At 46.3% G+C, this 123,132-nt stretch overlaps 30 protein-coding genes and 1 non-coding gene across 31 annotated transcripts, besides 85 other annotated features; 28 read left to right on the top strand and 3 right to left on the bottom strand.

The window, feature by feature from the left end:
• Positions 1-31,087: part of a sequence feature (sequence corresponds to BAC RPCI93-30F7) that runs on past the window's edge.
• Positions 1,170-1,197: a microsatellite.
• Positions 1,885-4,335, bottom strand: Tb927.5.640 (trans-sialidase, putative; the record flags this gene model as incomplete). The annotated part of the gene is made up of 1 exon (XM_839645.1): positions 1,885-4,335. One exon carries the CDS (start codon positions 4,333-4,335, stop codon positions 1,885-1,887), a length of 2,451 nt encoding a protein of 816 aa, XP_844738.1.
• Positions 9,229-9,252: a microsatellite.
• Positions 12,925-14,130, top strand: Tb927.5.630 (acidic phosphatase, putative; the record flags this gene model as incomplete). Its single annotated transcript, XM_839644.1, has 1 exon — positions 12,925-14,130. One exon carries the CDS (start codon positions 12,925-12,927, stop codon positions 14,128-14,130), a length of 1,206 nt encoding a protein of 401 aa, XP_844737.1.
• Positions 14,446-14,516: a sequence feature (A-rich).
• Tb927.5.620 (hypothetical protein) lies at positions 15,435-16,700 on the top strand (the record flags this gene model as incomplete). Its single annotated transcript, XM_839643.1, has 1 exon — positions 15,435-16,700. The coding sequence occupies one exon, from the start codon at positions 15,435-15,437 to the stop codon at positions 16,698-16,700; it is 1,266 nt and encodes a 421-aa protein (XP_844736.1).
• Positions 17,272-17,301: a sequence feature (AT_rich).
• On the top strand, positions 18,590-19,876 carry Tb927.5.610 (acidic phosphatase, putative; the record flags this gene model as incomplete). Its single annotated transcript, XM_839642.1, has 1 exon — positions 18,590-19,876. One exon carries the CDS (start codon positions 18,590-18,592, stop codon positions 19,874-19,876), a length of 1,287 nt encoding a protein of 428 aa, XP_844735.1.
• Positions 20,205-20,282: a sequence feature (AT_rich).
• Positions 20,754-20,802: a sequence feature (AT_rich).
• Positions 21,030-21,059: a microsatellite.
• Positions 21,106-21,133: a sequence feature (GC_rich).
• Positions 26,567-28,835: a mobile genetic element.
• Positions 31,088-123,132: part of a sequence feature (sequence corresponds to BAC RPCI93-29K2) that runs on past the window's edge.
• Positions 31,821-35,010: a mobile genetic element.
• Tb927.5.600 (hypothetical protein, conserved) lies at positions 38,414-38,797 on the top strand (the record flags this gene model as incomplete). Its single annotated transcript, XM_839641.1, has 1 exon — positions 38,414-38,797. The coding sequence occupies one exon, from the start codon at positions 38,414-38,416 to the stop codon at positions 38,795-38,797; it is 384 nt and encodes a 127-aa protein (XP_844734.1).
• Tb927.5.590 (protein phosphatase 1, regulatory subunit, putative) lies at positions 38,989-40,200 on the top strand (the record flags this gene model as incomplete). Its single annotated transcript, XM_839640.1, has 1 exon — positions 38,989-40,200. The coding sequence occupies one exon, from the start codon at positions 38,989-38,991 to the stop codon at positions 40,198-40,200; it is 1,212 nt and encodes a 403-aa protein (XP_844733.1).
• On the top strand, positions 40,607-41,014 carry Tb927.5.580 (prefoldin subunit, putative; the record flags this gene model as incomplete). Its single annotated transcript, XM_839639.1, has 1 exon — positions 40,607-41,014. One exon carries the CDS (start codon positions 40,607-40,609, stop codon positions 41,012-41,014), a length of 408 nt encoding a protein of 135 aa, XP_844732.1.
• Positions 41,267-47,650, top strand: Tb927.5.570 (hypothetical protein, conserved; the record flags this gene model as incomplete). Its single annotated transcript, XM_839638.1, has 1 exon — positions 41,267-47,650. One exon carries the CDS (start codon positions 41,267-41,269, stop codon positions 47,648-47,650), a length of 6,384 nt encoding a protein of 2,127 aa, XP_844731.1.
• On the top strand, positions 48,909-50,390 carry Tb927.5.560 (hypothetical protein, conserved; the record flags this gene model as incomplete). The annotated part of the gene is made up of 1 exon (XM_839637.1): positions 48,909-50,390. One exon carries the CDS (start codon positions 48,909-48,911, stop codon positions 50,388-50,390), a length of 1,482 nt encoding a protein of 493 aa, XP_844730.1.
• Tb927.5.550 (vacuolar ATP synthase, putative) lies at positions 50,933-52,084 on the top strand (the record flags this gene model as incomplete). Its single annotated transcript, XM_839636.1, has 1 exon — positions 50,933-52,084. The coding sequence occupies one exon, from the start codon at positions 50,933-50,935 to the stop codon at positions 52,082-52,084; it is 1,152 nt and encodes a 383-aa protein (XP_844729.1).
• Positions 52,385-52,408: a microsatellite.
• Positions 52,798-52,827: a microsatellite.
• Tb927.5.540 (hypothetical protein) lies at positions 53,262-53,876 on the top strand (the record flags this gene model as incomplete). The annotated part of the gene is made up of 1 exon (XM_839635.1): positions 53,262-53,876. One exon carries the CDS (start codon positions 53,262-53,264, stop codon positions 53,874-53,876), a length of 615 nt encoding a protein of 204 aa, XP_844728.1.
• Positions 54,067-56,052, top strand: Tb927.5.530 (hypothetical protein, conserved; the record flags this gene model as incomplete). The annotated part of the gene is made up of 1 exon (XM_839634.1): positions 54,067-56,052. One exon carries the CDS (start codon positions 54,067-54,069, stop codon positions 56,050-56,052), a length of 1,986 nt encoding a protein of 661 aa, XP_844727.1.
• On the top strand, positions 56,777-58,372 carry Tb927.5.520 (stomatin-like protein, putative; the record flags this gene model as incomplete). The annotated part of the gene is made up of 1 exon (XM_839633.1): positions 56,777-58,372. The coding sequence occupies one exon, from the start codon at positions 56,777-56,779 to the stop codon at positions 58,370-58,372; it is 1,596 nt and encodes a 531-aa protein (XP_844726.1).
• Positions 57,176-57,226: a microsatellite.
• Positions 58,291-58,358: a microsatellite.
• Positions 58,609-58,648: a microsatellite.
• Positions 58,906-58,936: a microsatellite.
• Positions 59,299-59,332: a sequence feature (AT_rich).
• Positions 60,079-60,149: a microsatellite.
• Positions 60,510-60,619: a sequence feature (A-rich).
• Positions 60,832-61,215, top strand: Tb927.5.510 (hypothetical protein, conserved; the record flags this gene model as incomplete). Its single annotated transcript, XM_839632.1, has 1 exon — positions 60,832-61,215. One exon carries the CDS (start codon positions 60,832-60,834, stop codon positions 61,213-61,215), a length of 384 nt encoding a protein of 127 aa, XP_844725.1.
• Positions 61,954-61,994: a sequence feature (T-rich).
• Positions 62,820-62,888: a sequence feature (A-rich).
• Positions 63,136-63,175: a microsatellite.
• Tb927.5.500 (hypothetical protein, conserved) lies at positions 63,270-67,481 on the top strand (the record flags this gene model as incomplete). Its single annotated transcript, XM_839631.1, has 1 exon — positions 63,270-67,481. One exon carries the CDS (start codon positions 63,270-63,272, stop codon positions 67,479-67,481), a length of 4,212 nt encoding a protein of 1,403 aa, XP_844724.1.
• On the top strand, positions 68,885-71,662 carry Tb927.5.490 (methyltransferase, putative; the record flags this gene model as incomplete). The annotated part of the gene is made up of 1 exon (XM_839630.1): positions 68,885-71,662. The coding sequence occupies one exon, from the start codon at positions 68,885-68,887 to the stop codon at positions 71,660-71,662; it is 2,778 nt and encodes a 925-aa protein (XP_844723.1).
• Tb927.5.480 (hypothetical protein, conserved) lies at positions 72,783-73,454 on the top strand (the record flags this gene model as incomplete). The annotated part of the gene is made up of 1 exon (XM_839629.1): positions 72,783-73,454. The coding sequence occupies one exon, from the start codon at positions 72,783-72,785 to the stop codon at positions 73,452-73,454; it is 672 nt and encodes a 223-aa protein (XP_844722.1).
• Positions 73,014-73,079: a microsatellite.
• Positions 73,124-73,147: a microsatellite.
• Positions 73,483-73,611: a microsatellite.
• Positions 73,671-73,708: a sequence feature (GA-rich).
• Positions 73,733-73,762: a microsatellite.
• Positions 73,960-73,996: a sequence feature (A-rich).
• Positions 74,031-74,092: a sequence feature (CT-rich).
• Positions 74,047-74,163: a sequence feature (T-rich).
• Positions 74,169-74,207: a microsatellite.
• Positions 74,250-74,274: a microsatellite.
• Positions 74,473-74,501: a sequence feature (AT_rich).
• Positions 74,846-74,883: a microsatellite.
• Positions 74,971-74,999: a sequence feature (AT_rich).
• Positions 75,042-75,098: a sequence feature (A-rich).
• Positions 75,099-75,124: a microsatellite.
• Positions 75,125-75,137: a sequence feature (A-rich).
• Positions 75,416-75,443: a microsatellite.
• Positions 75,497-75,523: a microsatellite.
• Positions 75,624-75,652: a microsatellite.
• Positions 76,058-76,135: a sequence feature (T-rich).
• Positions 76,109-76,138: a microsatellite.
• Positions 76,183-76,211: a microsatellite.
• Positions 76,240-77,883, top strand: Tb927.5.470 (transporter, putative; the record flags this gene model as incomplete). Its single annotated transcript, XM_839628.1, has 1 exon — positions 76,240-77,883. The coding sequence occupies one exon, from the start codon at positions 76,240-76,242 to the stop codon at positions 77,881-77,883; it is 1,644 nt and encodes a 547-aa protein (XP_844721.1).
• Positions 77,929-77,971: a sequence feature (T-rich).
• Positions 78,024-78,065: a sequence feature (AT_rich).
• Positions 78,156-78,187: a sequence feature (AT_rich).
• Positions 78,557-78,583: a sequence feature (AT_rich).
• Positions 78,584-78,610: a microsatellite.
• Positions 78,709-78,773: a sequence feature (AT_rich).
• Positions 79,035-79,067: a sequence feature (AT_rich).
• Positions 79,111-79,145: a microsatellite.
• Positions 79,223-79,257: a microsatellite.
• Positions 79,404-79,443: a microsatellite.
• Positions 79,530-79,673: a sequence feature (A-rich).
• Positions 79,705-79,740: a sequence feature (T-rich).
• Positions 79,786-79,806: a microsatellite.
• Positions 79,894-79,914: a sequence feature (AT_rich).
• Positions 79,999-80,045: a microsatellite.
• Positions 80,048-80,082: a sequence feature (AT_rich).
• Positions 80,172-80,216: a sequence feature (A-rich).
• Positions 80,401-80,462: a microsatellite.
• Positions 80,510-80,541: a microsatellite.
• On the top strand, positions 80,551-80,883 carry Tb927.5.460 (hypothetical protein, conserved; the record flags this gene model as incomplete). Its single annotated transcript, XM_839627.1, has 1 exon — positions 80,551-80,883. One exon carries the CDS (start codon positions 80,551-80,553, stop codon positions 80,881-80,883), a length of 333 nt encoding a protein of 110 aa, XP_844720.1.
• Positions 80,812-80,857: a microsatellite.
• Positions 80,936-80,959: a sequence feature (AT_rich).
• Positions 81,163-81,186: a microsatellite.
• Positions 81,505-81,623: a sequence feature (A-rich).
• Positions 81,800-81,887: a sequence feature (T-rich).
• Positions 82,005-82,027: a microsatellite.
• Positions 82,129-82,157: a microsatellite.
• Positions 82,364-83,854, top strand: Tb927.5.450 (NADH-ubiquinone oxidoreductase, mitochondrial, putative; the record flags this gene model as incomplete). Its single annotated transcript, XM_839626.1, has 1 exon — positions 82,364-83,854. The coding sequence occupies one exon, from the start codon at positions 82,364-82,366 to the stop codon at positions 83,852-83,854; it is 1,491 nt and encodes a 496-aa protein (XP_844719.1).
• Positions 84,063-84,108: a microsatellite.
• On the top strand, positions 84,861-84,932 carry Tb927.5.445. The gene has a single exon. It is a non-coding gene; the product is annotated as a tRNA-Arg (tRNA).
• Positions 85,076-85,112: a sequence feature (AT_rich).
• Positions 85,710-85,747: a sequence feature (AT_rich).
• Positions 86,015-88,342, top strand: Tb927.5.440 (hypothetical protein, conserved; the record flags this gene model as incomplete). Its single annotated transcript, XM_839625.1, has 1 exon — positions 86,015-88,342. One exon carries the CDS (start codon positions 86,015-86,017, stop codon positions 88,340-88,342), a length of 2,328 nt encoding a protein of 775 aa, XP_844718.1.
• Positions 88,768-88,805: a sequence feature (AT_rich).
• Positions 89,008-90,141, top strand: Tb927.5.430 (hypothetical protein; the record flags this gene model as incomplete). The annotated part of the gene is made up of 1 exon (XM_839624.1): positions 89,008-90,141. The coding sequence occupies one exon, from the start codon at positions 89,008-89,010 to the stop codon at positions 90,139-90,141; it is 1,134 nt and encodes a 377-aa protein (XP_844717.1).
• Positions 90,762-90,786: a microsatellite.
• Positions 91,158-92,279, top strand: Tb927.5.420 (hypothetical protein; the record flags this gene model as incomplete). The annotated part of the gene is made up of 1 exon (XM_839623.1): positions 91,158-92,279. The coding sequence occupies one exon, from the start codon at positions 91,158-91,160 to the stop codon at positions 92,277-92,279; it is 1,122 nt and encodes a 373-aa protein (XP_844716.1).
• Positions 92,737-92,767: a sequence feature (AT_rich).
• On the top strand, positions 92,845-94,026 carry Tb927.5.410 (hypothetical protein; the record flags this gene model as incomplete). The annotated part of the gene is made up of 1 exon (XM_839622.1): positions 92,845-94,026. One exon carries the CDS (start codon positions 92,845-92,847, stop codon positions 94,024-94,026), a length of 1,182 nt encoding a protein of 393 aa, XP_844715.1.
• Positions 94,030-94,056: a microsatellite.
• Positions 94,591-94,624: a microsatellite.
• Positions 98,154-99,722, bottom strand: Tb927.5.400 (75 kDa invariant surface glycoprotein, putative; the record flags this gene model as incomplete). Its single annotated transcript, XM_839621.1, has 1 exon — positions 98,154-99,722. One exon carries the CDS (start codon positions 99,720-99,722, stop codon positions 98,154-98,156), a length of 1,569 nt encoding a protein of 522 aa, XP_844714.1.
• Positions 100,313-101,881, bottom strand: Tb927.5.390 (75 kDa invariant surface glycoprotein, putative; the record flags this gene model as incomplete). The annotated part of the gene is made up of 1 exon (XM_839620.1): positions 100,313-101,881. The coding sequence occupies one exon, from the start codon at positions 101,879-101,881 to the stop codon at positions 100,313-100,315; it is 1,569 nt and encodes a 522-aa protein (XP_844713.1).
• Positions 103,971-103,996: a microsatellite.
• Positions 106,858-106,886: a microsatellite.
• Positions 106,886-106,913: a microsatellite.
• Positions 110,067-110,089: a microsatellite.
• Tb927.5.380 (75 kDa invariant surface glycoprotein, putative) lies at positions 110,744-112,402 on the top strand (the record flags this gene model as incomplete). The annotated part of the gene is made up of 1 exon (XM_839619.1): positions 110,744-112,402. One exon carries the CDS (start codon positions 110,744-110,746, stop codon positions 112,400-112,402), a length of 1,659 nt encoding a protein of 552 aa, XP_844712.1.
• Positions 112,932-114,503, top strand: Tb927.5.370 (75 kDa invariant surface glycoprotein, putative; the record flags this gene model as incomplete). Its single annotated transcript, XM_839618.1, has 1 exon — positions 112,932-114,503. The coding sequence occupies one exon, from the start codon at positions 112,932-112,934 to the stop codon at positions 114,501-114,503; it is 1,572 nt and encodes a 523-aa protein (XP_844711.1).
• Tb927.5.360 (75 kDa invariant surface glycoprotein) lies at positions 115,100-116,671 on the top strand (the record flags this gene model as incomplete). Its single annotated transcript, XM_839617.1, has 1 exon — positions 115,100-116,671. One exon carries the CDS (start codon positions 115,100-115,102, stop codon positions 116,669-116,671), a length of 1,572 nt encoding a protein of 523 aa, XP_844710.1.
• On the top strand, positions 117,262-118,830 carry Tb927.5.350 (75 kDa invariant surface glycoprotein, putative; the record flags this gene model as incomplete). Its single annotated transcript, XM_839616.1, has 1 exon — positions 117,262-118,830. The coding sequence occupies one exon, from the start codon at positions 117,262-117,264 to the stop codon at positions 118,828-118,830; it is 1,569 nt and encodes a 522-aa protein (XP_844709.1).
• Positions 119,764-121,363: a mobile genetic element.

Here is a 123,132-nt window from a genome sequence, read left to right as displayed (position 1 = left end):
ACAACGCATCGCCGAAGTCACACACACAAAGAGCCATAAAAGGCGTCTCACAAGATAGAACGCGCCTGTAGGGAACCCGGACGCAGAGGGGTTCCACGACTAACCCTAAAATGCCTACGTATTTAAACAAGGATTTGGCCCTTCCCCAATGCGGGACGTAACGACTCATCGCACACCTCTGAATAAAGCTTCTTACGGTCCAATTAGGTCCCACCACAATGGAAAAATAAAACGGCGCCCCTGTCAGCGAATTAATGCATATGCATATTCATATATGTGTGTGCATGTGCCTGCTGGGGTATGAGACCCACGACTGCGGGACCCTTGTACCAAAACTTTTAATGGCAAGAAAACATGTTTGAGGAGATGGCAGAAAGACGCTCATTCTTTTCGTAGTTAGACTTTTACGTCCTGTGGTCAACAGTGGCATGAAAAGTCACACAGAAATATCGTAAAGGCAATAATAACCGTGACAATAATAGTAATGCTGCAAACGGCCCGCTACATTTAGCAAGTGTAGACCACAAACTGCTTGGAGTGGCACAGCAACATCCAACCCCTTTAGAGATAGTGCAGCACCAAGGGAAATCTAATGCCCTAATCATCGATGCCATTGCGAAGTCAGTAAAAAAAGTTTCGTGGTTATCTGTTAATTAGGTATGGGCACAACTGCCAAACAACGTTGAGCATATGGAACGGTGTCACTTCCCATTGTGTCCCTGAGGGAACATCAAAAGCCGTACTTCCCATCGTTTCCGTGTGTGAAGGGATCCACAGCCTGTTCGTGAAGAAATGCAAAGCAAATAAAGGAGGAGCCTCCTCAAGGACAAAAACAGAGCGGGGCAGCGCAGCAGTTCACATCCAAGAGATACCACCGTGCGGTGAACAAAAAACGCCTTTCCAGCTCTTTTCCTTTTGCGAGCCCGGTCGCATTACGTCACTGTTCGGCATGAATCGGTAAATGAGATAGTGCTTATGCAGCACACCCAACGCGGTATATTTCCCAACACCGATAGAATAGGGCGAAGGGAAAAATAACGTGAGAAGTCGGGGCGGAACCAGCTGCTGAAGGTCGGCACAATTTGCGCGCATGACTGCAAGCCGCGTGCACACGTGACGGAGTAACAAATTAACCACAAGACTTCCTGTTTGGATAACAGTGCTGCTGAATGATATGATATGGTATGGTATGGTATGAACTGTTGGCGTAATGCAAACGGTGGCGTCCGCTGCCCACATTGACTCTCAGTGTTACGGGTCACGGAAGTCGCAACCGTCGGCCCGCCTAACGTTGCTTCAGTGACGGGAAATGTAAAAAAGTCAGCTGAAGGTTCGACACAACTGCCCGATGCGTCGAGTGGCCCTCACAACTAGAACAAAGAAAACGGTGCTTTTAGCTCCACATGGCACAGCAGCGGATACACCAACGGACGCACCGGCGGAACCACACAAGCGCACCTGCATCGACCGCGGCCAACCAACGAAAACTCTTACCCATCGACCAGCCACCAAGTGTATCACATTAATCATTACCGCAACCTGATCGCAGTGGCTACCGTGTTTCCACACCTTTTCACCCAGCCGCATGCCCATGGTGCAAATAACCGCCAGTGCACATTTTAGCATGTACTTACGGGTTGGCTTCACCGGCAGAGCGGACACGAAGAAAAACAAAGCCGGAATGAGTGGTAGAGCAGCGAATTCATTGCATGCGGCGTGGAGGAAAGGGCTTATTTGTTTGGACACTAACATCCGCTAGAATGTTGAAAAGAAACGTTTTCCAGTGTTCATTTGCCGCGAATGCACCGCCTATAGTCGCAGTACGATAGGGGTTTTGAAATTTTGTCCAATCGCGATGGCACGCATAACGAAGCGATAAGAAAATCAGATTATAGTAGAATCCCCGTCCCACTGCTTTTGAAAGACCAACACTAACATAAAAAGTGCCAGTGCACATAAAGTAATAATAAATAAAATGTAAACACGCTCCAACGCGTCCCCTTCACAATACATCGAACCTCCTGAAAGAAAAGGAACACCAAACGTGGAACCCGCCCTATCGTGTGACTGCTCATCGCCCCCAGCACTAGACTCAAAAGGCGTGGGAGGCGGCGTCGTCGGGTTGGCTGCACGAATCACCTCTCTGTTGGTGAACACCAACTGTAGTTCCCCTTCGCTCAACCTTCGGTTGTACAGGAGTGCATTGTGTACGGTTACGGTCGTGTGACTTGAAGTTCTAATAGACACTGGAGTTCCAACGAAAAAACGCCTAATGTTTAGAAAGCCGACACGACCGAATTTTCTCACATTAATCGCCGCAACCGCTAGTTTTCCATCAACATATGCAGTAACCAAGCCATCTTGCAATGTCAGTGCAATCTGGTGAGACCCTTCCAAATTTGACGGCACCGGAGAACCTTCGCTGCGTATCCTCCCGTACGTGAGAAACCATTTCTTATTCTTGATCGAAAGCATTAAGGTTTTATTAGCATTCTTTTCTCCATTCACAAACCCAATTAATGGAGTGTCCCTTTGAGGCACCACACCAAACTGCACCGTCGCCACAATTGTGAAATGGGTGTTGGCAAAGTAGTACCGTTGGTCTTGCCCTTGCTCACCAACCGGCCACACCACACGGTCCTTACCGGTTCCGCCCAATACCACGCCATCTTTGTTAGCCACGGCACCGCTGACACTAGCATACACGCACTTGTACACGTCAGGCCACACATGTCCAACTGCGGGTCCCGAAAGCAACCCGGCAAGGCCACCAACTGGTATCCCCCTACAAGGTCCTGTTCCTCCAGCCGATGAAAGGCAGTCACCCACCAACAGAGTATCCTGTGCCTTCCATAACAACACAACCCATTTAATCATCTTCATCTCATCCACAAGACGTGCAAGGTAAATAGTGAAAACCTCTTCAATGTTCTGTTCATATAAGCAGTAAAGTTTGCCATCGCTCGTGTACAGTAAGGAGCTGTATGGACTGTTGTCGTCACCTTGAGATATCTGTCCGATCATGAAAACACGAGTACCGTCCGTTAACCATAACTGGAGGCGGTCGCGTGAGAAACGTCCCTTCGTATTTTTTGGCTGAGAAATTAGCATGACATCCATGCCCTCCACAGTTATGGAAATAGCACTTCCTGAACTACCAGGCTGGTTACGAAGCGGCGAGTTGCCTATTACTCGGGAAAGAGTCCTGATGGATTCCTTTAATGTATTCCCTAAGTCACTCGTTTCAAATACCCTGCGGCAACCTATATGCTCATCTGTTCTGGCATTCACCAGCAGTTTATCTTTCCACCAAACGGCAGAAGATTCAGTTGAACCGACCGGTGTTTCCCCTGCAGAAAAGTGCCATGTTTTGCCATCATCCGTCGAATACAAAAGTTTTCCCACAACCTGATTCCAAGTATTCTTGACCTGGACAGAAAATACAATGGCACCGTCCGGCGTTACAGCAGTGTTCCCTACGCCACCGAGAAATTGGGATGGGGGGTGCCCACCTGGTGAGGGCACCGTTGCTAAGAGAAACTTCAGGTTCTGGGGAGCCTCAAATGTAATGCTCGCAGTTACATTACCGTCCTTTTCCTCTTTGATGACAGTACCCTTGTACATGAGTATATCCCAGTCTTCGCCGTAATGTTGCCACGTCCAATACTTACTGGAAGTGTTGTACCTTCCCACGAGAACGAATATATTGTTTCCCTTGACAGCGACTGTGGGATCTACAACTCGGGAAAAATTAGTGTTAACACGACTGTTCTCAATGATGACTTTAGTCTTCCAAGTATCCCCACCATCAGCACTGTACTTGGCAACTGTCTCAGTGAAGGTGAAGTCAGCAGATGAAATGTACCGTACGTCGGCAATGCCCACCAATACCCCACTAATTTCAACAAACGAAGGGACACGGAAAGAGTGAACGTTGCGCATCCACTGCGTTCCATTTTTCTCCCTAAATGGAACTTTCGTCCTCGGCACCAGCGTGTATCCTTTCTTCCTCTGAGAAAGCCACTCCTTGCGGCAAACTTCTCCCTTAGCTTCTTTAGCAACCGAGTCCATGCACCACGCCCACCATTCATAGCCGGCGTTCCACTCGGGGGAGGTTTTCCAACTGCCCTTTTCCCATTCACTCTTCCTCACCCACCGGCCACCTTCCAGAAACACCTCACGCGTCGTCCTCTCATAGATCTTGGAGGACACCAGGTCACAGCAGTACAACAAAGCAAAAAGCACAAGTAATGCATACAATGAAAACGAAAATGTTAGTGCAGAAAACGAACCCTCCCCGGTGACGCAACAGGGGCGTACAGGCAGGCGCTTCATATATTCTCCGCCACAGTCCTCACACTTAGCCTATACACTCCTCACAATGGTATAGGCCAGCAGCTGAGTTCCCAACACTTTCACATGTTGCGCCGTAAAACGAAAAGAATCGGAAGGTGAAGTAAAACATAGTCAGTAGCAGGAAGAAATATGTATACAACACAAAGACCGACGGCAGCTTCACGGTAGCCCTCCCAAGTTAGGACCATGTGGGCTGCGCCTTATGGTTACTGTGCATAGGAAAGGTAAGTGAATTTTGGTTATATTCAGAATCGCACATACTGTGAGGTCGGCCCCCAGGAGGAATGTCGACAGTATTCACGACTGTTGCAAACAGTGTGACAGCAAATACGATTGTTCCTGAAGCGCTTAGTAAGCTAAATATGCTCTGATAAAGTTCCACATCTGTTGCAGAGTGCCCAAGGCTCGACCAAAGGATGAGGTAGGTATTACATTAACTGCCTAATCAGGTGTGTTACGGGGGTGGGCAAACAGGTCACACGAATAAAGGAAAAAACTGAGGGGATTCAACGCACCCAGAAGCTTCGGAAGTAGACACAGCGAAAGTGAACTACTTTTGCCTATTCCTCACACCACCCTTACTTGGCTCTTGGTTCGTCGTACTATGCGTTTGCGAGTTTTAAATCACCGTGTCTGCCCTCGGGTACAACAAACCAGCGGGCAGCCTGGAGGAAGCCAACATATCGATACGGAAGAAGCGGTGTACGTTTGTCTGTTTTTTTTTTTTCCTTCCTCCCGACTTAAAACCCGACAATCCCTCTCTAACAGCTTTCGACATAAAATACCAGCTGACCGAGTTGAAATGGACAGAAAAAGTAGCCCATCGAGATGCCAAAACGTGACCCGACCGTGCAAAGGACACCTCGTTGAGGCGAACATGCATGCGGTGTTGAAGTGTTGTGTGTAAAGGAAAGTGCACAGCGACATGGACAAACCAACGCATACAGGCAACATCATTCACTGGTGCTCACACAACACTGTCACAAGTTCTGATGCGATTTCTATGGCGATGTATGTTGTTCGTGCATCGAAGGGTTATCACATCATGGTCAAAGATCCCAACGGAGTGGCAGTCAGGTAACCCGTGGGGAGAGCCGTGCATTCTTGATATGATACTTCACACGCAGTAGGCGGGGGCAGACTATCCACACACTGCCCTCCTCACATATGTCTGGTTGGAACTAAACACGCCTCTGTGCACTGTACAGTGTACAGGAGACTGTTCTAAACAGCAATTCCTTAGCATGAGCCCCTCCTGTTAAAGCTTTCGAAGCCTAGCAGCCGCTAGTGTATGTTCCAACTAGGAACGACACCCTCACAACAAAATTTAAGTAGGGGCAGTTTCAAAAACGATCACCCAAATACCGTAGCACTACGCAGTCGCTAAACATGGCATGCAGAATCCTAGTCTTGTTCCGAGAACGCGTCTGTCCCGGGGCGTCCCAATTCCGTGTTGTGAAGGAATCCCAACCATTTGACTACCAAGGATGACGGTATCGCTTATGACAAAAAGATCTCTCAATGTCGCAACTACATTGTCTTAACGAAAGGACAAACGCGCATGTAACCCCCAACTTCTCGTCACCTAGCCAACAGTAAAGGAGTGGAAAACGCTAACCTACATATTCACCACACTAGCTCCATCATTCGAAGTGCGTTAGATGGCGGAGGGGCCTCAGTGAAGGCAAACACGACTTTCGGAAGGTGGGAACCACCTCCATCAAAAAAAATACGAGCACATATATGAAAAGAACCTAAAAGCAAATGGCAGGCCTTTCAAGCAATTGCAAGCCATATCGGAAATGTGGAAGGAAGAAAAAAACAGAGCTGAGCGTAGCAACTTAGTGGGAAAAATAAACGGCTGAATTTTCGTGGCTCCAATTCCAAAAACGGTCCAGTGCTTGTGCGATTGCATAAATCGAACCTTTTCCCGTAACTTCTAACCAAGTGCCGGTTAAAAAGTAATCCATGTTCGCGATTGTAAAGGACTCTATTAATCTCATTGGCATTATTTTTATTATATACCTTTCCCACAAACGAAACAGAAGCCAAGGCAAACACTGCGTCGAATCTGCACATCTTCTTAAGCGAAACGGTCATCCTCCATCTGATGTTCCATTGTCCAACGCCATGAATGAAAAGAATATAACTGTACACACACACACACACTCTCTCTCTCTCTCTCTCGAGTCACGTATATTCAGGTTATTAGTATCTTTTCGGCTCCACGAAGTCAAGTGGGAAGAGTGGGTATTGCCTCTTCACACTTCATATCATGTATACATCACTGATGCTGCAACCTGACAAAACAAGTAGTGCAAAACTTCTTTCTTTACCCTGAATATATGTCTCGGCAGTTCTTTGCTATCTTTGATGACAAGGCGATGCAACGCAAAATGAATGTGTGGTAAAGCAATCAATGAGTAGGCAAAGAAAACAAATCTACCACCGTGCCCCATATCATAATAACTTTCTTTTGGCTGGGGGAACCCACATCTGGAAAGTAATCCCCTACCTAGTCTTAGCGCTCGTTCTAACTTCATGAAGCATCCGTTGAGTTACCTCGGTGGTGAAAGGGAAACGTGTGTGAAACAATCCAACGAACAGAAACAATTACGGACTCGTGGTTCAGTCTGCCAAAGCCGAATTGTCGCAGCTGCCTCCGATATTAAAAGTGGCTGGAGTGCCGTAAGTAGTAACATAACAACCAAAGGTGTTGCCACCAGTAACTGGACCCAACTCCAGTAACGGATACGTGTACTCTCCTACGTATCTGTACCCACGAATGTCTTTGTGTACGCCGGGGAAACGAATATCTTCGGGGGTCCGTCCCGCATGCGCCACTTTGGATAGCGAGATCCTTGTAATGAATTCTTTCAGCAAAATAATTGTGCCCCAGCATGTAGATATAAATGCTGCGTATCTTTCATATGCAGGCAGTGTCCCTGATTGTGGGGTGCGGCCTAACTTTTCGGTTTGGTCAAGAGGCTTTTAGTGCTTCTTACATTATCACTCTGCAGTTAAATCACCGCTACTCTCCAGCAGAAATCAACCCTGTGACCATTTGCAGGTTAAGCGAACCCTAGTTGTATTATTGATAGCGTAAAAAGAGGAAAACATCCTCCTAAAAATACACAACATAATGCAACTAACTCTCCGTGTCGCAAACCTGTCCTGTCGCGAGAACATTGGAGCATATATTCGGAAGACAAAGTGCTGTTCAGTTAACTGCTGGAAACCGGCGAAGCCACCGGGTTGAAACTGAAATCCCAGGTAGCAAATAAAATTTTATCAAAAGATCTTCATTTGTCAGTACAAACGCAGTGGCCTAATCCCCCTGAGGTCTTTAGTGTGGACCCTCCAAAAGGTAACACTGAAAGTTCATGAATAACCGCTTCATAATGGCCAGTAGCTGCACTCTTCCTTATGCACACACCGATTACGAAAATTGGTCCAAAAAATCAGCGGTAGAAAGGGCGACTTCTTACGTGCACTGGAACACCAACGTCCTAGTATCCCACGCAGCCGCGTTACAGAAAACAATGTAGTGTCAGTTCCACTCAGATTTGGATAACTTGCCTTCCATAACTGAGCTTATTCACTCCTAAGAATTGTAAGACAAGTCATTCAGGAGATACAGACGCAGGGAAAATATTGTGTCCAGTAGCCTTCGTGTTAGCAATCAGTCTCCTCAGAAAAGTAATTGGGTTTCCACTAAAGCTATCGATAATGCTTCCCTAGTCCATGGCACTGGTCAAAAAAAAAAAAACTTCACCCTTATGCGCCACGACAAGAAGAAATATTGAACTTCATCCGAAAGATTATGCCCCACATACTTGCCCTCATCAGAGATGGTGCCAACTAAACTAAAGAAAGAGCATGACTGTCATTTACGTCCCGATGGATAATAAAAACGTTCGTGCCGCCGACTGCCAAGTAAACTACTCAACAGCAATCCGGTTTTTCAGAACCTCCAGCCAGGAGATTGTCGTTCGTTCCGTTGTGCAGTACAACTAAACGCCTCGTGGGAGTACGAACGTACGTTGACTGCTCCATTTTACAGTCGCCGTTTCAGTCCTCTCTACAAACAAAGTTCCGCCGAGCTGACCAAAGGCAACTCCCGCAAAGCAAAACAAAAAGGTGTTGTTGTCCAACTGCGCCATCCACGCCAGTGACTTGTGATGCATCGGAGAAACCAGCACCCGCTGTTATTCTACTACCATGGTATCCCACATTTCGTTGGGTACTATGTCTCCATGCAACCCCGGCTGGAACCGAAATCGAAAATTCGGTTTCTCAGTGGGGCAAGGTACCGATGCTCCACTAACACTAAATCGAATCATACTTCAGGACACCCCCTAGTAGAAGGCGGGTCCGGTTCCTCACATTCTCCACTGTGCGGAAGACGCTGGCTGCCCGCACATCGCTGCGCCTGGAACTTACACCGGCCCTACTCGGACAGTTAGCACCAGGCTTTGTGGGGAATCCTTCCAGAAGATTTCACCGTCAGCCGATTTTCGGCGGTGCAGTAGAGAAGTGATTTTTCCTTTTTTTTTCCAGGGTTTTCAATATGTTTGCCCGGGGTTGGTGAGAACGGTGCCACCAGGAGCATTGATGAACTTGAGCGCGTAAGCCCCAAGTAATGATCCCGCCCCTTGGTGGCGTTAGCGCGCCACTGCTGCCAACGGGGACGTCTGCGCGGCATGCTGCGGGGCGCTATGACCTCCCAGTGAGTGTGCCCCAGCAGCCTGCGAGCGGCTGAAACGCCTCCAGAGGCTTGGAAAAGGCAGTAATCGGAGTCAAAGCGGGAGGCAGCAGCGGGTGGTTTGCCCGGCTCCGCCTTTGAGTCGCTGTTATAAAAACAGTGCGGCTACACACACACACACACACACACACGGGCAGCGGTGCGAGTTGCCTACAGCACAGAAGTGACTAGTAGCAGGCGTGGACCGCTGGTCGCCGTGCTTTCGTGTGCGTGTGACGGCTTTATGCTGCAGTGGAGGGGACCGGGTTGCTGGTTGTTACCACTCCCCGGTTGCGTGTCTCGACCCCACGCTTTTGTATGGGAACTTCGTTTCCGTGGATTCGGACCTTTACGTGTCCGCGTTGAGGGCCCGGAGGCGCGGCCCGCTTGGGTGCGTCGGCGTCCTCCATGTTCGTGGGATGCTTTTGCACCCTCCGTTCAGAATCCTGCATTCGTTTGGTGTGGCCCACTGTTTGTAAAGACTGCGCGTGGTTTTTCTTGACAGGAAGTGCCGTAACGTTGTTATTTGCTAGCGTGGGTGTTGTTGTTGTCTTTTTCTGTCTCGTCCTCTTTGGTGATTTGTTAAATGTCTGAATTGCACGTTTCCGGCATTTTATATTTGTTAAGTTTCTTGATTTTAAGGGAGAAGTTGCTGGTGCTTGGCAAATTTCACAGCGAAGTTACATCGTTTCATGTGTACTTTTTTCTCCTATTTTTTTGCATTTTCCCTTCAAAAATTTGTGCGAAAGTAGAAAATAATATTCGATAGATTCCGTAAACGAATATATATGCTGTTAAGTGATAGCGTATAATTCGCTTTAACATGTCCTTGCGGTGAAATAACTGTATAACTGGATTGGAACAATAAACAGTAGATACGTTATCTGCCTTGTTACCACCGCTATGAATATTATTATGTTCCTGCAATTAAATGTATTTTTATCCGGTATTTTGCTCCACGTTTTCCTTGGTTTACTCTGTTGTCGCTGTCTAGGCAACGCACAGAAGTCACTTGTAGCTGTCTATCGCTTTTACTATTCGTGGGTAGTATGTTTGCTTGGAAAATAATACCGAATAAAGTGTTGGGTATTCTCACCTTCCGTTGGAAATGAATGGTTATCATGTGGGATATTGCCGCTGATTTTTTTTTCCGAATCAAAGATTGGCGGAAAAAAAGTGCGGCAAGAGAACAGAGAAACTCGCTTGTGATCCTGTCACGTATTTTTTTTTGTGTGTGTGGCATTTGATTTTCTTTTTTTCGGTGTTAGCATCAGCTGTAGAATTGTTTTCCTGGAGAGGGGTGTTGCCCAGCTTTGTTGTTTTTTTTTTTGGATATTGTGATACTTTTACGCGCTAAAGTACTCTGTTTTTTGACGACAAAAATACGTGTTCTATGCTGTACTTAACTTTTCGTTTGTAACCCGACTTTTTGTATTTTTTTTTCTAATGTATTTTTCTTCCAAATTACTTTGGGATTTCAGTTGCTTTGCTATGCATTAACCACAGGAGCGGGGATAGTAATTATTTGTTCAAAGGTAAAGAAACTAAATTCATGTTATGCTTCAAATTCTTGCAAGTTTCTCTTGAATTTCTCTGGTGTTGTTTGTTTTATCTTTGGGCTTCGCACCTCCCTTCTTTTTTTGTCAGTGCACAGATATCCACTGTTTTAGTGTTTTGGTTGCTGTTGTATGATGGAGTTGTGTAAATGGGGGTGGTTTAGAGTCATGTAACTTGTTTTAATTTCATCTTCAAGGGGAAATTTTGTTCTTCTTGATCCCTTTTGAAGAATTCCGAGATGACGTCGATGACTGGCAAACCCTCTGTCTTGTCTTGGTCTTTCGAAACTTCTCAAAAAGGAAAGCAAAAAAAATAGTCGTCATACGCATTGGTAGTGATGTACACGGACTTACGCGCTACATGCATTTCAAAAATAAAATGTTTGTAAGTTGTGGTTGTATCTTTGAATGCGAATTTTTGCTTCTCGTCGCTTGTTTTGCCGTTAGTCTCCGTTCAATATTACATATAGGTGTATTGTATTTCATTGGCCTGGAGGCGCTTAGTTCCAATGTGCTTTGGTATGCCAACCCTGCTAAACGCGGATTGAAAATGCATCGCATGTCCGAGCAGCCCTGACCACTATAATGTTCAGACGTCAACAGAAACTGGAGTAATTATTAAGGAAGAATATTTGGCTTTTCGAAAAGAAACAAGATTGGTAAAGCTGTTGATATCAGACTGATGAAATAAGTGAACAAAAGAAAACAAAATTGAACATTTTGTTGTGGATAACCCACCTCAGTACCAGTGGTAAAATGCAGTGATATCTGGAAGGGAAATTCTTCTGGCATGTCTCTGCTGGATGAATTGCTGAAGCAAATGAAGTATTGTCCCGTTGCGTTGCTAATCACGTGGAGATAGGAGTGAGCGTTATTTATTACTATTAAGATAGTGAACAGATAATGTATATTGCTTTCATCTACTCGCCGATGGAAGCTTCAAAAGTGTCATTTCTTTCGCAAACGTTTTGTTGGTGACGTTTGTGTTTTTATGTTGGTATTCGGTAGCCAACTGCAGCATGAGTCGTTGCTAATGACTACATCATTAATTTTGCATTTTTTAAAAAAAAAAGAGATGGCAACCCAAAAAAAAAAAGGTAAGTCGACTCAAATAAGAGTGGGACGAACTAGTCATGTCGTCTGATTCGAGGGGGTTCACTTACATAGCTTATTACTACTGTTCCGAATGTGATGCAGTTAGTTGGAGGTATTTTAATATTTGTGGATACGACTATGCCTTTCGAAGTTATGCTTTTTATGGTCTAGTCAACATGCGAATGTATATCTTAAGTTGCTTCTTTTGATAGCTGAGAAGGAGGGGATGGTTAAATAAAGTTACAGCGTTTCTCCCGTAATCTGAAGCTTGTACGGGAGTACTCATTATTTGCACACACCTCCTTTGCACATGCGCTTGGGTATGTCTGCTACTTCGGAATCGATTACCGTGTTATCATTTCCCCGTCTGTAGCAAACACGATCGACCCACGGACTCCATTCGCAACGCGCTGTGTTGTGGAAAATTCAGCACTCCGCTTCACGCAAACGCTGCAACCATGTGTCTGGCACCAGTTGTTATGAGTCACCACTGGGGACATTGAAAATACGTTTGCATCACCTCTTTACCACATATTCAAAAATGTAGCGAAGAGCATGGAAAACATTTTACAGGCGTGTACAATCGTCCGAAGATCCCCAACTCAGTTATGGGTCGAGTGTTGCTACGGTATGAAATGCCGTGAAAGCTGCTTACCGTTAGCCGTCGCATGCACATAATTCATCCCGTGCGTTCGGCGGATTCATATTGTTGTTTACTAGGGCACGTTACTTTCTTCATCGTGATGACGCTTCAATATTTGCGCCATTTTTCGTCGACGGGAAATGTTCCTCTGCAAAACTGTGTGCTCTGAGCCGCGTCTCCTGTTAACAACAGATGATGATGTATGTGCAGTCGCTCCAGATAGGGCCATTCGGGGAATTATTTCTGTAGCTCTATGACTGGGTGCTCATAAACGAGAGTTTCGTTTACGCCTTGTTAAATTGCGTGTGTCTGTCACCGGTGACTGCAGCAAAGGTGGGTTTTGTGCCAAGCGTTAAGTCATTTCGTGAGGTGGTGTGTGGTGCCCCCCAACTTTAACCAAGTGATGTGTTGTATTTGTTCCCTTCGATTTCCTCCGTTTTACCCTTTTTTATCTTTTATTTTTTGCTTTTCGGCTGACCAGAGCTTTGGCACTAACTTTCTGGGTACCATCAACGTTACTATAAACGAAAATGTCGCGTACTATTGTGCTTGGGCTCGGCTTCGTGCTGCTTGTCTGTTACTCTGGCAAACTCGCGGAGTCGAGCAGCGATGCGCAACACGTAGCAGACGGAAAGCTTAGCCGAGACGGCGCCAATGCGTTGTGTGCACTGAAAGAAACCGTACAAAAGATTGGAACAGAAGGAGCAGACAACCTCGTCAAGAAGGCTGAAGACAATGTGACGCATCTCAAGGACTACCGGAAGCGGGTAGGATATTTTGGCAGTCAGGTGATCTCACTTTCTGGCCGTGGCGATCCAGATTCGGATGACGACGCTAAAAAAGAACTTAAGGAGTTTTGCGAAGAGGCGGAAAATGAAACGAGGGATGACTTACGGGATGCCAAAGAGCTATATACCGAAATTGAAAAGGACGCAAAAAAGAGTAAGGAAGCGGCAAAGGCCACATTGGGAGAAGAAGCGAAAGGTACCGACTCCAAGGGACTCTCCGGAGTTCTGCACCGGCACTGTGGAGAAAGTCAAGGTAAGAACAAAGCACCGAGTCAACACTGCGACACTGATGTATACAATAACGAATCTGACGGTGGAAAGTATACAATTTCCTGCGGCACAGACAATACCCATCACCGCGGATCGCCTTCAGCACGTCTACACAAAGCATTTGATGAGTGGGAGAGCAAGAAACCGAAGAAAGCGGGTGGTAATTTGAAGTGTGGAGCCGCCGCCGAAAACAGCTCGAGCCCCTGCACCGTGTCGGAAGGATGGAAAGAAAACTATGAAGAACTGAATGTAAGTTTAAGTACCCTCGAGGAGAACGGACATCACATAGAAAACGCGACCCGTGAAGGGGCAAAGAGGCTCACCTCAGTGTATTTGGCCTACAAAATGCTCAAGGACGGCAAAACAGCTGGTGAAGCTCTGCAGGAGGCCAAATCGAGGCTGGAAGGAAATGATACCGACTGTCCGGAAGAGGGCAAAAACAGCTCCAGGTGCCTTAGCAATGATGACTTGCTCAGCGGGGCACGAGATCATTTTATATTTCCGTTGACGATACCCGAGTTGCTGATGTACGTTGGTATCCCTCTTCTTGTTGTGTTGATCGGGGTGGTACTGTTCTGTATTTTCCGAGCCCGCAAAAAGGATAGGAAGGAAGATGTGGCCTCCGGTAGCGTTCACCAAGGCAAGGGAATGCCGTCGACAAACATCGACCCGTTTTAAACGGATGGTTGAGACAAAACATAGGTGGAAGTTGAATTAAAATTAATGTAGGGGACCTTCCGCCTCGTGCGAAGTACGTGAGTGAAGCCAAAAGAATCCAGAAAAACCAGAAAGAATGCGTGAAAGAATGAATAATCTATATAAGCGAGAGGAGGAGGGTTGTTTTTTGTGTGTATCGGACAATGTTACAATACTATTGCTTACTTATTGGCAACGACGGGCAAAAAGACTTTGGTGCAGCTGCCTCTCATTGAAGGAGGGCAGTCTGTATTCGGAAGGCACACTATTCACGCTTAAGTTCGCATTTCCGTCTCGTTTTCTGCTTTTTTTTTTTGCTTTTTCGTTACCTTTCTATGTGTTGTTTTTGTTTTGCTTTTTTTTTTTTTGAACAGCGCCTACCATCATTATACGTATACCTTTATTCAAGTGGCCAGTGGGAGGCCACATAAAGGTAATATTTTTGCTTGCTGATCTACAGAGAACGGGAGCTGCGCTTCCATCTAAAAGCGGAGGGGAGGAATATTTTTTATCCTTCGGTTTCTTCTGGAAATTCCTTTCAGAATTAAATCACGGTGCTCTGCGAAAGGAAGCTTCGTCTTTGTCTAGAAAAAAAATTGCTAGTGATCTGATTCATTCGACCGAGCTGCAACAAGCTCTGGATGTGGAAGCGCCTCGCCGCTACATCCCGCCTACTCTCGTCACCTCTTTCCTTATGACATGCTGTGGAGGCAATATTTCTTCGCAACACCCTTTTCTCCTCCATCTTTTTTATGCTTAGCCTCTAGCTTCTGGCATAAATGTCGTTATGTTACACCTTTTTTTCGGTACGGAAACTGACAACAGATTAGAGGCAGACGACTCAACACTCATCGGAAAATGAACACAAAAGTGGTCTGTTTCGCAGCTGGGGGCGCAGCACACATGTATGAATATTCACATCCTCCCATTGTTCAGCAAACGTCATTAGAGGTGATGTATATTCCGTTGCATGTTGATGCTTTTCATAATGTGTATGGGTATAACCTGAGAGGAAGACAGTGGTAAAAACGCTGAGTCGGCCCCTCACATTTTGTTAAAGTTACGGACAGAGCGGGGGAATATTCCCCCTCGGTGATGGTTGAAATTTGTGCGTCTCGTTGCATCTTCACCCCCCAACTATCATGTTGTTGGTTCCTGCTATAAAATCATCGTTCGTTCCGTCTCCCCAATCTCCGTTCCCCTTACTAGTCTGGTCGGTCAAAGCTCTAATAGTAAACGCCTCAACAAAAAAGGAAGTATCCCTTGGCGTTGATATATAAGCCACTATGTCATACAACGCCCTTTGCATTGGTCATATATTACTTGTTTTCTCAGCAGTGGCCTCCGCCTCCGAAGAGAGTTACAAAATTGACAGATACAAAGCGGACCGGAAACTTGACAAAGAAGGTGCCATAGCTTTGTGCAAGTTGCGGGATGTGCTCACCAACATTTCCGAGGAAACCACGGACTACCTCGTCGAAGAAGTCCAAAAGATGGGGGAAAGCCTCAAGACGGACATGGACGCCATCAATTACTATGTTAAGCGGGTGCGGAGCCTTAAGGAAAGCGGAAGGGAGGATGCAAAGATAAATGAGAGTGACAGTAACGAGATCGACAGTTTGTGTAAAGAGGCCAAAGCGCACGCAAATAAAAAGAGCAGAGACCAAGTAGATCAGACAGTGGCGAAGATCAGAAGGGTGTCTGGAATTGTGAAGGATGCAGCAACGAAGACACTCGGTGATGAGAACGAACTTGAGGACCACGACAACGCCGATGGTATCTTCAAAGTTTTTAACTGGCACTGCGGTGGTGACAGAATTGGGGAGGTTCACGCAGGAAGTCAGAGTTGTGATGTGATTGGATTCCGAAAGAATTTCTCAGCGGGTCAGAGGAATGTCATATCCTGCAAAAAGTGGAAAGATGAATATGGAGAGACTATACCTCACGAAAATGTCACTGTGACACAAATGGAGAGCTACCTGTCGAGGTGGTTTGAAGCAAGGCCAAAGAGGGTGGGCGAGGATATCTGCAAAGATGGTGAGTACCATTCTCCACACTCCTGCACCGTATGGGAAGGATGGGTGACCGGCTACGAAGAGACAATGGAAAAGATGGAAGAGCTTCGAAACAACATAAAGAAGCTCAACAGAATTCGTTACGACGGGGAGACACAACTATGGGTGCTGTACGAACTCTTCGAAGCACTTCGGAACCCCGAGACTGTGGGGCCCCTTCCGGAAGTATTAGAAAACATCAATAAGACGAAAAAATCGCGTCTAAAGAATAAGAGTGTGGGCAACAACCTCACACAATACACGCTTCTTGATGAAGACTTCCAGGTAAATGAGACGGAACGCGAACATGTGGACGAGGCGCGCGATTATTTTGCGGCCGCTAACTTCGCTAAGTTGATGATGTATATATTCATCCCTGTTGGAGCTGTGCTGATCCTTGTCGTGGCGGTAACGATAATAGTGATAAAGCGCAAATGTGCCGATGCCAGCAATGCAGAAAGCATGGCTGGAACGCTACCGGGAGACAAGGTAATCTGAAGGCCATGCTTTCAAGTGCGTACCAATCGTTTTCTCCCCTCCGTGACCGCGCTTTGCACTTTAAAACACACGGAAATTCGAGGAAAAAAACAGCATGGGGATGAGTCTATATACGCGTCTGCCGAAAAAATGCCACACATGATGAAACATATCGAGGAAAGGGTATAAACACATGTCTTATACATTTCGTGCAGCATACATGTGCGTGTACGTGTTGTTGTTTTCTAAAGGGATGAATGTAATGAAACCATAATTCGTTTGAGAAAAATTTTAAAGTAACATGCTTTTGGTATTTTAGAAGAGTAGTTCAATCGTATTTTTGAAAGAAAGAAAAGAGGTGACTTAAGCGGGAGAGGGAGTTCAAAATAGCTAGGAGAGCAAAAGGTGTAATGAAGGGTAAAGCTAAGTAATAAATAGGTGCGGGAAATTTTAGGGAAACCATTGAAATGACAAAAAAAATAAGACACAAGTTCGGAAATTTTCCGATCATTTCTATTTGCACATATACCGTTATGAGTGTAGACAGTAATGTCAACACCACAACTTCTTGTTTTTTTCCTTCTCTTTCCTCAAAAATTAAAAAATAATAATAATAAATTAACTAGTCTCATTTTTTCCTACCCATTATTTTCGGAGGGGTTGGAGAGTTGTTGTGATGTGTCTGGTTGATTATTTCGGTCCCATACGCTTCCGACTTCGCCCCTTTTTTTTTCTTTTTCGTTTTGGTTTGGCTCTGGTTTTGTCCGCTCATGCATTGCAGAGAGCGACTTCGGTTAATATTTTAACAACCTCATCCTGTGCTGCAACTGGCCATTCTCTAATCTCTTATGAAACTCAAAAGCGGATCGGCTACACCGAATGTAACCGTTCATTGGTTTGGTCACCAAATGCCTGGTGGCGGCAGAGGGTGGTAGAGTATAAGAAAGGTGAGTGCATTAAAGACAAGAAAGGAAGGGAAAAAAAATAAAACAAAAAATATAAAGAAGGGGGAAATCTTAATATTTGAGCACTTGAATCGTATGGTAAATTTTATGTACATGGCCGTGGCATTAAGTTTCCTTCCTCCCTCATTCGCTTCAGAGATTTTTGTGGTCGAGATTGTGGTAATAGGAAGTGGATTCCCCCTTCCCGTCACCTCTTTTGTGTGTTTGCCTGCCGTTCACACGTTACTTCATTTATATATTTAAAAGTTTCCCTGTCCTGAAGAAAAGAAATACATATATGATGCATATATTTTTTGTGGAAGAAAATAGCTTTAAGTGAGGACATGAAAATGTCTCGTACAAAAGCGAATTAAGGAAGGTTAAAACATACAAACATTTGTGCGCATGCTCTTGGTGTAGGTAGTTGTGGAAGTAACCCAGTGAAAAGGCGGTGTCATATCTTTAAACCAACGAAAGGTTCCCCGATGGTAATTCCGCTCACTGTATGGTTGATGAGGTGAATTGAAATGTTTGTGTGATTGCAGGCGCCTCTCTTCGCGATATCTTGCGTAAGTTTTCTGTATGTGTGTGTGTTGGGAAATGCGGCCAGTGGGAAGTCGTTGAAATGGGAAACTTGTCTCGCAACGTCTAAAAATGAATAAAGAGGATATGCAGTCGCGTCATCAGTGATGAAGCTTCCGTTTGTGGCATCATTCAACGGCGTTTACGGTAAGTTTTTTCAATCCCCCCCCCTTAAATGGAAGCAAAGGTGGGTTTTGTGCCAAGCGTTAAGTCATTTCGTGAGGTGGTGTGTGGTGCCCCCCAACTTTAACCAAGTGATGTGTTGTATTTGTTCCCTTCGATTTCCTCCGTTTTACCCTTTTTTATCTTTTATTTTTTGCTTTTCGGCTGACCAGAGCTTTGGCACTAACTTTCTGGGTACCATCAACGTTACTATAAACGAAAATGTCGCGTACTATTGTGCTTGGGCTCGGCTTCGTGCTGCTTGTCTGTTGCTCAGGTGGATTTGCTGATGAGGAATCCTATGGAAAATCGCATTACAAAGCAGAAAGGAAACTTGACGTGGCCGCCGGGAGAGCCCTATGCGCGATGACGGATTATTCCACCAAAGTTTCTGGAGAATCGGCTGATTATTTTGTAGAAGAGTCTGACCGGCTGGCCGCATTGTTGGCTGATGATAAAAAGAGGGTGAGTTATTATCTTGAATACATTGGACCCCGACTGGATGAAAAAAGCAACTCGTATGCCACAGTCGCGGCTAAGCTGCGCGAGCAGTGCGAGGCAGCTCAGAAAGACATTGACCAAGGAGAGGCGACAGCGCAAGAGGTCGCTGAAAAGATTAAAGGATCAATCGATGGAGCGAAGGGAGCGGCGGCACAGGCGTTGGGTGAAGACGAAATTGAGGACCATAATAAAGCCACAGGTCTCTTAAAGGTTCTGAACTGGCATTGCGGTGGAGATATTAAGCGAGGGCTGAAGTTATCACCTTATAGCCACAATTGTTATGTTATCGGGCGGCGCAGAGATTACTCCGATGGTGCGAGGAATGTCATTCACTGCGATGGTTTGAGAAAGAGTACGCCTTACCAAAACGTGACTGGGACGAAGATGAAGCTCGCGTTGGATAAATGGGATAAACATAAGCCAAAAGCAAAGAGTGGTAAGCCGCCATGTGAAGATAAGAGCAAGTACAGCGGCCCGGATATCTGTACCGCTTGGGAAGGATGGTTAGGCGATTACAAAAGGGCAATGACCAAAACTCATGCGATTGTGACGGAGTTGAGGAAGGCACAACGCGCCGTGTACGTCGCCGAGACAAAGTTGGTGGTGCTTTACAAAATCTACACCTTGCTTGAAACTGATGAGGAGACGCCAAAATCAATTCTTCGAAACGTAACCGAATTCGTTAAGCAACGGAAGGACAAATTGGAACGCACCACTGTCTTGGGGGAAAATGGAAAACATGATGTTGATATTTCCCGTGAAATTATACTTCCCAACAATACTGAGGAAGAGGAAGAACTTATCCAGAAGGCACGTGATACTGCGCCATTGGGAATTAGCGTAGCCGTTTTGGTCGTTGCGATTGTTGTCCCGCTCGTTTTGCTGATACTTTTGTTTCTCCTCCTCAGGTGGCACATGAAAAAAAGGGATGAGGTGGAAGGACAGGTGGAAAAGAAAGGGAAGGAGGAGGAGTTGGGATCTGACGTCTTAGAAGGTAATATTCTTTAGAATTTTGCACATATGCACATGCACCAAAATTTTTATGCCAATGCGTTATTTGTTTCCTCCCCCCTCCCCCTCCCTCTTCTTCTTCACCTCACGTCTGCGGTAATATTTTCATCGGAAGCTGCAGCAGTAAGAAGGAAACTGAAAGAATTTTTAGCTGGAAATTAATGGAGAAGACACAAAATTAAGGGAAAAAAAGAGAAAAGGGGGCGGGAGTTCGCCTCCCCCAACATATGACCGCTTCACTGGTGTAAATTGGTGAAATGGGTTTTTGTAAGATAAAAAGGAATGAGGGAGAAATAGCGAGAAGGGTCATATGTTGACTTTTTTCTTTTTTATATTTAATGGTATTTATATATATATATATATTCTTATGAGCTTATGCAGGTATAAATATTTTTATAATTTTGGCTCCGCCTTCTCATTTTTTGTCTGAAGTAAAAATAGAAATTACTTTTTTTTAAAAAAAATCATTGATATTAATTTGATTAGCATATTTGATTGCTTTGACTGATGACTAATGCGTGGGGAGGGTGACGGCATTTCATACAAACATTTTTCCTTGAAACATATTTTTGTTCATGGCGTTGCGTCATCCTCCTGCTTTTGTTTGTTGTTTTTTTGTTTCGTATCATCAGCACAAAACTCATATTCCAACGTATCTATACAAGTTTTTTCTTTTGCTTTTGGTATATCAGGGATGTTCCAGTGGTGCTGAGTTTGTCTGTTTGTGCTTCCCTTTATTTTAAAACCCATGACATGATGGAAAGGAAAGTTGAGGGAATAAGATGACATGTATTACGAAAAAAAGGAAAAAAGCGAGTTAATGGTGGTGAGGTGGGAAAGGGGGGAAACAGTCCTACACGTTCAGCGTTCTATCTATATATATATATTTATTTATTTTTAAATAAATAAATTTGAAAAAAAAACCGCCCTTATGGCCGCAAAAAAAAAACGAGCGAGAATTGCGGGTGTGCGTTTTGATTCCTCTTTCTTAATGAATTAAAAGGGGAAAAGAAGTTTAAGGGGAAAAAAAAAAGAAACGGCCATGAGGGAAATAACGGAAGTACCCCTCTCAACGCGCAAGGAGCAAGGGGGGAAATTCACGGGGTGTATTTAGTTTGCGAAATTAGTTCGTTGTGAGCTGCGGGTTTTAAAAAGGAATGAAAAGAAAAGAAAAGAAAAGCAGTATTTGAAGAAAAAAGACGACAACACACAGAGATGTATGTGGTGCCCGCCCGCGCCGCTCCCCCCCCCCCCTTTCCATCACGCGTCAAAGATAATCTTTCCCGCCAACCACACGGGTTTAAGGTTAATACAGTGCGTTCGCACGCGATCAGTGGGCAGAAATTGCTAAATTATAACTTTCCTTTTGTCTTTTGCTTCACACCTGCTCCAAACGCACCGCATGCGCGTGGCCGTGCGTTGGGGGTGGGAGGTAACAACTGATTGGCGTCATTGCACCTCATCTCACTCCCTTATCTCTTCCGTCAAGTTTTTTACTTATACACATTTAATTATTCAAAAGGAAATTCTTAAAAGATAATGAAAGTAAACGTTTGCCGAAGGAATGCGGAGACGACGACCAAATGGCGCATGGACAATACATATATGCGTGTGTGTCATGAAACGGATAAATAGTGATGGGTTTGGAAGAAGAAAAAAAAATGAGGGTGGAACATGCAGGAGTGCAGAGAATGCCAGTGACGAAGCTAAGTTGGATATGCATTAAGTCAGGAAGGAAACAAGACGAATGCCCTCACTAACAAAGGTTTGGCTGCGGAATGAAACATTTAAAGGGAGGAAAGTTTTTGAAGGTTGCTTCTTTTCGCTTCCGCGGTTAAGAACACATTCATATAACTGAGTTTCCAGCCACCATCGCTGGAAAGAAGGGGAATAGGGAAAATACTGACGGCTTGGCATTGGATGAAGCTAAAGCTACTGCAAAGCCTGTTCAAATATGCGTATCAGTTGATTGCGCGGTGCCACAGTCCTATACTGCGCGGAAAGTGAGATGGGTTGAGAACTAAGAGACCACCACGAAGCGTAAGAACGGAGAGCAGCAGTTAATCGGACGCGATGAAACTTTTAAAAAAAGAAAAGGGAGGTCGGGCAAGAGGAGCACACTGGCGGTTCAGGACGCGGGCGGTTGCGGAAAAGTGTTGAAGCCGTGGATACCGTTTCTGTTGCGGCGGACGACGCGTCGAGGCTTGGGAAGGATGCGTTTAGCACTCCAGCCTGTGTTCTGCAACCAAACAATAGGATGGTCATGCATTTCACATGCGAGTCACTGCATGGATGAAGCAACCGCAAAGATCCATCGGCATCTACGGGGAGCAATTTATGATGCAAATTATGGCAACCTCACGCACACTGGTAAGGACAGGTGGTTGCCTTGACGTGGTTTTGCGATTTGTTCACAATGGCCGAAGGCGTTCCCAACGTTCCGTCAGGTTGTACATGAGGTAAAACCGCATCATACGGCCTCTTTGGAACAGCTGCGTTTTGTTCGCGGGAGGCTTTCTTCATGCAGGATTGCGAAAGACAACGGCTCTGCAGTTATTCGTTGGCGCCTCAAACCACAATAACAACACTGTGCGAGGCCCGTTTCAGCGCTAACGCTTAATAAAAGAACAACGAGCTGCAAGCAGGTATGCAGCGTCACTCACAGGAACTTAATACCTAGAGCATGAGAAAATGTCGCCAACAGCTCGAAAGGACGCACAATATATTTATATATATATCCCAACAGGATCTCCATAAAGTGGCGGTGCCCGGTCATGTGATCGACGAAACGGCACATTAAAAACAAAAATTGGCATTGTCATTGGTGAGTGGCGCAGACTGGCTTTATCGAATATGTTTCACTTTTCGCTGCTTTGATGGAAATTGAGCAAATTATGCCTTTTCGAACCATTCATCTGCCGCTAAACGTCCCCTGCCCCCCCCGCTCTCACGGCGCCCAAGCCGGCAGTAAATGGCAACATAAAAAGACTGGCCTTTAAGTAGTGAAATTGTTGCGACAGGTCCCAATCGCCTTCCGTACGCAGCTCCTCGTATGACCCCCCTCTTCGCAGATTTTTCCTACCATCACGTTATTCCGTGCAACTACGTGGCACATTATTTCGCTTACAATCACGTCCCCCTTTCGTGGCACCAAGCAATTCCGGTACACTTTGTAAAGCAATATAAACCCTTGTGGGTCTCGAAAACACTTTCCATGAAAGACCCCTCGCCATTAACAGCAAAACAGAAAACAATACAACAAATTCGGTATTCCTAAACATTTGCTCTCGCGAAAACAGGACACACTAAAAAAAAAAAAGAATGTCACAAACTCAACATTTCCATCCGCTTCGCTAAAATCGCTACAAAAAAATAAAGACAGCATCAAAAAGAAACAACAACACACTGCTTTAGAACACGGCAAACAAAAAAACTAAAAAAATTAATTTTCACACTTACACGGCAGCACATCATGACACCTTTCCCATTTCATATCCATTAATACATCGATCAGGTGAAAACAAGTCTAATTACAACAACCCTTCTCACGCAAAATATGCAAATTGAAAAAAAGCATGAGCAACATAAACATTAAAGCATAAAATGCAAACTATTGCGTATTTTCACGTCAAATACGCATTCATGCGTATGATTGTGCAAAAACAGTGTTACAATGCAACATGTAAGGTGTTTTTGGTGTAAAACACGCATTCTTGCACAACCTGCACAATGTTGCATGTTTGTTCACAAATTGTGCATTATTGCGTATTTTCACGTCAAATACGCATTCATGCGTATGATTGTGCAAAAACAGTGTTACAATGCAACATGTAAGGTGTTTTTGGTGTAAAACACGCATTCTTGCACAACCTGCACAATGTTGCATGTTTGTTCACAAATTGTGCATTATTGCGTATTTTCACGTCAAATACGCATTCATGCGTATGATTGTGCAAAAACAGTGTTACAATGCAACATGTAAGGTGTTTTTGGTGTAAAACACGCATTCTTGCACAACCTGCACAATGTTGCATGTTTGTTCACAAATTGTGCATTATTGCGTATTTTCACGTCAAATACGCATTCATGCGTATGATTGTGCAAAAACAGTGTTGCAATGCAACATGTAAGGTGTTTTTGGTGTAAAACACGCATTCTTGCACAACCTGCACAATGTTGCATGTTTGTTCACAAATTGTGCATTATTGCGTATTTTCACGTCAAATACGCATTCATGCGTATGATTGTGCAAAAACAGTGTTGCAATGCAACATGTAAGGTGTTTTTGGTGTAAAACACGCATTCTTGCACAACCTGCACAATGTTGCATGTTTGTTCACAAATTGTGCATTATTGCGTATTTTCACGTCAAATACGCATTCATGCGTATGATTGTGCAAAAACAGTGTTGCAATGCAACATGTAAGGTGTTTTTGGTGTAAAACACGCATTCTTGCACAACCTGCACAATGTTGCATGTTTGTTCACAAATTGTGCATTATTGCGTATTTTCACGTCAAATACGCATTCATGCGTATGATTGTGCAAAAACAGTGTTACAATGCAACATGTAAGGTGTTTTTGGTGTAAAACACGCATTCTTGCACAACCTGCACAATGTTGCATGTTTGTTCACAAATTGTGCATTATTGCGTATTTTCACGTCAAATACGCATTCATGCGTATGATTGTGCAAAAACAGTGTTGCAATGCAACATGTAAGGTGTTTTTGGTGTAAAACACGCATTCTTGCACAACCTGCACAATGTTGCATGTTTGTTCACAAATTGTGCATTATTGCGTATTTTCACGTCAAATACGCATTCATGCGTATGATTGTGCAAAAACAGTGTTGCAATGCAACATGTAAGGTGTTTTTGGTGTAAAACACGCATTCTTGCACAACCTGCACAATGTTGCATGTTTGTTCACAAATTGTGCATTATTGCGTATTTTCACGTCAAATACGCATTCATGCGTATGATTGTGCAAAAACAGTGTTGCAATGCAACATGTAAGGTGTTTTTGGTGTAAAACACGCATTCTTGCACAACCTGCACAATGTTGCATGTTTGTTCACAAATTGTGCATTATTGCGTATTTTCACGTCAAATACGCATTCATGCGTATGATTGTGCAAAAACAGTGTTGCAATGCAACATGTAAGGTGTTTTTGGTGTAAAACACGCATTCTTGCACAACCTGCACAATGTTGCATGTTTGTTCACAAATTGTGCATTATTGCGTATTTTCACGTCAAATACGCATTCATGCGTATGATTGTGCAAAAACAGTGTTGCAATGCAACATGTAAGGTGTTTTTGGTGTAAAACACGCATTCTTGCACAACCTGCACAATGTTGCATGTTTGTTCACAAATTGTGCATTATTGCGTATTTTCACGTCAAATACGCATTCATGCGTATGATTATGCAAAAACAGTGTTGCACAATCATACCCATTTGTCGCTGGTTTCAGCATGTTTTGTGTTTGTTTATTGTGTTTTGTTCAATTCTTAATTTTTTCCCTAGTTGTACCGTTCTCTCCACCGCTGATAAATGTTGTTTTTTTCTTTATTTTGTATTTTTGGTTTTTTTTCTGCTGATGTGAAAAAAATTTTGTGCTAGTTTTGTTTTTTGGGTGTGTGTTTGTTGGAGGGTGAGGAGGCGATGCTAGATGTTAGACTTGCTGACATGCCGACTTTTCCACTTTTTTGTTTGTTGCTTAGTTTTTTCTGTCTATTCTCTTGTTAATGGGGGTGCTGTATGATTTTGGTTCCTGTTTACCCTGTTTTTCAATAGTCGTAGTTAAGAGTGGCGTCAAGCTCTGGAGTCGTTTTGTGGTGAGTTGAAGTTATTCAAGGCGACCCGAGAAGCAGAACTTCTGCAGGATGGCGGTGTCGTTTGGTGTTGGCTATGTTGCCTCCGGGGCATGGTAGCTTGTTGGGTAAAACAATGTTTTCTTGCGGTAGATGCGCTGTCTTGTAGTTATTGCTTTACATCTTGCATCCTGCTTTTCAATTCAAGACCTGTTTAGCTCGCGAACCGATTGCTTTGTATCACAAATGTGGCTGCGAAGGTGGTGCCGTCGTGACGCCTTTGAATGTTTAGTGTTGAGGCTTGCTGTTGTTGATACTCGCGAAGCCGCCAGTACGGGCCGCGGTTGCATGGGTTCTGATGGATCATACGCTGGACGCGACGCATCACCGCATTTAATTTTTCAAAAGAACGCGCCTACGCCAGAAGATCCGCCGCCATATTCGTCACTGCACTCGTTCGGTGTTTGCCATATCGCACCGCAATTAGTACACCTTTTTTGTCCCTCAGCGTGAAAGAAGGTTGTTAACACCGAGGTCGTGGTCGTTGGGATTGGTTGGGGTGCAAGCGTCGCCAGTGGAAATTACGGTTCCTGCCACCGGTGGAACGGGCCACCCATGAGTTGATTTTGTGCGGCGACCACCAGCAGTGCCAGCCAACGCTGTCGGCCCGCGCATCCATTCTTTGCATTTGGTCGTGAAATGTGTCCCGGTGGGCCCCCGAGTATATTTCCCCAGATCACAACAAACGCTTCGAATAGGCCGCGGTGTCTGCAAACCCCCGGTCGGGCAACTGTGACATGCCAGCGACATTCTTCGCAATTTCGCCGCGCGCCTTCGTTCAATGCCACGCCGCAGCAGGGGAGTACAAACTGTGGTCTAATGCAATTGTTCCTGCCCGGTATTGTCACAGCTGACCACCGCAATTTGTGCAGGGACGGGTCAGTAATGGTAACTGCGCTCGCCTCCGGCATGGTGGAGAACGAAAGCGGGTATATCGAGAGGCTGGGCAGCACCGCCTTGTGAATTAAGAAGGGATTCGGTGCCTTTCGCAGGCCCACCGCCAGTGCAAGTGCGCCGCCGCTTTTGTTGACCTGATGTATCGTTTTTTCGTCCTCACTTGGGCTGAGGGTCTGGCCGGACCTCTGGTTTAAGAATGTCCATTCGCCGATCTAAGCCTCTCCGGGACAGTTTGCGCACACGGGCCTTATCTTCCCGCGGAAGGCCCTGTTGCATTGAAAAGGAAGGCGTTGGAGAAGTTTGGATCAGCGGCTTCCGTCCCGGCACGAAGTTACGGGTGGGGTTGTATAGTGCGCGTGCGATACGTCCTCGATGGTTTGGCTGTCTTTGTGCCGCTCCGCTCCGGTCGCCTCTCGAATACCTTCTGAGACGCACTAATGCCACACATCAGCTCTGCACGTGTCACGTAATTGTAAAAACCGGAAGTGTAAAGCACGCAACGCCTCATCTGGGTGATACGCCGTCGCCCAAACGGTTTCTATTTTCAGCGCCCTGCGGCTTGCTATTCGCTGTGTTTGCGCAGCGCGCCGTCCCAAAACATCTTCGGTACTTTTCCAACCCCAGCCCGAGCCCCACCGTGATGTTACATTGACGATAAGTGTTCAATGTAACTGAGCAGTTTGCATTTCGTCACCGGCGTGCGGGCGTACATAAGTCACTTTTGCTGCCATTGTATCACAACGCCGGGGCTGCCCTGCGGTGTGCGGTCTTCGGGGTCCCTCTTCGTGTATCGCGCCGATAGCGCCAAATTATCCGCAAAAAAGCCGTCATGTGATAGCGGAAATGCTTCCAAGAGTTGGCTCTGCGAGTCCGAGGCTGAGGGGCACAGTGCGCTCTGATGCAGTTGCTTTATGCCTCTTGCAAGCGTCCGGCTGTTTAACAGTGTTTTGCCAACTTTTGTTCCTTTCATTCTGCTGTAAAATAAAACCATCAGCCGCTTTCCGTGTGACATCCAAGGCATTCGCGTAAACTATGAATGCCGCTCCCATGTGCGACGGCGACGGGTGACCAAGGGCCATCTGGAAGCGCTGAAGCAGCCTTAGCGTGGGGCGACCCGGCCGAAATCCCGGTTCTAGTGTGGGCCCCTCCCCCATAAAGTCCCCAATTCCATTACCAACGATGTTCTCGATGGCTTTGCGCGCGCAACTCATCGCTTTCACCGCCTCGTGGACATCCAAACGCTCCGCCTTCTTAGGGTGTTTCTGTATGGAAATTATTGATAACTCTCCCGTGCAGCAGGTACGATTCCATTCCATAAACTCACGTCGAATGCCTTAAGGGCGAGGATAAGTAATCTGTTGCCCGGGGCGCGTAGGGATCAACGAAATGTTTCTCCTGCCGGTAGTCGGTTTTGGAGCACCGTCTCATATAGCCGCCAGGAGGTTGAATGGCCCCGACGCGTACACTTTCTTGACGCACCAGTTGCAACGGACCGGAGCCTTGTGCTTTCAGAACGGCACGAAACACCCTTCATTTGTCATGCGGCCTGGAAGCTACCTCTGCATGTCGACCAGTTCCCCCATTCAATGAGCGATGACACCTCGCAATCCCCTTATCGAGTTTAGTAAGTTGAGGTGTTGAGTGTTGTGGTGTGGCTGTGATTCAAGGAACGACCCCTGCGGTTGCAACACGGATACCGCACCTCAGACATTTCTCCAATTCGTGCACGTTCCACCAGTTCCAATTCTTCCGTCAGAGTTCGTCGGCTGTCCTGAGAAAATTTCTCCGTGTGGATTTGGTCTATGAATGCAGAGAAGCTGTTGGCGAATGGGCTCACCCCGTACGTTCCACACACTCATATCGAGGAGATGTTGACCATCACTGCTCGGTGAAGTTCTATGACATCCACTGGTGCGCCCCGCACTTCCCTTGAGGGGTGACGCATCAGGTGTGAGCTCCCGATGTTGGCACGCACACTTGGTGCTATCGCCAGTTTTTTGTTGGCCCAAAGCTACTTACCGACATGGCGCCGCAGTAAAGTTATTCCCCTAGTATCTGATCGAGTCTTGCGGTTCCACACCGCCGCGTGACTGTCACCTTTTGCACCAATGAGTTGTGTGCCCTCGGCCGCAAGCAGCACTCACACGCCGGGTTCTTCAAAGTATGGCGTGGCGGAATGTAGGTAGGCTTGGCCGTCGGCGAAGTAGTCCCCCTTTTCCTTTTTCCCAACCCATGGTCGTTTCAGTGTGAATTCCTTTGACAGTTATCTTGAGTCTGTTGGCGCTCCTCTGTGTTTAGCTCAAACCCCTTTGGTTAAATAGCTTGCATAGAAAACGTGCCAGTTGCATGCGAAACGGCAACCATCTGTTTGCGGCATTTTCGACCGCTTTCTCTACGGAGCGCTTCCTGGGGAGGGGTGTTGTGACGGTTTTGGGGAAGGTGAGTAGTACCCACATTTTACAGTGTTGTGCTTTTTTTCCTATTTTGCATTCGCCCTTCCACTGCATGAGTTCAGTGATGTGACTTTGTTGCACGCATTTTGTCCTGCGAGCGTTGGATGGTCTTTGGAGCTGTCTTTGATTCCAGAGATGCTTCATCATTTGTATCTTTTTTCATTCCAACTTCCACCAAGTGTTTGTTCCCTGTGTAAAGAATGGGTTTCGACATATGAACACGCTAATAATCGCACCATCCTCTTTCGTATCGTGTTCTACTCTGCGTTTCAGTCAGTGACTTTTGCAATGCCTGCCCTGATCCCTCAGGAAGTTCAATGTTTTTGCTGTCTTCCTTTTTGCCATTCTCTTTTTCCTTTCGCTTCGTTTTCATAATCAGCCCTTTAATTGTTTATGCGCTTCTTTTTTTTTTTTACAATTTGGCGCTGGTACTCCTTCGGCCGTGTCTTGTTACACAGTGCGAACAGCATTTATTGCGGTGAATGGGGAACTTTGTTTTCAGCTTGTTCGCATGACCATGTCATCGGTTTTTGACACGGTGATTCGGTTTGTCGCACTTGTAGCCTGCCAATTCCCCCTTTCTCTGCAACTTCCTCGGGCACATTTGACATTCCACCTCCATGCCTTATTTTCCTGGTGATTTGTCCTGTGGGTTTTCGGAGAAATTTTCTTCCTGCCGCGCTTTGAGCGACCCGTGTCGTTGCGTTTCCTCAACCGCCCACCCAGTCGGTACGGTCGGTAGACGAAAGGGCCAATTTAATCTTTTTCCTTTCTTTGCTCTCCACCGCTTCCTCAGACAGGTCTCCTTTTCGCTTCTAAAGAACCGCCTTGGAGGTTACCCGAGACACGTCGCGGCATGCGTTCCCATAGTGATTGCCTTTGTTCAAACATTTTACCATAGATATATGGCGGCTGTAGTTCCCTCTGTACGTTGTCTGTGCTTTGCTCCCTGTTTGGGGTGCTTTCCATGCTCCTTTCCTTTCCCATTGATGCGCTTTTATCGTTAGGTTAGCCACTGAGCCGCGGCGCGATTGCATAACGTAGGCGAAATATGCAGGTAAAGCAGATCTTTGTCTCGTATTGCTCCCCGTGGCGGGGACGCTTTGGGACAAATGGATGAGATGACCTGCAACTTTGGTGGTCCCTTTTGTGAACCCCCCGTTGCCCTTTTTGTGCCTCTCTGCTTCCTCACATGACCGAAGTGTTAGATCTGGCGGCCCCACATCTTTTGTTTTCCTTTATCTTCTTGCTGTTTTCACGGAATTAAAAGGTACTAGCATGCATGATCCCGAGGCATGTGCACTTTCTTTCCAGCACACATTCACACACACGTCATCACATGGTTTTATGGGCCACCGCGCATTGCAGCCGATTCCTTGTTGTGACATTTTACAGATGCTTTTTAGACCCGTGTCTCCGCGTATGATGATTAGGTTGTTTGCAAGGAAGCTGTTTCTAATTCCTGATGCTTTACTTATCTTTAGGCTGAGGAGGTCCATTCTGAATATGAGCAGCATTGATCCAGGCAGCGGATCGTTGCGGCACCCCGCAGGTTGGGGAACTAGCGTTTGACAAGGTCTTGTTTGTCCTCACTCTGGGGTTTGAACTGTACAGGAACCGTCCCATTCACCTCTTTAGGTGAGAATATACTTGCAGCGACTTAGCGCCACAGTGATTTACACACGATCCACTGACTCGGACGCTCTTGCATAATCCACAAATGCCTGCTCTGCCTTTTTTCTTTTGTAATGGGAGCTTGCGAAAGGAATGGTCCATCTTTACCACTTTCTTTGTTATTCGTTCTTTCCTTTCTTATATATGCATAGAAAAACTATTACGGAGGAAAGTTTTTTAAAAGGGTAAGTAATTTTTTAAAAAGTAAGTTATCGCTGTAAGTTTTGAGAGATGCTAACGACAACCCCTCCAACTATATCGGATGCCGAATGGGAAATAAGTTTGAAAGAAATAAGGACTTTTGTGAAACAGTGCGGTCGGACCACATTTTCATTCAACTATTGTCCCCCTTTTGGAAATTCAGCGGTACATGTAGACGGTTTTCCGAGGTTTGACAATGGAGAGCTTCGAGTGACTTTTGACAATGGGCAGGTAAATTTCGCCGATTTACGGACCTCGTTTGTTTCCTTCAATATGCCCTAAAACATTGAATTGTTGCCTATGTTCGAAGAAAATAGAGAGATGTTTCGTAACGAATGTCTAGCACTAGAGGCAAATAAGTCTAATTTATACCAACAGTACGAAATGACAAGAGCACAGATGAATGATGAGCACTGGAGAATGCAAAACCAGTCGATGGAACTGAATGGGCAAGTTGAAAGGTTCATGCAAGAAAATTGTGCTTTGAGAGGGGAAATGGAACAGGTGCTCTTCCATATCAATGGGTTGGAAGCTGTCATTGAATCGATAACAGCTGGATTACACCACTGAAATATATTAGCAAATACGGACGCCACACATAAAACGGATCCAGTTGTCGAACAAGAGAGAGAGTGAAGAATGAATCAGATCGAAAGGAAAAGGTAGAATAGAAATAAAGTTCACTTTTGAGTCATACAAATCACAGTTTACTCAGAAATCAAGCGGTAAATATGTAAGGAACCCCAAGGTGGGAATCAGAGGCATTCAGCGGTTAAAAAATAACTTTGTGGACAAGGGTTTTCGCCCTGAAGAAAATATGCGGACGTTTGAAGGGGAAATCGAATACATGACAGAGACATCACCGGAACAGTTTTTTAACTGCGTACAAAGAATTGTTCCCATTACCACAAAAATCGGATCACGGGTTACAATGCGTCTGGGAGCAATTTGCGGCGTGGATAAATGCAGTAGGATTGGAAGGCCTCTCAGAAGGTGGGATAACAGTCGGGAGGTCGATTCACACTTATCTTCGAGTCTTGCAAACAGAGAGAGCCCACTCGGGGGTGCGAGTGGAAGCGTTTGCAAAGGCAGTACATGACTCAAGGAGGGACGAGGATCCATACCATCAAGCATACCCCAAAGTTCAAAAACCGACTTCCCAAGTTAGCAGAATACGATGCTTCCGATGTGGGAAGTTGTGGCACTACAGTACGTCATGCTTCGTTAAGGATGCCAAGGTTCCGTGGAAGCCAAAAAGCGAATGTCGGCCCCGGAAACAGTAAGCTTCGGGGCCGAGAAAATATTGGAATCCGTGTCCATGGTTACGGGGCCAAGGACCCACAAGTGGGTAATAGCGAATGGAGAAATGCCACGGAAAACTTGCCGGGGAAAGGTCTCATGGTAGAGGAGGACACAGAGGGAAGAGAGCCAGCAAGAGAAACGGCATCCCCAGTTTTGCGCCCTACGAAAACACCGGCAAAGGAAGTTATCATTATAAAACCACCCACGATACGATTATGGTGGCGTGGGCTTCAAAAGCGAATCACATCGCAAAAAGAATTTGGACACAGTCAATATGGGAGCAGTTGGGGTCGATTCTCAGGAGATTCTGCGAGTCTGTGGCAAAGCACAACGTGGAGCCAAGCGAGGGGAATGTTCCCGTCTTCATTGTGAGCTTGCAGCTGGCCAAAAGCAACGCTGTGCAGTATACAAGAACTCTTTTGTGATGCTGACAGCGGAAAAGGCACCAACAAGAATCCTTTTGAAAGGTTTGCAGAGAAAAGTGGCAGAACCACCAATAAAGCAGGCCTGCCCCATGGAGATGTGGGAACTGGACATGATAAGCGACACAATGGAACAGGAAAGGGAGCGAGTGGCCATGCGTCTGGCTTGGGTCACTGCCAGTCGTTGGGGAGAGATTGCGTCGCCGCAAAAGGAAAATTTTGTCGCTCATCCTCAGGACGAGGAGGCACTAATCGTCGACTGGGGGGCATCCCAAAGACATCCAAGTTAGATCCCCACAGAGCAGCGTGAAATGTCGTCATCGCGGGCGAGGACGCCAAAAAGTTGAAGAAAGTCGTAAGGTGGAGGGCGGATGAAGAAAAACTAACCACCATCAGCAGAAGGGACATGGAAAACATTCTGAAACCTTACGGAATGACGATGCATTCTATAAAAAAGAGGGTCTCTACCTCATGCGACCGTAGCGGTGATAGAAAACGACCTCGACTCACGCATTCTGGCCAAGATGGGAAAACACGCGGACCCCATGGAATTTCGTCGGAGCACCACTAGGTATTTAGGGCCATGGGTGGCTGTGCTAAACAAGTCAGTAAATCTAACAGCGCTCATGTAGAAACGGAGGGTGAGTGGGCCACGTTACTGTGGAAGGTTCAGAATCCAACGATAAAAATAATAGGACAGGACCTTTATTTCAGAGACACAACATTCTCCGACGCACCCATCAAACCAAGGTCGCCTCGGATACTGAGCAACAGGAGTTACCGTAACAACAGATGAATGTGGAGACTTTATCGCTAAAATGGATCAAGCAACGACTGAATAGTCAATATTTACAGCTCTTCAATGATGTTTGGGAGACCATGCGCAGACCGGCCAGGAAAGAAGGTCGGGAATACGAGCCAAAATTGACGATTTCAGACCAGAATACTATCACCGTGGAAAGAGAGGGTACAATTCAGAAAGTGTCCAACAACCCTACCACGGGTTGGGTGGTGCCCTTCACGGTGCTGGAAGAGAAGCCAACGGGTTGTCGAGGGCGAATCATTACATGGCCAAAGTCTAAGAATGCACAGGACGATTATGAAGCTATTGTTCCTCTGGGACACGTGCCACGCTACCTGGATGCTGTCCATGATGAGGGTGCAGCGCTTTGTGATTTAAAAGCTTCGTTTTCTTAAAAGCGGGCTTGCTGATGGACACCCGATCAGGTTTCTTATGCCGGACGGCAGGTGGAAAGCTCGTGGAACTTGCCCGACTTCCTATGGGTTACAAGTGTGGCCCGGGAGTCTTACACACGGCCCCGTGTGTATTGGCCGGGGACTCTGCAGTAGTGAAAGCTGAATATGCAGCGCCTTCGTAGCTAAAAGTACATGTGTGGATTGATAATATTCGTATTAGCAGTCCACGGGAAGTTGTAAACTGATGGAACAAGGTGATTAGAAGAAACATGTTACAGCGCGGCGCAACTTCATGGAAAAGCAAGTCCATCACCGCACTATATGATTTCATTGGAGTCCACTTTGGTCATGGTTCAAAGATGGTGCCATTGAGCAAAAAAACGGTGCGGAAGCTCAGGGAGGCTATCCCACTGAGAGGGTTACTGTTGACAATTTGGAGAGCATAGTATCCCGAATGATGTATGCGGCGGGGGTGCGGGGAGATTCTCTGTTCCGACATTATTTTTTCTTAAAGATGGTAAGACGGCGCTTGTCGGAGCTCAACAGGTGTGTCTTGGCGCAGAACGACATGGCACGGCTTTCCCTCCAGGCAATCCGCATGGGGCAGGAGTGACTAAGCGGGTTGATCGAAAAAGAACCCGTTAAGCCGTCAAGGTAATTACTGACTTCTGCAACATCGGTTACCGATGCTTCTATACACGGTTGGGGAGCCTTACTTTTTAAGGACAGCGGGAAAGTATGGGCTTCAGGAGGCCAGTGAGAACAACCTCCACATTGTATCTCTCATACCAAGGCGAGAGCAGTGACATTGGCATTGAGAGCTTTTCAGGGCAGCCTGCTTAATAATATTCACGTATGTGTGGATAATACTACAGTTATGCATGTCACGAAAAAAGGTAACACACACTCCGATGCTTCGGTTCAAGAAGTAAGTTTAATAGATCATGCTTATCTGGAGGAAGGCATCGAGGCTCTTTGAGACTATGTTGTTTCATTAGCGAATTTCGCTGATGGTATCTCACGGAGGAGGGCAGTTTTTCCATCGGACTTAGCGAAAGGGTGGAACTTGTGATAGGGAGCGCGGGAGGCGGGATGAGAACGCTTTCACCAATTCCTTATCGTAAGTGTTTTGTTTCTTTCATTGTCTTAATATTGGGAGTTTTATCTACATTGAAAAAGCTTACCGGGATACCCTAAGATTGGTCATTTAATTAATTATATCTTTTATCATAAATCTCTTCTATATGTAGGAGTAGGTAAGGTGCAGACTATTCTGCCTCAATTATTACACTAAACAAACGTGCTTTAACCCTTGCAGTTGAGGGCATGAGTCCTTGGCAGTTGTGGGTGAAGTAGGCTACGCAGTTGATCTTTCGGGATCCTGACAACCATTCTTTCCATCGACTTGTAGAAAGTATTCGTACTGTAAATTGCAGGAGTGATGCCACCTTTATTACAGGCTCGTGTGCCTTCAAGGCTGATATTAAAACACCCTTTCTCTGCAGTTTCGGCGTCACAGTGTGTTCCATGTGGTGAAATATAACCCCAGTAAGCGGTGCCTCTTCTTCCTACAGAGCCTCTTCACTCCTTCTCAGCATACAATATCTCCCACAGGCGCGGTTCCTGTGCAGAATTTAGCTGTTGGTAATTCCGGCGCTCCCATGGTCAGTAATTTGGGTTCATAGGCCCTCACTTCTGGTAATTCCCTCTTCGAAGCTCCTGACGTTTCTTGACATATCCTCGTAAAGAATTTCCCAGCCAAGGCACGCAAGTTCATTGGTAAGCCGCTCAATCGGCTCTATTCCATTCGAGTAGTGTGTGGTGATGGCTGTAAGAACTAATTTGAGCAGCATCCACGTCGACGCCTGTTTCTATCGTATTCTAATCGTGCCTTCCGGTTGGATTCAATGTCGGGATCTAGCTTGACACCACACTCCCCGTGGATGGCTAGGCCTGGTGCTGGAGCTCGCTTGCAGTCTGGAGATTTTCCCGTGGAGCTCCCTTTTTTGCTTTTTTTTTCTAATCAAGAGTTCTTCCAAGCGCCGTTTTACAACACAGTATCCTCCGCTGTGTAGCCGGGTGCGTGGACACTAACCTAAGCCACGCCAATTTATACTCACATGTACGCGCGGCGCGACTTTCGCTGGGCGCAATTTGCTGAGTTCCAGTTTTGTTTTTGCCTCTAACCCTCGTAAATGTATCGACGCGGGTACTACCCGCGGCCCCTTTTCGGCTGTTGGCCAAATTTTCACTCTCCCGCGCTTTCTTACCTTTGTAGAACCCCGCACTGTGGCCATCCCGCCCTGTTCCGGCTTTAACACTCATCAACTCCTGAAGGGGTTTGCTCTTCCAGTGCTCCGGAAATACGGGTATCATTTTGCATTTCATTTCTTCGTCGCGTGGATGTGTCTCCCTCAAAATGCGGAAGCAAACTCCCTTTAATACAAGGACACTTCGGTGAGATGGTCCCTTACGATGCAGCGATGAGTGGAGTACCGCTATCTATGGTGCGTTCCCATGGCAGAAGTTGCCCCTACGCGCCCACGGGAACGTGCAAGAGCGTGGGGAGGGCCGTAAGGATATCACTTCCCACACCGGGGAGCCAATTTGCCACTTCCCCCCATTGCTCCAGCAACCAGCAGCCGACCGACAGCCCCGGTCACTAAGGGGTTGGATGCATACAGCTGCCCAGTCCCCCCCGGGTGAAGTGCTGGGCGGTGGAGCCATGTTGACGGGGTACACGCCGAAACGATGGTGGGTGTTTGGTCGCGTGTGGTGTGCTACCGGAGGGGCAGTGGTGGCGGAGGGTTTGCCGTGTAGCGCCATTTTTTTCTTTTTTGCTTTACGGATCATTTCGTGGTGGTTTGCGTTTCCCGGATTGATCATTTCTGTTCCGCCCCGATGGGTGTTCGCTTTTTGTCGTGTTTTTTGTGTGTTTGTGTGGTCCATGGTTATGTACAGCATTCCGAAGCGGTTTTTTTTATATTTGCCGCGATCGTTCTTTGTATTCCAGAGGTGCGGCACGTACACGAAGGGAGGGGATTTGGCCGGGAGAGGTTTTCGCACTGTGTTTATTATGTGTAGCAGGGGTGCCTTACATCTAAAGCGTTTCTCGATTTTATTCGATATGCACTTTAATCTTTTGATAATCCGTGAGGGTTGCTCATGACACCGTGAATGGGGCGAACTCGTGAGATTAAACTAGATGGCCCGAAATTATTTTTGTGTTTCCATGTTGATTCGGTGCTGATGTTTTCCTGAAAGCCCTTCTGAGGAGGTATTTTTGTGTGTTCCAATTGTTCAGGAGGGCCCGATGAAGGAATGAGCTGTGTTATCTTCGCGAAAAGTCTTTGATACCCTTGAGCTGTGGATGCTTGCAAGTTAAATCAAATGACCTGGTGCCGTTTTCAGTTCAACGGCGTTCCTTCTACGTGTTCGGAATGACGGACTGGTGGCAGTCAAGTGGTTTCTCGTGCCTGTCTTCCTTTTTTGTTTCAACTGTCAACTGTCTTGTCTGATGCACGGTACTGCGAGGCGGTGAGACCGGCGATGAGTTATTCGGTATGGATTAACTGCTCTGTCTCTTTGAACGTTGTGATTCCCTCTTCACCTGGCTGCAACTCTGTCTCTTACTGCCCTTCTCACTGCAGGTGTGTTTGCGATGAAGAATTCCGTTGTCTACAGCTCAAAGCGCTGGTGCCACAATTCAACGACCGTTTGTTTCGCACTGGACCACATCCTGCTCAATGGGTTGTCGTGCTGTAGCTTTGTGTTAGGCGCTTGACGTGCAAGAAGATGGTATTATAGGCTGAATCCGTGGCTCTTCATCGTTCTTCCTGCTCGTTTGTACCATCAAATAGTTTTTGAATTTGAGCAACAGCTCCACTGTTAATGCAGGAGAGCTACTGTGGGACAGCCGTCAGTTTCGACCTATTCCCCTACCCGCACTTCTTCTACTTCTGTGACCTGCAGAATGAATAAGCTCTTTTACAAGGATTAAAAAAAAGTTTTTCGTTATGAACCTATGTTTCATTTTGTGTTGCGTTTGAGGTATTTATTTATTTCTCCACGGCTGTGAGATATCTTTTTGTTTGAAAGGGTTATAAGTCTGGTACGCTTTGCATCTGTCTGTGCTCACTGATGATGCAGCAACGAACATCCACTAGTATCAGTTGCACATATTCGCTTTATCGCAATTTGAATCATATTATCTCGGCACCCAAATGGGGTGAAATACGCCCACCGGCCACGCGTGGTCACCATTTTAAGCAACATTTACATATTTTTTTTCATTTCTAAGAGTTCCCCTTTGGATGAAAGGTCACTCCTTTTCACATGATTATAATGGATTACGCTTTAGCAGATTTTGTTCCGATCTAATTTGTCCGCTTGAACTTTCTTTTGCGTCTGCGTTTGCATATTGACTTTTGTCTCTTTCTCGACACTGTTTTTTTTTTTGGACTGGAGGGAACCTGAACGTATTAATTCATCTACACGAAATCCGGGTTCAATGGGCCGTGGATTCGGGAGAGGACTGAGGGTTGCCATCGTGACACACGCACAGGGTAAAAATACAGGCAAGAAAACCCCACGGGGTCTTCGGGGGTCGCGCCAAATAAAACGCAAGAGGTTCCAGCAGAAGCACGACGACCAGCTGAAGCTGGAGGAGTCTATGGGACTAGGGCCCGTTACTAAACGCGTCGCTGAGAAACCATTAGCACAACAAATTGCAGCTGTTCAGTTCCCGCATGTGATCAATAAGAGACAGAAGGGATTCAAACAGCTGCGCAAACAAATCATTCACGGAGTTAAGAGCATTCGGCGAAGACACGCCGAAAGGAAGAGGAAACAGGCGGGGAATTCCGACCCTACCCGGGGACATGCGAGTTCATAGTGCGCTCGAGGACGTTCGAGACGCGCTATTGGTTGTATGAACGGGAGGTCAAGAGGCTTGTGATCTACAATAATAAATTGTACTTCTTCCCGTCCTTGTTGCATTTACATCTGCTGCTTATCACCGTCGTCTTGGTTCTGCTGACATCTATACCATCTTTTTGTACTCTTCTAAAAAAAAAAGTCGCAACTATGTCACAGGAGGGTGGGAAATCAGAACCGGACGCCAACGAAAAAGAGCAACGGAACCAAAAATTAAGGCTAGGCCTTGAGGCCATGTTCTGTGCTCAAGAGATACCTTCTGAGAAACGCACGGACATTGAAAGTGACGGCGAGGAAGTGCCTCCAAGCATTACTCGAGATGAAGATAGATACCGTCAGGTGGCGGAGGCTATTCTTAGGATTGATACGAAGAGCAAAATCATAGAGATAAATAATATTCGCCTGTTTTCAGTGGCTGAAATTGAGCTTGACAAGTTGACTGAATGCACATCCCTTTCCTTGCGCAAGAATCTCTTGCATGATCTTATTCCGTTTCCTGAGGACCTCGCCGATCGCCTTGATGAGTTGGATCTTTTCGACAACAAAATTCGTAAGCTGAACGATTTTTTCGAGACAGTAACAGTCCCTGGTGACCCGCCCACGACGAAAACACTCCCCAACGCATACAAATGTCTCACGAAATTGGACCTAAGTTACAATCAGATTCGTGAAATCGGTGGACTCGATTCCATCGGGGGTACGCTGAGAGAGCTTTATCTGGTCGAAAATAAAATTAAAGAGGTTAAAAATCTTGATTCTCTGGTGAACCTTGAGTTACTTGAATTAGGGGGCAACCGTTTACGTGCCATCGGTTCCGGGTTGGAGAAGTTGACGAAGTTGAAACAGTTGTGGCTCGGCAAGAATAAGATAAGTTCCATTGGTACCGCGCTTCACAAATTGGTTTCGCTAGAGATCCTTAGTTTGCAGGCAAACCGAATTACCTCTGTTGATGCGGAAAACTTCTTGGGAGCAAAGGCCAATCCTAATTTGAGGGAAGTATACTTGTCCGAGAACGGCCTTACTTCTGTTGGGAACGTGCGACACCTATCAACAATCAAAATTATCGATTTTAGTTTCAACTCGATATGTTCAATCGACGCTGAAGAGATCAATCCGCAAACCATGCCCAAACTTGAGGAGTTTTGGCTCACTGATGGAAATATAGCAGATTGGGAAGAGGTAGGAAAGTTAAGTGGCTTCACAAGCACTTTGAAGACCGTGTATCTTGAGCGTAACCCAATTGAAGAAGATAAGAGGTACCGCGACAAGGTATACATGTACCTGCCCTTCTTGGTACAGATTGATTCATGGCCAATTGTGAATAAGGGAAATCTTGAAGCTGATCGTAAGCGAAAAGCTTGATGTTTATGAATACCGTCGACATACTTGGATATGTATTTACGAGGTTTCTTCAGCACTGTTTGAGGTGCATTCCCGCGACACCACATAGTGGAGATCAACGGAAGTCAGACATGCGTACTAGTGACGCATACGGCGGCATACGCAGTGGTTGTTTCCATCTAACTACGTCTTTTCGGCACTGTCGTGTCATACTTACGACTCCCTGTGGCTTACCCGGATGAAGCGTTTCTTACCTTTGATTTATCCTTAACGCCTTTCTTTTCACATCTGTATGCACTCAGAAGTGAGCGGCTTTAGCTATAGCGTTATATTATATAGCTTGTAGTAAATAGAAGGAAGGATCTTATACCACGTGAACTGCGCCACCGCGACCAAACTCACCTACATCTGTACGCGCTGAGAGGGCATGCAGCAGGTTCCACCCGAGATTAAGGCAATGAGCGATCAGCTTCAAATGCTTCTCAAGGAAAACCAGGAGCTCGGAGAAAAGAAGGCGAAGCTAATTGATGCGCGCCAACGACTTGGTGCTCAAAAGTCTGAAAACGAAATAGTAAGGGATGAAATCAACCGACTAGAACCAGATTCCAAGGTATACAAGCTTATCGGACCGGCACTAATTCCACAGGACCAGAGCGATGCTAAGGCAATTGTACAGAATCGTCTTGAGTACATCAATGGGGAGCTCAAAAGGACGGACGCCGCTATTGCTGACCTAGAGAACAAGCAACGCAGCGGGCAACAAAAGTCTGAGGAACTATTCCGGAAGATGCAGGCGAAGCACTCACAAATCCAAAGACGTCAGCAGCAATCTTAATGGATGGCAAAGGTTAAGAAAATTTAACGTCCGCGTTTATGTCTTTTTAACTCAGTTATTATGCACTATTTTCATTTGGTTGGCCCCAATGCTGCTGTCTAGTTGTACTGTGTGTTTATTCACAAGGGAAAAGCGGTGCTCTTCCACAACCTTCACGTTCCACTCTTTATGCATTTTTTTAATCAACGATAGCATTTAGTGGGAAGGTCGTCGTTTTTATCCCCTTATTGAACGTTATCTTCGGTTAATCTGATGGAAGGGCAAAAGTACGACTGGGCGAATGCGCATGCCCGGTTATGGACTTCATTTAAGAAGTCACAAGAGAGCAACGATACACCCACTGCCAGGGGGGATATCCGCATGCACTCTTCACCGACAGCTCCTTCTGTTCATCTAAGAAACTCTGCTGCTGTTCGTGATATCACAACGGCAGTTCTAGCAGAGGCAATGGGACGTGGAAAAGCTGATGAACCTGTATTTACCGAAGAGCTAGAAGCCCGCATCGTTTGGCTGTTGGAAAATGAGGGAGTGGATTCTCCCATGCGCGATTTGTTGGGGGCGATTATGCATTTGAAGAAGCGGATAGAGATGAGAGGTGGCGAGGTTGCGATCACAAGTTCTAGAGTAGCTGACATAGTTGGCGAAACTCTGTATCACCTAACCGGAAGGAAAGTATCTGGCCATGTGAATGAGGGTGCTAGTACGGGCAAAGACTTTGATGACGTCAATGAGAGCCCTTTCCTCAAAGTTCTCATGCAGGTTGAGAAATGTAAGAAGACCGCGCGGAAACTTGCGGAGAGGAATGGGATATGCAAAAGTTATGATAGCGAGTCATCGTTGGGGGAAATACTTGATATGATGAGCTCTTGCAGACCCTGTGCTGTGGAACGAACCATAGATGAGGATAACAAGGAGACGTTACGACAAGTTATGGACATACTTGGGGCATCCCCAGGGGTCCCAGTAGGCCAAGCACCTTCCCTGACGCTAAAGCTGACGAAGGACTTAGAATTTGCTAGAAGGGACGTTCATACCTGTTCTGCTCTTCTTCACCAATATGAGAAGGCTGCAATGTCCCGATTTAGCTCGTGCGGCGTTGTGTCGCCGCCTACAGTGGAGCAGGAACGGGCAATATTGCTGTCGGACAGACCTAATGTAAGCGTTTCTTCTAACGATCAGTGGATCGAAAGGGAATTCAAAGATGTGATATCCATTATGACACAAGTAAATCAACGTTTTCATTTAAACATCGTCCCAAATCATCTTAGGGGGTGGCCAACGAGCTCTTCAGCCGAGGTTGTTTTCGACCATATGCGCACGTCTCTCGAGTCTGCTAGGGATATGATAGCTGCGCTAGCGGAGAGGGAGCAGGAGGTTCGGTCAAAGCTGGCCGAAATAACACGAAAACTAAGGCACAGTGACGACCGCAGTGCGAGCGAGTGCAGTGACGATAGATTCTCGAGGAAGCTGTCAGATGACACCGTCGTAAGTGGGCACAGCACTGCTATCGAGATGGCTCAGCATTTGGGTTTGTTGGTAGATCACCAGCTCAAGAAAGAGGAGAATGTAAACCAGGAGTCTTTGCAGGGTTACAGAAAGAAAATGAGGGAGATACTGATGCGAATTCTCCGCTGGCTGCCTGATGGTGATGGTTCGTCGCAGGGGGATACTGACCCAACGTGTTTGTCACCGACCAAAGCGCCGCAGGATGAGGACGCATTAGCGGGATATGTGGAATCTGTTGTGCAGCGCTTCGCCGCGCAGTCAAATGTTCCAGACACCCTTGTACCCCATATAAGGGAGTTGTGTACCAATGTTTCTCAGCTAGCTGACAGTCTTGCATGTGGAAATGTTCAGTGCATTGACGACTCAACGATGACAACACTCCTCAGCACAGTGGACCAACTGCGGCGATGGGTACTGGGGGAGCGTTGTGACACCCGTTCCTCTGCGGACAACGCGCTGATTCAGCAGTGTTTGTGCGAGTTGGCCCAGCTACTTCCTACGGGAACGTCGCCCAGTTCGTGTGAAGGAGCTGTTGAAATTGAGCCCCCTGTGAATAACTTACTGGAAATGGTGCAGCTGCTGAAAAGGCGACAGGAACAGTGGGTTCAAGAACAACACAAACATCAGGCTTCAGGTGCAAATAGCCGAATGGAGAAGGCCCGCTTGGAGGAAATCGTGCGGGAGGGTGGGAAACAGCTCGTTAAGCGGTGCAAGGAGATACTACTCATTTCAGCTAACTCTGTGGAGGCTGAGGCCGTTATCAATGCCCTTTCTGACGAGCTCACGGATGACGTCCCCGCCGTGAAAGACTGCGCAGTCGATGCAGCACCAGGTAATAACCAGGGGAGTACTGGAGCCCATTCGATAACTTTGGCGACTACCGTATTTCGGGACCTGGACGAGCGCATGAAACTCATCAAAACGCGATACCACCGGCTGCAGCATGCCTACGAAGCAAACAAGGTGCGGCTCGATAATCTAATTCAGTCCAATATCCCTCGTGGGAAGCGTTGGGCGCGCATATGCAATACAGTGGGGGCGCTTTGCCGTGCCGTGGGTGTTGAAGAGCTCGCTTTTCGCCTTGAGCATGATGGCCGACCAGAGTCCCTGCAATCACCCTCTGCTCCCACCGCATCCGCATCTAATACTACTTCACCTGCTGCTGTGGCTTCGGCATTCAAGCAAACACTCCGGGCTGACCTTACCAAATCGGATGCGGGGCAGTCGGTTACTGACGGGGAGTTGCTTGAGGCACTGAAGCTCGTTGAATCGCGGCTCAAAGATAATACAGCTCTCTGTGATCGTGTAAGTCAGCAGTCACGACTACTCTTGTTGCAGGAGGAGCGCAAGCAGTGGCGCGAGGAAGTGGTGACCTTCCGTCAGGCTATTCAGGTAATTTTGCAGCGGCTGGCAGAAGCGGGGCAGCGGATCAAGCGGTCACTTTATCTCTTGGGTACAGATGAGTGTGCAGAGGACGATGTGGTGGAGACGGTGCTGCGGGAGCAGGAATGCCGTGACGATGATAAAAGCCGATTAAAGCAACGGCAAGACGAAGGCGATGGCGGTGACCCAGACAGTGAATGGAACGGAGCCGACGAAGAGCGTCTACAGAAGCAACAGGAGGTGAATGAGGAGGCGCTGGCTGTGCTGCTTCGGAAGTTTGGTAGATGGGCTACTCGGCTGCATGAGACGACTGAGGATCATCTGCACACTCAGAAAAAGTTGGTGAAATACTTCGCTGCTGTTCACCGGTTCTTTTGCAACGCAAATGTGGCTCCCCCAAATTTAGATTCATGCACCGAAGCGCTTCTGGACATCGACACAACACTCATGCACTTCGCTGATGGGATATTACCGGTTCTCGATCGTGCCATCGACGCCGCCCAGTCCAAGAGAAAAAAGAGGACCGGAGTTACCAGTTGTGGTAATAAAGCGCTACTGAACATTCTTAACAGCGGAAAAAGCAGCGCTGATACCGGTGATAGTGAAGCATGTAGAACAGTTACCGGTGAGAAGGATGATGCGGATGCGCGAAATGAGGTGATGTCGCTGTTGCTTCAGAATGCGCCCGCTGATCGTATTCTTCCCGCAGACCACCGAATTACACGACTGTACGAAATGGTGGGAAAGTTGCGCACAATGGTCTCCGGTCTGTTAAGTGTACGCTACTTAGCCATCCCTGTTGCGGTCGGAAACCGGGGCAGCGGTGGAAACAGTGATGAATTGGTCTTCGCTGATGGGTTCGGTGACGATGACTATATTGAACTAGATCTCAATACGCTGCGGGCCGTTGGTGGGAAAGGTAGCAAGGAGGGTACTGCTGGAATTGAAGGCGATCATAACAGCGGCTCAGGGGCTGCGGCTAACATAGAGTCGAAGGGAAGTGATGGTGCAACCTATGTGTCTGACGAAAAGCTTCTCCGCATAGTGGAGTCAAACGTGACCGCTGTTTACCAGGCTTTGGCGAAGTTTAGTACCGATTACAAGCTCGCCGCCATCTTATTGCAAAAGGACACGGAATCGATGCAGCATTTCATCGCTGAAATGCTCAAGTATTACATTGAACTCGATGTGAAGCGAGGCTTTGGTCAGGACCCCGAAATGCTTCGTGAACTTTACATACTTATCCATGAACGTGCTAAGCGGCAACGCGGGTGCTACTTCTTCAGTCGCGTGGGTGGCGAGGGACCTTGCGTTTGGTCAGCTGCCCTTGAGCAGTTAAGTAGTGGCTTCATCGGCATCCTGGAAAAGCTTCACAAACGCACTGAAACAGCTGCAGAACTGCGTGAATTAGTTGATGACGTGGTGGATATTTGTGCTATGTATGTTAATTGGGTGGATACAACTGGAGCTACTATCACTTCCCTTCATCCCTTACCAGAAGATGTTTTGACTGCTTGCATTCGCCAGGATGTTGTTGCAGAAGAGGAGGTGATGTCTGTAGTTGAGGGAAATCAGTTGCAGCCACATGGTAACCAGAGTTGCGATAGGTGCAGCGATGCACGGGATGAACTTGAGGTTGAAGATGTTCGTGATTCAGGGGAGGAGGTGCCGAAACCACCGCTTCCACCTGGCCATTCCCGCCCAAAAGTGTCTCATTTCAAGAAGGATGACATCGTGCTTAAAGTAATCGCCCATATGTTTCAAGTGGCACAAGAGGTTCTTTCTCTCAGTGGTAGCAACAGTGAGAGAACACAGCAACTAGAAGAGCAGCTACAACTTCTACGCGAGAGTGTCGCTGTTGCGGAACAGGGAAGGGACAAGGCTTTATCCGAAGCTGCAGTGTCACGCGCTGAGCTCCGACGGTGGAGGAGGCAACACCATGTGCCAGATGATCAGCTTCAACCACCGCCCCCGCTGCCCATAGTTCAACAACATCAACAGGAGAAGAGGCCGAGCGGGTTAGAAAGACCGGTGTCACCGTCTCCAGTCACAACCATCACCATAGATGATGAAGGCATTCACCCCGGCGTGGGCCGGGCTCCTCCGCCGAGTGCTGTTGCTCCTGGTAGGGACGACGCTCTTTTGCACGTTGCAGAGGTAATGAAGGAATTGACTGACGAGCTGCGTGGTGTTTGTGGGCGCCGTGGCTCGGACATATCTTACCCTCCCGTGGCAACAGTTCTGGACTCTACATCGAAAACGCTAACGGCGTCGGAAGGCTCAAGGCGAAGGGTTATGATGGATACTGAGAGTGATTTTTATAGTGGAGCCTCTGTTTCCACTGCCGCATTTCAACGGGGTCTTGCAACAAGGGGATCTACGGCAGGGGCGCCCTTGGTGAGGGAGCAAAAAGGAAATGCCATGCAATATGGCAAGAGTTCTCCATCTTTCGCTCCTCCCACCACTCCACCACGTTCAGGTAATAAGGAGCTGTCCCCCATGGGTGAGATGAGTGCATCGCCCCCGTCCTTCCAACCACCATCACAAGGTCTGCAGATACAGCAGCGACCTCAGGGCATCATTCAATCCTACGACGAAGGAAGACACTCACCAGCAGCAAGAGACACAGTTGTCTTAGCTTCTGGGGGGACGAAGTACACAACCCGCGCTCCATCTACCCAACACTACAGATCACACAGTGAAGGTGTGAATGCCCACGAGCGTGATGTGTCCACCAGGCAGCGGCATGCCGGTCGCTCCCGAGGAGGCGCTGTCAGCGATATGGTTGGTGGCCTGCAAACCAAGTCAGACGGCAGGAGGACGACATCCGCGACTCGGGCCCCTGTAACCCGGACACCTCCATCGCTGTCAGCGGCTTTACGTGGTCAGTCGCCCCAAGCAAACCCTCGAACACCAGTCAGGGTGGCTGCGTCACCGTCCTCACTGTCATCGGCAAATGCTGCAGCGCCAACGGCAGCAGCACCAATTCGTCGTTCTTCGCCACACTCCCGGAAGTATCGGGACGGGATGGAAGAGTTGATGGATGGCCTTTACGCCAATTATCACGCATACCATGACTGCGTTTGTGGAAACCAGCCAAAGGGACACCATGGATCTGGGGTCTTGAAATCCACGAACCGGCCAGCTGCGGTGGTAGCCAGTAGACAGCGCGCCCGAAACCGGAAGCCCGGCACCACTGGAGATCGTTACTGTGAAAACGTCAAGCGGTCCCCCGGTGGCTCGCTGTCTGTTCGCACCACCGTGTCAGGAAAGTCGTATGCAGCTGGCGGTGGACAAGCCCGGCCTCGTAGCAGTAATGAAGAAGACTACACCCTGCATATGAGTTCCTTGCATAACACCGGTAGTTCCATCGTTATTTCACCGGACAGTACCGCCGCGTACCCCGATGTTGGGGATACAGACGCTTCGCGCCGCGGCCGCGACCGGCGCCAGATCGGCAATGAGGCGCAAGGGCTCTTTTTTCGTGGATTAGAACGTGAAGAGTCGCTGCGCGGCCCCGCGAGACCAGTTATCTCTGGCACTCGATCGCCATCGCGTGCACGCGATGGCGGAGGATTGAGGGGGATATTGAAGCAACAGCACCACCAAAGGCAATCAACAGTGACGCCCACCCGCAGGGTGAGCTCGTTAGGGTACGGTGTTAACGACTACGCCCATGGTGCTAATTCAAAACAGCTGCTAGATGTTGTAGCTCGGACAAAGGTGGGGAAACGGGATGAGTTCTGACGTTCCCCTTCGTTTACCCCCCTGAGGCGGACGAAGAACTAAAGTCGAGAGGGTGGCGGCGCTATGAAGTATGCTGCTCTTCTTTTAGTCTACCTTTGTGCCGCTGTGGTGGCTGTTCGTCTGGGCTCTGCGCGGGCAGTGTTGTTCTGCTGTCTTTTTTCCTTTAAAAGAGGATGGGTCAAGCAGTACCCATAAAGAAAAAAAGTGAGATATCGATAGGGTTGTGCAGATCGTCGGGTAGGGTGGGGCATGGCGTTGCAGCACGTACGTTTGCGTGAGAGGTTACATGACGGTGAAATAGATACGTATTTGCATCGCATTCCTATGGAATGCAACATAGATATGCCGGGCATTTGACACGAAGAAACGCAAAAGGTCCTGAAGGTGTTCGTATATGGTGCGTGTAAAGGGCCAATGCAAGACAAAACTCCACGGGTACATATTGTGCAGTTTTGAGTGAACGGATGACCATAAGAGTTCGTTGCCCCCATAATGGTAAAAGCACAAACGAAACTGTATTAATGTGACTCGTACCGTTTGAACGTTTCACATTCTTACTTTTTCCTGTCCCTCTTTTCCATTGCTTATTCTTGTTTGTGCTGCTGTTGTCAAAAGGATCCATAGAGCCCCCAAATTATTTTCTTTTTAAAAGCTATCGCTGCTGTTTTTCTCCAACGAGTGAAGTGCACGTGGCCCAAACAGTTTCTCGGCTGCTTGGGCGTCAGGCCAAGGGAGGTGAGCAGGCAAAAGGAGTTGCTGAGAAAGTTGAAGTGAGCACAACACGCCACGTACGTTTGTGTGCGGTTATCTCCCCCTCTTTTACAATTGGAAGTGATCACCTCCGTGCGTTAGACGTTTTTATTGTGCTCCGTGCTTTGCTCACTCCCCTCATCGTCCCCCATTTATGCATATAAATGCGTCCCTTCCTTTCCAATTCGACGGTCAGCTCGAACAACTGTCAGACGTGTGCGTGTGTAGAGAGTTGCAGTTGGTACTTTCTGGTGCGAGTGAAGTAGTGCTGTTGTTTACAACTCCCACACATTTTTCTGAATTCATGCACAATAGTCCCACATAGTACAGCTGGGGTGTAGTTTGAGCTGCTAAGGTGCGTAGCGTGAGAACGGGACATTCACAACGGTAGTAGAGCGGTAAAGGCGTAAACAAGTACGTAAATAGAAGAAGGGCACGTATCGGCGGGGGCGGTAGCAGTTTTTTTTTTTTTTTGGGGGTGAGTGAGAAGCACGCGCAACGGCCACAAATGAGGAAATATCATCTATCCCCATTGGTGTGGGCGACCACTGTGCATCCGTCAGAGTTGACGGCTGTAAGCCATCCTGCGCTGCCTTTGAGTGGTTGCTACTGTGTCAGCCGCAGGCACCGCTTGACAATAGCAACCGTTCTTTCGAATATCCGAGGCATGGCAGACGAGACAAGTGATATCACATCAAAGCTGGTTTATGCTCAACGCAGGCAGGAGGACGCAGTAGCGTGGGCAATTAAGGAGAAGGAGCTATTAGCCGCCAAAGCCAAGCGTCAGTTGGAGGAGGAAGCGTTGCAGCAGCGGGAGGAGCGCAAGCTGGAGGCATACACAACGGAGTTGGAGCAAACTTCCGGCCCTGAGGTTGCCGCTGCTGCGCGGCAGCGCATCCGTGAAGAGTCGGACACTAGTGTGCCATATACTCGTTCTGTTGACGCATTTGGTGACAAAAGTGTAAAGTTACAGCATTCCTTTTCGGGGCTAGCTGACAACCGCATCATTATGTGGTGGGAGCTGCTCTACTGGAATTACATCCGCTTCTTTTTCACGCAGGAACGCCTCATCGCGAAGGACCGATTTGGTAATAAGTTTACCGTCACATGGCAGTTCCAAAAGGGGCGGGAGGAACAGCGTCGCATGTATCGCAAAGATAGCAACAAGAAGCACCTCCCGTATGGGACACTGGCCACAGACGATAGGTTATGGGAGCGGTGGATGCGCGGTCACCGCGGAGACCCACCCAGTGTGGCAGAGGAGGAGCATAGTCGCAGCTACAAGAAGTCGTACTTCGGTCCCATGATCTTAGATGATGAGGAGGTGGAAGACGCACTCATGCGCATAATGGCCCACATGAACCGCTCGCAACAAACCTTTCAGGAGCTTGATGATGATCAGGTTTACGGGGATGCCCACAGGGCCACGAAACCATTGCGACAAACTGAGCACAACCCACAAACCGAGTACACTCAAAAGGCGAAGAGCGGTGCTACGTGGACCCTTGGCTTTGTTCGTGGGGATCTTTTTTACAATGAAGAGGAAGTTGAAGTGATGCGGACTGAGTTGGGCCACGTTTTCCGTAACATGGCGTGGCAAGAGCTTGAGTACAAACGTCAAGTGCGGATGAATAAGAAGCAGCACCCTGTACGCAAGCCCACGTCAGATGATCCAAATGACCCAGATGGTGAGCCATTTGCTCACTACTGGGAGAGGACAGACCTGGGTATTCCATACCATGATGCCGTTCCGGACCTCACCACTCCGGAGCTGGAGCGGCTCCGAATTGAGGCTGATCAGTTAGAAGACGAGCGGCTGGCGATTCGGAAGGAGTTGGGTTTGACGGACTTAGGTGACATTAGGGAAGGTCGCAATCCCATTGACAAGGACGGCGCCCGGGAGCCATTTCAGCCTCCACCCGTCTCAACGCGATGGAGGCCCAAGTGCTGGGAGGAGGCGTGGGGAACGGGTGCGGGGAATAAATGGTAAATGCTTGCTTAATTAAACGTGCACTGTTCTTGTGCGGGTGCGGCTTGCGAGAGTGTGTGCACACACCTTAACGCGTTCGTATTTAAATTCGCCCGGTAAGGGAGCTCTTTATTTAATCACCACCGTCACAACAGCGACAAATGACATACCTCTCATAACGAAGCAACGGGCGCACGCACTTATGCATTTGCTTTCCTACTTTCGCTTATTGTTGTTATTGTTGCTTTTTCCCCCCATCGCTTGACTTGTTCGCTTGTGTTGCTGTTAAAGGGAAGGAATACGCAAATAAAGGGTAGAGAACAGGTGATACACAGACAGAGTTGCTTTTATTTAGTATTGGGTGACGTGGGTGGAGAAGGTTCCGTTAACACTCTAGACAGGTACGGGAAAGGAGGTTCGAAGAAGGCTGGTAGGAGTTGGAAACGACATCGATCTGAGCGTTCTGTTTGTAGCTGCTTTCTTCTTTAATACTGTGTCAGTGCCCCTGGAGGAAAACTAGCGAAAAGAGGCAGGTACGTCAGTAGCTACACTATATTATTATAATGGGGCGAGGAATTCTGAACTTCAACGTGTATGATGGTTCCCTCGAGGCCATTGTCCACGGCTACAAGGACGGGTTTCTCCGTCCAGAAGAATACGCCAGTTTGGTCCAGTGTGACTCACTGGGTGACATGAAGTCACAGTTGCAGGTCACAGATTATGGTAATTTCCTGCAGCATGATGGGCAGGCACAGTTGAGCGCCCGAGTTATTGTCGAGCGTGCACAGGAACATTATGCGAAACAGTTGCGTGAGCTAAGGTCTTGGGCGGCGCCACCGCTATCCCACTTCCTCGATTTCATCACGTACGAACACATGATCGCAAACGTGCTGAAGCTCATCATCGCAAAGCGCAGTGGGCGTGACGGCATGCAGTTGTTGACCCGCTGCCATCCTCTCGGCTGGTTCCCTGAACTTGCCAGTTTAACCGCTGCGGCTGACGTGCGTGAAATGTTTGAGGTGGTTCTGATTGACAGTCCAGTCGGTCGTTTCTTCAACGCCAACGGTGGCCTGGAGAGTGATCTGGATGAGCTGTCTGTGGAGTACATCCAGGGCATGCTAATGAAGAACTACTATGAACAGTTCTACGATCTCTGTTGTGAACTGGGTGGCGCAACTGCGGAAGTAATGTGTCCACTACTGGAGCTTGAAGCAGACCTGACAGTGCTAAGGAGTACTGTGAACACAATGGGCGTTCCCGACATCCATGCAACTGACAGGCGGCGGCTGTTCCCGAGTTTTGGGTCACTGGTCGACATCCACGACGATATCGCGGAGGCTGAGAGCGTGGAGCAGCTTCGCGAGCGAGTCCGGCGTTTTGGACTCATGCATGAACTGCTTGATGACAGCCGGTACAACTCTACTTCCTCTTCTTCTGCTAAGGGGGGTAACAACAACAGGGGCAATAATGCCGTTAGTGGCGCTGCATCTGGCCAAACTGGAGCTTCTGCGGCAGGTGCCTCTTCGTTGGAACGGCGGTTTGTGGAGGTGACTGTGGCCTTGTATAGAGATGCTCTCAGTCGACAGTTTCAATATGGTGTTTTCTACGCGTGGGCCAAACTGAAGGAGCTTGAGGTTAGTAATTTGCACTGGATTGCCGACTGCATCGCACAGGGGATGATGCACCGCGTAGATGAGTACGTGAGCATATTTTAAGCAGGCCGCGGAGACGAATCTCCTTTTTTTTTTTTTGATCTTTCCTCCGTGCGGTTGCGCTTATGTGCACATACGTGCGTGCATAATTTCTTTCGCACTATTATTGTTGAGGTTGAGGCTCCCACGGCTTCTGAGCATCATCCACACCAGCGCTGTTTCCTTGCCTTCTTGCTTGGCCTTTAGCTTTACTTTCGTTCCCTTCCGCTTCATTCATTCATTCATTCGTGCTGTTATTGTTATTGTTGCACATCTGCATTATCTCGTTTATTGGCCCTGCCGATAATGTCTGCGGTGTGCCGGTATATATATATATATATATATGTAAATGTTGTGGGACTGTGAGAAAAGACGTGGTGGTGACTGATGGATGAGTGAAATGCCAAACTAAACACTTGTGTCATCTGCAGGGGGGTTGCTGTGATTTCCTTCTTTTCCTTTGAGGTTAAATGACTCCCTAAATGCATGAGGCAAACTGTTGTGTGAGCGTTGAATTAGTTTGGTGTTGTGACCCCACTCCAACGTGCTTTGAATTCTTGGTGAGTGCCTGTTTTTTTTCTTGCTCTTTTGTATCGGTTTGGTGTCACTTTTAAAGGTTCTTCTTCATTACCATCTTTACTATGATGATCGCCGTTGCTGAGTGTCTGTCCGTGTTAACGGTGTTTGAAGTGGGGGTTCATATGTTCGCACGGGAGGTGTAGCGGGAGGGGGGCAGCAGAAAGGAGAAAAGGAAGGAAGGAAGGAAGACTTAAGTTGGGAGTTTGGGGAGCTTAACTGAAATGAGGAGGATATGTGGCCTGCCGTCAATTAGCTGCATCAATTTCAAGTGTGAAGAGAGAAAAGGTTCCATTGGGATTTGAAGAGTGGGTTGAGGAGTAACAGGGCAAGCGGAGGGGGGGGGAAAGCTCAAACAAACGAAGAGAGAGAACGGGAAATCAGAAAGTAAAAACAAGGTAACGTGTGCTTTCACGAGGTGGGGTCGCATGAGCCGTCGTATCCTCAGGGGGGGGGGAGAGGACGAGAGATTTATTTTTTAAACCTCCTTTACATGTGTAACAGGTCGGGGTTGGGAGTGAAACCCATTTTGTTGGGAATCATTTGTTTACCTTCATGAGTCAAACTATCTCCGAACTGATTCTGTGGTGTTTTTCCTCCCTTGCGCCACGTCTGATAAAACAAGATGAAGGAATTGAAGGGTTCAGAGGGAGATGATGTGCCTCGACACCAAGAGATATTTAGGATAATGGCTCAAATGCCCCTGCTTATTCCTGAGGGCGCAGGGAAGGCCCGATGGAATTTGAACTCACCGGGAGATGTTCCGTTTTGTGTCACACATTTGACTTTTTTTTTTCTTCCTCTTCCTTCCTTTTTGCTTCGCTTCTATTCGCTATTGGGTGCAACTTCACACGCACAGGATGTCCTTCCCTCCGCTTTCTTGTCATCCTCTTACGGTGCAAATAACGCACGTGCTACCTTTTTATTTTGGTACTTGTCACCAGTCCCTTCCGTTTGTGATTTGCTCCGCTTTCGGATTTGCCGCGCTACTATCCACACAAGAAGGATGGCTGCTACTGTTGTGCGTAAACACATCATTGTGTATTTAAAGCTACACAGATGCATATGCTTAGCCATTTTTGTTTGCATACCAGAGGCCTGTACTATCACTTGCATCTGCCTCGTCTACTGTTATATCTCTTTTTGTGCCCCGACGGAAACATTCGGGCCTTTCTCTCTAAACATACAACGAAAGAAACATCCCCACTCATTTTCCACCCAAACGGAGAAAACAAAATAAGGGGAAGGGAGTCGTTACCTGACAGGGCCAAGCGGAAGTGTGCTGACGATAAAGGGAAGAAGAAGTCTAAGGAAAAAAAGAAAAATAGTGCGTACTGCACCTCCAGCGAGGGGAAGGGACACAAAACGCAAGGGATAACACCGCAGCGCACGGCTGTAAGTGACTTGTCCCGCAAATTCAACCGGAGGAAATGAGGACGTTCTTTTCGCACGTCATGGGCGCATGGAAGTCGAAGCGGCAATTACCCCGTGCCGAGGTCGACTGCAGTGATTTAATCAAAAGCTTCCCACAGGCTCCAACTACAGCAGAGTTGCGGCAGGTGGTGCATCGGCGTTTGTTCGGTTCGGTCGGTCCCGCGAGCAGTGAGGCGGAAGCACTGCATCGGGAGATGGGCATTCGCCACACCGTTTTTGATCTGCAGTATCGGTGTGGTGCCAGCGGGCGCTGCTGTTGCTGTGAAAGGATTGAGCCGAGTGATGGACCGCACATGGCCACAAGCGGCGGCCATGTATCTGATAATTCTAAGATGGGCCCCACTTCCACCACAACATCCGGCACCAGTGATGCGGCTTCCATGCTCAGCATGACTATAAAGGGTAGTAGCGTGTGCCGTTTCCCCCGTTGCTTTGCCATGCGGCCGATAACCAAAGGCGCGGAGGTGCTTGCAGTACGTCTCGCTTATGAAGTCGATGATGCCCCTACACCGAAAATTCGGGGGTTGATTAAACTAGCTCGCGAGGAGAGGTTGGCGGCGGCTGTTCACGGAATTCAGCAGTTAGTTGATGCAGAGATTCGTTTGGCGGCAGGTGGTCGCGTATTGAGCAGCGCTTTTCAACTTCAACATCAGTACAGTGATGCTAGCGCCACGAGCATTGGCTGTCATGTTGGTTTCAATGGAGGAGGAGGTGGTGATAGTGGCTATTACTCTTATAGTGCAGGTGGTGAAGCTTGCGAGGTGAGCCCCGCCGCATTGAAGTACGGTAGTGAAAGCGCTGTGGGAGGAGGTGGAGTGAATCCTCTGTTAGAAGAGGCTGCACTGCGGGAGGAGATCGTGTCGTTGTACTTATGGAGGGCGTCATTGCTGGTAAACATGCGGGAGGATGAGCGGGCGGTGTCTTCACTGTTGAACTTAGCTGCTCTGCTGGCACCAAAGAGCAACACGCGTACCAACCATAACAGCGACGATACGAAACAGCAGCCAAATCGAGATGAAGGACAGAAGGAAGAACAGTTCCGGCAGCTCCAGCAGGATCGACTTCGACTGTACACCTCTGCTGCCTCCTGGGCAGCACTAAATGATATGGAGGTGATTTACTACCGTTCACTACTCAAGCGGTATGAACCCTTCCCGCTGGCTGAGACGTTTGCCCATGACAGGCCGTTACTGTTAAAACGTGTAGTGGAGGCATGCCGCTGCGACAATGGTGGTTCTCTTAACTGTCCTAATGGCGTCAACAGCGGCAGTTGTAGTTATAGCAGTGTTGCGGATGCAGAAACTGTTGCATACATCACGGAGTGTATAGCACATACCGTTTTCGCAAAGGAGGTGACGGCAACTGTTTCGCGGGCTCAAGCGGCGCAACAACATGGAGACCTTACTGAGGATCCTATGCGGAGTCTCTGCCTTCCATTCGCACTACGGTACTACAGGTTCTACGTTGGTGGTGCTTTCTGGGAGCACTTCTTCCGGCTCTTGTGCATGCCGCCCATACCCCCGTCAGGACGCAACGAGGAAGCGGAACGGTTGGGTCTCACTCCTAATTACGTGCTGGATGCCGTTGGGAGATCTATGCTACTACATCATTTAGTAATGCTCCACGAGGTACGGGAGAGGGAAATTGCTGACGGCACGGTGGCTTCAACCATACGGGAACTACATAAGGAACAGAGTCTGGCCGCAGCCGCATCTGCATGTGAGGGCAATGGGGACATGGGGGGATGTGGTGATTCGGGTGTGCCAGTGCATCCCGCGCATTATGAACATGTTTTAACGGATCGAGAGCGGGCGGTTGCTGTCACGCGATTGAGGGAGCTGCTGATTGTGGGTCGCGGTTACGAGTCCGTTCTCTCAGGTAAGGGAGCTAACAATAACGACACCGGTAGCAGCGGGAACAGCGCAGGCGGAAATAACGGCGACGGTGACGGGGGCAGCAACAACAACAAAACTAGCGTCTGATGTAATTTGTAATGTTAGCGTCGTCAACAGCGCTTGTATAGTGCATACATGCACGTATGCGTGTGTGTTTATTTGAAAAGAAAGTATGCAAACTCTTGTTACGCCCTATTATGTCACCCCTTGGAGAGTTTCTTCCACATAACTGGAGGCCACGGCATACTTTCAACTCGACTGATACATCTGTGACCTCTTTCGTGCTATTTGTTTTTGTATTTGCTTTTTTGTTTTCCTTCCATAACCGTTCTGTTCAGTCTTTGCTTGGACACATTGTTAAATATTTTATACCTGTTGTCACGACAACTACTGTCATGAATTTGCAGGGACTCTGATGCTGGTGTTGTCGCCAAACGGGTCTGCTTATTTCCTCTAAGTTCTCCCTAATGTTGATCTACTAGCGTTTCCCCCTATTTTCACCTTCTTTCCACTTTTTTTTTTACCTATTCGTATAGACGGATATCTACGCTCACACCTCACAACGGGATTAAAACAAACATTGGGAGTAAATCTTGGTAAAACCCCCGACATAATTGCGTGCATACGCCTCGTCCCTTTTCCCTCAAATAATTTCCGGTTGTTGGTGCTATTGTTGCTATGCATATATCATACTGTTCCTTTCCTCATCACCCTTCTCCCCATAGTGCTCTCCTTTGTTTTGTTTTATTTGTTTCTTTTTTTTTTCTCTTTGTAAAAGAGATATACGTATCGCACCGTTATCCTTTCATTTATGTTACGTAGTTTGGTGCACTCGTCTCGAACGCTTTCCCTCCCCGGCACGCATGTTGCCCCAACATGTATTGTTTACACTCCACCGCCTACTCTTCCCCGAGGCACCACCGCTTCATTTGATTGTACCGCCGCTGGTGTGAGAGCCATCAGCCTCGTCGGTAGCGGACTTCGCAGATGTGGCGTGTCGGTGTCAAGCGGGTGCGGGGTTAGTGCCACTTCGTTGGGTGGCACCTTCAGAATGTACCACTCCGGTAGTGCCGGTGCAGGCGGTTACAACTACTCCCAGCCTCCGTCTCCATACGGCGGTGCTGCCTCGAATTACATGGGAGGCGGATATTATGCTGGAAGTGGTGATCCCAACTATTCTATCGACAATAACAGCAACGCCGTTGCTGCAGGTAGCGGTGGGAACGCTGGTGGTGGCGCTGGTGGTGGCGGTCCTGTTGGTTCGGGTCGACTGCCGTTTGTGTCCCGCCCCTTCCGTTCCCCTGTTCATCCCTCCTCTTTCATTGAGCGAGTGCCGCGTAACACTATTTTGAACATTGTCCCACAGGGTCGTCAATATGTTGTGGAGCGTCTCGGGCGGTACCACCGCACATTAGACCCCGGTTGGTGGTTTGTGATCCCGTTTGTGGATAAGATACGGTACGCGTACAGCGTAAAAGAGCAAGGTATCGAGATACCAAACCAATCAGCCATCACATGTGACAATGTTATGGTTGAGATTGATGGTGTGCTCTTCCTTCGCATCGTGGACACGTGCAAGGCCAGCTACAACATTGAGAATCCCATTTACAATTTGCTCAATCTAGCACAGACAACAATGCGGAGCGAGATTGGACGACTTGACCTTGACACTCTGTTTCGCGAGAGGGCGTCACTCAACAAGAACATCGTTGAGGTGCTTCGGAGTGAAGCAGCAGATTGGGGAATCGAATGCAAACGCTATGAGATACGCGACATCACTGTCAGTGAGTTGGTTCGGCGCTCTATGGACCTGCAGGCCGATGCGGAACGACGTAAGCGACAACTGATATTGCAGAGTGAAGGTGAGGCGCAGGCGGGGATTAATCGGGCGGGAGGACTCCGGCGAGCGCAGCGACTTGCTGCACGGGCACAAAAATATGCCACGGTTCTTCGCGCAGAGGCGGAGGCGGCGGCGATGGCATTAAAGGCGGATGCGGTCGGTCGCAGTGTTGGGACGGTTGCCAATGCATTTAATGCATCACCAAATCCCCAAAGTTTCCGTGACGCGGTGGCGCTACGGGTGGCGGAGGAATATATTGAGAAGTTTGGGGAGCTTGCGCGGCGGTCCAATACTGTGGTGCTTGGTGGTGGAGGTTCAGGGCTGCCGGTTAGTGACCCCGCTGCATTTACAGCTCAGGCACTTTCTGTATTCCGTGCCGTCAGCGATAGTTGTGGTGGTAATGTTGGTGATGCGAAGGTGCCAGCAGTCGGCGCAGACCCGAACATTATGAATAGCAGTTTGGGCTCAGGTGTTGGTGGTACCGTTGATAGCAATAGCGTTGACAACAATAGCAGTAGTGATAGTACCTCTGATGATAATAATAATAATAGTAGCGGATTTAGGTAGCATTAGTGGAGGTAGTGCGCGGCGGGAGGGGACCATGATTTTGCATAGGCGGATGCGGGAGTCTTTTTTTTTTTTTAGCGGCCCTCTTTTCCTGTCATGTTCTTCTAATCTCGGTCCCTTCCCGCGCTCTCATTATTTCATGGAAGTTTAGGCAAAGACTCGGCAGGTTCTGTTTTCAACGTTTCGTTACCTAATTCCAAATTTCTTTTGTGCGATTAAATGGCTCGAATTTCCTTTTATTATTATTATTGTTATTATTATTATTATTTTTGTTATATCAATTAGTCCGTATTTGCGCCGTTTGGAAGGTATGTACATGTCTTCACGTATGCGAGTGTGTTTCGTTTTCTTTGGGCGGACTGTCTTTTTGTTTTTCTTTCTTCAGATTGTGCTGTTGGGTTGATGCAGACCACGCTTGATGCTTTCTGTCCCTTTCTTTACTTTTGTTGACGGAAAAAATGTTGCGGATGTAAACCTTTGAAATAGTAATGACGAGCGGCAGCATGTCGTAATGGGCAGTACAATTGCCACTGTATTATTATTATTATTATCATCATCATCATTTTTGCTAGTTACAACGATTGTGGGTTACCGTGTGATGCGCGTGTGTGAACGGTGCTGAGCAGCGTGGGAATTTGTCCTTTTTTTTTTTTTTTGCACAATATGTGCGCTTGTGTCTGTGCCTGCATTTTTTTTCTTTTGTTTTTTTTAAATCTTCCGTCCCTCCGTAAAAGAAAATAAAGCCCAACATGCAGCTCTGTTTTGCATATTGATATTCACTGAGGTGTAATGCGTGCGGTGCCGTTAGAGACGGAGAGGCGGCAAGTGATACCGAACAAAACGGCAGGGGAATGCAGAAGAAGAATTTGTGTTTTTTTTTCTTTTTTTGTAACATAAGGCTATGTTTAGAGTTGACGGATTGCCGGTAATTATATTTATATAAATATATATATATAAATTGATGATGATAAATTTAACACCGAAAAAATGGTCGTTTCGAATAATTAACTTGGATGAGAGGAGGGAATGGAAAAGGAATCAAAAAGAGAGATGGATGTTGGGGAATGTATGTGTGTGTTTCTTCTTGGATGCAATGTGAGAGGAAATAATAAAAATATGATTAAATAATGAAGGGAGTGATGCAAACCAAACCTAATCAAACCAAAACAAGTCACATGCACACATGTACGTATATGAATAAATATATTGAAATAGAAAGAAATAAAGAGAGAAGAATTTATGAAAGAGCCGAATAATGCGATGGATTACAGTACTGTCGGTAAGCAAAAAGAAACACCACACAGCCGGAAGCGTATGTAACGTAGTGCGCACCTATTTCCTCTTCCATTTCTTTTTTCTTCTTGCGTCCATTCACTTATTCTGTTTTGGTGATTTGCACAATTGCGAATGACATGTTGGGGATTCATCACGTCTCGCATATGTTTGCTTTGTATTTATTGCTTCATTTCGTATAATTTTTGTGCCTCCTTCCCTCTTTTTCTTTTTCATTCCCGTATAGTTAGTTTTATTAGTTTTCTTTTTTCTCCCCCACTCCTCTCCGTTTTGTTCTCCCTCTTTCTCTTTCTCTATCACTTTTTTTTTGAAAGTTTATGGTGCGTTAGTTGAAGTTCTTCCTGTTCCCTATTGCAAAGTTTTTTTTTCCCTTTAAAGATGGAAAAGTAGAAAACATAAGCAAACTCTCTCTCACACACACACATATATATATATATATATGTCCACATGAGCATAAATATATTTTATACATTTATTTATTTATTGATTAGGATGATAAGCAAGCAACTACGCTCGTAGAGTGCAGTTACGTGTTACTTTATAAAAGCACCTCTCTTCCATTTTCTTGCGGCGTGTGCGATATCTTCTGTAGGGGAAGCGCAAACGTGTAAATTTATTTTATTTTGTTTTTTTTGTGTGGTATGCGCAGCACTTTGAGCGTTTCTATATGCAGTCGCGCGTATATTTATTCATTTCATTTGCAGTGCGCCGAATGACGTTCAAAATTGGGCATATCAATGCGTGTATTTTTTAAATAGAAGTGTTTGTTTGTATTTTCCCATTCTCGTCTGTGCACACAACAGTTAACATATTATATTATTTCTTAACTTCCTTTCATTGATCCTTTTCTCTTCCTGTTTTCCCTCTTTGTTTTGTTATTTATTCCTTGTTTATGTTGCTTTTTTTTTCCCCCTCCTTCTTCGCTTTGCTTTGGTTTTTATTTTTTTTATTTTTAAAAGAAGAAAAACAACGTCAAATCAATCTTACTGTATCATTTCCTCAACAGGAAGGAGGTCGAATACATAGGAAGTAACTTTCAAAGAAAGCAGTAGTTGGTAAAATCACAGCTTATAAATCAGCTCAGAAAACTCATTTATTTTCTTATTTTTTTTACTTTTTTGTTTTAGAAATCAAATATAATAACCAAAAAGCCCCATTTCAAAATTATGCGGCGCTCAATCATTCGACTTGCCACTGCAACTGCTCCGTCTCGGGTACGTCTCTCATCTGCGGCAGTGACGGAACCAAAAACATCCATGCAACCGATGCATGCGCATGTTCGCTCTTCTCATGCATATGAGGCCAGTGCTAAAGGCGCAGAAGTGGGCGCAAGAAATGAAGCCGCTTTCATGAATTATGAACTCGTCCGCAAGCTCGACCTCGGCGGGTTATTTGCCATTCCACATTTTGTGAATTTGTTGACCATTACGCCGTTGTATTGTGCAGCATTGGCGGTGGGATGTTGGACGTGGGGACTTTTCTATTGGGATTTGTATTGCCGCAGCCATTACGAAACGGTGCTTATTGCAAGGCCTGAAGCATTGAAGTGATGTGAAGGGTAAAATGTACAGATGGTTTGGTGTTACTTGCGGACGGTAGCATTTATAATTGGTGAATGGTTATTGAATTGTAACCACAGGTGGTGAGGGGATAATTTCAGTCGTGTGGTGCGTATTTGTTCCGAAATGAGAAGTATTTGACGTACGACATGAAGAGGAGGGGAGGGGATCATTGTTGCAATATTAGCGAATATTTTAAGTCAAAAAAGGGAGACAGAGCAGCATTGCTTTTCGCATTTGCATATTTGTTAATATACGCATATGTTTGTGTGATGCCATTTCTTCTTGTTTTTTTTTCTTTTTTAAAAAAACTTTCGTCCCTTTGTTGTTTTTTTCCCTGATTCATCACTCGGGTTTCTTCACTTCTGTTATTACTACCGCGATTACCACCGGTGCTTCGAAACGGCGCATTCAAACAGTTTTGAAGGTGACGGTTTGAAGGAATGATTGGAGTTGGGAGAGGCCCCTCCCCCCCTCCCCACACAAAAAAAAACAAGAAAAATTTTCACTTTTTGAAATCACGTGCATATGTTTTTTGTTTGGGCGTTAGGTGACTTAAAACGAGTGGAGTGTTATCGGCCACAAAATCTATTTTCTTTTTTTTTTTCCTGTTGTATTTCCTCATTCTTCTCCTCATCCTTTCACTAGTTCACGGTTAAGTGAAGGGGCTCTGTGTGAACAGATGAAAAAATAACTTAAGGGGTGGGGGACGGGTATGTGTGTTTGTGGAACAAGAAAGAAGAGGAAAAAAGGAAAAAAGGAAAAAAAAACGTCAAGTAGAGCTTATCAAATGCAAGGAAGGCGAGTGAAATTACGAGGTATTATAATTGTTACCATTATCGTTTTTTTTCCTGTTTCTGTTCCTGTGGCCGTTTCGTTTCGAAGGGAATTGAATATCGAAGTTGAAATGTTTCGCATGAGGGAAATATGGACAAGTGAAAGCATGTAGTGAGTTGAAGTACCCGTGAGTCAGTTGCTCAGTTGACTGCGTGATCAGAGAAAGAGTTTGAGGGAGGGGGAAAGAGATGATGATTATAGGTGGTGATATTTTTATTATTTCTATTTCCTCCTTCCGATGCAATGCAGCTTCCGATGATGAGCACATATGCATATAATTTGTATGTTCTCATGGATGGAAGGTTGTGCTCAGAAGGTGTTTCAAAGAGATGTGGTTCAGCCGCGTAATTGGGAGCAAAGTGATTCAGGGGAGATAGGTGTGTATGCGCATGAGGGTGGGGAGGCTCCTCATTGTCGCTTTCACTTTCTTTTACTTCATTTTGTGTTTCCATTCGTGTAGTGTAAGTTGTATGTGGTACGGGTGGTTACTGTTTGTTAGCCTCCCCTTTTGTAACACATGCGTGTACCATATCTTTGTAGTCAGTTGTTAGCATGAATTCTCGTTCTGTTTCCCTTTTCCCCCTTTCCACTTATTTTTGTCCCGTATACCTCTACTCCCGCCAATAGGCTGCGGTTGAAAACGTTATGTTGTGTCCGTTGCCGCTGTTCAGTACGGACTGTAATCGAAATATTCATCACACCTTAATTGGCTCCTCCACGTGTGCGGCGCAAAACTTTTTTTTTAATACGCACTTCACTTTTTCTTTCTTTCCTCCTCTATTCTTTTTGATGTTTTTTTTTGTTTTTTTGACCTCTTTTTCTTCTTTGTGATGATAATGGTGGCAGCAGTTGCTAGTGCCTTCACTGCACTTTACCCTGGAATCCGTGTGCATTAACACAAATAGATAAATAAGTACGGGGAGTAGAAATATAATTAGAGGGAGAAAAGGAAGAGAGCAAAATAGCGCCAACACCACTGACAATAAATAGGTAGTGTGTAACCAAATAGAGCGGTTACCTTCACCCCTTCCAGTCTCTAAATTCACATTTGCAGGGACGTCAGACGAGTGAACTTATATACAAAAATAAATAAATATATATATATATATACGTACGCGAGTTTGTAGATAACTTCACTTTGTTTATCATACGCCAGTAGTGTATACAATCCGTTACACTGCGGTGGTAGTGCGGGGTGTTTGAAGTTGATGTTACCACCAATACGCCGCATCGGCGGAAAGACCGCAAGCGTCCCCGGGACTTCACCAGGAAGAGGCGGCGCCGTCGCCAACACAGCAAAGGTTGGTTTGGGAACTGCGACTCCCACTGATGCTGAAGAAGGAGGAGAAGAGAAGGTACCCGGGCCCGCAACCTTGTCACCAGCTCCTTATGAGGCCACGAGAGCGGAGCGTCTCACCCACTGGCTTCGCAAGGAGGGTTTTCCCCCCTCCTACACGGAGATTAGTCCGGCAGAGGAGAGCATCTTCAAAGCTACTAGGAGGTTCCAATCTCACTTTCATGAGTATTTTCCTAAGCGTGCGCCGCAGCTTCTTGCCCCGTTGAATGAGTGTCGCACCCGAAAGATGATATGCACCTTCATTCGGCCCACCATTTTTCCCTTTGATGAATTGTTTGATGTGGGTTCGTGTGCGAGGTTCCTTGCGGGGTATATGCGGTATGAGATACTTGAAGACACGGAAAGGCTTCCTGAAGTGGTGGTTTCCCCAGCCACGACGCTACAGTGGCAGATTGGCAATTGCTTCGAGTTGAGCATACTTCTCACTTCGTTGCTTGTGGGAGTGGGGTACAACGCCTACGTGGTGGTGGGCTACGCTGAACGCGCCGTGTGCGAGAATGACAGTTCACAACGGGAATGGACAGATGAATATGGGGAGCTTTCGACTAGCGGAAAGAGCAAAAGCAAGCGCAGGACCAGCAACAAAGACAGTACGTATTGCAGCAACGTGGTTGGCACCACCGGTGGAAGGGAGGAAAATGCCAATACAAAGGCTCCCGTGACGGATGACTACTGCTGTTATGTGGACTCTGATGCCGATGATGATGGCAGCGACATGGTTGATGCGGAGTATGCAGCACTTGTAAAGGACCGCCTGGTGCTCCGCCCTGCTGATGAGATTGATATGTACTCCCAGTACCACCATCAGCAGGACGACGACAAAGACACGAGAAGTAACACATCCTTTGCGGGATCAAGGGTTCAGGGGGCCAGCGAGAGCTACGCGAACAGCGTTAGCCTCTGTAGCCCCTTGGCTAATAATGTGGTGGGTGCTACGAGCCCCCTTTGTGGTCCTAACACCAGCTTCAATGCTTTCAACAACCCGGCAAGGTGTGGAAATGCTGATGCCGCATCTGTAATAGGGGGGGATGACGCCGTTAAGGGACCTGCAAAAGGCGAGTCAGTCAACTTCCCACCTGTTCGACGGCTTCACAGTTGGGTACTTGTTCTCCCTGGTGGGCGCAAGAGCGTACGTGAGCCCGTATTCGTCGAACCTTCCCGGGGCGACCTCATCGCGCCGGGTGACGCCGATAGCTTTTACACGGGTGTTGAGGGTGTTTTCAATGGTGACAACTATTTCGTCAACCTCACCCCCGACGCCGCTGTCAGTTCACTGGTGCCTGATCTTCAGGATGCATCTCAATGGGAAGCGGTTCTCTTTGAACTGGACGTTGAGGACGAGCGCAACATTTCGCATAATTTCGTTGGCACTCCCCTCAGTACACTTGGGGGCCAAGTGCACTTGGGGGCCACTCCTGGAAGCGGAGGCGGCGTTTTAAGCGCTAGCCCATCAGCAGTATATGGAAGCCGAGGGTTGGGTAACTCGGCAGGCATGAGGCGGCGCTACAATGATGAGGGATCTCCAGCACAGCATCCCGGTAGCACATTTAGCGGGGGATTTTCCACTTTGGCAGGAGGACTGACGCATCTCATGCAAACTACGCGAGACCGTGCGGTCCACTTTTGTTGTGCTTCGTGGGTGGAAGAATTAACATTGAACCGGGCCCAGTATGAAAGTCGTTATCCAGGTGGTATGAAATTCACTCGCTATGTCAATGCAGATGTGTTTCGCTACGCCGCGTATCTAATGCCTGACCATCGTGTGCTTGAGGTCTATTTGCCGGATACGCAATATCCCAGTCAGGCACAAATACATCTGCTTTTTGAGCATCGTGCGGATAAACTGCGCCGCCGGTCGGTGTACCCCACGGCATCCGCATTCATGAGGCGGACGAACAGTGTGAGTGACTTTAGGAGTGGTGCTGCCGCTGCGTCTGGAGGTGAAGGTTTAGTTGCACTTCCGGCAGCGGAGGGAGAGGGAAAAGAACCGTACGACACGGATTACGATTACTCGAGCGGGGCTCAGCAAAGGGCGGGTTTGAGGAGAAATATAGTGACGAGCGCATTAGACGACGAATTTCGGGAGACGAATGTGGGTAAGCGTCGGAGTTTTGTGCGGCACCGGAGCTTTAGCAGTGGTGCCTTTATGAGGGAACGGACCGTGTCGAATTCCAATAGCCAGCTCATCCCGTTGGTTGATGTTGTGGTACAAAGTGGTAACTTCCGCCTGATGCAAGAGTGGTTCGAACGTGGCAGAATGTTGCAGACTTCAGTAGGGGGGCTGCGGTTACTTACGTACGAGCCAGGTGTGCAGCGAACTATGACCTTTTACTGGGATGCCCGTAACGATGGCTTGTGGCGGAGACAGGAGTTTTTCTACGAGAGTCGCGCCCTTCGCAAGGTGAAGGAGTTTTACAGAGGGCGCGATGACCGGTTATGGTACCGAAGTGCCACCTTCGATAATGTGGCTGCACTCAACATGGGATACAACTTGTCCCACACCAATTCGCAACAAGTTGGAAGTTCCCCCTCTACTAAGGGGAGCGTGCGGGGTGCGGATGACACGCAACGTGCGGAACCCATCCGAATGAGTGAGAAGTATCATCGCAATGAGACCATCCCCCCTGACGACGATGTGGCCAAATACGTCTTTGTGCGCCCTGCTGCGGTAGCCGCTGCACGTGCCGCTACAGGCACAATGCATCCACAGCTTGTCGCGTCGGCTGCATTGTCACCGGTGTGCGCAGGTCCGTCTACTGGCAGTGTGGGGTCGCTGTCTGAGGGTGGTGAAATGTGGGTTTATTTCCATTACCGGCCGGGGAGTATCATCCGTCCCTATCGCATGTACCCCAAAACTGACCCTGGTGAGGAATGCCTTCTCAGCGCCGTGGCGGGGCCGAAAGGGAGCATTTCAGGTACGTTGCCATCTATCATCGTTATGATGCCAAACGCGACACCCCCATCGGATATGGAACAGTGTAATGAGCGCAACCGACTGCGGTGGTGGGTCACGATGTGTCAAGGGCGTGTACGGGCCTCGTTGGCGGAATGCAATGCCATTGTGGAGTCCACACGTGAGCCATCGGGTCCGGTTGCAGGTCCTGACGAAGCGGAAGCTGCTAAGCGGTCATCGGTCGAACTGGGAGGCCTCGCTGGTGCTCAACTGACACCCGTCGCCGAGCAGAAATCGCAGGCGCAGAATCAAGAGTATTTGCTGCCCGGACTTTGTCCCTCAAAGCGTGTCGCTCTGGCAAACGAAAAACAGCGCCGCGTTCCCGCTGTTGTGTCCGTCTTTGACACGCTTCGCAACCGTCCTCGTGAGACTGAAGCGGAGCGTAGACGCCGACTTGCTGAAGAGGCTCTGCGTGAGGAGGCACGCTGCGATTACCTTGCGCCATACATCGCGAAGCTTGACCTCCCCACCACATTCAGTGGTGACTACATGAATGTTGCCCTCACCATGGACCAAGCCCGCCGAGTACGAGATGAGGCCCTACGTGAGTTGAAGGAGCGCCTTATCCATCGCGGTCGTATTATACAAAAACAGATGGATGAGGAAAGGGAGGAGCTCACTCGTCGTCAGGCCAACTATCAGAGCAACGTTGATGCGGCTGTGGCGGGTGTGGAGTCCACCGTGAAGGCTTCAGGGGTGGAGACGTGCAGCATCCAGGGAGTACTTGGAGCTGCAGAGCAGAAGGACATGTCAGATTCTGTGGCCCTTGCTGCTACAGGTGGCGGTGCATTAGGGGAGGCAGTTACAGGGATACCAAGCGTCATGGGTGCATCCTGCACAATCACTGCGAATGCCCTTGCAAGCACAAGTGCTGCAGTTGCTGTAACCACCAGTGGTGAAGTTGCACGGGATGCGAAGGAGTTTGCCCAATACTGCAAGGAGGCCACATGGCGCATGAAAACACTAGACGAGCTACTCGTGAAGCATATTGATCGTGCAAGCGAGAGGTACGCCAAGTTAGCGCAGAAGCTCGCGGACGATCCAAGGCTTTCGGCGTTGTACAAGAACAACCCAACTCCGCAGACCGACAAGTATTCAGTTCAGCTATAGAAGAATTATGAAGAGAGAGAACAATGCAGCATCCAAAGATGGAGAAAAGGAACAAAAGGGATTAGAGGCAACTGGAGCGGGCGTCTGGGTGACGGGCCTTTTTGCGCTTTGCTTCCGTAAGATTAACTGCGCTGCTGGACGGTGCGCGGTGAGAAGGGCAGCTACGAAAATCCCTTCAAAGGTGCTGAACTGCAGTTCCATGATATGCTAGTAACAATCATGACCTCCATTTTTTATTTTCCTCCTGCACGCACCCGTGGTGAGTAGTAGAGATTCATTAGAGGCAATGATTTGTTTAAGATAAATGTTGATGATAGGGAGAAGAAGGAGAGAGGGAGAGCAGGTTTTTTTTTTTTTTCAAATTTGAGGGTATATCAGAAGGGGATGTATGGCCATGGCTACACATGGATCAACCGAACACCTCGGATGTGCTAAGCTGGGTAAGCGCGTCCGTAACACAATGGGGATGGCAAATGTAAAGATGGAGAGACCGAAAGAGGACAGAAAGTCCGAAAATCAAATGTACAATAAAGTCAAGGGTGATAGTTTTATTAAATCTTCATTTTGCACACGTATGTACGTTGCCGCCTGTGTTGGGGAAGCTGCATAAGAGGAAAGATATGGTTAAAAACTTGTATTGGTAGTCTTTTGGAGTTGGGAGTGTGAAGCATGTGCGGGATGAAAGGGGAAGATATTTGTCTGCGTTGTTGTGCATCTGGTGTGATATATGTACAAGTTCATGTAAATGATGAGGGGAGAAACTATTTCGTGTTTTCTACGCCCATCCGTGGAGTGGTGACGCCTTTATTTATCCTCTTAAAACACTAGCAACAAATAGACAGGCAGATTCACACAGGCATCCTTCCCTGTGGCGCCGCCATTTTTTTTCTTTTTTGTGCATGTGTGTTGGAATGGCGTATACTTTATCAAAACCCCCTTCCATCGCTTTTTTTTTTCTCTTCTCGCCACTGCTATTGTCTCCGCGTCCAAACACACAACACCAAAACACACTCATACCGGTGTATACGTTTACCCTTTAATATTCCCTTCCCAACCCCGCGTTACTTGTCGTTTCAGACAGAGCCCTTTGCTTCTTATTTTTTTCCACACTGCCTGTAATACTGTGCTTCTATGTTTCAGTGTTGTGATACTTAGCAGAAACGTGTAAGCGGAGGAGAAATAGCAGGAAGTGAAGCGAAACCACATAAAAGAGAAAAGTTATCGTTTACAAACGAACTGTGGGGAGGTATCGTGGATTTCATAAAAAAAAAAGAAAGACGAGCTGCACTGTGCTGAGGCACCGACGACCTACAGCGAGTTGGAGGCGCGCGCTAACTCTCGAGCGTGTGTTCACCAGGAAAGCCGCGGATACGCAATCGCTCATCACATGACGGTGACATACAATGTTATTTTTTTGTTGGTTTGCTTGTTCCCCAACTCTTACACCGTTTTGTGTAGCTGAACTTCAGTCCGCGGCTTCAGCGCTTGGGGAGACCATTGAACTTCTCCACCGTCCTCCATGGCTCCACGCAGATTCAACACTTTCACTATTTTGTGTTTTTGAGGCCGCATCGGTGGATGTTGTCCGTGGCGTAGCCGCTCGCTGCATGCTGGTGAGAGCAATTTATCAACTCATCGCGGCGGCTGCCACAATGGAAGGGTTGTTACTCGTCTGTGAGAGTCACTGCCGTAATGTTTCCATCACTGCTTTCGAGCACACTTCTGATCAGTTGAACATTCACAAGAACTGTGTTCATGGGGTATGCGGTGCCGCTGACGCTGCCGATGGTCGTGCTGGTGGCAGCAAAGTTGCACATGGTTCGGGTGGAGCCAAATGCGATAACAACCCTGCTTCCAATATGAGCGGCAACGATGGTAGTGATAGCGCCATTGCCTTCACCGATAAGACTGTTTTGAGTTGTTATTCTACACGTGCTGGGTGCAACGGTGTAGGGGAATGTAGCCGCTGTGTGTATAATCGCGACTCGTTGGTAGGGCCCCCGTTACTGAAGCAGTTGTATCAAGTTAGTCAGGTATCGATACCGCATAAGGTAAAAGAGGGGGAGGAAATGGGAAGGAGAGGCTCCGATACCAACATCAACGCTGCTGACACCAAAGGTCATGGTGCCGACAAAAGAGATGCCGTTTCTGTGCGTGTGGAAACGGTGGGACGCCACTACTCTGCTGAGGAGAAGGACGCCCTCGCTATTCGTTTGGCTGATGCTATTGGAATATCACTTAGCGCCACTTGTGGCTGTAAGAAACAGAAAAGTGAGAAGGACGAGGAGGTCAGAGAAAGCGGGCTTCCTTGTGAAGACATTTTTTTGATTTTGGAGCATGCGGTGGAAAACGCACCACCGGGAGCTAAGGCCGGGTGGAGTCCGTCGGGTCCCGTCCAGCGGGTTCTCTGTGGCACTTTTGTTGTTGGATCTTCCCGTCAGGGTCTTCTCACCCGCTACAGCCTTCAGTGCCGGCCTTATATTGGGACCACTTCTATGCCACCTGAGCCTGCTTTTGTAATGGCTCATCTTGCGTGCGTTCGCCGTGGTAGTTTTGTATTCGACCCCTTCGCCGGGACATGCGGTGTTTTGGTGGCGGCGGCCCACTACGGTGCCGTAACATTCGCTGGTGATGTTGACGGTCGGGCAATGCAGCGGGGAACCCAACGGGGGTTGCGGAGTGCACAACAGCGACAACAGCGGGCTGCAGCAGTGCGAGCTTTAGGGGAGGAGGCTCTTCAACGTGCCGGTGTTCCACTGGAGGAGGCACTTGAGGGTCCCACCGTTAGGACGAATTTTAAGATTTACGGTTTGAATCCACCAGAACGGGTGCGGATGAATTTTGCACTATGGGAAAAGACTCTACGCCTGAGGGGTTGGGGACGTGGCGGCTCTCTTAAAAATGTTGCCGCGAATTTCGAGGGTTTTGGGAGCACTGCCAACGGTCCATGCATCAGTAATGTTACGAATGATGTTAGCCGTGATGGCAGCAATGACGCAAGCAACAACGTCAGTGACGGGTTGGGCATGGCAGCCGTGAGTGAAGCGCGCTTGTGCGAGGGGTTTCTTGACGCCATCGTAACGGATCCTCCGTACGGTATACGTGAGCCACGTAAAAGTGCAGCACCGAAGCAAACGAATACTGTGGCGATGAGTACGGGTGATAACGAGGGACGAGGGCGTGTGGCGGTGACATCACATAATGATGAGGGAAATAAAGGCAGCGGAGGAAATGCTCACAGGCTGCGTGAAATTAGTGAGGATGGTAGTGGGCAGCAATCGACGGGGAAGGTGTTGAACGAAACGCCAATCTACTTGAATACTGAACTCTCCATGAAAAATACTTCTAACGCTAGAGACACCTGTGGCGAGCGACGCGATGATGAAGGATGTGAGAATCAAATGAATGATGATGCAAGGTCAGCCAAAACCACAGCAGTTGAGACGCCATCAACCTCCTACGCCGTCAGTGACATTGTGCTGGATCTCATGTTATTTGCTGCGGAGGCTCTGGTAATGGGAGGCCGTCTCGTGTTATGGTATCCAAGTAGTAGTGTACATTACTGCAGCGAGGAGCTTCCATCTCACCCTTCGCTTCAGTTGTTATACAATATCCCGCAGCGCGTTTCCTTAAAAATTGTACGCCGTTTGCTTGTCTTTGTGAAGACGCATCCCCCACCTGCTGTCAGGCCGGTTCGGGAAATGTGCATGGGCTCAAGTGGAGTCCCTGACTTGAGAGAGTTGATGGACCAGACGGAACTTCCGGATAATGAAGCGTACATGCATTACCGAGAGAAGCTTATGCGAAAACGTGTGGCGTCGCAGCGGTTTCACTCAGCACAGTTGGATAGGGGAATAACTGGAGGAAATAAGTGCGATGTGCGGAAGGATGAAAATAAGGAGGATGGTGGTGGTGAAATATGCTCATCGGTGCCCGGGGTATTGGAGGTTGCGGGAGGTGCGTTAGCATCTCCATCATTGGTGCAGTCATCACCCTCGCTTTATTTTCCTGAAACCTCAGCAGCGGTTTGCACGAGTGAGACACGGCGGAATCGCATGACGAAGCGAGAGCGGCGGGAGCTTATCGTGTTAAACAGGGAACGAAAGTTGCTGAAACAACATTTGGAGAAACAACAGCAACATAATCGACATCAGCCAGCACCGCAAAATGAAAAGGAATAAGGATTACACTGAAGTGGAGGCTGATGGGAGGGGAGTGAAATGGTTTGAACGGGGTTCACCCACCCGCCCACATGTTTATAAACATATATATGCACATATGCGTATATATGTGCGCTGTGGTTACTAGTTACACATGGAGATTGCTTTCGCTGCCGTGCGTCGCAGTTACTTATGGCCGGTTACTTGTGACTTCGAGCATCGTTTGGCACATGGCACAATTGTTGTTCCATAGCTCAAGGAGAGGGGTTACGCACGAAAGGGAAGAGCAAATATCGTTTTTTTGGCTTTATCCAAGTGGGTGCTCCCTTCCTAACAGTTTTCTTCGTTATTCGCACCGGAAAGCGTCTTTTCCGTTCTCAGTTTTTTTTTTTTCCCTTTCGGTCGGTGAGTTGTGGAGGAAATGCAACGGTGGTGACGGCCAGTAGCGGAGACATAAATACTAAGGCGTTGCTCATTGGGACACGTTGACATCTACATAATGGGGTACGCTACGGCAACCTGTTATATATATATTTGTGCAGTCGCAACGCGCTTTCCCATAATTACATTCCCCATGCAATTAAATATTGAAAGGAACAAATGAGGGACACAAAGTTAGGTCGCATTTTTCTTTTTTTTTTTTTACAGTTCGATTGTGTTGTGTGATGGGCGTCATGAAGACACTTCCATTGCGGGCGCTTCTTTCCAGGTCATCCGGTGAGATTGAAACAGTCACGTTATTTGTATGTTATTTGTTGAGTGGTGGAAAGGGAATTGCAGTGCTTAATGAGAAACGTGTAAAGGTGTCCGAGGAGAAGGTAGTCGCGGTTTCTGCCGTTTTCATGCCTCTAGTACAAACTTGACGTATTCGCTGTTAGTATTTTCTGTATTTCCAGTATTTTATTTTATTTTTCTTCTTTTGCTTTCCCTTTTGCCTTCGAAATCAACGCTAACAGAGAGCAAACACGTGGACGTGACGGACATCAACGACAGCAACAAGCGGAGGCGGGCAATAAAACTCTCGCAACCAACACTCCTTAAGGTAATGCATGCTGCTGGACAACGCCGGCTACTGCAATCCCCAACACCCCCATCAACAACAACAGAAGAAAGAAGAAGATTAACGGGAACGGGAACGGGAATGAATTCTCCAGCGGCAAGCACCATAGCGGTGACATATGCAGCAGAATCAAATGTAATGGCACCCACACGGAGGGGAATAGAAATGGCAGAGCGTAGTGCCACCTCATCTGAACCCTTCAGCAGTAGTGTTGCAGAGGCAAATGCAAATATTCTTTTGGCTGGGCGCCATAGTGGTAGCGGATGCCTAAGCCTTAACCGTGTCGGTGCTGCCAACTTACAGAGGGAGGGAAATAGTAATGGTAATAGTAGTCATAATAACAACAATGACAATAATAATAATAATAATAACAATAATGTTTATGGTGGTGGAGGGAACCAACTTAGGCGAGGATATTCTAGTGATGATGGTGATGGTGATGGTGAGCAAAGAGATGCGGCAAATGCTTCCTTGTCTACTTTGGCTTCATCCACAGTTTCGCAAGGAGGCGGAAAAGAAAAGGTTATATCGGTGCCCCCCGCTGTTCAACTTGTCCCACCAGCTTTTCTGCAGTCATCAGCACCTTTTGGAGAATCGGAGGATGTGTGCGGTGTATGTTTAGAGGCTCCACCTGAAGGTTGTTTTGTGGAGCTTTTGTGTTGTGGAAACATTTTATGCGTTGGAGATGCACAACTTTTGGGCAATTGTCCCTTCTGCAGGCGCGGGCCACTCATGTGGAGTATTACGAGGTGAGTTAGTATTTCCTACAAAGGTGTAATGGTATGTATATATATATATAAATATAAATATATATAAATATATAAATATATAAATATAAATATATAAATATATAAATATATATAAATATATATAAATATATAAATATAAATATTTATTTATTTATATATATTTACTTACATGGTTGCGTATTTGCATATGCACGCGTGTATGTGTCTGTGTTCGCATTGTTTTCTTTCTCTCTTTCTTTCCTTTTCCCCCTTTCCTTCGAGATTTCGATTTGCAGGTGATTGTTTTTTTTTCTTTTTTTTATTTTTCTTTTTCAAAATTATTATAATAGTTTTTGTTGCTTCTTACCGTTATTTATTATTTATAATTTGCTGTTCTGTGTGTTTTTTTTTTTCTTATGACTACATACGTGCGTATGTGCGTATGTGCGCATTTAACCCCATGCGTTTGTTTGGAAACGCCAAAACAGCGCGAGCGCAAAAAATGATTTTTAAAAAAAAAATGTGTGTGATTGTTTTGTTTTGTTTTTCGTCTTTTTTTTTTTTTTTAAACGCTGCTTAGAGAGGTGTACGGCACAATATGAAGCGAGGAGGATGGAAAAATAAAAGAAAAAAAAAGAGGAAAGAAAACGAGAGAAAGAGAGATGATAAAACGTGTAGCGAATATTTGATTAAATGTTTCGGAAAGGAGGAAAGAAAAAGAAAAGAAAAGAAGACGCTCATATAAATACATAAATACATGTATATATATATATATATAAACGCACTTGGATGTGTGTCTGGTTGTGTGAGGGCGTGAGAAAAAATAAAATAAAATAAAAAAAATATATATATGAATGTGACTCATTGAAGAAATAACGGAACCAATCAACTGACCGCAATGTTGAAAAGAGAAAAAAAAAAGCAGAGAATAAAACAACGCCAAAAGCGCCAAAAGTGCCGATGAAAAAAATGGGGAAATGATAAGTGATTTTTGAATGAGGGGAATGCATTTGGTTAAGGGAAATAATTAAGGGATACGCGTGTATTTATTTTTAAAAAAAAAAGAAAATAACGGAGGAGGAGGGGGGAGGAGGGAAACGCGCTGGTGATGGTGGCGGTACATGTTTTAAAAATTTATAATGACGTGATTTAACATCAGAAATGAAGCGCACCACATGTGGGTTCAAGTGAGAAGAAACAGAAGGGAGAGACGTCTCATCTCTAAAGTATTATATTCCTATTAGGGATAGTTGTTGGTTTCTCTTTTTTTCTTTTTTCTTTTTTTAATTTGTTCTTGTGAGAACCTTGAGTTTTTGGTGATGGTTCTTTTTGCTCTTCGCGTCATATGTTGTATTTTAAACAGCTACTTTTTTTTTTTTTTGCCTCCCCACGTCATGTGTAGTGGTCACACAAATAATATAAATATAAATATATATATATATTTATATTTATATGCATTTATGCATGCATGTGCGATAATAATTATGATCAACATTTATATGCAAGTGATTGCACATCTCGTCATGCGTTCCTTCTTTACCTTTTTTTTGTTTTAAAAAAAAAATATTTACTTCTCCTCCGACCGTTAGGCTCTGAAGCCTCAGTCTCAGTGTTTTCTTTCATTCCTTTTTTTCTTTTTATCTTCTTTTTATCTTCTCTTTTCTTTCCTTTGTCTTGTCTTGTCTTGTCTTGTCTCTCTCTCCCTTTCATACACATAAACTTCCTTTTGCGTGGGCATGGAAGCATATATCTTTATCTTTGTCTATCCTCTTTAAGTTTTTTTCTTTGAAGTTTTTTTTTTTTTGCTTTCTCGTCGTTTTCATTATCTTTCCTTATTACACCTTATCATTTTGTATTTATTTTAATGCCCGTTTTTCTGTCTGAAAGCATATATAAATATAAATATTGGGAAGATTATGAGAGAAGAGACACGTATGGAGAAAATTAGAGATTGTAAATATTTTTCTCATTGGGAAAAGTGATTGATTTTCTTTTTTTTTCTTTTTCTTTCTTTCTTGGAGAAACATAAACCAAAAGTAGGTGTTCTGTAATTCATGTCATGCAATTTCCTCTCCTCTCCTCTCCTCTCCTCTCGGATTTTTTTTTTCTTAACTTTCTTTGAACAAAACAAATTAACTTTATTTCCACTACTGTCGTTGACATTACGTGGGTTACACAAATTCAAAATTAAAAAACACACACACACACACACACATGCACACAAATATAAATACAAAATGAATAGTAAGATATTATTTTAAAGCAAACAACTGGACAATATTAGGGGAGCTACACAAGTGATAATCATACCAAAGTGAAGAATAGCAATAACAATAACAATAACGAAACAAACAAACAAACAAATCAATCAAGCGTATTAGTAAAACAGTGAAGTAAAGAACTTGAAGTGTTACTGACAGCAACATATTTGTTGTGGAGTCGCTGCCGTTTCCGTTTCGTATTATTCAATAAGTGGTGGCGTGTTCACTTATATATTCAGTTGAAATCTGTAAATCACACCGAAGTGCCCATCAAATTTACATTAAGACGAGAAGGAACCCGGGGATACAACATTACACATTGAATTAAGGGAGAGAGGCGCGGAGTGTAAGTTGAAGGGGGTGAAGGAAAAAAAAAAATAATAATAATAAAAAAAAATAAAATAAAGTCAAGCAGAACAAACAAAACAAAATAAAACAAAAAAAAGCAGTGTGGGTGAGAAACGGAATACCAATACGAGCATAAGCAGAAAGTATATATATATATATATATTAAATATATACGGAAAAGAAGAAGAAAAGCAAAAAGTTATGCTTCCAAGTTTCACCCGTAAACCCGCCGACCACCCAATCGGTTACCTCGTGGCCCTTTCGGGGTTGTTGATGCAACTGATGTCATATGGTATTGACAACAGTTATTCCATTTTCTCAGAGGATATGCACAATGATCCGTCACTTGGGTTTCCCTCCATAACGGCAATTAGTCTTGGAAATTCCGTTTCGTTGGGGCTTTCACCTGCCTTTGGTGTTCTCGCAGGATTTTGTGTCGATCGGCTCCCGCCGCGGTTCATGATGGCGCTTTCCACCATTTTGCTCTTCACTGGTTTGTGGATCAGTTCAACCCTCGCCGCGAACATTTATGTTGTAACTTTTACTTACTGCCTTTTTGCATCTATTGGTACGGCATGTATGTTATCACCTGGGGCTGCTGCAACTAGTTCTTGGTTCAATCGTTATCAGGGACTGGCTATGGGAATTAACTTTGCTGGTGGAGGTATTGGAAGTGCCATTATTCCACCATTAGCAGGGAAATGGGTTGTTGCATATGGCTGGCGTAAGGCTTTTCAACTTATGTCGATATTTTGTGCGATTGGAGTGCTCGCAACCGCCCTTTCCGCTCGCCGCCGTGAACCCAAAAGAGACGACAGCAGCGCTGATGATGAAACCCGGGAAGGAAATAAATCCGGTAATGGAAGTTTGGTCAGAAGAAGTAATGAACCGGCAACTGTGGGGGGAGAAGGAGCAGCGAATAATGGACACAATGAAGGTAAAGAAGACGTGAGGGAAATGGGCAGGAAAAATGGCAGCCATACCAACACCTCAAAGGTTCCACCTAACGGGAGGGGTGTGGGCACGAATCAGCAAAATGGGAATGATGGTGAGGGTTTGGACGTTACTGAACAAAGTCAAAGGAACAACACCTTTGCATCTGCTATTGATGTTGATATGGATACAAGTATGGATGCAGACGAACCACAGGTAATACGCAGTCTCCACACCCACAAGCTCACACCATGGGAACTATTCCTCTCTATGTTTACTCTCCCTTTCATGGGTAACTTTCTTTGCTGGTTCATATACAGTTGGGCTTTTTACTCGCTCATTTACGCAGCCGTGCCTTACATTTCGTCTATGGGTAAACCAGGCACTGTTTATGCAGGTGTACCGCCCATTCCAACTGATGTTGCCGCCACCCTCTTCACTTTTTATGGTGTCTTTCAAGTTGTTGGTTCCGTACTTGTTGGTTGGCTCGCCTCATTAGTTACTGCTGAATTTGCATATGTTTTCTGTGCTACTGTTGGTGGTATCGGTTGTGGCCTTCTCGCCCTTGGCCGCAGTTACGTTGCCTTTGCGTTGTTGCTTTGCATCATTGGTTTCTGCATGGCGGGTATGTTTGCCGTGATGCCAACTCTTATCGCTACGCATTTGTATGGACCTAATTTGGGTTTTTATTTTGGTGCTGTATTTCTCGCAGGTGTGGTGGGTGGTTTTGTGGCACCTCCCATGCAAGCAACTATTCAACTTCGTAATAATGGGAGTTATGCGTTTGTGTGTGTTGTGATGAGTGTTTCCATGACATTATCAGCGCTTGTGTGTTACGCAACATTATGGCGTTCCAAGCGGTCCGGTATTGTTTTGGCGGCACGGAAGACAAAACTTGTTGAGATTATGTGAGAGATGAGGGGAAAGTATAATAAAAAGAAGTGCATGTGGTGAAGGAAGAAAAAAAGAAGAAAAAAAGAAGAAAAAAAAAGAGAATAAAGTAGAGGAGGAGGAGGAGATGTTTACCGGCATTTCTGGAATGGGAAGCTGAGAAATTTTAAAAAGAAATATTATATATATTTATATATTTATATGTTTCTGTGTATGTGAGATTGTGAGTGTGTGAGTATAAGTTTGCAAGTGGGTGACATTGTGGTGAAAGTGTTTGTTTATAATTTAGCCACTTTATTTTTATTTATTTTTATTGTTTTTTTTTGTTTCGGAGAATGAACAACCCAGTTGGCTGTAGTTCAAAAAGGAAAAAGAAAAAAAAAGTGTGATAGTAACGTCAATAACGAAGCAAATCAAAGGAAAAATAATTAATAATTTGTAGATGGTGAAGTGACCTGATGAATTTCTTTTATTTTATTTGTGAAAAAAAAAATAGAGGAGACGCGTGAGGGAGAAAAATATTTATTTCGCACCTCTGTTGGTTTTTGTCAGAGTGCTGAAAATAATTAAGAGGTTGTATGATTTTAACAACGCAAGCAGAGGAAATAAAGAGGAGGGAAAATTAAAAAAAAAAACAAAACCAAAAACGAATTAGTGTTTGAAATGGGTGGGTGGGATGACCTGCAGCCTAAACATAATTTTTTTTTTTTAAAAAAATTTTAAAGGAAAAGAAAAGAAAAGAAAAAAATAAATAAATAAAAGATGTGTTGTTTATTGTGTTTATGGTAGAAAATGGACATGCGTAACTGCACACTGGAGGGGAAAGAGGAAGATATTAAAATAAGGTAAAATAAAATGATTTGTTTATATCATTATCATTTTATTTATCATATATTTATATTTATTTATATCGCTGCGTCTTCGCTGCATTGCAATGCTTCACAACTCACCTTTTGACGGTTTTTTTTATTCTATTTTTTTATTCTTCATTTTTTCGAGACTTTCAGCCCGAATTATCTCCCAAAATGCCTCATTTAAACCTCCTGCTGCAGGTCCATGCGTAAAATATATTATGCGATATGAAACGGCAACAAACATTATTATTATTTCTGCTGTTGATATTTTATTACGTTTCATATGATTTGGTGGCGTGTTGTGTGTTGTGTGTTGTGTTTTTATTTTTTAAAAAAAATCTATTTTATTATCATTACCTACTACTATTTCAAGGTATAGCATTTCAATATAATAATTAATGTTGTTATTATTATTATTATTATCATCATACGGATAGGTACGAATTAAAGTGAGAATGAATGAATGAATAAATAAAGGGAATATCGCGCGCAGTTTTTTTTTCTTGAAAAAAAAAAGAAAAAAAGAAAAAGAAAAAGAAAAGCAAACGACAACAAAAAATAAATGGGCGATATGTCGTCGGTATCAAATCATCCTCAACATTTCCCATGCATTTATTTATTTAAGATTCCCTTAAATCATTTACTCATTTCTGACACGTTCCTCTTTTTTTTTTTTTTTAACAACAAAAACGAAACGAAACAAAAACAAAAACGAAACGAAGCGAAAAAAAAAAGATTTAGTAATGGAAGGAAATAAAAGGGAGTGGATATGAGGGATTCCTCTTTGTGGCAGCAAATTGTCTCAGTGGCCCCTCTTTCTTTCTTTTTATTATTATTATTTATTTATTTGTTTTTTTTGTTTCTCCCTCCTTCCATTCACATGTTTATTTAATTTATTTTTCTTTGGGAACAAATCCCTGTTTTTCTTTTTCTCTTTTTTTTTTTCCTCTCTTTTCTCCCCCATCAGCGGAACTTCGCCAGCGCACACAAAAGAAGAGAAGAAAAGAAAAAGAAAAAAAACAAATCCAAAGGAATATTTTATTAATGAGGAAATGCGGTGTGCCCCAACTCTTTTCTTTTCTTTTCTTTTTTGTTTTGTTTTATTTTGAGTGAGCAGCAAAGTGAGTAAATGTCACTTTCGTTATGCCTCTTTTTTTTTTTCCTCCTCCTCTTCTTCTAATTAATTAATTAATTTTATGTTTATGTCCCAAAATGGTTTACTTTCTACACCCGGCGGCCAGCCAATTCGGCCGTATCAGGTCTGTCAAATGAAGGAAAGGAAAATAATAATAATAATAAAGAAACAACAACAACAACAATAATACATAAACAAATTATTATTATTGTTATTATTTAAAGAAAAAAAGACGGTTACAAAATAAGATTTGTAACTCCACCTTATTTTTTTGACGCTGGAGTGCTTCATGATTGCGCTGTTGTGTGTTGTAACGCAAGTCTTTACTTTTCTTTACTTTTTTTCTCCTTCCTTTTTTTTCTTTTTGCTGTGTGTTGTGTCATATATGCAAGTTATTAAGTTACACACGGCTTCAGTCCAATAAAGGACTGAAGGGAAGAAATAACTTCATTAACTGAAGTGTACGGGTGTTTGGGTTTGTTTATTTATTAATTAAACCCTCATCACTCTGTTTCATTCTGGCCATTTCACCACAATTAACCCCAACGTATTAGTTCATTAGTTCATTAGTTATTTTAATTAATTAGTTGATCAATTAGATACTTTTAATTTCATATCGGCAGTGCTTGTGAGGAGGAAGAGGAAGAAGAAGAACGGCAAAATAAAATAAAAATAAAAATAAAAATAAAAGAAGTTATTATGGTTGTATTGAAGGGTGGCGGTACGACTTATGCGGTGGGTAATGGCCGGCAAATGCCTTGGGAGGAAGTTCCGGAGGGTTTTAAGCGTCGGCTTGCAGAACAGGAGGAAATTACGCCATGTGTTGAGTTGAGGGCCATTGCGCAGCGTTGCATTGAAGTGGAGGGTTTTTGGGCTCCAAATTGTGTGGAAGCTACGGAACAATTTCACAGCTGCCAGGCGCAACATCTCGCGGGGTGTCTCCCCAACTGGACTCATCACAACAATAATAATATTAATAATAATAATAATAACAACAACAACAATAGCAGTGATGGTAATGAAGGAGGATGAGGGAAATGCAACTTGATATGGTGCGAGATGATGTTTGGCGAGGGAATAAAGCTTATTTTATTTTTATTTTATTTTTCGAATACATCTTTAATTACCGCATGTGTTGCTGCTGCCTTATGATATTCTACTGGAAAGGTGCACGGCTGCCTGATTTGTGCCCATCTGCAGGATTTTTTTTCTTGTAAAATTTGAGTAGACATATTTGATGATTGTTCACCCACTGGAAAGCATCACACACGGACATGTGTGCATTTTTCTTGTACGTAAATGCATATTTGAATATATATATATATATATATATATGTGTGTGTGTGTAATACCACTGCCAAACATCAACCCTTCACCATTTTGCATTGTTGCCAAATGATTACATTTGCTCCCACTACAAACCGTGCTGTACGGCGCTTTGCGGTGTGGCTTCACATTGCACTCCATGTTTATTTATTTATTTTCTACTTTTCCTGTTATTTTTGATGAGTTGTTTATGGCACCTTTGTTTTTTTTTTTTTTGGGGTGAGAGAGTGCCAAATAATAATAATGGTGTACGATTGGTATTTTGCGTCCAACCGTTATGTTACTGCGGTAATTTCTTGTTTGCTGTTTGCCTGCATGGTGTATGAATTTTTTTCGTTTTCTCTACTTTCTCGCTTCATATCTCTGTGTTTCTATTTCTCTCTCTTTTTTTTTTTACTTTTACTTTTTCTCTTTCATTTATTCATGTGACTTTTTTTTTCTTTTTTGTAAAAAAAAAACATCCGTCCACTAGTGGAAGGTTTACATTAGGTGCGTGCGCGTGTTTTGTTGTGCGGGACGAAGCAGAGTTTTTTTTTTTTTTCTGCTATTTCCTTCCTTCTTTCCCGCCTGCCCTTAAGTCTTCCCAACCAACATTTAGGGAAATAGCGGATTCAACCACGCCAAAGGGCAGTAAAGAAAAGTAAAGGAAGAGAGAAAAAAAAAAAGAATAATAACAATAATAGAGGAAAACACACAAGAGAACGAAGAGACAGTCACGACTCCACATTTTGTCCGAGTTTATTAGAAGGAAGCGAAGGGCGAGAAAGGAGAAGGAGAAAAAAAAATAAAGTGTGGGAAAGACGGTGGTGGTTGTAGCGGATTTTCTTTTTTTATTTTTATTTTTATTTTTTCGTGTACAGTCAGTAGTCGCAGCGGTAGTGGAAGATATCATTTCTAATAGTCGTAGTAATTAGTTGTAGTGTGCCTGTTAGGTGGGCGCGTGTGTATATACATCATTATCATCATCATTATAATCATCAAGGGAGCAACAAGAACAACAATAGCAGCGACTAAATCGTTCAGAATTTTTATTGCTCGTAGCCCGCGGATTGTTTTTCTTTCTTTGTGTGTGTTTTTTTTTTTTTAAAAGGTTCCTCACTTAACAGGCGCTTTGGCATTCACATCCTTTACCATTTGTGGTTGTGTGCGTTTGTGTAATCAAATTGAACCTTGTGTGTAGTTATTAATGCTCCGGCGTGTGGGTTTTCTTTCCGCTACGGGGTCTTTGCTTCAGGCAGCAGCTTCTCAACCACCACCAACTCAGCAGGAGCAGCGGGTACACGGTGGATTGAAGGATCAGGACCGCATTTTTGTTAATCTTTATCAGGATTTTGGCACAGATATTGATAGTGCTGAGCGACGAGGGGATTGGTATCGTACCCGCGATTTGCTGTTGAAGGGACACGACTGGGTTATAAATGAAATTAAGGCCAGTGGACTCCGTGGCCGCGGCGGAGCCGGTTTCCCATCGGGACTCAAATGGTCCTTCATGCCAAAATCCAAACCTGACGGCCGCCCAAGTTACATCGTCGTTAATGGAGATGAATCGGAACCAGGGACGTGTAAGGATCGAGAGATTATGCGGCATGAACCACACAAATTGGTAGAGGGGGCTCTCATTGCAGGTTTTGCCATGCGGGCGCGTTACGGTTACATTTACATACGAGGCGAGTTTTACAATGAGTGGAGGGCTGTGGATCAGGCAATTAAAGAGGCGTATGCGCGGGGTTACTTGGGCCGCAATGCATGCGGAAGCGGTTACGATTTTGATTTATACACTTACTGCGGTGCGGGAGCGTACATCTGTGGGGAGGAAACTGCGATGATTTCAAGCATTGAAGGTGGACCAGGAAAGCCACGTCTTAAACCCCCTTTTCCGGCCAATGTCGGTCTTTATGGGTGTCCCACCACTGTGACAAATGTGGAGACCGTGTCCGTGTCACCAACAATCCTCCGGCGCGGCCCGTCGTGGTTTAATTCATTTGGTCGACGCAACAATGCTGGGGTAAAACTGTTCTGCATTTGCGGTCACGTCAACCGGCCCTGTACAGTAGAGGAGGAGATGAGTATTCCTTTGCGGGACCTCATTGAGCGTCATGCTGGTGGCGTGCGGGGTGGATGGGACAATCTCCTCGCTGTCATTCCTGGTGGCTCTTCTTGTCCTCTTATTCCAAAGAGCATTTGTGATAACGTCCTCATGGATTTCGATGCGCTGAAGGAGGCGCAAACAGGCCTCGGCACCGCAGCGGTGATAGTGATGGATAAATCTACCGACCTTATCGCGGCTATCCATCGCTTATCTATGTTTTATGCCCATGAGTCATGTGGCCAGTGTACGCCATGCCGTGAAGGAAGCCCATGGCTCGAAAAGATGATGCAACGCTTCGTCCACGGTAACGCACGTATGGAAGAGGTTGGAACCATGCTCGATGTGTCTAAACAACTGGAGGGGCGAACCATCTGTGCGTTGGCAACCGCAGCGGCATGGCCCGTGCAGGGTTTGGCCCGCCACTTCACGCCGCTGTTGCAGGAGCGTATTGAGAAATACTGGGAAGCAAACCCGCATTGGGGTAAGTCGGGTTCACCTTGGCGTCGCTGGAAGACGCATCGCTACTACGCCATGCAGAAGGGGGAGAAGTTGAACTGGGACGGAAAGATCGTGCGGAATTGGAACTAAGGCAGTTGTGAGGAGTGGGTGGTGGTGTAGTATTGAAAACTGTGTGAGGTGCGGGGGTGTGGAAGAGGGAATGCAGAAAGGAATGTGGAAAGAGTGCGTGCATGCCCGCGTTGGGTAGCGACGAAAATATCGTATGGGCGCCACAAGTTCTCCATATTTTCACCAGTATTCTGCTGGTGCTATCGTTATGACAGATGCTGTGACAGTGTTTTTCTTTTTCTTTCTTTCTTTCTTTCTTTGCTTTTTCTTTTTCTGTTGGATATGACTATGTACTGATTCATCGCTTTTCTAAAAAAAAAATCCTGAATGCACCCTCCACCATTTCTTTTCGTTGCTCTTCTGGGGATTGGAAAAAAAAGGGGTAAAAGTGTGATGTAGGGTTATCATGCTACACATGCATGCCCAGTTTTATTTGTTTAACTGAGTCGCACCTTGGCGCATGAAAAACACTCAGCAATAGTCACATCAAGTTGACGGCGTTTCCTTCTCAGTCACGGTGCGCCGCGGAGGTGTGCGTGTGTGTGTGTGTGTAGCCTTTTGGCCAAAGGGGGCCCAATGATCAGATATACGACTTGAAATGCGCGGCGGTAACTTAACGCTGACTTCCGCACCGGCACTATCATCGCTGGCGGTTATGTGCTTTTGCTGCCCTTTAAAAATGAAAGGGCAAAAAAAAAAAACATTGCCATTAGCAAAATAGACCCTTTCAATAGGGGCGAATGAAAAAGTTTACACATTTACGTGGGGTGGGATCATGTCTGTTGAGTGTTTGCCATTCCTCTCTCCCTTTTTTTATATTATTGTTCATATTACTCCACTTGCGTGTGACACGTTGTAAAAAAGGAGCATCGCATATCATCTTGGATCCGGGTTGGCTCGCACGAATTGCGGCGCGGTGTGGAACATATCGGTTGTCAGCTCGCTGCCGTTTTTGTTGGGTTTGAATTTTTTTGGGTTTGAATTTTTTTCCGCTCACAACTCATTGTGCTTTCCGCCCCGCCGCCACGTCCGTGTGGCTCAATGGAAGAGCATCTGACTACGGATCAGAGGGTTGCAGGTTCGAATCCTGTCACGGATGCTGTTTTTTTCCCCTCGTGTTCCATAGCATTGCGAAGGAGGCGAATGTGTGAAGAGGTTTGTTGTCGTTTCTATTTGAAGGAAAGAGGGCTGGGAGGGCCCGGGGGTGGGGGACACATGTGTTGGGGGCCCCTGTCCGTGCTGTTTTTTTTATTTTTATTTTTTTTTATTTAAAAATAATGTGAAGATTTCGGCTCATAAGGTTAACACTTGGGAATGCCTGAATTTTTTGCGAGATGAGGATATTGACAACCTCAATAACTTGCAAAAGTGTCCGGAATCATATTGGTATTGGTATTTTTTTTTCCATCTGTTTTTTTTTTGTGTTTGAAAAGAAACAAAATGGAATGTATTTGCTTTCACTTTTTTCCGTAATATGTCTGATGGACAAAACCATTTTTGTTACTCTGCTGCGACGCGAAGGAGGGAAACAATAGGGGTTCTACCTTTAAGGTGTTGTTATTGGAGGTATAAAAACATCAATGCAAATCAACTTGCCACTCTTGAAGAAGATTTCCAGTAGTAAAATCAACAGCGCTCTCAAGAATAGTGTTAGTGACATTCTTCATGTTTGCATTTATTATATCATTTTTTCCCCCCATGTAGCTTTAACACGAATTGGGATGAGCACTGCAACGCGTGTTTCTTAACCTCTTCTATTCCAGCTCCCTTTTTTTTGTTCCTGAGCGTTACGTGAGTGGTATGAGGTCAGTAGCATTATGGTGTAATAGTTTTATTTCATGCCATGCTCTATTTACCGTGACATCATACACTCGGCATAAATATATTTATCTTTATTTATCTATATATATTTATGCATAGTCTATGTTAGTGCTCGTGTTGTTTTGTTCAACTTGTGACCTGTTGCATCTTTGTTACTCCTATAATTTTCATTTGCTTTTAATTAACTTTTATTCAGACATTCACACAAGAAAAGCAAGTGATCGCCTACAGTGAAATAATACAGAGCCTAACGCGCCTCATAGACGGAAGGCCTGACTCAAGTGACGATTATTGTGAAAAGATAACGTGGGGAATTTTATCGGAATATAACCCGTGCATTTGCAGGAGCCAGGTACCAGCATGAGAGTATGGATGAAAGATGACTTCCCTACACGGGAGAAAAGTTACAAAAGGATGCACACACCATTACTACTATTGGTTGCTTCAGTCCTTTTGCTCCCCGTGTGCAGTAATGGCTCATCTTCCCAACCTGCAGGAGTTGAGAAGCGGAGGGTGGAATTATTCAAACCGTGGAATAGAGAAAGTTTGTTGTCGCACAGTGACTCGAGTCATGATGTGAAACACGGTTTATTCGAAGGTAATTCACTCGTGGCGGTGGGTGGGAGTGTTGTTGCCCTCGCTGAAGCACGATATAACGCGTGGACTGCCGGATACGCCGGAGTGTGGCTAAAGACTATTGCACTTGGCGAGACTCACCAGAGCGCACAGGCGGCGGGTTGGATGTCAGAGAAAAAATGGAAGACTGAGAATGTTTTCGTGAATGAGCCGGTGGCCGATCATCGCTACGCTCAATACGGCCCCAGGGCAATAGTACTGAAGGATAAGATTTTCCTTCTTTCACTCAGCAGCAACAAGGCGAAGGATGTAGAACCTCAAGAGGGTGCGTTCGACTTGGAGGTGAAGCTTTTCGTGGGCACTATCGGCGGCCGCGGTGCGGAAGATGGCAAGGTTGTGAAGTGGAATAAGCCTTCATCGCTGACTGATACGTTCAAGAGGCCGCTATTGGAGCACTCATGGAAGGAATTCTTCGAGAGTGGTGGAAAGGGTGCTGTTGTGGGCGACACCATACTTTTCCCTCTCGTCGCGTCCGCTGAGAGTGGGGCTAAGACATGCGTTATTGCGCGTTATAAGCACGAGAGTGAGTCATGGAGCTTCACCCCGGCTAAACTGGACATCGACGATTGCACGGAGCCCAGCCTGCTTGTGTGGAAGAAGGAATTGCTGCTTGTAGTTGCACACCAGACGAAAAACAAGATGTATCGATCCGTAGACGTGGGGATGACGTGGACTGACGCTACGGAGGGTGAAAGGCACGCACTGTCCAATTTCCAGTATCACTCCGATGACGACGACCGAGGTGACTTCGTGAACATGAAGGTGGATGGGTCGGATGTGATCCTATTTGCTTACCGCGCCTTCTTCAATTCAGGGAATGCGGGATTGAGGCCGCTCCTCCTTTGGGTGACGGATAGCAAGCGGACGCATTGCCTCGGGGCGATTTCCTCTGGTCATTTATCCATGTTATCTTTTAGCGCCCTCCTGCACACTGAGAGTGGGCTGTACTCCCTGCATGAGGAGGGTTTCAGCCAGTTGAAAAGCATTTTCTTTACCGACCTCACCGACCGTGTGCATGAACTGAAGGCAGTGGTGGGTTTGTGGAGGAAGGTGGACGGGAGTGTGATGGCGCTTTATGGCACTACGGGCGAGGAGAGCACGTCAGCGCCAAAGTTTGACCCAACGGTGGGCCTCGTTGGGTTTTGGTCTGAAGTGGCCAACCGCACGCATTGGCGTGACGGATACCTTGGCATGGATGGTGCGCTACAAGGCCCTGTAAAGAGGGTCACCACCGGTTTCACTTTGGGCACACGCGCCGCACATGTTGTATTTCCCGTATCTGGCAAAAATGAGAATAAAGTGTACCATTTGATTGACAACGGGCTGACAGTCGTGATGAGCGTGGCCGTCCATAAGGCACCAAAGAACCCCACTCCACTTCTTGGAGTGGGCGTGAGGAACAAATCCGGCTTAATTGCAGACGTGGGTATCTGGTACGACGAAAAGGCGTGGACCCAATTGAGTGGTACGACAGCTGGCGCCAAAACACTCGCTCTGGAAGAGGGGAAAACCTACCAGGTTGTCTTGACCGTGCGAGGCGGCGTTGCCCATACGTACATTGACGGGAATCGTGTAGGGGATGGTCAGGGCAGTATTGTGCCGTTGTCGCAGTCGGCAGAGATACACGAGATATATGTTGGAGCCAACGAGCGAGTGATCGGAAAGGGTGAGGCAACTGGCGACCTGAGTGTTACCGTATTCAACATGCTTTTGTACAGCCATGAGCTAAGCGTAGCTGATGTGAAGGCGCTACTTGCAGTAAAGCACAGAAGTACATTTGATGCTGTCTTGGAAGACGAGGATGAGGATAATGGAGATCATGGGGATGGTCAAGGCGGTAAATCGGGTGGTCGCAACCTGGCATGGATTGCGGCTGTAGTGGTCCCAGCGTTACTTATCGTGCTTGGTTTGGTTGGGTTCTTCGTATTGCGGCAGCGGAGGGCAGCCCAAAACGCTGCCATGCGACCGGGTGCGGGATTACCACAGATGCCGGCGGGATATAACCCATACACTGTGGATATCACTGATGACACACTGGATGTAAGGAAATGAGGTCTATAATCCATGTTATTTCAGCGTGAGGAGGATAATACGAGCAGACATGAATTTCATTTAATAACTTTAATGGTAGACTCAAGACGGTAAATTTAAGCGAGTATGTTTCAACGATTTTATTTTTACAAATAGGATGTCAACTATAACATATCAGGTGCTACCGGTTTTCTTCTGATGTTAATGACATCAGTAGACTGCTTCCGGCACTCTGAGAGCACGGTTATATTTTTTTTTTCTCTTTATCACATGATCTAAGGTGGTTCTGTTGTATGTGAGACACGATACATATAATTTTCTTTTTTTGTTCCAACCCCTTTTTTTTGTTCCTGAGCGTTACGTGAGTGGTATGAGGTCAGTAGCATTATGGTGTAATAGTTTTATTTCATGCCATGCTCTATTTACCGTGACATCATACACTCGGCATAAATATATTTATCTTTATTTATCTATATATATTTATGCATAGTCTATGTTAGTGCTCGTGTTGTTTTGTTCAACTTGTGACCTGTTGCATCTTTGTTACTCCTAATTACTGTTTTATACAATGTTTTCCCCTTGTTTATATATTTGTACGTATTTGTACGTATAAAAAAAATGAATGTGGATGTGTTGTGGTTATTGCATTTCAGGCTTAGTGTGTCGTTGAAACTAGTAGTAAAGGTATGGGCGCAAGATTGCGTCACTCCTACATTTTGGCATCAGTAATTACTGCCGTTGCATTTGCTGCGGCTGAGAAAGGCCAGCGCCCTGCTCTCAAGAGATTTAATAAAGAAGGAGCTAGGGCATTATGCATCATGTATGGCCTTGCGGGATCCATGCAAAGTGTTGCGGATGGTATTTTAAAGAGTATGCACGATAAAATCGCTTATATTGAAGAAGCATTCGTTCTGATTAAAGCTAGGCATGAGGAGGTTGTTCAGATGGAGCGTGAGGAAGGTGAGACAATAGAAGATGCGGCAAAGTTTAGCAGGGCAAAGAAGGAGCTAGAGGATGCACTTGAAGTTCTCGACTGGGGCCAAAGAAAGCTAAAGGAGCAACATGAAATTATTGCTGGCGCTTCCCGCAAAGCCGTGGAACACGCAAAAAAGGCAGTGGGGGATTCTGAGAGCAAAGGAATGAATAAGGTACTGACGATATACTGCAATACAACAATTACTGGTGCAAAGGAAGGTAAGAAGAGTCATAATGTGAATAATAACTGCGACGATGGCATTGCTGCGGCTGCTGGAGCCGGTGCCTTCAGAATTGATTGTAAGAGTATTGGAGGTTCTGATAATGTGACTGCTGCTAACGTCACATATGAGGCCATGTCGAATGCAATAAACGCTTGGGATGGTGCAAAACCGGGGCTTGCAGCTGTTAAACATACGAGCAAGCAATGGAATGCGAGTTGCATAAGTCACGGATATGCTTCAGAGGGTCCGTGTACGGTGCCTGAGGAGGAATGGACGGGAGATTATAATTCTTCCCTACATGAACTTAAGAAGTTGGAGGAGGCAACAAAAAGTGTTCATAACGCTGCTGAGGGTATGAAAACGCAGACGGGTGATGTGGTGCAGCGGCTGATGCGATCCTCCAACTTAAATCGTAATGATTCTCTTACGGAACCATTGGTCCCGGCACCCGACAGTTCGGATCGCGGCACGGACATTGTTGGTTATCTTGTTGCCGTTGCCATTTGCTTTGTGGCTATAGTGCCCGCAACTAGTGTATTACTTTTGCTAATGAATCGTCGCGGGTTTAACAGAGGTAGCGCTTTTGGGACCAAGAGGTCAGGGTCTCGACTCATGATATAGTCGTCGTGCCGTTACAATGTTTGTGTTCTTTTTTTGTTTATTTTTGTGTTTCGTTTGCTCGACTTCGCTCTCTCTCATTTTTTTTCTTTGCAACGGAAGATTTTCCGTCACCTGTGCATGAGTCTGCCGACTTTCTCCTTTCTCCTTTCCGATGCGGTGGAGCGGTTGGATGTGTATGTTTTGACGAGGTTGTCGTTAGTGTGCTTGGGTTCGTAATGCGTAATGCGTTGGTCTTGCTATGCTTTACGATTATAGTTGCTGTTATTTTCATACCTATTTTATACGCTTTGTCCACTCGTTGTCATTTCGTTAGAATTACGTTGTTTTTGTTGGAGTGGGTTTACAGTGCGGTGAATACACTCACACAATTTTGTGTCTTCGCAACTTGAATTGAGGCGTTCCTTTCTTTAGGGATTTTGTTCTTGAGGCGGATTTGGAGGGTTATCTTTCTTATTACTGTATATTAGTGGGTAAACTGACAGACATGCTCACACAACATGTTACTCACGCCAGATGTTTTGGTTTGTTTCATTTCTTTCTTTCGTTGGATTTCTTTTGGATTCCTTCTTATAACCAGCTTCGATCATTTCGTTGCTTCCCTTTATCTTTTGTTTTGCTAATTTTTCTTTTTTCTTTTTTTTTTTTCCCCTCCCCCCCGCATCCCTCTCCTCATTTCGTGGCCGTTGCGACCAGTGTTGGTGTCGTGGTAATCCATAAAATTTTCATTTGGCTTAGTGTTCCCCTGTCTACTCACCATGTCACCATGCACTGAAAACATACGGTTCGTGACTTTATGATTAAAGCGGTGTTTCAACAGTGCCATTTGGTGCATCGTTTGATTTCGTGCATTGCTTTCATTAGGTTGCATCTTTGTTACTCCTAATTACTGTTTTATACAATGTTTTCCCCTTGTTTATATATTTGTACGTATTTGTACGTATAAAAAAAATGAATGTGGATGTGTTGTGGTTATTGCATTTCAGGCTTAGTGTGTCGTTGAAACTAGTAGTAAAGGTATGGGCGCAAGATTGCGTCACTCCTACATTTTGGCATCAGTAATTACTGCCGTTGCATTTGCTGCGGCTGAGAAAGGCCAGCGCCCTGCTCTCAAGAGATTTAATAAAGAAGGAGCTAGGGCATTATGCATCATGTATGGCCTTGCGGGATCCATGCAAAGTGTTGCGGATGGTATTTTAAATACCACAGCACAGAAGATTAAGTTTATTCAGAACACATCCTCTGCTTTGAACAGGACACGGCAGAAGGTTGGTAAGTTAGTTGACTCCATAAAAGCAAAGAACGCAACGGTGGGGGATGCGATAAAGAGGCATCTCGATGCGGTGTTGAACGCCAGCGCAAAAGCTGATGAAGAAGTGAAGAAGCAACATGAAATTATTACAAACGCCTCCAGCAAAGCCGTGGAACACGCAAAAAAGGCAGTGGGGGATTCTGAGAGCAAAGGAATGAATAAGGTACTGACGATATACTGCAATACAACAATTACTGGTGCAAAGGAAGGTAAGAAGAGTCATAATGTGAATAATAACTGCGACGATGGCATTGCTGCGGCTGCTGGAGCCGGTGCCTTCAAAATTGATTGTAAGAGTATTGGAGGTTCTGATAATGTGACTGCTGCTAACGTCACATATGAGGCCATGTCGAATGCAATAAACGCTTGGGATGGTGCAAAACCGGGGCTTGCAGCTGTTAAACATACGAGCAAGCAATGGAATGCGAGTTGCATAAGTCACGGATATGCTTCAGAGGGTCCGTGTACGGTGCCTGAGGAGGAATGGACGGGAGATTATAATTCTTCCCTACATGAACTTAAGAAGTTGGAGGAGGCAACAAAAAGTGTTCATAACGCTGCTGAGGAGTTGAAAAAGCACAAGAATGCGTTGAAGGAATTGGTGCGATCCTCTACCCCGACTGGAAAGCACCATGAGAAGAAGTCATTGAAATCGTCTATAGACGGAATAATATCGAAGGACATTGTCACGTGCATAATTGTGGTGACTGCTTCGTTACTCTTTTTGGTTCTCGGTTTCTTGCTATTTCGCTGCATAAAGAACAGCTTGAAGGTGCAGAGTGCTTACGCTCCCGTTTCCGCAGTCGCTGAGGAAGAAGAGGATTGTTAGCGTTTCTCCATTTTTTTTTCTTGTTTTTGATATTCAATTCGGTTTCGCTGATTCACGAACACCGCCTCTTCCTCCTTCCCGTTTCCTCGCCTTTATCAATACTGAAAAGGAAAAGATGCAGTCGTTGCATGCGTTACTTTCTTTTTTTTTTTCCCCCTCCTCAGTGCACTTCCAGTCCAAACGCAGCAACATGTTGAAGTAATGTAAAGAGTGTTATTGAGCGAATACGACGCTTTTATCCAGCGGTTATTTGAATTCATTTATTGTTGTTATCGTCATTATTGGCACTGCTGTTTGCTTTAGCTCCGTAACTTCTCTGTAGGCAACTTGCTGGGATTGAAAATTATTTTGTCCCACTGTCCATTTTTGTTTTCTTTGCATACACACAGGAATCAAAATAGACACAATAGCTACAGTATCGGATATTGTCTTCTTGCGTCTGCAGTGGGGAGCACTCTTTTTTTTTTTTTTTTTTAAAGAAAAAAATTCGGCAAGAGTGAAGTGATTTTACACTCCTCGTTTGTAATATATTCGTATATCAGTTCATATTTTCATATATTCATATATGCATATGTATTTCATGCGTGTGAAGATGTCGCTTCAACTCCTGGTGCCGTTTTGGTTCACTTTGGTATCATTTGCCTCTGCCGAGAACCAGCAACCAGCAGACGGACACTTCGATGCGAATAGTGCGAAAATATTATGCAGTTTGTACACTCTTGCGAATACAGTGGGGGAGGGTGAAAAAAATATCGTAAATCATACGAAACACAAGATTACGTACATCGATAACGCAACTGATTTAATAAAGAAGGAGCGCGAGGGACTTGAGAAACTGTCAGACGGGAAGGGATCAAAAGACCTGGCGGCGGTAGAAAAAGCAAAGAAAGAACTTGACGAGGCGCTAGCGGTTGTCGGCAGCGCCAAGACGGAAGTTGAGAAGCAACTTGGGGTTATTCAAAGTGGCATATCAAAAGTCAAGGAGCCCGCCAGGAAGGCAGTGGGAGAATCGGAAGACACCGGCATTAGAAAAGTGTTGAGGAGTTATTGCCAGACCATATCCAAAAAACCCAGTAACGCGCATAGTGACAACGAAAACAACAACTGCCGGGGTGTGTCTACAAAATCTGTGGGTGAAGGCATTTATGAAATCGAGTGCAGAGGCCAACCGAAAGGTTTGGATCATCTCGGAATGGGAGCTGCCATGGAAAAGTGGAATGATGTTAAACCAAAGCCTTCGAGTCCCACCCACCGTAATGAATACGCCGAGACCGCGTGTCGAATGGACGGATACTTCACATCAACTGCATGCACCGTTGATGAGAGCGGATGGATTGAGCATTACAAAAAAGCGATTGATGCAATGAAACCTGTCGTGGATGCCTGTCAGGCGGTGCAGAATGCCGTTGACCGAGTGAAGGATCAGGTGCAACATGTGGATGCCGCGCTGAAACCCGTCGCTGGTCCCGGTAAGGACTTTAAAGTGGAACAAGTGGGTGAGGATTATGATGCGGAAAAAGAGGACGGAGTTATTGAGGATGATGATAAACTTTCCGAAGGAGGAACCTCCGAGTTGTCCAGCGGCACACGTATTGCCATTTACGTGGTGTGCGCCGTCGTTCCCCTTTTCCTCATTATTGTCGCTGTCACAATTTTTTTCTTGCGGAAGCGGCGGCCGGGAACAAAAGAAGATGTGGCCGCAGGGGAGACCAATGGGAAACAGGCACCAAGTTACCTGAGGGAGTGAAAAACAACAACAACACAACACAACACAACATGTGGAAAGGAAAATAATCCCTCCCCCCCCTCCATGCAAGAAAAAGGTGAAAGCATGTTGCACCGCCAATGAAACCGATATTCCGACATCAACTATATTCGTATCCGCGTCGGGGTCGCCAGCCGCTTCAAACCGGTAGACGGACCTGACATGATTAACTTTTTTCACTCTCTTTGTTGCTTTTTTCTCCCCCCCTTCCGTCTCCCTTCCGTCAATCGGAATACAGTTGCTATTATTTTTTAATCTTTTTTTTTGTTTTGCACTTTTCTTCCTTTTCCTTTCCCAGTATGTAAGCCGTGTGCTATTAATGGGTGAGTGTAAGGGAAGGGGGAATATTGGGAATGCTTGATTTGTGGACTTTCTAAGAAGCCGATTGGTACAAAGTAAAAAGCTACAACAAAAAACGGAAAACAAACGAAAAAGACAAACACACAACAGAGGGAGGTCCGAGTCGGTCTTGCCTTCGGATGCGTGCGAGTGTATCGACACCAACGGCAATAATAACGCTAATATTACGGTTTCCCCGCCACGAGTTGTGTGTGTGTGTGTGTGTGTTTGTGTACGTGTGGGGTTGTCTCATACTTTCGCTGCGTTGCTTAACTCGTTCTTGCATTAATATATATATGTTTATTTGACGCCTTGTACTGTTCCCCGTCACATAACTTGCTGTTGATCCATAGACCGGGATTATGGTTGCGGGTTAAATGTGTTTTTTCACTGCCTTTTCAACAACCTGCTTTGTGCGTTTGTCATCGGTTAGTAGTGCAAGAGTCACCACCACGTCACATCACAATACATTTGTAGGTGGGAATCCCGCACGTACATTTAAAAAAAAACGCAGATATACGCCGGCGTGTTTTTCGGCGGATGGATGGATACTCAGCTGTGTGATTGATTGCTGCCTTTTCGTTGAAACAGTGAAGTGGTGCGTTATCACAGGCGAATCGGCGACGGTTGTTGAGTGTGTCTGCCGTTATTGTTGTTATCTTTTTTGTTCCGACCTTGCACTGAATTGAGTTGTGTGGCAAAGCTCCCTCCGGCACTCTCCTGCACATTTGCGACTCCTAAGACTTAGAAGCCCCATTAAGGGAAGGGGAAAACTCCAGAGACTGTTCAGCGGAAATGAAGGCGCTCCTCTTCCTTTCATCGAGGTGTGATTGAGGAAAATATTGGTTTCAGGAGTTATAACTTTCTGGTGGGTTTAAAAACTGCACCATTTTCCCAGTGATGTCAATGCTACACTTTCCAGAGAGTATCAACTCCCGCCCCATCTAAAGGAGAAAAGAAAAAAGAAGGGCACAAGCGCCTTCGTTGCGTTTGTGTGTGTGTGAAGTGGAACAAAATGGCAAACATTAATGGGGTTGGGGCGTTGATGACGACTAGCGCTCATTTGTATCGGAGAAGTGGACATTTAACATCCCCGAATGTTGCTCGTAGTTTTGTTCTGGAACAATTAAGTTTATGCTCAGTTTGTATGATATCCCCTGGTGGTGAGTATAGGAACCATTACAGGAGAAAATATGGAATGCATTAAATTTAGAGTGGAGCTTGTGAGTACCACGTGTGTTAGCTCGCATCGCAGCGCCAGCGGTTACTTCCCCTCTCTGAAACGAAACGCAACCTTACTCAATTTCAAGGCGGGGAATAGCTTGCGTAAAAGAATAATAGAAAGGCTAAACCAAACGACCCTTCTTCAGTAGCACCAATTAGGAACAGAAGAGAATCACGTCAGGGAATGGTTCCTTCGAAAATAACTCAGGAGGTGGAGAACGAGAGATTCGGTAAGGGACAAGGCGTGTCTTTACTGTCATCATCAATTGCAACCTCTGAAGAGCATAAAAAGGAAGACGAAGGGTCGCGATGGTGAGGGAAGAGGGAGGGGGCGAGGCAACCCAATTTTAAAATCGTCACCGAGTTGTGTGTGAACTTCCTTCGCGCATGCGATACGAATGAAAATGCAGTGTGTTCACTACAAGAGGGAACTGCAAACCACATGCAAACCCGATAGATGTGCGGTGGTGATGGCGCTATCGTTGTGTGGGTTTCCCAAAATTCGATCAGTTGATCCATTTATTTCGCCGTTTAATTGAGATGCGATGGTGTCGCGTGTTTGTAATTATCGCTTCCATTGCCTGCCCAGTGCCCCTCCTAACTGCGACGCGCCAATGGCGCTATTAATGTCGTACATCTACCGAAAGTGCATTGTTACATTCCCCCAGTTTCTGTCGCATTCGCACGGTGTAATACAAAGGGCTCTTTGCTTCCTCAGCTAGTGGTGTGCTTTGTCACAGATATCTGAGCCCCAACAGCTGCCCGGGGGTCTCCAAAAAAATAAATAGATACGCCCATTTATTTGACGGCATTCGCGGGGAACAAAACATACGCCTTCGCACTAAATTCCAAGCAATGGTAAAGGAGGGTTTCGTTGAAATAATCAAGTCTCACCGATGACGTCCCGTCCACTCCGTTGGGCATCCAAACAGTTCGAGAGGCAAATAACACCCGCGTCTTCTCTACGTCTCTCAAGCGCCCGGATGGTGGCGCCTCTTTTGTTCCTTTCATGCGCCTAAACCCACACATGTCGCCTCGCTTCCATTCGAGTGAAGTCGCCTTAACAATGGCATTTGAAACATATTCCCAGCCTTTGGTTATCTTCCTCGTTTACGGGGATCCAAATGCACACCATTTCCCCCCGTCACACATTAAGTGTTGGCAAGCTACGCCCTTAGGCGGGCGACAGTACTGATGCCACCTGCCCTCCCACAATTATGCGCCAGCTGTTGAGACCGCGCGGTAATTACAATAGCAAAAGCATCGGGGTTTCCACACCACACGGAGTTCAGCGGCTACGCCAACAAATGCGATTTGCCAATATCTTCCTCAGTGCCGTGGTTGGCTGCAGGGGTTTCGGCAGGCACTGAACCCACCGGCGTCGGTCAGCGCAAACTCACTTGTGCACTTGTGGGGTATGGAATGGGCCCAGGGGCATCCCTTTCCTTTTCCGACCGTCATCAAAAGGGCCATCCGCCCCGCGGAACGTTTATTTTGGCGCTTCAAGGCGCCTCATTTGCGTGCGTTTGACCCAACTGCTCCTCACAATTTCCTTCATTCACATTCACATTCACATGTTACCCCGTTCCTCCAATGCATATCGTTGCTGATTCCTTAAAGAGTGTCGAAACGGCCTGCACCAGCGGTAACCATGAAGGTGGTACGATGCCGCACAACTTATTCGTTTACCAATACCCTCTCAATTCAGCAAGTACTTACGTATTCGCATGGATCCGCAATTATACTTGTCTCCCTATATGTCTAGCCCATTAATGTTCTTACGGGGGACTGAAGGAGAATATCAGCAATAACGAACCATCAAAGCGAACATTCAACTCCGTCCAAACGCTCTTTCCTGTAGTTACCATCTTGTTAACCGACCCCCAACAAATGTACTCAAGTCATTTTAATCGTCCCTATTGCCCTTTACGTGCTGCGCCTCACCGGCCAAACACATGCAATTGCAGTTGATTCAACTCAGTCAGCCAACTGCGTGTTTGCACGTACCTCACCAATACACATCTTTATAAAAGTACACGAATAAAATTAAGCAGCTTTACGCATGCACGCGCCCTCAAGCTAAGCTACCCATAAAACTCTAACTTCCCTTCCTTCGTACACGTCAGGAAGCAAACAACAACAGCATTGCAAGTGCGTACAGTAGTAACCGTCCCTTTCCAAACATTGAACCACCACTCTCAATAAAAGAAGGTAATAATTCCCTGCGGTAACCACAAACAATTCACACAAGCAACAGAAAAAGGGTGAAGAGCAAAAAGAGGGGATGGGCGGAACAGTTAACTAACGCCAAAAGGAACGTTCACCCTGCACCGTTACACCCGAAAGTACCTTATAAAAATAACATTAAGCAAGCATCAACAATTTGAATGGAGCCACAAGGACAATTAATGGCGTATAATATTTCCACTAAACCTTGCGTGGAAACCGTTAAATTGCATCAAGCACCTAATTTCAATTCCAGTTCCAAAATCATACACACAAATGCCTATGTCTGTTCCTTCGTGTTCGGGCACCTGTGATAGTGTTTAAATATCACTGTCGAAACCTGCTGCGGTCTTCGTATTTTTGCTTTTAGCATTAGCCTCCTCTATGTTTATATCATCCTTCACCTCAGCCTTCCTACGGCCCCTAATAACAAAGAACACAAGCAACCCAAGCAACAGCAAAAGCAAAGGAATTAAAAATATTAACACTTTCGTTGTCCCAATCCAGCCACTCTTGGCCTCGCTGCCCTCATCATCATGGTCAGCGTTTACGTCGTCCTCTTCACCACTTTCTTTCGACTCCTCTTTCAATTCCTCAGCCAATTTTTCTACATCCTTCTTCAGTTCCTCTTCAGATTCCTCGGCGCCCTCCTTGTCCCACCGCGCAACTTCTGCATCTTCGGTGGCTTTGACGCGCTCCTCCTCCGCTTCCTCAAATGCCTTTCTCGAATCTTTCACCTGCTTTTCTGCAGCCTTTTCAGTTGCCTCAGCTTCCTCAACAGCCTCCAGCAACATCTTTTTCTTTTCTTCACTCACCGGCTGACCCGCCTCCTTTGCCTTCTCAGCCTTCTCAGCTTCCAAGCGCCTGGCCTCCGCCTGTTCCTCAGCAGCCACTCGTCTCGCCTCAGCCTCCTCCAAAGCCTTTCTCGCTTCCTCAGCAGCCTTCTCAGCAGCCTGGCGTTTCGCCTCCTCCTCCGCCGCCCGCGCCTCTGCTGCTTTTTTCCATTCCAGATACTGTGCAAGAGACTCCTTTCCTTTATGTAGGAATTTTTGAGCGTAATGAACTGTTTGTAATGCATTTCTGGTGTATCTTTCAAGTTTTTCAATGCAATGTGCTGCCAAGTCGTAGTCCCACCGCCAACTTTCAAGCAGCGTGCATGGTTTATCGGAGGAGGACGCACTTCTTGACGAATGGCCGCTGCTGCACTCAACAGCATCCCTTGCATCAGCCTTGGGCTTTGCTCGATTCCATGCCTCGACTGCCCCCTCCATGTTGGAGAAGGTCACATCAGTTTTTGCAGCCGGAATAGACTTGTACTCGCAATATATAACGTATGCGCGAGCGTCATCATGTCCAAAATTTCGATGATAGTCATGTTTATACGCACTGGGATCGCAGTTTGCGTTAGCCATATGGTCAAACGAATCACGGATTGCTTCCTTGTTTATACAGTGCCATTTTAGCAACTCCTTGAGAACTTTGCTCGAGTTCGCTGCAGCCCTCTTCGCCTTTCCCCACGCTTCACCAACGTACGTTCCAGTGGTTGCTGATATGGCCATTACATTATGCATTTCCTGCAGCTTCTTTTCGCCAAGGGCCGCCTTCATATCATCATGCTCTGACACTTTCTGAAAAATTTCCTGCACTGTCTTCAAATATTTCCAGGATTGCCTCTCTAGAAAGTCTGCTCTATCAGCAACACCGTCAAGCAACTTTTTCATGGTACACAGTGTCAAAGCACCCCGCCCGTCAAGTTTCCGCCCATTTATTGTTACATACTGCTTATATGCGACAGGTAAGTTGCTTGCCTTGGACACATCGAGCGCACATATGCCGCAGAGGAGAAATACTGTTGCAGTAGTGCGTAATGTAACAGGCATCGTTGACATCCGTTAAAACTTATCTGTCACCCTCCTCTGATCACCACTTCCTCAGCTTGTCAGTCTCAACCTCACGTTACCTTGGCCGTAGAAATATGCAATCAACTACAGTCAAATATCCAAGAGAAAATAAGAAAGGGAAGGGAATCGATAGAAACGACCAAAGAGTAAAAATATGCGCGATTGAGCAAAGGAAATAATATGCGTATCCAATAGCGGATTTGTTGCAGTTCACCCGAACATGGACAACCTCCACGGCAGTCTTTCATTACACCCTTCATAGTAGCGCAAGGAATGTATGAATACCCTTAACACATGAAATAAGCAATACGTATGAAAAAAGGCATCAGCACTGGTATCCGCAGCTACCAATGCGGCCCTACCTCAAACCGGTAGTATGTGGGAAAAGGGTAATAACCTTGAGATGAGCTGCAAGGAACTGGTCAGACCGAAACATTACAAGCAACGGTATAAAAAGCAAGAAACGAAAACATATAAAAAGCACCCTTATATCACTTATAGCAACCGATTTCAATTCCAAAATCATACACACAAATGCCTATATCTGTACCTTCGTGTTCGGGCACAAGAGAAGGTGGTTAAATATCACTGTCAAGACCTGCTGCTGTCTTCGTATTTTTGCTTTTAGCACCGCCTTCCTCTATGTTTATATCATCCTTCACCTCAGCCTTCCTACGGCCCCTAATAACAAAGAACACAAGCAACCCAAGCAACAGCAAAAGCAAAGGAATTAAAAATATTAACACTTTCGTTGTCCCAATCCAGCCACTTTTGGCCTCGCTGCCCTCATCATCATGGTCAGCATTTACGTCGTCCTCTTCACCACTTTCTTTCGACTCCTCTTTCAATTCCTCCGCCAATTTTTCGAGACTCTTCTTCAGTTCCTCTTCGGACCGTCCGGCGTCCTCCTTTTCCTCTTTTGCAGCCTCTGCATCTTCGGTGGCTTTGACGCGCTCCTCCTCCGCTTCCTCAAATGCCTTTCTCGAATCTTTTGCCTGCTTTTCTGCAGCCTTTTCAGTTGCCTCAGCTTCCTCAACAGCCTCCAGCAACATCTTTTTCTTTTCTTCACTCACCGGCTGACCCGCCTCCTTTGCCTTCTCAGCCTTCTCAGCTTCCAAGCGCCTGGCCTCCGCCTGTTCCTCAGCGGCCACTCGTCTCGCCTCAGCCTCCTCCAAAGCCTTTCTCGCTTCCTCAGCAGCCTTCTCAGCAGCCTGGCGTTTCGCCTCCTCCTCCGCCGCCCGCGCCTCTGCTGCTTTCCTTCTCTCCTCATGCTGTGCAAGAGACTCTTTGTCACCCTCTAGCACTTTCTCAGAGTAGCGCATAACCCTTAGAGCTAGGGTCGCATCCTTCTCGAGCTTTGCTATCAAATGTGCCGTTACTCTGTAGTCTCGCACCCAGTTCTCCAGCACTGTGCATGGTCGTCCAGCGGGAGCTGCTTGGTGAGCGGGTGCGCCTGCTCCACATATCATAACACGAGCGGAGTACGGTTTGGGTTTTACCTGGTTCCATATTTCGAGTGCCCTCTCCATGTTGGAGAACGTCGTTTGAGTAGTGGTACTACTGACCACTTTGTAGTTGCATAAAATGCTGTATTTATGGGGATCAAGCCTCGAATGTTCATAGTAGTAGTCTCGCTTATACGCGTTAGGTTCACAATTTGCATTTGGAGTAGAACTGTATGAGGACTCGTGACTCGCCGTCCTGTCAACACAATGCCACGTCAGCACTTGGTCGAGAGCTGCGCTTGCATTTGCCGCCGCTGCCTTAGCCCGCTCTCCTGTGCCCCCCATGTACTTGATTATGCTATTGCCCAGCGATTTCATGTACTGCATTTCCTGTAGCCTGCTCGCGGAGAGCGATGCTGCCATTACCTTGTCATCCGATATTTTACGAAAATTCGCATTCGCATTGTTGACGAACGTAAGGATTTGTTGTTCAAATGTGTCAACCCTGGAGTTCACACCGTCAAGCGTCTTCTTCATTTCGCACAGTGTCAAAGCACCCCGCCCGTCAAGCATACGTCCGTTTGTTACGAACTGCCTACTTGTAAGTGGAAGGTCTGCGGCCAGAGTCACATCGAGCGCACATATGCCGCAGAGGAGAAATACTGTTGCAGTAGTGCGTAATGTAACAGGCATCGTTGACATCCGTTAAAACTTATCTGTCACCCTCCTCTGATCACCACTTCCTCAGCTTGTCAGTCTCAACCCCACGTTACCTTGGCCGTAGAAATATGCAATCAACTACAGTCAAATATCCAAGAGAAAATAAGAAAGGGAAGGGAATCGATAGAAACGACCAAAGAGTAAAAATATGCGCAATTGAGCAAAGGAAATAGTATTTGTAAATGTTTTGTAATAATACAAAAGGTGGGTTGGACTGACGATGTGAAATTTCCGAGTAACAGTGTTATTTTGCGCAAGGTAAGAAAGGTAACCCTTGGTTTGTCGAGGAAATATTTATCGTGTGGGTGATAGTAAAAAAAAAAAATTTGGGTGTGTCAAGACATACGTTGTTTAGTTACGGATATATGTTGGTTATTTTGAAGTTGAGATGACTGAGGTAGAAGTGCATATGCTTCACACTAACTTCTTGTTGTATATCCGCAGTTGTAATTTCTGGTCACAATGGTTGTTTCCGGTAAATGTTTCATGGAGTCCTTATTGTTTGTTAGTGCAGGATTACCGCGCGGTGTGCGACCGTCAGGGCGATGCTCTTATGGATTGTTGGTGGTGCTTGCGTTCAGTGGCCTGTGGACGATAACGGTGCGTACTGTTGGCGCTTTGGTTGCTACATCACTTACTGGTGGAGCCCCGCTGTTGGAGCCACCATCGTGGGCAGATGGCTGCGCAGTTCCTCATGACAACAGGCAAATCACTGAAAAAAAAAATCAGTTTCGCGTTTAGGAGACGAAATACCTTGATTTTTTGCGCTAGTAGACCACGAGCTATTAGAGATCAAGCGATTTGTGCTCACGCGTCGGTTATGAAATCGTTCCTTTGACATCGCAACAGTCACTGCCACAACGAATTGCACGACCACAGATACGCAGCAGGAGAATATAAGTCGGTAGCCCACGAGAAGGGGACTGATCTCAGCAGTGGGGAGGGTAAAATATAAAAAAGAACATGCGTGACGAATAATCACAACTGCATTATTGGCTGAACGCACGGAAAGAACATCTAGCCCGCACCTGCCCTATATTCCTCACTTTATATACTTCTAAGAACTCCTCAGGTTGAGATAGCGAGCAGCGAAAGCAACTGTAACGCCAACCAATACATCAAATACTTGTGTGCAGGGAAACAGACGCGTGAGAAGGTTACCTGCCTTTATATGTATTTACCTCGATTCCAGTGGACAAATGCGCGATGTCTGTCACATTTTCCCCCTTTTCGTTGCTTTATACGGCTTCCTTTTTTTTTTTAAATTCTGACCATGTGCCTTTAGTTTTGCGAATTCGTCTGGGTGAAACGTGGCGCAACCAGCCAATAAAACTCCATATGGGCACGTGGCGTGGATGAGGGAGCCCATCATGACGAAGACGACCCCTGTAATTTTTTGTTGAAAAGACAAAAGGTAGATAAATGATATGTGCACGATACCTGCTTTGCGGGTGCTCTTTTCACTTCACACCAAAAAAACCACGTCAAATTCCCTCGCGGATACATGATTTAAAAAAAAAAAATTAGCGCAACAATATTAGCGTCAATACAACAGATTATCTGTTATTAAACACAGTTTGGAACTTCAGACAGTAACAGATATGTGAAGTCAGCAAAAAGAAAAACTCTCTTGTATGCTGGGGTTGGGAGTCAGATATGCCCGTAATACATGATCTGTACGAGCTAACTAACGCAGTTTGAGGCGTATTCATCCTCACTTCTATTGCGTCCTCCACCACTGCTTACAAGTGTAAGAATGCCGTGAACAGGTAACTGTACCATCTCTTTTTACGAGTCACGGTGGCTCCTACATCCGCGACAACTAAAGGCACGCCTCCACACGTCCTCTTCATCTCACTCCCACCCTTTTCGGTTGTGTAACTGCGTTTCATTTTGAAAGTTTTTCTAACCCCCCAATCTTTTCCAGTTGGTGACACCACACTTAACATCGCCAGCGTCAGCGTCTTCTGTACTCTCTCTCAATTTCCCCATCCCCACTGCAACTTAGTAGGCATGGGAGATGTATCCCACTGTATTCAAAATCACTGTGGACGTCTTTCTCCCCCTTCAAAATAGTAATGATAATAATAATAATAAAAACCAACTTCCATCCCCATCTGTGTGTTAAGGAATTCCCTCAACATTCATACTTTCCGGAATTGCTGAGAAACGTTATTGTCTCACGACAATCAGCATACGTCACTCCCGAACTCGCACCTTCCCTTACCGTTTTTTCTTGGCTTATTTTGTCCAGCCGTTAGTTGCGTGACGAATTGTTGATATTCTTTTTGCAAGTAACAGCCTGCCCCACGATCCAGACAGGTGACGTGAGGAGGTCATGATGTTGCAGAGGTTTGGAGCTCCAACAACATCAAGACAGCAGCCAGTAGAATGGTTAGCATTACACGAAATTAACGTACAAGAATAGGCAGCAATCCAACCAAGAGGATATGAGTCAATGCGCTTGACAGAATTCCAGAAGCCCTCCCATACAAAAAGGCTTCTGAGCACGTTTCGTTGTTATTATCACTATCATTATAATTATCCCCAATGTTTCAGTATCGTGTGTCCGTTCAACTACACAGAACACGGTGAGGGCAAAGTGAACAGTCCACCCCTTGTTCCTTTGTGATGCGGGATATGAGGCTCACGGCAATGTGCATGTTTACAAAAAAAGCCTCTGGGTACAATACTTTGACAAAATGGGGTGTCACCTCCATACGTAATTCGAGGAATCAATGGCAAAAAAAAGTCAGAGTCAGCTTCCAGCTGACTGTGCCCATTTACAAATTATGTGGAGGGAGAAATGAGCAAACAGTATAGCAAGAAAAAAAAAACCCATTGCATTTCCCCGACGTTAATATATTTTCCTTCCCATGTATGCACCACTCACCGAAACAGCTCACACGCAAAGACACACATTTGTAAAATTAGAAGAAGCATTGAGAAACGCTTTAAAAAACGTGAAACGGGGGCAAATACCATGGGCTACATGGAGGCTGGTGACAATACGTAGCTTTGTATATGAGGGATGCATAAAAACTAGAGGACACAGAAATATTTAATTTATAGCCTCACAACTACCTCTCCCAACGTATTTCCCCCTATTTAGAGGAATTTCGTTACTGAAAGTGGTGTATGGCGTTCATTTCACTGCCCTTTATTCGTGTCGATACAGAGGCAGAAATACTCAAACATATTGGCAGCAAACTAAGTGCTGGCATATTGGTTCCTTTCCCTTTCCTTGTATACGAGCGTGGGGGTGTCCAGGCGCGGCCACAAACCAACATCATGTGTAGCTGAGGAATGAACTGCATACAACATACACCCTTCACATATGAGAGAAAAATAATACGCATAACTACGAGCAAATCGTTCAGCGTCTCTAGACGCTTGAAACAGCGCCAAGGTTTAAACCCGCAAGTTTATCCCCAGTACTGCTGCTGATTTCCTTGTGTCCCTTTTCCCACCCCACACTTTAACTTTTACGGAAAGAAGTTCTCTGTAGGAGCGCTACTTTCAACTCTCAGCGAGCATGTCGTCACCCCTGCACCTCACCAGCGCACTGTCAATAGGTAATGCATATATAAATATATATATTTCTCACAACTAATCCGCAGTATTGAAATGGAGCAAAATAAGTTTTTTCTTCGCTGCTCTCCCGCTGTTAGTGGGAGCGACCACCACTACATCTTTTTTCACTCAACGAGAAGAATCAGGCAGAGGGGAAACAACTCCCACAGGCATGTACTTTCCCTCCATGTTCCCCTACATTTCATTTCCCCTCTCCCCCCAAGGGCCTTTCGATCCGAATAGTGTTAAAGTTTAAAAAAATAACATTGGGTAAGCCCCCCTTTTCATCCTCCACTGTGCTCTTTCGATATCCAGATACGCATATATTTTCAACCACCAGTTCCCGAATCCAGCCAAATGGAGGGTCAACTAGTTCAACAAGCAAGGCAGAAATCTGGCATCCTTTCTCCTTTTTTTTTCATGGTTAGAGGAGTCGTGGCACCAGTAAAGGAGGAGAAAGCGCCCCCTGATACATATATCCGCAGATGTATTAGTTCAGCTCTCTTCGTGGACGTTAAACCCCGCCCAGATTGCCACAGTTGTGAGGGCTAATTCCCCTTACCTGTCTATCACCTGCAGACCTGCATGCCGGGCCGTCGTTGAAACTTGGAGTGGATCCCGTTGAAGGAGGGAAGGGGCTTAACTTAGGAGCGGAGAAAAGGTGTACTTTCAAACACTTCCAAAAAGACCCCAAGGTAAGCAAATGCCCGAGTCATGACACAAGTGTTTCGATGAGAGGAGCAGATAGGTAACGCATTCGCGCATTTGCACACCTACTCATAGAGGTGCGCATGTCGCTACCTGCGTCACCGGCGTCCCTCCCCCCCCGTGGCTTCATTCTTCTTTTGGCTTTTTACAAATTAACAAGCGCGTGCGCGTCGGTGCCGCGGGCTCCTTGGGGCAGAATTTGTTTCAGACTTCCCTCTCCTGTAGAGTTCAACCGAAGCCGGTAGAGTTTTATCACCCCTCCCCCCTGGCGTACTGACAAATCAAGAAAAAAAAAAAAGGGCAACCTCCCCCTTCCCTCACTTTCCCCCAAGCCACTCCGTTCCGCCACAGTACATTCTTATCGGTAGGAAGCAAACGACCCCCAGCTTCCTCAGCTTTAACGGACAGTCTAGACACGTAGCCCACCGCTCAACCCAGCATGACCTCCCCCAGCCCGCAGTCACACTGCAATCCTTCCCGGAACGGTATTAGCACGACGGCGTAAATCCGCTTGTCGGAGCGTATGAGCTAACAGAGTCGCGGCCCCGACCATGTGGCCCTTAAAAAGGCGGTGCTGGCACATTCCCGTTTCCACTTCTTAAAAATTTATTATCACGCGGCGGGATTCACTGCGTGGCCTGCCTGACTACAGGGGGGGCAGCGGTATGAATAAGTAGTATATATATATATATATATATATATATATGTGTGTGTGTGTGTGTGTGTGTGTGTGGCGGCTCTTCGCTGCCGAGATGTCGACTTCAGTGCAGGCGTGCGTGGTGGAGGCTTCTACTCTCATTGAAGGCTGATCGTTTCGGAGTTCTACGCCTTAAAAGGGAGTTGGATTCTTCTTCCGTAATTTTCTTACAGGATGGTGCGGGACGTAACATTGCTTATCGTGCGTGAAGGGCGGTGGGGACGACGGGGTTCCCTCCAAATCTCTGAGCTTCTGCCGCCTAAGGAAGCCGCGACGATGGCCGTTGCTTGGGACACGATTTCATTTTTTTTTTTTAAAACTTTCGTTGATGACCGCCGGTAAGTTTTTTCTTTCTTCCCCCCCGTCCAAAGGAGTTTGCATCTAACCATTCGGCACGAGTGGTAGGTATTTTCTTCCTTTTCCCAGAGATACTGGCTCTCGACACCGCGGTGAGGTCTCTCGAGGGACTTGGGGAGGGACCATTTACCATGGAGGTTAACTCATCCGGGGATCTCACTCAGAGCATACGGCAGACTCTAACTTCGTGGCGTGGAGGGTTTACGTATGTGAAGGATTAGCTCTGGTGGTAACCTTAACAGGGACGTGTCTATCTGTTGTGTGCACGGAATGGGAGGCAGACGTTCCCTCTTGTTCTCCTGTCGGCACGGTGAGCTCTGTGAGCTTCGTAAAAAAAAAAAAAGAAGCCAAAAACAAACAATAATAGTGGGAGAGTTTATGGTACCGTGCGATTGTTGTGGTTGGCAATCCTTTTGTTAGTGTGAGTGGAACTTGTACGTTACCCTAAAGCTGGATGGAGCTTTCTATTGGTACGTTGAACGGTCTGGCCGCGGTCGCACCGTCAGGGTGATTGATGGACCCATGTTACTTTGGGATTCCGGCAAGTATACCTGTTCGTTTCTATTTCTCCTTTGCTCTTTGGACGCACGCACGCACGTGTGTTTGTGCTACGTGAAATTGTTGTGGGAAAAAGTATTTTTACTAATTATCTTTCGAGAGAGATTGACCTTCTGTGCGGCTGCATTGGTCGTGCACTGTTGCCTGCTCCATGTTTTATTTGCGGTAGATTTTTTTTTTTTGGCTGCAGAGGTTTATGCAAAATGGCAACGAGGCTGTGTCCGGCGCTGGTTGGTGCTGTGATGAAGCCCAGATTAGGTTGCTAACATTTTAAAGGTGGGTAGTCGTGAATTTTGCATTACTCTCTGCTTTATTTGCTTTCCTTCTGTTTCCGTTTTAACTTGCCCAATTTTTGATTGAGGTAGTGGGTTTACAGCTGCGTGACTATTTATTTGGCATGGTCACCGCAACGTATTCACTAGAGAAGCTAATATGAAGTAAAGGAAACAATAAAGTAACGTACACAAGGCACTGCGGAAGGAGTAGATCCTCCTCCTTTCTCGTAAGATTATTTTTTCCCCTGGACCGTCACAGCATTACAATGACTTTACATAGTTTCTTCCTACGGGAAGGAACTAATTGAATCAATTGACCTTTGCGTTTCTGACCTAAAAGGGGGTGAGTTCTGTATGTTAAACACCTTTCCCCCTCCTGGGCTGTCGATCCACATGTTAGTGCTAGCCGCCTTTCATCACCAGGGGGCATAATCGTCTTGACTGCTCGGTATTTCTTGACCCGTAGCAGGTTTGCATAAGGCCCGTATCTTCCTAGTCTGGACTATACACATCAAAGCATTTGTATATGTCGCTCAGCGAGTTGGTTTAGCGGGTCTCTAAGCGCTTATAGGAGGAAGGGAAGACACAATGCTAAGGAAGCGTGCGCTGCGAATCCTATGCAGGTCCCATAAATTTCTACTTGTTGGAGGAAAAAAAATTACCATTTGATTTCTTACCACAAACTAACGAAGAGAACACAAATTCATGTATCGACACGTGGGCATGGGGTGCGGTTTCGGCGATGACGTTCGGTGATGTGCGGTTGTTTCTCCCACATGGCTTTTGCTATACAGAGTGGTTGCGTAGCAGACGGTCATAAGAACCATCATGTGATGGTTTTGCCTTTAGTTTCGTGCGTCGGGAGGCGGGACATGTGATGTGTTCCGCAGGGTCGCATGTATTTGTTCACTACTGTTGAATGTTTTTGCTCGCTCAAAAGCATAGACACTACTTTCTGGCGGTGAATTTGGATGCTTCCTTGTTGGATAGCGAACATCCCCCAGCAGCAATATACGTTAGTAAAAAGGGAATAGCTTGTTCAGCATATCGTTGACACATTGTTGTAAACCTGTCTGAATCTTTATACACATTCAAGTGCGCATGAAGCAATGGATCGATTTTGATTTCCTTCCCTTTTTCCCCGTCAGCAGCACATAAAAAAACTTTTAGCTGATTCAAACAGAGACGCGATACTTACTAGTTCCTCGGTTATTTGCTAAACATTCGTTTTGCACTTCAACGTTCCTGAAGTTGAGGTATACGGGAGGTTGTGAGACAGCAGTGAAGGAGCCCATTATTTTCGTTGAATTCCGTACAGCAAACGTCTTGCCTTTGGCGTGGTAAGATACTTAGTCGACGGCTCGGTTTGATTAAAATTACTGGGAGGTAAACAACACTTTACTGCTTATGTTTGGATGCCTTCCGCATTGGGGGATTCACTGCGGCCTGCAGCTTCGGGCTGTTGACCCCGATATATTATTATCATTAGCTTTTATGATTGTGGCGTTGAGTCACCGCTGTTTTGTTTTTGTTTCCCATTATTTACCTTCTAAAAAAGGTTGCGCAAAGATATTCCTACTGTTTTTCGTTTAGGTGCGTAAATGGCGACCACGTCGATTACCATTGATTCGCTTTCATCCTTATTTTGCCATATATGCACGTATGTTTTCGTAGCACGACGTTTGCCATAATTTTCAGAGAATATAATTCGAAGAAAAAAAATTATCTTGTGGGGAGGGTATGCCATAGCAAGCTGTACTGAGAAATCAAGAAACCTTTTCGAAAAAAAATTCAACCGCTCAGTGTGGTGGTTATGCAAAACTAGTTAGGTCACAGAGGTGGGTAACGTAAAATTGCCGCGGCCCCGTCCGCTAGGCAAAACTCGTTTCCGTGATCGGTACACGGAAACAGCAAAGTGTCTCACTGAGGTGGAAGCATTTTTGGCCGAGTGACCGGTTGTACAAGACTCACGTACTTCCGTGCCTACCGCGCATTGTCAGTGTGTGTGTGTGTGTGTGTGTGATACAGTAAACCGCGAGCGACTCTGTCACTTTGTGTTTCGCCACCCAGCACTGTTGTTGATGCTTCGTGGTATGTGCCGCAACCGTTTTTCAAACATCATAGACTTTGCTGCACCCTTGCGGCTGCCACAGTCGTAAAGCGTTCCACCATCTAGCTGCTTCCCCCTTTTATCTATACACCTCTTTGTCTTTTTTCTCAGCAGCCATTTCCCGTGCTCCTGCTCTTTTTTATGATTTGACAGGCCTTGTGCTATCTTCTGAAATGGTCACTTTGGCCTTTATTTGTAAAGGCACTTTAGCTCAACGCACTCAACACCATCACCAAGGGGAGCTGCGGTGGCCGGATGGCTCATAGCATGCCGAGGTTTGCAGCTACTACGAGGGGTGTAATGAAAGACTGCCGTGGAGGTTGTCCATGTTCGGGTGAACTGCAACAAATCCGCTATTGGATACGCATATTATTTCCTTTGCTCAATCGCGCATATTTTTACTCTTTGGTCGTTTCTATCGATTCCCTTCCCTTTCTTATTTTCTCTTGGATATTTGACTGTAGTTGATTGCATATTTCTACGGCCAAGGTAACGTGGGGTTGAGACTGACAAGCTGAGGAAGTGGTGATCAGAGGAGGGTGACAGATAAGTTTTGATGGTTTCCAATGATGCCTGTTACATTACGCATTACTGCAACAGTATTTCTCCTCTGCGGCATATGTGCGCTCGATGTGACTTGGGCGGAGGAGCTAGTATGGTGGAAATCGTATGTCACCAGCGGAGGAAAAAAAGTTGATGGTGAGGGTGCACGGTCGATATGTGTTATCAAAGCAATTGTTGACCTCGTTTCCGAAAGGGCGTTTTTCCTTGAGAGTGAGGCGTTGTCGCAGCTGAGTAAAGCGAAGACCGTACTCTCGAATGTAACAATTAGCGATAACATAAGAACATCTCTCACGAAGAAAAAACAGGAGGAGATACTTATGACCAGAGAGCTTGTTGAGGCCGTTAGAAAGCACATCGAGGCGGCTTATAAGCGAACTAAAGAGGCAGCTTTGGATGCTAGCAGACTTCTTTCGGATATACTTAAATGGCACTGCATCGATGTTGAAAAGATGAGAGGGTCTCCTTATAATTATAGCACTGGCGCTAACTGTGATCCTGACGCGTTTTCAAGGGAGCGGTTCCACTATTATCACGTGAATGATCGCAGGAACAACAGTATTCTGTGTGACTACAAGGTTATCCGCAGCGGAGATACTGTTGCATCGTTTGAAACGATGGGGAGGGCACTTGACAAGTGGAATTTTGTGAAGCCCAAACCCAACCTAACGCGTCTATCTGAATGTTGGAACGGTCAGTGGAGGGACGAAGCCACTGAAACGCTGGTGCCATGCATGCTGCGTGAATCTTGGCTAGAGGATTACAACGCATCAAGGTATTCTATGAGGAGGCTCTACGATTTAACCCACGTTGCTGTCAGAATCCGAAAATATGCAGAAATGCTCTCGCTGGGCGAAGGGACGTCGGCCGAGGGCGTCCATGAGGAGGATAAGGCCGCAAACGAACGTGCCGTAGAGGAAAGGTCGAAACATCAGGCAGCCGGTAGAGTTGTCAATGAGGCGAGAAATGTCTTCGAAGATGTTGAAAAGAGGTGGCTATTACTTAAAAGGGATGCGGAAGCCAGGAGCCGGGATGCCGATGCCGTGAGGGAAGCTGAGAGCAAACTGCGGGAAGTGACGACGAAAATCGAAGAATTGAGCAAGGCACTGGAGGAGGCGAAGGCTAACAAGGAGAAGCTTGAGGCGGCCGCCCTTCTGATGGCTGGGGAGAGCAGGAAAAAAATACAGGCAGAGAAGGATGCAAAGTCTAGGTTGAGGGAAGTCGAGAAAGAGGCAGAAATATCAAAGAAGGCACTGGAAGGAGCCGAAACAGAGATGATGAAGGCTGATGATGCGGCGATTATTGCACAGTGGGAGGCAGAGGACACCTTGCGATCGTGTGCAGACTTGAAAAAGGAGGTGTACCAGAGCCTCGCGAGAGTCAGCAAATACGACAAAGGTGATGAAGTGTTTGATGCCCATCAACGTGACAACCATAGAATCACGCGATTATTAGTGCGTTTCATTATCTTACTCTTGCTGCTCGGGTCGTTTCTCTTCTTTGTCATCCGTGGGCGGAGAGAAATGCAGTTGTATCACAACATCCACAACGACGGCCTTTTTAGCGAGGAAAGAGCGGTTAAGGATACGCCGGCCATTGACGCCTTTGTGGAGTTGCCTCGCATTACTCCCACCGTGAAGCATGAAAAGGAGCAGTCAATATAGCGTAAAAAATCTTCGTCGCACTTGACAACGCCGCTCCCTTCCCCCTTCCCCCATCTGCTGCCGGTTTCGTCTTTTCACAATCTTTTGTCACATTTCAGGAATTTTACAGAAAACTTTACAACTACAACCCTTTTCCCACATACTACCGGTTTGAGGTAGGGCCGCATTGGTAGCTGCGGATACCAGTGCTGATGCCTTTTTTCATACGTATTGCTTATTTCATGTGTTAAGGGTATTCATACATTCCTTGCGCTACTATGAAGGGTGTAATGAAAGACCGCCGTGGAGGTTGTCCATGTTCGGGTGAACTGCAACAAATCCGCTATTGGATACGCATATTATTTCCTTTGCTCAATCGCGCATATTTTTACTCTTTGGTCGTTTCTATCGATTCCCTTCCCTTTCTTATTTTCTCTTGGATATTTGACTGTAGTTGATTGCATATTTCTACGGCCAAGGTAACGTGAGGTTGAGACTGACAAGCTGAGGAAGTGGTGATCAGAGGAGGGTGACAGATAAGTTTTAACGGATGTCAACGATGCCTGTTACATTATGCACTACTGCAACAGTATTTCTCCTCTGCGGCATATGTGCGCTCGATGTGACTTGGGCGGAGGAGCTCTCTGTTGCGCAAAAACAGTATGTGACAGCACATGGGCGGCAACTTGATGGTGAAGCTGCGGCGACACTGTGTACCATGAAAAAGTTGCTTGACGGTGTGAACTCCAGGGTTGACACATTTGAACAACAAATCTATATGTATGTCAACAATGCGAATGCGAATTTTCGTAAAATATCGGATGACAAGGTAATGGCAGCATCGCTATCTGGAGATCAACATCAGCAAATGCAGTACATGAAGACGAGGCTTGACGACATCGCATATCTCATGAATGCAACCGAAGGAAGGGCTAAAAAGGCGGCGGCAAATGCAAGCGCAGCTCTCGATGAGGTGCTAAAATGGCATTGTGTTGACAGGACGGAGAGTCGCGAGTCCTCATACAGTTCTACTCCAAATGCAAATTGTGAACCTAACGCGTATAAGCGAGACTACTACTATGAACATTCGAGGCTTGATCCCCATAAATACAGCATTTTATGCAACTACAAAGTGGTCAGTAGCACCACTACTCAAACGACGTTCTCCAACATGGAGAGGGCACTCGAAATATGGAACCAGGTAAAGCCCAAGCCGTACCATATGCGTGTTATGATATGTGGAGCGGGCGCACCCGTTCACCAAGCAGCTCCACCAGGGCGACCATGCACAGTGCTGGAGAACTGGATGCGGAGCTACGAAGTGGCAACCCACTTGATAGCGCGGCTCCACAGGGATTTGGATGTTGCTCTATTCGTATACCGCTACTCTGAGAAAATCCTAGAAAGTTCGAAGGAGTCTCTTGCACAGCATGAGGAGAGAAGGAAAGCAGCAGAGGCGCGGGCGGCGGAGGAGGAGGCGAAACGCCAGGCTGCTGAGAAGGCTGCTGAGGAAGCGAGAAAGGCATTTGAGGAGGCTGAGGCGAGACGAGTGGCCGCTGAGGAACAGGCGGAGGCCAGGCGCTTGGAAGCTGAGAAGGCTGAGAAGGCAAAGGAGGCGGGTCAGCCGGTGAGTGAAGAAAAGAAAAAGATGTTGCTGGAGGCTGTTGAGAAAGCTGAGGCAACTGAAAAGGCTGCAGAAAAGCAGGCAAAAGATTCGAGAAAGGCATTTGAGGAAGCGGAGGAGGAGCGCGTCAAAGCCACCGAAGATGCAGAGGCTGCAAAGCAGAACAGGGATACCATCGGACGGTCCGAAGAGGAACTGAAGAAGGATGTAGAAAAATTGGCGGAGGAATTGAAAGAGGAGTCGAAAGAAAGTGGTGAAGAGGACGACGTAAATGCTGACCATGATGATGAGGGCAGCGAGGCCAAGAGTGGCTGGATTGGGACAACGAAAGTGTTAGTATTTTTAATTCCTTTGCTTTTGCTGTTGCTTGGGTTGCTTGTGTTCTTTGTTATTAGGGGCCGTAGGAAGGCTGAGGTGAAGGATGATATAAACATAGAGGAAGGCGGTGCTAAAAGCAAAAATACGAAGACCGCAGCAGGTCTTGACAGTGATATTTAACCACCTTCTCTTGTGCCCGAACACGAAGGAACAGACATAGGCATTTGTGTGTATGATTTTGGAACTGGAATTGAAATCGGTTGCTATAAGTGATATAAGGGTGCTTTTTATATGTTTTCGTTTCTTGCTTTTTATACCGTTGCTTGTAATGTTTCGGTCTGACCAGTTCCTTGCAGCTCATCTCAAGGTTATTACCCTTTTCCCACATACTACCGGTTTGAGGTAGGGCCGCATTGGTAGCTGCGGATACCAGTGCTGATGCCTTTTTTCATACGTATTGCTTATTTCATGTGTTAAGGGTATTCATACATTCCTTGCGCTACTATGAAGGGTGTAATGAAAGACTGCCGTGGAGGTTGTCCATGTTCGGGTGAACTGCAACAAATCCGCTATTGGATACGCATATTATTTCCTTTGCTCAATTGCGCATATTTTTACTCTTTGGTCGTTTCTATCGATTCCCTTCCCTTTCTTATTTTCTCTTGGATATTTGACTGTAGTTGATTGCATATTTCTACGGCCAAGGTAACGTGAGGTTGAGACTGACAAGCTGAGGAAGTGGTGATCAGAGGAGGGTGACAGATAAGTTTTAACGGATGTCAACGATGCCTGTTACATTACGCACTACTGCAACAGTATTTCTCCTCTGCGGCATATGTGCGCTCGATGTGACTTGGGCGGAGGAGCTCTCTGTTGCACAAAAACAATATGTAACAGCAGGTGCTCGGCAACTTGATGGACAAGGGGCTACGACACTGTGCGAAATGAAGAAGATGCTTGACGGCGTGAACTCCAGGGTTGACATGTTTGAACAGCAGGCGTATATGTATGTCAACAATGCGAATGCGAATTTTCGTAAAATATCGGATGACAAGGGAATGGAGTTATCATTCCCTTCAAATAAGCTTCGGGAAATACAGTACATGAAATCGCTGGGCAATGGCATAATCAAGTACATGGGGGGCACAGGAGAGCGGGCTAAGGCAGCGGCGGCAAATGCAAGTGCAGCTCTCGACCAAGTGCTGACGTGGCATTGTGTTGACAGGACGGCGAGTCATGACGTCCTTCCTGGCTACGGTCGAAATGAGAACTGCTTACCCAACGCGTACAAGCGAGACTACTACTATGAACATTCGAGGCTTGATCCCCATAAATACAGCATTTTATGCAACTACAAAGTAGTGGACAGCGTCATTACACAAACGACGTTCTCCAACATGGAGAGGGCACTCGAAATATGGAACCAGGTAAAACCCAAACCGTACTCCGCTCGTGTTATGATATGTGGAGCAGGCGCACCCGCTCACCAAGCAGCTCCCGCTGGACGACCATGCACAGTGCTGGAGAACTGGCTTTGGAACTACAGAGTAACGGCACATTTAATATCGAAGGTCGAGAAGGATGCGACCCTAGCTTTAAGGGTTTTTCACTACTCTAAGAAAGTGCTAGAGGGTTACAAAGAGTCTCTTGCACAGCATGAGGAGAGAAGGAAAGCAGCAGAGGCGCGGGCGGCGGAGGAGGAGGCGAAACGCCAGGCTGCTGAGAAGGCTGCTGAGGAAGCGAGAAAGGCTTTGGAGGAGGCTGAGGCGAGACGAGTGGCCGCTGAGGAACAGGCGGAGGCCAGGCGCTTGGAAGCTGAGAAGGCTGAGAAGGCAAAGGAGGCGGGTCAGCCGGTGAGTGAAGAAAAGAAAAAGATGTTGCTGGAGGCTGTTGAGGAAGCTGAGGCAACTGAAAAGGCCGCAGAAAAGCAGGCAAAAGATTCGAGAAAGGCATTTGAGGAAGCGGAGGAGGAGCGCGTCAAAGCCACCGAAGATGCAGAGGCTGCAAAAGAGGAAAAGAAGGACGCCGAGGAATCTGAAGAGAAACTGAAGAAGGATGTAGAAAAATTGGCTGAGGAATTGAAAGAGGAGTCGAAAGAAAGTGGTGAAGGGGACGACGTAAATGCTGACCATGATGATGAGGGCAGCGAGGCCAAAAGTGGCTGGATTGGGACAACGAAAGTGTTAATATTTTTAATTCCTTTGCTTTTGCTGTTGCTTGGGTTGCTTGTGTTCTTTGTTATTAGGGGCCGTAGGAAGGCTGAGGTGAAGGATGATATAAACATAGGGGAAGCTAATGCTAAAAGCAAAAATACGAAGACCGCAGCAGGTCTTGACAGTGATATTTAAACACTATCACAGGTGCCCGAACACGAAGGAACAGGTATAGGCATTTGTGTGTATGATTTTGGAATTGAAATCGGTTGCTATAAGTGATATAAGGGTGCTTTTTATATGTTTTCGTTTCTTGCTTTTTATACCGTTGCTTGTAATGTTTCGGTCTGACCAGTTCCTTGCAGCTCATCTCAAGGTTATTACCCTTTTCCCACATACTACCGGTTTGAGGTAGGGCCGCATTGGTAGCTGCGGATACCAGTGCTGATGCCTTTTTTCATACGTATTGCTTATTTCATGTGTTAAGGGTATTCATACATTCCTTGCGCTACTATGAAGGGTGTAATGAAAGACTGCCGTGGAGGTTGTCCATGTTCGGGTGAACTGCAACAAATCCGCTATTGGATACGCATATTATTTCCTTTGCTCAATCGCGCATATTTTTACTCTTTGGTCGTTTCTATCGATTCCCTTCCCTTTCTTATTTTCTCTTGGATATTTGACTGTAGTTGATTGCATATTTCTACGGCCAAGGTAACGTGAGGTTGAGACTGACAAGCTGAGGAAGTGGTGATCAGAGGAGGGTGACAGATAAGTTTTAACGGATGTCAACGATGCCTGTTACATTACGCACTACTGCAACAGTATTTCTCCTCTGCGGCATATGTGCGCTCGATGTGTCCAAGGCAAGCAACTTACCTGTCGCATATAAGCAGTATGTAACAATAAATGGGCGGAAACTTGATGGTGAAGCTGTGTTGACACTGTGTACCATGAAAAAGTTGCTTGACGGTGTTGCTGATAGAGCAGACTTTCTAGAGAGGCAATCCTGGAAATATTTGAAGGTCGCGAGAGAAATTTTTCAGAAAGTGTCAGAGCATGATGATATGAGGGCGGCGCTGGGACAAAAGATGTTGGATCAGATGCGTGGTGTCCAACGTGTAGCGAACCGAACGAAAAGGAGCGTTGAGGAGGCATGGGAGAAGGCGAAGAGGGCTGCAGCGAACTCGAGCAAAGTTCTCAAGGAGTTGCTAAAATGGCACTGTATAAACAAGGAAGCAATCCGTGATTCGTTTGACCATATGGCTAACGCAAACTGCGATCCCAGTGCGTATAAACATGACTATCATCGAAATTTTGGACATGATGACGCTCGCGCATACGTTATATATTGCGAGTACAAGTCTATTCCGGCTGCAAAAACTGATGTGACCTTCTCCAACATGGAGGGGGCAGTCGAGGCATGGAATCGAGCAAAGCCCAAGGCTGATGCAAGGGATGCTGTTGAGTGCAGCAGCGGCCATTCGTCAAGAAGTGCGTCCTCCTCCGATAAACCATGCACGCTGCTTGAAAGTTGGCGGTGGGACTACGATGCAGCAAGGTATGCGATACTCAAACTTGAAACTCTAGTCCGCAATTCCTTGGGGGTGACTCACTATGCTCAGAGATTTCAACAGATTGGAAGGGAGTCTCTTGCACAGTATCTGGAATGGAAAAAAGCAGCAGAGGCGCGGGCGGCGGAGGAGGAGGCGAAACGCCAGGCTGCTGAGAAGGCTGCTGAGGAAGCGAGAAAGGCTTTGGAGGAGGCTGAGGCGAGACGAGTGGCTGCTGAGGAACAGGCGGAGGCCAGGCGCTTGGAAGCTGAGAAGGCTGAGAAGGCAAAGGAGGCGGGTCAGCCGGTGAGTGAAGAAAAGAAAAAGATGTTGCTGGAGGCTGTTGAGGAAGCTGAGGCAACTGAAAAGGCTGCAGAAAAGCAGGTGAAAGATTCGAGAAAGGCATTTGAGGAAGCGGAGGAGGAGCGCGTCAAAGCCACCGAAGATGCAGAAGTTGCGCGGTGGGACAAGGAGGGCGCCGAGGAATCTGAAGAGAAACTGAAGAAGGATGTAGAAAAATTGGCTGAGGAATTGAAAGAGGAGTCGAAAGAAAGTGGTGAAGAGGACGACGTAAACGCTGACCATGATGATGAGGGCAGCGAGGCCAAGAGTGGCTGGATTGGGACAACGAAAGTGTTAATATTTTTAATTCCTTTGCTTTTGCTGTTGCTTGGGTTGCTTGTGTTCTTTGTTATTAGGGGCCGTAGGAAGGCTGAGGTGAAGGATGATATAAACATAGAGGAGGCTAATGCTAAAAGCAAAAATACGAAGACCGCAGCAGGTTTCGACAGTGATATTTAAACACTATCACAGGTGCCCGAACACGAAGGAACAGACATAGATACATGTGTGTATGATTTTGGAACTGGAATTGAAATTAGGTGCTTGATGCAATTTAACGGTTTCCACGCAAGGTTTAGTGGAAATATTATACGCCATTAATTGTCCTTGTGGCTCCATTCAAATTGTTGATGCTTGCTTAATGTTATTTTTATAAGGTACTTTCGGGCGTAACGTGCAGGGTGAACATTTTTGTATTTATTTTAAAGGCTCTCGTCAATGGGAGTTTGGATTTACGTTTTGTGTTGATGTTTAACTATCATTTTGCTCTCGGACTGAAGCTGTCTGCAAGAAAGTGTAAACTTCGAAAGTAAGTTTTTAGGCGCCAAACATGTCCACTTGAGTACGTCCATCACTAACGGAAACTACAAATCTTCACAGAGTGGTGAGTTTGTGTGGGAGTTTCCGAACTGACGGGAAGAGATGTGAATGTACGAAGTAGGAACAGAAGAATATCACCTGATGTGTTCTTTTTGAATTTTTACAAAGCAACGAGACACGTTGTTACACATATGTTCAAGTGAAGTATTGCAGTACAATTTGTCAAATAAACAAATTTGCAGCAACTAAAGGGGAATAAATGCAACAGCAGGTCCCGAAAGCAGGGAGTTGAGTGGTCTTTAATAATAGCATGACCAAAGCTTCACAAAGGAAACACCTTGAGAAACATTCTACAATGAAAAATTAAAAACTGTGCAGGAGGAAGTCACCTAAAAGGGATGGGGAATAAAACGGTGCATCACTCTTTAATAAAAAATACAACAGCCCCTCAGTAGCTGAGGATTAAAAAAAAGAAAAATGGAGTGACACCAAGAGCACTTTTACAACCAAAAAATATACTCATTGGTGAAAGGAGTTATTATTATCATTATTGCAGTTACCACACACAAAGCCATCCGTACATCATGGCATTGGTTTTAGGAGCCAATAGAATAGCAAAGTGAGTGTGACTGAGGACTAAAACATGTGGGCAATAGGGAATTCGTCATGTGGAGTTTTTATGCATTGGCGGAAAATCGTTACCGCATGCCAGCATAGGATGTAACTGCACTTTTATTTGTTGTTGTAAGTTTACGACTCGCAAAAAGCATTGCCATTTCAGTACAGGAGAGCTCTTCCATCATTTCTATTGGACACACCGACGCGGATGTTGTTTTTGGGTCCGTCTTTACAATGCGGTAACAGATGAACCCATCAAACAAACACAACACATGTTGTAATGGGGATTCGATAATATCTTGCGGGAAGCTCCGTCCAGAGTGGTATCCAGTTGCAATATCAATGGACTGAATTAGCCAGCATTGGAGGAAAAGAAATTATACAGCTCCCAAAAAAGGAAAATGTTATACCACACTCATACGAAAAGCAAGCCTCAATAGTGGAATTTTTTTGGAGGGAACCTTCCAAAGAAATTCAAAAGCGATACCCACAGAGTCGCACGATGCATAATTATCAACTGGGAAAAGGATATTACCAGTGTGAGAAAAGTCATAGGGAGGAACCTCTGGAGGAAAGGGGAAGAAGTTCATAGCCATTACCACAAAGCGGAAAATGACACCATACTGAAAAGACCATACGTAATGATAGAACATCCCATAAAGAGAAGATCACTTCTGACACGCGCAGCGGCAGTAGTTGCAATGGAAGCACGACATTGACAACATATTATTAATACAATTGGGAAAGCACATCTACACAATGGAACTCCAACGAAGCACAGTGTGGTATCTCAGATGTGTGACAGCTTCCGTAAGCAAGTCGATTCTTTTTGTTGTCTTTGATGTAAGATACAATTGGGAGGAATGTGCAGCCTCAGTGTGAGGGAAGACGAGATTTATAACAGGGAATACCTTTCCAAATTATCGATGGCACAGCATTCCTTGACACTCACAAGGGAAAACAAAGGTGACCTCACGGGATGAGGAAAAGACTTCACCTCTCCAATAGGAAATGAATGTGAGAATGATTTCCTTTTCGTGGATACGACAGAGGATGATGCAAGCAGCGAGTAAGCGATTTGATGAGGTTTGGAGCATTATGAATAGCACAGATGATGTGGAAAGAGAGAAAGTATCAAACAGGGAAATCTGAATTGCCCATTGTAGAAAAGGATGCCCAAATAATGAAGCAGCCGCGTATCATTAGCACAGTTTCAAAGAGACATATGACAGGATGGGTTGTGTGCCACTCTTTGTGATTGAGGAAACATAGAATTGTAAGAGGGCGTTGGTTTATTGCATGACCAAAGGCTAAAAAGAGCAGGGATGATTATGAGGCATATTTCCCATTGGGTCACTTTTCCCAGTATTTAAATACTCTCCATGACCAGTCGGTGGAATTGTTTGATCTAAAGTCATTCCTCTCCCAAGTGAAATTGCCTGAGAATATTCGGGTAGGGCTCCGATGCCTTAGCGAAAATGGGGAACTATTGAATTTGAATCGACTCCACATGAGTTAATAAAATGGGCCCCTGGAATTTTACACACCATCACAAACGCAACGGAGGCGCTTGTGCCCTTCTTTTTTCTTTTCTCCTTTAGATGGGGCGGGAGTTGATACTCTCTGGAAAGTGTAGCATTGACATCACTGGGAAAATGGTGCAGTTTTTAAACCCACCAGAAAGTTATAACTCCTGAAACCAATATTTTCCTCAATCACACCTCGATGAAAGGAAGAGGAGCGCCTTCATTTCCACTGAACAGTCTCTGGAGTTTTCCCCTTCCCTTAATGGGGCTTCTAAGTCTTAGGAGCCGCAAATGTGCAGGAGAGTGCCGGAGGGAGCTTTGCCACACAACTCAATTCAGTGCAAGGTCGGAACAAAAAAGATAACAACAATAACGGCAGACACACTCAACAACCGTCGCCGGTTTATCCCTTGCATTTGGCCGTTTGGTTGCTTGGTAATTGTCAAAAAGGAAGGAGACGTGCCACAACGAAACGTTTCCATCTCGTGATGCTGTCGCGTTCGGTGATTGAGGGAAGTTGCTCATACCTAATGTTGAGAACTTTGGGGTTGTCGATCGACGGGGTTTTGATATTTATGGTGGGTTGGGGTCGTGCGTCGTTAAAGAGGGACATCCGCACTTGCGCCGCAGCAAAACTGTTCATAGCTGCGCTTCCCGAATATCCATGGTGCGGAAGCGGCCCAAATGCATTACACCCTACTGGTCCAAAAGTTGCGAACTACTTCGTGTGGTGAGGGAAAAAGGAATTTATGGAATTGCCAGTCCCAACGCGTCACAAGAGGGGTAACATTCCATACTGCCCTTATGTTTGCTTAGTCGAGGAAGGGACGGGGGCCTGCTGCCTTCTCAACTCTGGCAGATGGCAAAATCGTTCGGTGGATGCATAAAATTTGCGTTTGCAACGAGACAAGAGGTGAATTGCACCCCGGCCTATCCTTTCTAGCCGCTACGTTGGGCGTGTTCCGAGTGTAGCGGCAAAGGCGAATTCTACCGAGGCTTCGTCTGCAGAACGCAAGCTGCGCTATTCCCACATTTTTTTTTTAGCCGTGGTGCACAAAAGAAATTACTTGAGTTTGCTCACCCCATTTTGGGAAACGATTCCACCGTTCCCATTTTCAATACGGACGAGGGGGTGCTGCAGCCGATGGCGGCAGCGGCCCTCTTTGAATAGCGTCTCGCTTCCACCTCCACAGCAAAACCCGCGGGGGTAATGTCTGAAAAGGGAATTCTCCACCGGTGCCTCAAGCAGTTCCGTTGCGCGCCGGTGCGGTCACTTCTCGTTCCTTCAGCTCCCATTTTCTTTCTGTGGGGCGCCGCTTCAGCTCATGAGGCTTGTGCCGCACAACTCATTTGCGTGCCAGGCGTAACTCCGCGTGTCCGTTCGCTACTGCCTTAATTGTAGGCGGGTCCACAGGGCGCAAAACGTGGCTCCGCGCGTGGTTTGCAGTTGCTACCTATTTCCCCACCGCGCTCGCCGTTCAAGTCGCACTCTACATGGCCCGCTATCTTCACAAGACCAACGCTCTTTTTTTTTTTTTTGAAAACTCCCACTAAGATAGCCACACCCGGCGCTCCCGAACACGGCTCCACGCCCTTAAACAGACAATGGTCCTCAGGTGCTTAACACAGCGCAGTCGCCCCTTTACCCGTTCAGTCGGTCCAACTACACATTTTCCTCGTGTTCAAAACCGGCAGCTAAGCTCTAATGAATCGCCTTCACCCTTGTTAAAGTGAAAGGTAACTTTCGTTACGTCCGCCACTCGTCAGCGATAACAGCGCTACAGTTGCTGCTGCTGCT

The sequence above is a fragment of the Trypanosoma brucei genome, chromosome 5 (assembly GCF_000002445.2).
Source record: "Trypanosoma brucei brucei TREU927 chromosome 5, complete sequence".
In the NCBI taxonomy this organism is placed as follows: Eukaryota; Euglenozoa; class Kinetoplastea; order Trypanosomatida; family Trypanosomatidae; genus Trypanosoma; species Trypanosoma brucei.
The sequence above is the reverse complement of the archived record's forward strand: the minus strand, read 5'-3'. Positions and strand labels throughout refer to the sequence as shown.